Here is a 135,930-nt window from a genome sequence, read left to right as displayed (position 1 = left end):
CCCCCGTGCTTCACAGTTGGGATGGTTTTCTTCGGCTTGCAAGACTCCCCCTTTTTCCTCCAAACATAACGATGGTCATTATGTCAAGTTTTTTGTTTCATCAGACCAGAGGACATTGCTCCAAAAAGTACGATCAATGTCCTCGTGCAGTTGCAAACTGTAGTCAGGCTTTTTTTATGGCGGTTTTGGAGCAGTGGCTTCTCCCTTGCTGAGCGGCCTTTCAGGTTATGTCGATATAGGACTTGTTTTACTGTGGATATAGAGACTTTGTACCTGTTTCCTCCAGCATCTTCACAATGTCCTTGCTGTTCTGCGATTGATTTGCACTTTTCGCACAAAAGTAGGTTAATCTCTAGGAGAAAGAATGCCTCTCCTTCCTGAGCAGTATGGCGGCTGTGTGGTCCCATGGTGTTTATACTTGCGTACCATTGTTGGTACAGATTAACGTGATACCTTCAGGTGTTTAGAAATTGCTCTCAAGGATGAACCAGACTTGTGGAGGTCTACAATTGTTTTTCTGAGGTCATTGCTGATTTCTTTTGATTTTCCTATGATGTCAAGCAAAGAGGCACTGAATTTGAAGGTAGGCCTTGAAATACCTCCAATTGACTCAAATGATGTCAATTCGCCTATCGGAAGCTTCTAAAGCCTTTACATAATTTTCTGGAATTTCCCAAGCTGTTTAAAGGCACAGTCAACTTATAGTATACTTCTGACCCACTGGAATTGTGATACAGTGAATTATAAGTGAAATAATCTCCCTGTAAACAATTGTTGGAAAAATTACTTGTGTCACGCACAAAGTAGATGTCCTAACCGACTTGCCAAAACTATAGTTGGTAAGAAATGTGTGGAGTGGTTGAAAAATTATTTTGAATGACTCCAACCTAAGTGCATGTTAACTTCTGACTGTATATTACACTTTTTTTGGGGGGGGGGGGGGTCTCTACTATTTATCACATATTGCTTTTCAATATGCTGTCCTTATTATCTCATGAGCTCAAAGCGTTTACTGACAACTGGGATCTGTTTCCCCAGCAGTGTGTCTACCAGTGGCTGTCATCTCCCCAGGTAATGGCGAACACTGATGGGTTTTGGTTAGATGCATCTTAGAGAACTTAACATGACAATACAATTTAAATGAATCCCCATGGGGAAATCCATTTTAAACCTCAGATGATGAGCAATGGTGTGCAACTTTCTGTATCTATCCTTACGCTTACAGCCACCCCTCGCTCACATCCTATTACACAGGTGTCAAACTCATTCCATGGAGGGCCGAGTGTCTGCGGGTTTTCGCTCCACCCTTGTACTTGATTGATGAATTAACATCACTAATTAGTTAGGAACTCCCCACACCTGGTTGTCTAGGGCTTTATTGAAAGGAAAGACCAAAAACCTGCAGACACAAGGCCCTCCGTGGAATGAGTTTGACACCCCTGTCCTATTAGATAGAAGATATATGGTTGCAGACAGGCATGTACAGATGTAGGATCTTAATTTGATCAACCTGTTGCAGGATTTCTTCAATGCAGGAAATGTAAAACTTCTAGTGGAATTGAGGTTTGAAAAGGCTTCTGACATTTGTAATTCCCACTTTCAGATTTGCGTCATCATAATCCATATAATCCATGTCCTGTTATTGCATGATTATTTTCATGCTGTAGCAAACTGCCAAAAATGAAGATCCTACATCTGTATGCGTACTAACAAAACATTCTGTCAAACAATGTACTATATAGTCTCAATTTATTCAATTCAGAGATGTTTTCACCCATCAATAACTGTTTGACACACCCAGGCTCTGCTGAATCCCAGGGGAGGGTCAGAGACAGAAACTCTACTCACCCTTACAGTGAATTTCCATTCCTTCTTTGCTGAAGCAGGTTTCATGTCCCTGTCCTCTGTCTTGACATCCTTCTGCAGCTGACTAACTCTTTCCTCCAGTAATGCATTTGCTTATGGTCTCAATCCTGCCTGCTCCCAGACTCCGCCTGGTTCTGCCACATCAATCTCCAGCCTGAGCTCTCTGCACGAGCGTGGTAGCTTCAGTGAGTGGTACACACCAGATTACTTGATCTGTTTTCATGCCATTTTCATGCCAAACATTTTTTTAAGATGTCACAGAAATAATTCAACAGTCCACAGTGACAGCTAGGAGGGGTTGGGATGAGGGGAGGGAAAGGATCTTCCACAACCATTATTTTCACACATTGCCATGTTCAAATTGTATCATTTCTAACCGTAAAAAAATGACCAAACTGTACCACTGAACAACAACCTAAACGCAACAATTTCAACGGTTTTATTGAGATAGTTTCTTATGAGGGAATCAGTCAATTGAAATAAATTCATTAGGCCTTCATCTATGAATTTCACATGACTGGGAATACAGATATGCATCTGTTGGTTAGTTACCTTTAAAAATAAACATGCCTCTCTTCACTGTATTTTTGTGCATTCAAATTGCCAATCGGTAAAATGCAATTCTGATCATTGTCCCTTAGCTTACACCACCATGGGGAACTGTTCACAATGTTGACATCAGCAAACCGCTCACCCACATAACGCCATACACATGGTCCGCAGTTGTGAGACCGGTTGGCTGTCCTACAAAAAAAATAAATCTACGTTGGAGGTGGCTTATGGTAAAGAAATTCAAGTATCTGCCAACAGCTCTGGTGGACATTCCTGCTGTCAGCATGTCAAGTGCAAGCTCCCTCAACTTGAGACATCTGCGACACTGTGTTGTCTGACAAAACTGCACATTTTAGTGTCCTTGTCCCCAGCACAAGGTGCACCTGTGTAATAATGCTGTTCAATCAGGTTCTTGATATGCCACACCTGTCAGGTGGATGGGTGATCTTCCCAAAGGATAAAAACTCACTAACAAGGATGTAGACACAATTGTGCACAACATTTGAGAAATAAGATTTTTGTGCATATGGAAAATTACTGAGATATTTTATTTCAGCTCATGAAACATGGGACCAACACTTTACATGTTGCGTTTATATTTTTGTTCAGTGTGTATTCATTCTACTGCCGTTTCTCATGATTGGTAACAATATATATTTTTTAAGTCCACTTACAGACGGTAAAAGATTGGTACAAAATTGTCTTAGCATGCAATGGTTATCCATTCAAGGAACAATACTTTATTTTTCTGTAAATCACTTGGGGCTGAAATGTTAATTGTTTTTATCTCTCCTCATAGGGACACCCACCATTATTAACACTCCCATCCGGTAAATTAATATCAGTTGATTTCCACGGTTCATCATTGAAAGTTGTAATAGTTAAGACTGAGCAGACCTCTCTCCTCCATTCTCAGGTCTGAGAATCTGACTAACATTATCCAATTCCAGTTCTTAACTGGGTTATCACTACACTCTGCAAATCCTTTCAGAAATGGCAAGTAAACCACTTTGGAATTAAAATTACATTTCGTCAATGACAAAACTGAGATCCAATTGATAAATTGTGATCGATTTCAGTGTGTGACCTAACATAACATTAAGCCAAAAGACAACTAAGTATTTTGGCATAGTTCTTACCTCTTTCTGCACCATCTGTGATGAAAAGCTGACCCCCGTCTCAGAAAGTTCAGGGAATGAAAGGCCTACCTCGAACCAATTCACACAAACAAGAAAACATTCACACATTTGCAAATACGTTTTTTTTAACTTGTTTCTAGTGACGCAGTAGGGCAAATTAGAAATTTAACAAACATTAATTTATAAAAATGAGTGCCATCTATCCAGTGAAGTACAAATGTAAAAAACTGTTAACAACCGAAGGCTGCAATGTGACAAGTGTAATAGGACATTAACATTTCTCCTTCAGTATTCTTGTACTTCCACGTGTAATCTTCTCATAGCTAACAGAACAAACTTCTACACTAGAAAATGTTGATTAAATACTTTCTAGTATACCTGTTTGAATGACACATTTGCATGTTTATTAATCTCTGCGGCATAGGAAATGGCCTGCACAAAACACTAGTTATTGCTTTGGATTATAGTGGACTAAGCCAAGCTATTACTTCTATGCCTGAACTTTGAATTTGGTTGGATTACACAATTCCAGTGACTTCTGTGCCCCTAATCATTCTATTCACACAAATGCTCGATATAGGCAGAATACTCTACCCCCAGCAATCTGGGGTATGAACAAGGGGAAATAACCTGTACACAAAACAATAAAATAAGCCTACACTGCAGCCCTTCAGAACATAATTCATTTTGAGAGGTGAGCAGAGGCCAAAAAAAAGACAGGATTTTACAGGACCAAAGAGTGCAATTCAGTTGATCAAAATGTTTTAAACGTGTGTGGTCTGCATGGACATTGAACTTCACTTTAAAACATCTGTCAGTCAGTGCAAACTGCATAACAATTTGAATAGGAATTCAAACTTTTATAAAAAAGGAATACATTTAATGTACATTATGGCAGCTAAAATGTCAGGGTTAAAAAATTCAAGTGCAACGTGTCTATTTAGTAGGATAAAGTGTTAATGTCCAGTTTGTTAATCTAGTGAAAAGGAATTGTAGGTTGTAAATGAATGATTACTACTTTCAGTGATTAGTCAGTGTCTTTACCCTAAGGCTCATAAATTGTTCTATTTAGGTTTCCACAGTGCAGTTTCACTTCTAAAAAATTGAGAACTACACTACCTAAGGAGCTCCAACAAATACATACTTTACATCCAGTTAATTATATTTTGCTACAATACTGGACTACAAATGATATCATAACACACAAACATAAGGGGGTGGGGGAATTGAACCAGTGCACTAGGTACTGTCCTATAGTAGGCAGGCAGCACAAGCAGGACTTCAAGACCAAGCTTATGAGAAAAAACACTGAATGCAGCAATAATTCAGCACAGTCACCAGATCTGTGCTTACACTACAAAGACCGTAAGCATTTAAGAGTCACACCTGCTCACATTAAAGCAAAGTCAATTCAATATGAAACGTTTTTGTAACTAATGAGCGTCATCGTTCTGCGTAAGACATGATCAGTCTTGTCCTCTGTAAAAAGAGAGAGTGCTGATTTCCAACCCTTATCCGCCCACAAGTTCCTCATCTCAATCAGTGACATTGGTGTCTGGGTCAATTTCCTTGCTCTCCTGAGATGCAAACCAGTCTCGCACCTGCTGGTAGCTCATTCGTGACTTTTTGCAAAGGGCATCAAGGTCTTTCTCATGAAGAACCCCTGTCAAGCGATGGTAAACCCCCAGCGGCTTGATGTCCGGGAAATCTGCAGTGGATGTTGCTGTGGCGCCATTCGCTTGAGTCTTACGTTTGCGGCTACCCATAACCCGAGGGATCCCACTGGAATCGTTTCCACCGGTGACTCCACTGCCATTTTGCTGTGTGGCTAGTTCAGACAGAAATTGCTCACGGACCCCCTGCACCCAGCGTAGCTGCCCATTTTTAACAGCGTAGCGCGTATCCCCAAACCACTGGATGATGTCTGCACGGGGCAAGCCTGTGAGCTCTACCAGCTGGGTGTAGTCCTCACTCTTAGGCCACTGGCAGCGCAGGAAGTGCTCCTTTAGTATGTCCAGTTGTTCCTTGGTCTTTCGTAGTCGGCCAGCAGGTGTAAGAGGAGACCAGGATGGGGGAGGATTGGAGAGAGACAGGGCTGTGAGTGGGGCTTTGGCTGAGCGAGCAGACTTCTGCAGGGTGCTGGTGCTAGTGGAACTATGCTTAATAGTGGGGACAGTAGACGAAGGGGGAGGGGTGGTAGAATGAGAGGGGGAGGAAGAAGAGCAGATGGTAACGGCTGATGGTGGTTGTTTAATCTCTGGGTCTTTGTTGCCCCTAATCAACTGTAGGGTCTTTTCTTCCTTTTTCACCTCCTCTTCCTTAACAGTCTCAGTGTGAACAGAGGCTTCCTCTGCAACCTCATCCTCCTCCGTCTCCACTGCTCCCTCCCCAAAGGTCTCCAGGCTGTTTGACAGGAAGTTCTGGAAGAAATGTGAATCTTTCACACCATTGCTGCGAGCTCCCTTCCCTTGAGCCCCTCTCTGCACTTCAATATCATTTTCTTGATCCCGAGGCCTGTGAGCTACACGTGGAAAAGACTGAAGTTGCTGAGGCTCGTCCTTTGCTTCTCCTATGATGAGCTGAGGGTAGACCATGGATGTTCTAAGCAGTCCGCGCCCATTTCTAAGCTGGTACCGGCTGTCGCTGAACCATTTGCGGATGTCATTGCGGCTCAGGCCCGTTTCATTCTGCAGGCATCGGAGCTCTGTCTCTGCAGGCCAGTTTTCACGCAGGAAGCTGCTGCGAAGGACTGCAAGCTGAGCTTTGGTCTTTTTGTAGCGTCCGCGTTGTTGTTGCTGTGGAGAGCCAAGTGAGGTCTCAGAGAGGCTCAGGGAAGCCTCTGTTGCGGTAGTTGCTGGCATGTCTACAGGAGGACGGTAGTAGTATGAATCCTGAGGGGGTGGGAGAGAGGAACTGAAATGTCGGATGGTGGAGGCTGGTTTGCAGTGTTCTGGAGTCTCATGTCTGGCTCGTTTTCTTGGGTGGAGCAGGGAAGAGTTAAGACCATTATTTATTTGACCTTTGTCCTCTGCTTCCACAGACATCTCCCCACACCCCTTCCTCATCTTTATCTCCTCTTTCTCATTTGCATAGTTGTTAGTCCACTCAGGTCCGGCCAGCTTGCCACGCGTCTCCTCAATCTCCTCTGAGGCCCAGCTGATGCCGTATTTGATTCTCTGCACCATGAACCAGACCTTGACCTTGTCCAGAGGCAGGGCACAGTGCCGTGCCAAGGCATTCACCTCACGAGATGTTGGGTATGGGAACACATTGAATGCCTGGATCAGCTCTTGGATGGTGTCAAGCTCACGTGTCTGATTTGACTGTGTCCATACTAGCTTCAGGCCCTCAGAGACCAAAGGCAGGCACACCACAGAGTTGTGGTTGGTGCTGAAACTAACACCACCATCTCTGACCTTGCCTCCATCACTGTCTGTTGCATTGTGGTCAAAGGATAGCTGGCTATTTCCATTGGTTATCTGGTGGTGTGGAGTTTTGGAGGAACGCGGAGCGGCATCCTTTCCTTCACACGCTGTCTTTGTGACGTCACTCTGGAATGACTCCATATTCACCTCCAGGCCTATTCTTCTGTTACGGTCAACGTGTGTTGCCATCGGTGGTGTCACCGCACGTCACTCCAGTCTAGTAGAGATAAGACAAAGATGTAAAATACATTGTGCTCAAATTGATTATCGCACTAATAAATAATAAAAAAATATCAGAAATAGCACTGGAGTTTGCCAATGTCTAGTCCAGGGGTCTCCAACAGGTAGATCACTTGCCTGTCGGGCTGAAATTAGCATTTGAATCAGGAAAGTGTGCTCTCACGACCTCTACAAGCAAGATTGTTGCATTTATTTTATTTTTTTAATTAACGTACTTTACCGGTTGTCCGTGCAGTTGGTCCTTTTGGCGGTAGGAATGTGAGACAATATATCCACAGTAAAGTAGAATTACATCAACTTTTCAAAGCGCTCTGTCCTCTTTTCACAAGTTCTCTGTCCTCTGAGAATCAAGTTTGACACCCCACCAAAGGCAGTGAGTCACAACAGAAACACCTATGGAAAGAGAAAATAGATTGAACATTTTACATGTTCAATGTGTAAGCGATTCATACATGACAAAATATAAAAGTATATAAAAATTGTCATTCATAGAGTAAGATGTTTTATAATATAATCTCTTTTTGAAAACCAGCAATAAAAGAGCTATGGCAGAGGACAATTGACTTCATACAAAAGGCAAACTCGAGACTGGCTATTAGGGAGAATTTACGTACAACTCTGGCCTGATCGGACCAAAAAGTTAATTGTCAATTCACAAAGAAAACTCTATGGAATGCAACAAGTGCATATTTGGTATTTCATATATTCCTTTTGTTGTAGCATTATTGAGAGGGAACCTGGAAGTAAGCATTTCATTGTACTGTAGTGTGTACACTATGTGCACATTTCCCCCTGAAAAATATCTTTACAAAGTCTGGATTGAATCCAATGTTCCATACGGTCCTTTTCCCCCCCTGGTCCTGGAGGACTGCAGTATGGATGTCCTAGCCTTGCACTAACGGCGGGTCGCCTAGCGATTAAGAGCATTGGGCCAGTAACAGACAGGTCGCTGGTTTGAATCCCAGAGGCGACTAGGTGAAAAGTCTGTCAATGTGCCCTTGAGCAAGGCACTTCACCCTAATTGCTCCTGTAAGTCACTCTGGATAAGAGCATCTGCTAAATGACAAAAATGAACTAACATCTAATTCAACTTCGATCGCCAATACCGTACCTTCATTAGCTGAATCAGGTGTACACGATGAATGAATAAGGGCATAACTGGGACAAATTATGCACACCCTGCAGCCTTCCAGCTAGGAGTTTCCATGATGATTACGATAACATAATAAGCCGAAACTAATCCAAAATGAAATTGGCAAAGTATTTGAGAAATTAGATCAAGTTGATATGCGGTCTAATTCTGGGCCGGCATTATGGGCGGGCAACCGTACCTCCTTGCCTGTACAATTGGCGCGGGAGGAGATGGCTGCCATTTTACGATCCCCTAACCAATTGTGCGTGTTTTTTTCTCCTCACATTATTTGTAACTTATTTTGAACATAATGTTTCTGCCACCGTCTCATGACGAAAAAAGAGCTTCTAGATATCAGGACAGCAATTATTCACCCCATACTGGATAAGAATTTTTTTTCTTTAACGAGTCAGACGTCTGGAGTAAATCCTTTGCACCTGACAAGGCCCTCATCCCCATCATTCGCTAAGCTACAGGACTGTTTTGCTAGCACAGACTGGAATATGTTCAGTGATTCTTTCCGATGGCATTGAGGAGTACACCACAGTCACTGGCTTCATCAATAAGTGCATCGATGACATCATCCCCACAGTGACTGTACATACAAACCCCAACCAAAAGTAATGGATTATAGGCAACATCCGCACTGAGCTAAAGGGAAGAGCTGCCGCTTTCAAGGAGAGGGACTCTAACCTGAAAGCTTATAAGAAATCCTGCTCTGCCCTCCGACAAACCATCAAACAGGCAAAGCATCAATACAGTACTAAGATTGAATCATACTACACTGGTTCCGACACTCGTCGGATGTGGCAAGGCTTGCAAACTATTACAGACTACAAAGGGAAGCACAGCAATGAGCTGCCCAGTGACACGAGCCTACCAGATTAGCTAAATTTCTTCTATGCTCGCTTTGAGGCAAGTAACAAACACATCCACCATGCTGATCCTCAACACGGGGCCCCCTCAGGGGTGCATGCTCAGTCCCCTCCTGTACTCCCTGTTCACTCATGACTGCATGGCCAAGCACGACTCCAACACCATCATTAAGTTTGCCAATGACAACAGTGGTAGTAGGCCTGATCACTGACAACGATGAGACAGCCTATAGGGTGATGCCAGGACAACAACCTCTCCCTCAATGTGTTCAAAACAAAGGAGATGATTGTGGACTACAAGAAAAGGAGGACCGAGCATTCCACCATTCTCATCTGAGCTGCAGTGAAGCAGGTTGAGAGCTTCAAGTTCCTTGGTGTTCACATCACCAACAAACTATCATGGTCCAAACACACCAAGACAGTCGTGAACAGGGCACGACAAAGCCTATTCCCCCTCAGGAGACTGAAAAGACTTGGCATGGGTCCTCAGATCCTCAAAAAGCTCTACAGCTGCACCATCGAGAGCATCATGACTGGTTGTATCAATGCCTGGTATGGCAAATGCTAGGCCATCCGCAAGGCACTACAGAGGGTAGACGTACGGCCGAGTACATCACTGGGGCCAAGCTTCCTGCCATCCAGAACCTCTATACCAGAGGTCTATACCTCTGTGTCAGAGGAAAGCCCTAAAAATGGTCAAAGACTCCAGCCACCCTAGTCATAGACTGTTCTCTCTGCTACCGCATGGTAAGCGGTACCGGAGCGCCAAGTCTAGGTCCAAAAGACTTAACAGCTTCCACCCCCAAGCCATAAGACTCCTGAAGAGCTAATAAAATGGCTACCCAGGCTATTTGCATTGCCCCCCCCCCCCCCCCCTTTACACTGCTGCTACTCTGGTTATCATCTATGCATAGTCACTTTAACTCTACCTACATGTACATATTCCCTCAATTACCTTGACTAACTGGTGCCCCCTATATAGCCTTTATTGTTATTTTGCTGCTGCTCTTTAACAATTTGTTACTGTTCTTTTTTAATGTTTTATTTACTTTTTACTTAACACTTATTTTTTCTTAAAACTGCATTGTTGGTTAAAAAGGGCTTGAAAGTTAGCATTTCACTGTAAGGTCTACACCGGTTGTATTCGGCACATGTGACAAATCACGTGTCACTAAAGACCCTGGTTCGATTCTAGGCTGTATCACAACCGGCCGTGATTGGGAGTCCCATAGGGCAGCGTACAATTGGCCCAGTGTCATCCGGGTTAAGGTTTGGCCGGGGTACGCCATCATTGTAAATAAGAATTTGTTATTAACTGGACTTGCCTAGTTAAATAAAGGTTAAATAAAAATGTAAATCACAAGTGCATAGGCCTAGAACAGAAGGATTGTGTGGCAAAGATATGGGCATCGCTCCCCAGAATGCATGCACTCAGCTTTCCAGAATGTGCTCCATTGTTTCCTGCCAATTCTTGCACATTCATTGTTTCATTGTGTGAATTGTTTGCCCTTTGATTATATATTTTTAGCAATTTCCTTTTACATATTTAACCAGTAGGCCTAGTAAAATGTACCATTAATCCCAGTCATTTGGCTACATTAATTTCTGATAATGAATGTATTATAGTCATTTACCGTTCACATTCTCGTGAGTGGAAACGTTGTTTGCAGAGTTCCCAACCTGCTACACTTGTGAGAAACAACTTTTGGTTAATTTCATAACCATCATTTACGAGTTTTGTAAATGTTATCATCATTGTCTTTTGTTTGGAGTGCTTCATGTGCGCAATGAGCATGTGTGTGGATTCTCTGTCCTGATAACTTTGAGGGAGAGTGCGCGCTTGAGCACACCAAACTGCTGAGTTCATACAATATTGCACTTCACTAGAGATAGCTCAAGACAGACGTAAAATATATTAATGGGATTAACAGAACCTGAATGTATCAGGATATTTTGTACTGTTTCTATTTATTGGCTTTAGGCCTATGTATTTTACTTAGTTGACGATGGAAGTGATAGGTCTACTGCGGCATTGGTCTTTAGTCTATGCGGCATTGGTCTTTAGGCTCTCTCGGAGTTCCATGCGCTAATTTCTTTAGCCGCCAATGGATCACCGTGTAGGCAATCAATGTGTCCATATTGCAAAGGCTGGTGCTCTTTCATTAGTTAAATTTAAACTTTTTGATTTGTATCATTTTAATTCATTCAGATTTTTATGATTAACCATGTGACAATTATTGAAATGAAACTTGTCCATCTTTTTATTTGCATTTACAAATACTCAACTGACACGCAGATAAGTAGAAATGTAGGATAAATTGTAAGCTTGCCCAAATTTTGAAACTCAGGAGCTGCCTATTCTTTATTGTGACACCCATTTACTAGAACACCCATTGATAAAACGGTCCCGCCTATAGAATTCAAATGGCAGTCCAATTGGTTCCATCGGGCGCTGGCCCTGATCCAATTTACGAGACTGACGGTCAGGGGCTGGGCTATATAATCTCCGAACCCAGAACCAAATCACTCGAGTGATTAGCGAACTAAATGTATCATGCTGCGTTCTGTTGAAACTCATTAGTTTCCGGAAATTATAAATGTATATTCCCCAAAATGATGTGGGTCAATCAGTGAGCGAGCAAACTAATAGCCCTTGACAAAAAATGCTAGGTACAAATGTGGCCGACAGAGAAAGATATCCGGCGCTTTGCTAATAGTAGCATAAACAGCCCTCGTAATTTTAACATTGTTACAAATGTAACATTAAGACAGATTACAATGCTGAACAGCTCACAAGTTGGAACAGATATTTGGATCCTTTGTGGCGTACTAGCGCAAATGGTCAGACTACACAGGCGCACTCACTCGGACACGCTTCAGTAATAACAAAGAAACAAACTTACCGGAATCATGTATTACCCCATTTATTCTCTGGCGTTGGATAAAGTTTATTTTTATTTTTAATATCGCAGTCTTTTTTTTTAAAACCCTGTTAATGGCTGAAGTTGGACAGCAAACACAGGGAAACAATAGTCTGTCTGACCCTGTCGCTTTATCTATCCGTCGAACCTCAAACGGGTTCTCGTTTCGGATACAATGACGCGAAACAATTCTAGAACTTTGTTATGTCTCAAGTTAAGACCCAAACGGATACTTGATAATGATACACCTTTAGAAGTGAATCAGCAATTGGTTGAACCGGTTTCCTTACTGTACCCCTCTCGGTCAGTTGTTGCTTTAATTCTGAAAATCCGAGCGTCTCCCCTGTCCTGCCAAGACAAGGACCAGAAACTCACACAGGCCCACCATCTCCTGAGTGACGATAGAGAGGGTGTGGCATTCTATGCAAAGCAGGACTGGGATTGGATGAAAGCGCTTGTAAAGGACTGGTCAGCAAAATAACTATTCTAAAACACACTTATGGGCACTGCAATCGCCATGTTTGTAAGGTTATATAAATATATCGTTTTTCGAAAGTGTTTTCAGACTCCAGTGAGTGCAGACTACATAGACGTGTAAACAAAATGTACATGTACAACGTTCTAAAAGAATCTACTTTGTCACATAACAATTATTTGACTCAACGACCATTCGACCACACGCCCATCGTACTTTAAGAAAAGTAATATATGGCAATATATTTATATTACTTATATGTTTTATATGGCATTTGTGGTGGAAACATACACTATATATAGAAAATATGTGGACCCCTTCAAATGAGTGGATTCGGCAATTTCAGCCACACCCGTTGCTGACAGGTGAATAAAATCGAGCACACATCCAAGCAATCTCCATAGCACATTGGCCTGTACAGAGCCCTGATCTCAACCCCATCGAACACCTTTGGGATGAATTGGAACGCCGACTGGAACGCCGACTGCAAGCCGGGTCTAATCGCCCAACATCAGTGCCTGACCTCACTAATGCTCTTGTGGCTAAAGCAAGTCCCTGCAGAAATGTTCCAACATCTAGTGGAAAGCCTTCCCAGAAGAGTGGAGGCTGTTACAGCAGCAAAGGGGGGACAAACTCCATATTAATGCACACAATTTTGGAATGAGATGTTTGATGAGCAGGTGCCCATATACTTTTGGTCATGTAGTGTATTTGCCCATATATGAAATCAAATAATTTTTTATTTGTCACGTGCCAAATACAACAGGTAGACCTTACCATGACATGCTTACTTACAAGCCCTTAACCAACAATGCAATTCAAGAAATAGAGTTACGAAAATATTGACTAAATAAACTAAAGTAAAAAAATCGAAAGTAGCACTATAAATAACAATACAGAGGCTATATGCAAGGGTTATCGGTACCGAGTGAATGTGTGGGGGTACAGGTTAGTCAAGGTAATTTGTACATGTAGGTAGGGGTAAAGTGAGATAATAAACAGCGAGTTACAGCAGTGTAAAAACAAAGTGTGTGTGTGGGGGGGGGGGGTCAATGTAAATATCAAATCAAATTTATTTATATAGCCCTTCTTACATCAGCTGATATCTCAAAGTGCTGTACAGAAACCCAGCCTAAAACCCCAAACAGCAAGCAATGCAGGTGTAGAAGCACGGTGGCTAGGAAAAACTCCCTAGAAAGGCCAAAACCTAGGAAGAAACCTAGAGAGGAACCAGGCTATGAGGGGTGGCCAGTCCTCTTCTGGCTGTGCCGGGTGGAGATTATAACAGAACATGGCCAAGATGTTCAAATGTTCAGAAATGACCAGCATGGTCAAATAATAATAATCACGGTAGTTGTCGAGGGTGCAGCAAGTCAGCACCTCAGGAGTAAATGTCAGTTGGCTTTTCATAGCCTATCATTAAGAGTATCTCTACCGCTCCTGCTGTCTCTAGAGGGTTGAAAACAGCAGGACTGGGACAGGTAGCACGTCCGGTGAACAGGTCAGGGTTCCATAGCCGCAGGCAGAACAGTTGAAACTGGATCAGCAGCACGGCCAGGTGGACTGGGGACAGCAATGAGTCTTCATGCCAGGTAGTCCTGAGGCATGGTCCTAGGGCTCAGGTCCTCCGAGAGAGAGAAAGAAAGAGAGAAAGAGAATTAGAGAGAGCATACTTAAATTCACACAGGACACCGGATAAGACAGGAGAAGTACTCCAGATATAACAGACTGACCCTAGCCCCCCGACACATAAACTACTGCAGCATAAATACTGGAGGCTGAGACAGGAGGGGTCAGGAGACAATGTGGCCCCATCCGATGATACCCCCGGACAGGGCCAAACAGGAAGCATATAACCCCACCCACTTTGCCAAAGCACAGCCCCCACACCACTAGAGGGATATCTTCAACCAACAACTTACCATCCTGAGACAAGGCCGAGTATAGCCCACAAAGATCTCCGCCACGGCACAACCCAAGGGGGGGGGGGGGGGCAACCCAGACAGGAAGATCACGTCAGTGACTCAACCCACTCAAGTGACGCACCCCTTCTAGGGACGGCATGAAAGAGCACCAGTAAGCCAGTGACTCAGCCCCTGTAATAGGGTTAGAGGCAGAGAATCCCAGTGGAGAGAGGGGAACCTGCCAGGCAGAGACAGCAAGGGCGGTTCGTTGCTCCAGAGCCTTTCCGTTCACCTTCACACTCCTGGGCCAGACTACACTCAATCATATGACCCACTGAAGAGATGAGTCTTCAGTAAAGGCTTAAAAGTTGAGACCGAGTCTGCGTCTCTCACATGGGTAGGCAGACCATTCCATAAAAATGGAGCTCTATAGGAGAAAGCCCTGCCTCTAGCTGTTTGCTTAGAAATTCTAGGGACAATTAGGAGGCCTGCGTCTTGTGACCGTAGCGTACGTGTAGGTATGTACGGCAGGACCAAATCGGAAAGATAGGTAGGAGCAAGCCCATGTAATGCTTTGTAGGTTAGCAGTAAAACCTTGAAATCAGCTCTTGCCTTAACAGAAAGCCAGTGTAGGGAGGCTAGCACTGGAGTAATATGATCACATTTTTTGGTTCTAGTCAGGATTCTAGCAGCCGTATTTAGCACTAACTGAAGTTTATTTAGTGCTTTATCCGGGTAGCCGGAAAGTAGAGCATTGCAGTAGTCTAACCTAAAAGTAACAAAAGTATGGATACATTTTTCTGCATCATTTTTGGACAGAAAGTTTCTGATTTTTGCAATGTTACGTAGAGGGAAAAAAGCTGTCCTTGAAACAGTCTTGATATGTTAGTCAAAAGAGAGATCAGGGTCCAGAGTAATGCCGAGGTCCTTCACAGTTTTATTTGAGACGACTTTACAACCATCAAGATTAATTGTCAGATTCAACAGAAGGTCTCTTTGTTTCTTGGGACCTAGAACAAGCATCTCTGTTTTGTCCGAGTTTAAAAGTAGAAAGTTTGCAGCCATCCACTTCCTTATGTCTGAAACACCGGCTTCTAGCGAGGGCAATTTTGGGGCTTCACCATGTTTCTTTGAAATGTACAGCTGTGTGTCATCCGCATAGCAGTGAAAGTTAACATTATGTTTTCGAATGACATCCCCAAGAGGTCAAATATATAGTCTTTCCGACAGATAAGATCTAAACCAGGCCAGAACTTTTCCGTGTAGACCAATTTGGGTTTCAAATCTCTCCAAAAGACTGTGGTGATCGATGGTGTCAAAGGCAGCACTAAGGTCTAGGAGCACGAGGACAGATGCAGAGCCTCGGTCTGACGCCATTAAAAGGTCATTTACCACCTTCACAAGTGCAGTCTCAGTGCTATGATGGGGTCTAAAACCAGAATTTTGTATACATTGTTTGTCTTCAGGAAGGCAGTGAGTTGCTGTGCAACAGCTTTTTCAAAAGAAATTGAGAGGAATGGAAGATTTGATATAGGCCGATAGTTTTTATATTTTCTGGGTCAAGGTTTGGCTTTTTCAAGAGAGGCTTAATTACTGCTACTTTTAGTGAGTTTGGTACACATCCGGTGGATAGAGAGCCGTTTATTATGTTCAACATAGGAGGGCCAAGCACAGGAAGCAGCTCTTTCAGTAGTTTAGTTGGAATAGGGTCCAGTATGCAGCTTGAAGGTTTAGAGGCCATGATTATTTTCATCATTTTGTCAAGAGATATAGTACTAAAACACTTAATTGTCTCTCTTGATCCTAGGTCCTGGCAGAGTTGTGCAGACTCAGGACAGCTGAGCTTTAGAGGAATACGCAGATTTAAAGAGGAGTCCGTAATTTGCTTTCTAATGATCATGATCTTTTCCTCAAAGAGGTTCATGAATGTTTTACTGCTGAAGTGAAAGCCATCCTCACTTGGGGAATGCTGCTTTTTAGTTAGCTTTGCGACAGTATCAAAAGTACATTTTGGATTGTTCTTATGTTCCTCAATTAAGTTGGAAAAATAGGATGATCGAGCAGCAGTGAGGGCTTTTCGATACTGCACGGTACTGTCTTTCCAAGCTAGTCGGGAAGACTTCCAGTTTGGTGTGGCACCATTTCCGTTCCAATTTTCTGTAAGCTTGCTTCAGAGCTCATGTATTTTCTGTATACCAGGGAGCTAGTCTCTTATGACAAATGTTTATAGTTTTTAGGGGTGCAACTGTATCTAGGGTATTGCGCAAGGTTAAATTGAGTTCCTCAGTTAGGTGGTTAACTGATTTTTGTCCTCTGATGTCCTTGGGTAGGCAGAGGGAGTCTGGAAGGGCATCAGGGAATCTTTGTGTTGTCTGAGAATTTATAGCACAATTTTTGATGCTCCTTGGTTGGGGTCTGAACAGATTATTTGTTGCGATTGCAAACGTAATAAAATGGTGGTCCGATAGTCCAGGATTATGAGGAAAAACATTAAGATCTACAACGTTTATTCCAGTTTTCATTTGATTAATTGTTCAGCAGTCTTATGGCTTGGGGGTAGAAGCTGTTAAGGAGTCTTTTGGACCTAGACTTGGCGCTCCGGTACCGCTTGCCATGCGGTAGCAGAGAGAACAGTCAATGACTTGGGTGACTGGAGTCTTTGACAAATTCTTGGGCCTTCCTCTGACACTGACTTGTATATAGGTGCTGGATGCCAGGAAGCTTGGCCACAGTGATGTACTGGGCCGTATGCACTACCCTCTGTAGCGCCTTACGGTCAGATGCCAAGCAGTTGCCATACCAGGTGGTAATGCAACCAGTCAGGATGCTCTCGATGGTGCAGCTGTAGAACTTTTTAAGGATCTGGGGACGCATGCCAAATTTTTTCAGTCACCTGATGGGGAAAAGGTGTTGTCGTGCCCTCGTCTTGACTGTCTTGGTGTGTTTGGACCATTAAGTTTGTTGGTAATGTGAACACCAAGGAACTTGAAACTCTCGACCCGCTTCACTACAGCCCTGTCGATGTGACTGGAGGCGTGTTCGGTCCTCCTTTTACTGTAGTCCACGATCATCTCCTTTGTCTTGCTCACATTGAGGGAGGGTTTGTTGTCCTGGCACCAGACCGCCAGGTCTCTGACCTCCTCCCTATAGACTGTCTCATCGTTGTCGGTGATCATGCCTACCACTGTTGTATCATCAGAAAACTTAATGATGGTGTTGGAGTCGTGCTTGGCCACACAGTCGTGGATGAACAGGGAGTACAGGAGGGGACTAATCACACACTCCTGAGGGGCCCTTGTGTTGAGGATCAGCGTGGCAGATGTGTTGTTGCCTACCCTTACCACCTGGAGGCGGCCCGTCAGGAAGTCCAGGATCCAGTTACAGAGGGAGGTGTTTAGTCCCAGGGTCCTTAGCTTAGTGATGAGCTTTGTGGGCACTATGGTGTTGAATGCTGAGCTGTAGTCAATGAACAGCATTCTCACATAGGTTCCTTTTGTCCAGGTGGGAAAGGGCAGTGTGGAGTGCGATTGAGATTGCATCATCTGTGGATCTCTTGAGACGTTATGTGAATTGGAGTGGATCTAGGGTTTCCGGGATGGTGTTGATGTGAGCCATGACCAGCCTTTCAAAGCACTTCATGGCTACTGACGTGAGTGCTACAGGCAGAGGTCATTCAGGCAGGTTACCTTTGCTTTCTTGGGCACAGGGATTATGGTGGTCTGCTTGAAACATGTAGGTATTACAGACTCTGTCACGGAGAGGTTGAAAATGTCAGTGAAGACACTTGCTAGTTGGTCTGTGCATGCTCTGAGTACACATCCTTGTAATCCGTCTGGCCCGCAGCCTTGCGAATGTTGACCTGTTTAAAGGTCTTGATCACATTGGAACATCTGGTGCTCTCGTGCATGCTTGCCTCGAAGCGAGCATAAAATGCATTTAGCTCGTCTGGTAGACTCGCGTCACTGGGCAGCTCACAGCTGGGTTTCCTTTTGTAGTCCGTAATAGTTTGCAAGCCCTGCCACATACACACAATATGTGTTAACATATACACTATCAGTCAAAAGTTTTAGAACACCTACCTCATTCAAGCGTTTTTCTTAATTTATACTATTTTCTACATTGTAGAATAATAGGGAAGACATCAAAACTATGAAATAACACATATGGAATCATGTAGTAACCAAAATATATTTTATATTTGAGATTCTTCAAATAGCCACCCTTTGCCTTGATGACAGCTTTACACACTCTTGGCATTCTCTCAACCTTTGTCATTTTACATTTATTTATTTAACCTTTATTTAACTAGGCAAGTAAGTTAAGAACAAATTCTTATTTATAATGACGGCCTACACCGGCCAAACTCGGACGACGCTGGGCCAATTGTGCGCCGCCCTATGGGACTCCCAATCACGGCCGGTTGTGATACAGCCTGGATTATGGGATATTACAGTCCCGTTCGTAGGATAGTCTTAATCGTAGATCGTCCAGTTTGTTTTCCAGTGATTACACGCTGGCCAATATTACGGAGGGTAGTGGTGGTTTACCTACTCGTCTGCAAATTCTTACAAGGCACCCCACCCTCTTCCCCCTGTTCCTCCGTCTTTTCTTCACGCAGATGACGGGGAGTTGGGCCTTGTCCTGACAAAGCAGTATATCCTTTGCGTCGGACTCATTAAATAATTTTTTTTTATCCAGTTCGAGTGAGTATTTGCTGTTCTGATGTCCAGAAGCTCTTTTCGGTCATAACAGACGGTAGCATCAACATTATGTACAAAATAAGTTACAAACAATGCAAAAAAAACAAACAAAATAGCACAGTTGGTTAGGAGCCGTAGTTAGCTTAGAGTGTATCGTAAAAATACAGCTCTGTAATATATAACACTTGATTGGGGAGATGCCAGGGCCATATAAACAAAGTAAAAAAGAAACAACAATATTTCCTCCAGAGGAGCTATAAATCAATCAATTCAAACCAGAATATTAGCATTTTGTCTTGTTATTCTATGGGCTAGCCTAGCTTAGCCGCAAACCCATTCATCTCTATGTCAAGATCGCTGACAGTTTTCACTCGATCAATGTCAACATTTAAACCTTACAATTTCAACATAAAAGGGTTAGTATCACTCAGATAACCATTTCGACTAACATTTTTATAGATAAAGTGCTTGTGCATACTACACTCAACAAAAATATAAATGCAACATGTAAGTGTTGGTCCCAAGTTTCATGAGCTGAAATAAAAGATCCCAGAAATGTTCCATATGCACAAAAAGCTTATTTCTCTCAAATTCGGTGCACAAATTTGTTCACATCTGTGTTAGTGAGCATTTTCCCTTTGCCAACATAATCTATCCACCTGACTGGTGTGGCATATCAATAAGCTGATTATTAATCATGATCATTACACAGGTGCACCTTGTGCTGGTAAAAGGCCACTAAAATGTGCAGTTTTTCAGACAACACAAGGCCACAGATATCTCAGGTTTTGAGGGAGTATGCAATTGGCATGCTGACTGCAGGGATGTCCACCAGATCTGTTGCCAGAGAATTGAATGTTCATTTCTCTACCATAAGCTGCCTCCAACGTTGTTTTAGAGAATTTGGTAGTGCGTCCAACCGGCCTCACAACCACAGACCATGTGTAACCACCCCAGCCGAGGACCTCCACATCCGTCTTCACCTGCGGGACCGTCTGAGAAGGCTGATGAAAAACTGTGGACTTGCGCAACCAAATAATTTATTTCCGAAAACGTCTTAGCTCGTCGTGCTTACCAGGGTCTTAACCTGACTGCAGTTCGGCGTCGTAACCGACTTCAGTGGGCAAATGCTCACCTTCGATGGCCACTGGCACACTGGAGAAGTGTGCTCTTCACGGATTAATCCCAGTTTCAACTGTACCGGGCAATGGCAGACAGTGTGTATGGCATCGTGTGGACGAGCAGTGTGCTGATGTCAATGTGTTAAACAGAGGGCCCCATGGTGTGGTTATAGTATGGGCAGGCATAAGCTACTGACAACGAACACAATTGCATTTAATCGATGGCAATTTAAATGCACAGAGGTACCATGATGAGATCCTGTGGCCCATTGTTGTGCCATTTAACTGCATCCATCACCTCATGTTTCAGCATGATAATGTACAGCCCCATGTCACAAGGATCTGTACACAATTCATGGAAGCTGAAAATGTCCCAGTTCTTCCATGGTCTGCATATTCACCAGACATGTCACCCATTGAGCATGTTTGGGATGCTCTGGATCGACGTGTATGACAGCATGTTCCAGTTCCCGCAAATATCGAACAACTTTGCACACCCATTGAAGTGGAACAACATGCCACAGGCCACAATTAACAGCCTGATCAACTCTATGCGAAGGAGATGTGTCGCGCTGCATGAGGCAAATGGTGGTCACACCAGATACTGACTGGTTTTATGAACCACGCCTCTACCTTTTTTTTAAGGTATCTGTGACCAACAGATACATATGTGTATTCTGTCATGTGAAATCCATAGAATAGGGCCTAATTTATTTATTTCAGTTGACTGATTTCCTTATATGAACTGTATCTCAGTAAAATCTTTGAAATTGTTATCTGTGTACCTACCTTTTTAACAGAACAAAGAAATAGGAGACAGGAGGGAGGGGAGAAGCAAACCGCTGTGCTCATTCTCCTTCGCGTCCCCTGCTGGTGGCAACAGGTATAAACAATTCCCAATGGAAATCGTTGGAAGACCAAAATAATAGTGGATTATACTAGGGGTTCCCCAACTTGGGGCCTCCCTTCCAGAATTGGAGAACATCCCGTCCACCCCCATCCCATGCAAGTCTATTTCTGTGGGCACAAACACTGTTCATGACACAAACTGTTTACACCCCTCTTGTTGATGGAGAGAATTTTGCAGGTTTAAAGCTTATTTCCTACAATTCTACACATTTTGTCATGGGGTGCAAAGAAAATGTTGCCGTTTTAAAGCACATTTTCTTGCAATTCTATACATTTTGCCATGTCTAATGTGTATTCATGTGATATTTGAGTGACTAAAAAATGACAACAATATCTATGGTCTAAAAAATCTAAATAAAAGAACTGTAGCTGACATGAGCTAATTGATCTGGACATTTCTGAAAAGTTATACATCTCTCTCTAAGGTATGCAATGACTAACATGACAAGAGGAATTGATGATGCATTTGACCCAATTTCAAAATTGCACCTTGTACATTCTACTAATAAAACTTTCAAGAGTAAATTTCAAGCCGGACTGAGTTCCTGCCGAACCGCGCGCTCCCCCTTGTGGGCGTAACCCACTATTTGACACAACAATATCTAAACCATGTTTACATTACCTTATGGGCAGCCACAACTATACTGTATAAAAATAAACATTCATACTTAAGATAGGTTTCTGAGCTTTTTCAAAACTTGTACGTCACAAATTATAAACCTACAATTGTTATTTGTAGATCAGTCAGTCAGTCATTTACACATGATACATTGTGGTTTTGATTCTCTCGAACACCGCCATGGACTACTATAGCCACATCGCAAAATAACATCAGACTTTTCGGAAGCGAGACAGTAGATGATGGTTGGAAGAGCGCATTTAACTGGAAAAGACAGTTAAATGGCATCCTTTGCGAGGACAAGAGCAAGATGTATGTCAGAAGGAAAAGTGCAGTATTATCACAAGGAAAGGTATACTTGGAATACGGGGGAGGATTAGAGGGGAAAAGAGAGGACGATGAGGTCTAAGAGAGAGACGGAGGAAAAGGGTGTTTGAGTCAGTTAGAAATGGCGGGCGGGAAAAAAGGAGATGGTTTGTTTGTTTAAAGAAGAATGGTAGAAAGTGTAAGCAGTGTGAGCTGTACAACGGATAGAAGACAGGAGGAGAAATGGAAGTAAATGAGGGCGAAGTATCGGAGGTGGTAGGTGCGGTAAAGTAAGTAATCGGAGATCGATGTATACACCGAGGATCAGGAGGAAGAAGAATCTGTGACAGTAGGAGTGAAGTTTATGGAGAAAGTGGACTCTTGCCTTTTGGCTGATCCATGTGTGGTTTCACAGTGGGTGGAAAAAGAGTTTGGTCATGTGGAATCGGTGAGGGTAACTCGAAGTGGTCTAGTAATAATTGTTTGTGTTTCTGTTGGGCAGAGGGCGAATGCGCTTGAAGTAAAACGAATGGGGGTAAGTAAAGTGAAGTGTTTCGTAATCAAGAAAAAGGCACCAATGAAAGGAGATCAAACTGGGCTAGGAGGAGATAATAGACGTTGACCAGTTGAAGGCAAAGATTCCCGGTGTATGTGATGTTTGATGCGACGCAGACAGGGTGGGGAAACAGAAGAGTCGGTGACTGTTCTGAGTTTTGAAGTATATAAGTTATCCTGTAGGAGTGTATGTGCCGAATATGTTAAGATGTTACAGGTGTCAAGCTTGTGGGCATGTGGCAGCAGTGTGTAGGAGGGAGGGTCCAAGGTGTGAGAAATGTGCAGAAGGGCATGAGACAAAGGAATGTGTAGCATTGGGGAAAGTAGTGGAATGTGTTAATTGTAGGGGTACACATGGAGCTGGGGATCAGAAATGTCCCGTGCGAGAGAAGCAGGTTGAGGTTTCTAGAGTGAGAGTAGAGCAGAAGTTGTCATATGCTGAGGCAGTGGAGAAAGTAGAGGAAGATGGGAGAAGTGGTGAGAGTAGTAGCGATATACCAGTACAGAGGGATAGGGCAAAAAATTAAAGAAGTTTCAATAAGATTGGATTTTTAGCATTTACAGCAATGGTTATTAATTGTACTGCAGGAATAGATGGGAAGTCTCAGAAAATTGTGGTTGCGGTGGCAGCTGCAGAGAGGCATTTGGGTGTGCAGGAGAGTTACAGGATGTGGTGACGTCCCATCCTTTTAGGGTGATGGCATGAGGTAGAAATAAATGCATTTAATTAGTGGAGTAGGGGGGGGGTGTTAATTTTATTTTATATAATTTTGAAATTAGTGAATATAGTGTTAGATGGTAGGGTATTTATTTAGTACATTTTTCTATTTTAAGTAAAGTATACGGTCTAGTAGGTGGCAGTAATGCAACAAATTGGATGCCAACCGTCGTTAAACCTCAGAAGAAGAAGATGAAAGACCTCCAATCGTCAACATGACTGGCTGCGTTTTGCTACAATCATCATTTAGTTTTCTAAGGACCCATAAAATAGAGGCAGTGGGAGAACCTTTTCAAGTAAGCTAGTTAGTTAACTTTACATATCACCAACTTGCTAACTTCATATTAGCTATCTTGATGTACTTTATTTATCGTTGTAACACCAAATGCATTTGTAGCTATGTAGGTAACGTTAGCTAGCTAACAACCATGGAAGAGGGTGAAAGGATTAGCTAGCACTTCCAGGTGTCAGAGAAGGGAGAGTAGGCTACTCGGGATAGGGAAGTCCCAGTCCCTAGCGAGAAAAACTGAGGACAGAGTGATATAGCAACGTAATATTAAGGGCTGTCTAACTTGAGTATAATGGAAAGGAAAAAATGCAGCCTGTTTCCTTGTGATGTTTTCTGTCTTCAGATACAGAGAGCTGTCAAAGCCTGTCCGCAGCTGAAGAGGTCCCAGTGAATGTCCCAAGAGAGTAAGGGTATATCCTTGTATGCCATGGAGTATATACCGTTTTAAAAGTCACACAATGTATAAACCTATTACAACTGGAGCAGACCAAACCTGCTGGGTGTGCACGCTTCTGTTTTAGCCCAGCACTAAAACACCTGATTCAATATATCAAGCCTAATTCGTTAATAAGCCAGTGTCCTAGTCTGCTCACCCAATCGATCAGTGGCTCGAGGTTGGCCACCACTGGTATTGGCTTTTTTTGGTTCACCGGAAATTGTTTTGGTAATAATAGCCTACTTGTTACTAAAATGTCTAACCTTTACATGCGCGTTAGCTTACTTATACACATTGAAATTATATGAAATTGTTGATTCTTTGACGTTGTTTAAACTTGTTTTAATTGTTAACTATTATTCAAGATTAACTAGTGTTGATGTTGATTATTCACAGATCACATTCCTGCAATAAAGAGGGGAATCTCAAATTTGTCTGTTGTATTCTCAAATGAATATGACCTTTTTGTTCAGTCATAAGCTCTCCAATTAGTTTTATTTGATTCTTGCTATTTTTTTCAGGATATCAACCATGTGAACCCATTTTGCAGCTGATAATGGCATACAATGCCAGTGCAGCCATAGGCCTACAGCAGTGGTTTCCAACTCCAGTCCTTGAATACCCCCAACAGCACAATGTTTTGTTGTAGCCCCAGACAAACATACCTGATTCAACTCATTGAGGGCCTGATAATTAGTTGACAAGTGTGTTTGTCTGGGGCTACACTAAAGCTGTACTGTTGGGGATACTCAAGGACTGGAGTTGGGAACCACTGGCCTACAGTATAATGGCGTTTGCCTTTTGGGCATTTGCATTGCACCCCTTGACATTATGCATCTGAAGCATAGGATAGCTTAAATCACACACGGTTTACATATATCTTCTCAATTACAAATGATACCAGCAGACAATGTATATGAAGCTAGTCATTATACTAGATTTTGTACATGCCATGCATTACATATTTTGTTTCAAATACAACCCTTGTAATCTAGGTGGTGAAATGTCTGGAAGCACGAGATGGGATCCTTAGCTTAAAACATACACACAACTACTACTACCAAGTCCAATGCCAGATACTTTTCTCCAAGAAGGTCTGAGTGGCATTGTGATAATGAAGATTGTTTGACTAAGACTACCACAACAATTACATTGTCTATGCTAAATGTGTTTAAATTGTTAAATAAAATAATTAGGCTATAAGAAATACTTTCTATTCAATGGGACTAGGCAAAGCAAAGATTACTATTTTAATTTCACCCATACAACAATGTAGCCTATTTTTAAAGTACATTGTTTACAATATCATTAACAGTATTTTACATGTTCCAAATTACATTTTATATATTCATACAGTTTAAGGGGGAGATTTATGCATGACAAGGTGAAGGTGCTCTACTCAAATGGCATAACCGAATCATTCAGATTGACCAAAGCACATATAACAACCATCTTGTATAATTGAGGGAAGTCTCCTTTCATATTTGGAAAAGGACAAAGTAGAAATGGATGCTTCTGCAGCATTGCTCATCTTCACAGTGGGAATCCAGTCAGCATGGGTGTCTTAATAACAGAGGTCAGCTGAGGAACCTACAGTAGTACATAAACAAATGAAAGCACACCTGATGTTAGAATATCACTTCTTCAGGTCTATACCATTAGGGCTCTTAATTGGCAGGGCTCTGTTCTAGGCCCTCTCCTATTCTCGCTATACACCAAGTCACTTGGCTCTGTCATATCCTCACATGGTCTCTCCTATCATTGCTATGCAGACGACACACAATTAATCTTCTCCTTTCCCCCCTCTGATAACCAGGTGGTGAATCGCATCTCTGCATGTCTGGCAGACATATCAGTGTGGATGACGGATCACCACCTCAAGCTGAACCTCGGCAAGACGGAGCTGCTCTTCCTCCCGGGGAAGGACTGCCCGTTCCATGATCTCGCCATCACGGTTGACAACTCCATTGTGTCCTCCTCCCAGAGTGCTAAGAACCTTGGCGTGATCCTGGACAACACCCTGTTGTTCTCAACTAACATCAAGGCGGTGACCCGTTCCTGTAGGTTCATGCTCTACAACATTCGCAGAGTACGACCCTGCCTCACGCAGGAAGCGGCGCAGGTCCTAATCCAGGCACTTGTCATCTCCCGTCTGGATTACTGCAACTCGCTGTTGGCTGGGCTCCCTGCCTGTGCCATTAAACCCCTACAACTCATCCAGAACGCCGCAGCCCGTCTGGTGTTCAACTTTCCCAAGTTCTCTCACGTCACCCCGCTCCTCCGCTCTCTCCACTGGCTTCCAGTTGAAGCTCGCATCCGCTACAAGACCATGGTGCTTGCCTACGGAGCTGTGAGGGGAACGGCACCTCCGTACCTTCAGGCTCTGATCAGGCCCTACACCCAAACAAGGGCACTGCGTTCATCCACCTCTGGCCTGCTCGCCTCCCTACCTCTGAGGAAGTACAGTTCCCGCTCAGCCCAGTCAAAACTGTTCGCTGCTCTGGCACCCCAATGGTGGAACAAACTCCCTCACGACGCCAGGTCAGCGGAGTCAATCACCACCTTCCGGAGACACCTGAAACCCCACCTCTTTAAGGAATACCTAGGATAGGATAAAGTAATTCTTCTAACCCCCCCCCCCCCCCTTAAAAGAGTTAGATGCACTATTGTAAAGTGGTTGTTCCACTGGATATCATAAGGTGAATGCACCAATTTGTAAGTCGCTCTGGATAAGAGCGTCTGCTAAATGACTTAAATGTAAATGTAAATGTAATTGTTTGGTTGTATTTAATTCATTCTGGTGTTTTACTGCCATATAAAGATTGCATCTATTGTTGGGCTGGAACAAGCAATAGTCAACACAGCAGGTTGTTCTATCCTATTGAGGCCTTTTTCCTATGTTGTAATGTCCATACATTTTCACTCTTATGAATAAAGCTCTCAACAAATTTTCTTTGGGTTATTATATGAATATATGACAACCATTGGAGCTTTTTTGGAAAATAATGCCCTCCAGGCAATGTGGATGTCATATTGTACAATTTGTGGCTCCCCTTTTCATGGTCATGGCTAGAAGGGATCCAGTTTTTTTTTATAGCCGTCATATTTGATAACGTCATATTTGCGTTAACGTCATATTTGATATTTCGTAGCAGATTAGGATAATTAGTTTACAGTTAGATAAACCCCCCCCCCCCCCCCCCCCCCCAAAAATATACTTTTGACAAAAGATGGATCCCTTTTAGCCAGGATCCCTTTTTCATAGGCCTTGATTACATGGTTGCATTCAAGACAAGGTCGTTTCTATTGGTCTGTTGTCAGTATCTGTAGGGTAGGCTACCATCGTATTAAAAAACATTCTGCTAATTTCTCCAGTCATATAAAGTGTAGTATAATTGCATGAAAAGTTGATCAAAAGGCCACATTATTCCCATGCGAAGGAAACAGCTCTGATATTGCCTATGAACCTATGTCAATAACGTTACGTGCTTATTAATAGCCTAAATTATCACTATCCAATCTACTCATCACATGAATGGTAGATTTACATTAGTCTGCAAATGCGATGACATTCAAAGACTTGTTCCGAAGCCAGTCCTGTGTTATCTTGGCTGTGTACTTAAGGTCGTTGTCCTGTTGGAAGGTGAACCTTCACCCCAGTCTGAGGTCCTGTGCGCTCTGGAGCAGGTTTTCATCAAGGATCTCGCTGTACTTTGCTCTGTTCATCATTCCATCGATCCTAATTAGTTTCCCAGTCCCTTCCGCTGAAAAACATCACCACAGCATGATGCTGCCACCACCATGCTTCACCGTAGGGATGGTGCCAGGTTTTCTACTGACGTGAGGCTTGGCATTCAGGCCAAAGAGTTCAATCAAGGTTTCATCAGACCAGAAAATCTTGTTTCTCATCGTCTTGAGTCCATTAGGTGCCTTTTGGCAAACTTCAAGCAGGCTGTCATGTGCCTTTTAATGAGGAGTGGCTTCCGTCTGGCCACTCTACCATAAAGGCCTGATTGGTGGAGTTCTGCAAAGATAGTTGTCCTTCTGGAAGGTTCTCCCATCTCCACAGAGGGTCTCTGGAACTCTGTCAGAGTGACCATCGGGTTCTTGGTCACCTCCCTGACCAAGGCACTTTCCCCCCGATTGCTCAGTTTGGCCGGGCGGCCAGCTCTAAGAGTCTTGGTGGTTCCAAACTTCTTCCATTTAAGAATGATGGAGGCCACTGTGTTCTTGGGGACCTTCAATGCTGCAAACATTTTTTGGTACCCTTCCCCAGATCTGTGCCTTGACACAATTCTGTCTCTGAGCTCTACGGATAATTCCTTCGACCTCATGGCTTGGTTTTTGCTTTGACATGCATTGTCAACTGTGGGACCTTATGTAGACAGGGGTGTGCCTTTCCAAATCATGTCCAATCAATTGAATTTATCACAGGTGGACTCCAATCAAGTTGTAGAAACATCGCAAGGATGATCAATGGAAACAGGATGCACCTGAGGATGCACTTGAATTCCTATGTAAATAAGGTATATAAGGTCATATATGGCCATATATTACTTTTCCGTATAGGGTCACTGGTCTTACCGCCTTAGTGGATCACGCCAGCAATAGAGGTCGCCAGCTTGTAGTCCTAAAAACCGGATATGAGTTAGCGGTTTCTACTTCTGGTTCATTGGCCATTCCTATGGAGGAAATTCATGTGTAAAGAATGGGGTTTTGGGATCAATGCCTTAAATAAGGTCTGAGGTTAACACAGGCTTAGGAGTTCTTATACATTTTGTTCTATTTGTATTTGTATTTATTAAGGATCCCCAGATACTCTTCCTGGGGTTCAGCAACGTTAAGGCAGTTATATACAATTGAAAATATTACATGACATTACATTTCATAAAACTTTACCCAATGTATTTAGTGTGTTCCCTCAGGCCACTACTCCACTATCACATATTTACAATACAATATTCATGTGTAAGTGTGTGTAGAGTGTGTGTCTTATCGTGTGTATATGTGTCTGTGCGTGTGTTTCTCTTCACAGTCCCCGCTGTTCCATAAGGTGTATTTTAAATCTGATTCCACTGCTTGCATCAGTTACATGATGTTGAATAGAGTTGCAAGTAGCCATGGCTCTATATAGCACTGTGCGCCTCCCATAGTCTGTTCTTGACTTGGGGATTGTGAAGAGACCTTTGGTGGCATGCCTTGTGGGGTATGCATGGGTTTCCGAGCTGTGTGCTAGTAGTTTAAACAGACACCTCCGTGCATTCAGCATGTCAACACATTTTACAAAAACAAGTAGTGATGAAGTCAATTTCTCCTCCACTTTGAGCCATGAAATTTACATGCATACATGCATATTATTAATGTTAGCTCTCCATGTACATTTAAGGGCCAGCCATGCTGCCCTGTTCTGAGCCAATTGTAATTTTCTGAGGTCCCTCTTTGTGGCACCTGACCACATGACTGAACAGTAGTCTATGTGCGACAAAACTAGAGCCAGTAGTGTTGTTGAAAAGTCAGAGCAGCCCTTTATTATGGATAGACTTGTCCCCATCTTAGCTACTGTTGGATCAGATTGTTTTGTCCATGACAGTGTTACACCAAGCAGTTTAGTCACCTCAACTTGCTCAATTTCCACATTGTTTATTACAAGATTTAGTTGAGGTTTAGGGTTTAGTGAATGATTCATCCCAAATACAATGCTTTTAGTTTTTGAAATATTTATGACTAACTTATTCCTTACCACCCATTATGAAACTATCTGCAGCTCTTTGTTAAGTGTTGCAGTGATTTCACTCGCTGTAGTAGCTGACATGTATAGTGTTGAGTCATCCACATACATAGACAAACTGGCTTTACTCAAGGCCAGTGGCATGTCATTAGTAAACATTTTAAAAAGTAAGGGGCTTACACAGCTGCCCTGGGGAATTCCTGATTCTACCTGGATTGTGTTGGAGAGGCTTCCTTTAAAGAACACCCTCTGTATTCTGTTAGACAGGTAACCCTTTATCCACAATATAGCAGGGGGTGGAAAGCCATAACACATATGTTTTTCTGGCAGCAGACTGATCGATAATATCAAAAGCCACACTGAAGTCTAACAAAACAGCTGTTGTCAATTTGTTTACAGTAAAATAGCATTGTATCTGGTCAAACACAATTTTTTACAAAAGTTTTCGAAGGGTTCATAACAGTCTGATTGGTGATTTGAGCCAGTAAGGGGGCTTTACTATTCTTGGGTAACATAATTACTTTTGCTTCCCTCCAGGCCTGAGGGCACACACTTTCTGGTAGGCTAAGATTGAAGATATGGCAAATAGGAGTGGCAATATCGTCTGCTATTATCCTCAGTCATTTTCCATCCAAGTTGTCAGACCTCTGTGGCTTCTCATTGATGATAGACAACAATACTTTTTCTTTCACACTCACTTTACAGAATTCAAAATTACAATGCTTGTCTTTCATAATTTGATCAGTTATATTTATACTTGGATGTGTAGTGTCAGCGTTTGTTGCTGGCATGTAATGCCTAAGTTGGCTAATCTTGCCAATGAAAAAAATCATTAAAGTAATTGGAAATATCAGTGGGTTTTGTGATGAATTAGCCATCTGTTTCAATGAATGATGGAGCTGAGTTTGCCTTTTTTCCGAACATTTCATTTAAGGTGCTCCAAAGGTTTTTACTATCATTTATCTTTGTTTCATTGTATAGTTTCTTCTTTTTATTCAATTTCATCACAGGATTTCTCAATTTGCAGTACGTTTTCCAATCGGTTGTGCAGCCAGATGTTTTTGCCATTCCTTTTGCCTCATCCCTCTCAACCAATTTTTTAATTCCTCATCAATCCATGGAGATTTAACCATTTTTACAGTCATTTTCTTAATGGTTGCATGCTTATTAGTAACTGGAATAAGCAATTTCATAAATGTGTCAAGTGCAGCGTCTGGTTGCTCCAGATTACACAACACAGACCAACAAATATTATTTACATCAACAACATAGGAATCACTACAAAACTTATTGAATGTCCTCTTATACACTATATCAGGCCCAGTCTTTGGAACTTTGGTATTTGGATACTGCTTTAATGCAAATTTCTGCAGCATTAGTAAAGATGTGATCACTACATGTTGATGATTTCATTCCTGTGCTGTTTGTAACTGGCCTGGTAGGTTGGTCTGATAACCTGAACCACGTTGTAGGCACTAGTTACAGTTTGAAGCTTTTTCTTGAGTTGACAGCTTGATGAAAGCCAGGCAATATTTAAATCACCCAGAAAATATACCTCTCTGTTGACTGTTATATAGCAGCTTCCCACCAGAATGGGCTTTAGGTGAGGCAGATAAACCTGTAGCCATATTACTTCAACAGTATCATGAGATCCTCTCTAAGCTTTACAGGAATGTGGTTCTGAATATAAAACGGCAACACTTCCACCTTTGACATTTCTGGCTTGTTTATAACCATTTATTGCTACCACTGTATCATCAAAGGTATTATCTAAGTGAGTTTCAGAGATAGTCAGAATATGAATGTCATCTTTTACTAGCAAATGATTTATTTCATGAACATTGTTTCTTAAGCTACATATGTTAACGTGGGCTATTTTTTGCACTTCTGGGATGCTTGATTGTTTTCATTGCTTTACTGGGAAGCGTAGCAGAAGTAGATATGCTCATGTTATGTTAGTGCAGGGTGAGCTGGACTCCCTACTAGGACACTCTGGTTCATAGGCACATGATTACTGCATACAATAGCTGTAGGATCAGCAGAGGCATTCCATGAACCCAAATTATTTGGAATAATATATTAATATGATCCAGTGATGCAGTCGTAGAGGGTTTTGCGCGCCGACTTCACCGTTTCCGATGTTACTGCTAAATTATGTAAAAGTTGGGATTAAACCATATGAAAAATTTAAATAAAGCAAAAAAGCAAAATAGAAGAAACTCACCTTTTTTGAAACATTCACTGTCGCTGTCGGAGCATGTGCCAGTGTATGCGCTTTCCCCAATGTGCTGGTCCAGTTGGGAGAGCTCCGGCGTGCCAAGCCCCCCTCCCGTTGCCTTAATGCTGCGGTTATGTATGGCTATTCTTTTTTCCCCTTGCAGTTCAATAAGGCCAGACCATTTATTTTTCACATCAGCCACAGTTCTGTCTTGATGCCCCACCTCATTCACTGCAGTGGCGATACACTCCCAAGCTACCTGTTTGGCTTTGTTTGTCAACCCACTATTTAGTCCACCAAATAATACGTGTTGCCTGTCTTCAATCTCCTCTACCATCGCCGTGATCTCGTCTTCCAAAAAGTTTGCTTTTCTCTTTTGGTCCATGGCTATTCCTGACTAAACTCTCATTTGTACTAGCATTCTATAAGGGTAAATCGCTCATTGTACACAGCCTGGAGGTGTGTTGGGTCATTGTCCTGTTGGGAAAAAAACACCTATTAATTGAAATGCATTCCATGAAGTGGGTTTAGAGAATGCCAAGAGTGTACAAAGCTGTCATCGAAGCGAAGAGTCCCTACTTTGAAGAATCTCAAACATAACATATATTTTATTTGTTTAACACTTTTTTGGTTACTACATGATTCCATGTATTATTTCATAGTTTTGATGTCTTCACTATTATTCTACAATGTAAAGAAAAACCCTTGAATGAGTAGGTGTGTCCAGACTTTTGACTGGTACTGTATCTGTGACCAACAGATGCATATCTGTATTCCAAGTAACGTGAAATCCGTTGATTAAGTTCTAATGAACTTTTTTTCAATTGATTGATTTCCTCAAATGAACTATAACTCAGTAAAATATTAGAAATTGTTGCATGTTGCATTTATATTTTTGTTCAGTATAGCTGTAATTTACCATCATGCTAAAACTAATTGAGAACAATTGTGTCTTTTTGTAGGCACTAACATAGGCCATCTTAAAAATGCACAAAAAGTTACTTTAGCTGATTAAGATTATCTCATAGGAGATCTTGTACGTTTTGTTCTAAGCCTGTGTTTACCACAGACCTTAATTTCAGCGTTTATTCAAACACCCTCCAAAACCCCCATTAAGTATTTATGTAATCAAAACAAGCACATAAAGGCTTCATAATTCATAAAGGTCATGTTAAACCTCTTAATTAAGGATCGGAGCCTTTTTTTTCAATTTTCCCCTAAAATGACATACCCAAATCTAATTGCCTGTAGATCAGGATCTGAAGCAAGGATATTCATATTCTTGATATCATTTGAAACACTTTGAAGTTTGTGGAAATGTGAAATGAACGTTGGGGAATGTAACACATTAGATCTGGTAAAAGATAATACAAAGAAAAAAACATGTTTTTTTTTCTCCATCTTTGAAATGCAAGAAAAAAGCCATAATGTACTATTCCAGGTTAGGCGCAATTTAAATTTTGGCCACTAGATGGCAGCAGTGTATGGGCAAAGTTTTAGACTGATTCAATGAACCATTGCATTTCTGTTCAAAATGTTGTATCAAGACTGCCCAAAAGTGCCTAATTGGTTTATTAATATATTGTCAAGTTCATAACTGTGCACTCTCCTCAAACAATAGCATGGTGTTATTTCACTGTAATAGCTACTGTAAATTGGACAGTGCAGTGACAAGAATCAGCCCATATCAGATATGTCTATGTCCTGGGAAATTTCCTGTTACTTACGACCTCAAGTTAATCACATTAGCCTACGTTAGCTCAACGTCCCGTGGGGGGGACACCGATCCCGTAGAGGATTTATTAACCAAAAATGCAGTTTTAAGAAAATAGAGTTAAGAAAATATTTACTAAATAAACTAAAGTAAAAAATGTAAAAAGTAACACAATAGAATAACAATAACGAGGCTATATACAGGGGGTACCAGTACCGAGTCAATGTCCAGGGGTACAGGTTAGTCGAGGTAATTTGTACATGTAGGAAGGGGTAAAGTGACTGTGCATAGATAATAAACAGTGAGTTTGATGGTTCGTCTGAGGGCACAGCAGGATTTCTTATAAGCGTCTGGATTAGTGTCCCACTCCTTGAAAGCAGCAGCTCTATTCTTTAGCTCGGTGCGGATGTAGCCTGTAATCCATGGCTTCTGGTTGGAATATGTACGTACGGTTACTGTGGGGACGACGTTGCCGATGCACTTATTGATGAAGCCGGTGACTGAGGTGGTAACTCCTCAATGCCATTGGATGAATCCCGAAACATTTTCCAGTCTGTGCTAGCAAAACAGTCCTGCAGCATAGCATCTGCGTCATCTGACTACTTCCGTATTGAGCGAGTCACTGGCTTTAGTCTTTGCTTGTAAGCAGGAATCAGGAGGATAGAATTATGGTCAGATTTGCCAAATGGAGGGCGAGTGAGAGCTTTGTATGCGTCTCTGTGTGTGGAGTAAAGGTGGTCTAGAGTTATTTTTCCTCTGGTTGCACATGTGACCTGCTGGTAGAAATGAGGTAAAACGTATTTAAGTTCCATTAGCACAGACAAGTATGAGACAGATCCCATAAAGTCACTGGTCTCTCTCCACACGAGGTGCTGACTGGCCGTCCCATGTGGATGACAAATACACCTTTTCCCCAGAACAGATTGTCCCTGCAAGGAATGGAGGAAGACATGGTTGAGTATTGTGTCACCCTTAACAGTGTTCTTAAGAGTATTTTCCCCCGGGTGAAGGCGTCTTTGCCAAATCTAGCAGTTGGAGCTGAACACTGTTTGAATCCAGGTGATTTCGTGGTGGTGAAAGACATTAGGAGAAAGAGTTGGAAGGAACCCCGTTGGAGAGGCCCGTACCAAGTTCATCTGACTACCCCCACTGCGGTGAAGGTTGCTGAGAGAGATACCTGGATCCATGAGTCGCACTGCAGACGAGTTCCTGATACAGAAGAAGATGGGGCCTCGCTAGTTCCAGTGGTGCAGTGTGGCCCTTCTCTGCATTAGCACAGGTGTGCTAATAAGAACAGTAAGTTGTCCTCTTGTGGGAAACCTGACAGAAGTAGATGAGATGAGTCTAAAGCCAAAGGGAACAACACAGGCCCGGATTAGTGGCCAAGAAGTAGATGGTCATCGGAGAAGGAGAGCCCTGCTTGTAACTGACAGTTAGACTTACAGGTTATGTCTTTGTTTTGTGTTTGAATTGTTTACGTGTCCGCTGTGCGGGGGAAATAAGACAAGCGGAACTACGTAGCTAATAACTGTTGTAACGGGGATCCTTATTGTAGCAACACACTTTTGGAGGGAAGGCAATCCCGCGCTGTGTTAGCTAAGTTTTCATGTCATCGGGTGTAGTTCATAAAGGTTGAAGCGTGTATGTTAGGATGGTAACGTTATAATAATTAAGGATGAAGCGTGAATTCATGCCAGGAATAATAAGTGTGAAGTTTGATATCCTCCCTTCTGTAATAAGCAGCCAATGAGGTATTTTTCCTTTATTTATGTGTTTAATCTGATACTGTTATGGCGCCGGCTAAACTGTTTATGTATGTAAGCACTTCAGAGTTATACCAAGCTAATAAGTCACTCGTTAGATAAGGTTGTAAGAGTGTGCTTAACTGTATTTTTCATTTACTTTATAGTTCTCACGGAAGGTGATAATTCTGACTAAATCTACAGAATAAAGCCGGCAGTTAAAATCAAGGAACGGTTGTGCTCGTGGTTACTGGAGGGAGCTACACTGCTGGGCCCCCATAACCATGACAACAATCTGTTCCTCTCTAGAGCAGAAATGGTTGCTAATCTTACGTCTGGACAAAAAGTGTGTTGGATGTGTGGGTTGGGGCCAGTTAAGGTAGGAGCAGGTTTACCACTTGTGGGAGTTCCCATAGGGGTAAATCTGATATGCAAATGGACTTACCATTCTTAGTAGAGATGCCACACAACCCTGACCCAATGACGTTTTCTGCATTACACAACCACAGTTAACCATTAACAATGCCGACACTGGTGAACCTGGTAATGTTACTTCTGGTATTTCAGTCTATCTTGTTATTATCCCTTTGTGAGGAGCTCCGAATGGAACCTATTGATGGAACCTATTGGCTGTGTGGTAAGATGGCTTACTATAGCTTTCCCTCGAACTGGGGAGGTGCTGTTGGGTTTGTGGTGACAGCTATGAGAACCGTTCCAAATAATTAGAGGGATCTGAAGGCTCTGTTAAGAGACTACAAACCTCCTGGAATGAGGAGAGATACGAGGTCTCTAACTGACATCATTCACACACCTGCCTCCGGGTTATTTGGTGTGTTCTTCCCTGGGTATGGAGTTGCATGTCCCCTAGACCAAATTCGTGACATCTCTAGACACAGAGAAAATTGGCAATGAACTAAAATAATTGCGTAAGTTAGCTCTGCAAAACAGAGAGGCTCTTGACTCTCTTCTGGCAGGTTAAGGGGGCACTTGTGCAATGATTGACAATGAAGGTTGAACTTTTGTCCCAGATTAAAAAAACATGAGCTGGCGCACACCCAGAAAAAAATAGTTTGTGTGGAGGTGCTGACTATCAGCGAATAAACTATAAACTATCAAAAGAAAGAAAGTCGCATACTTCATGTATAAACTCCCAGCAATTTAATGGGTATTATCCAATGTTTCGGGCATCACTGTGCCTTCCTCAGGGTGACCACTCTTCTAATGTGACTGATCTTGCCGAATACATTGCCACTGTTGCTAAGAAAAATCCCCCAAAACCAGAGTGGACGCTTGCAACTTGGTTGGAATCCCTGTTTGGAAGTTGGGGATCCCAAATTGCCCAATGTGCTACATCGTGCGTTTTTTGCTTAGTTTGCCTAATTGTGTTATTAACATGCTGTAAGGCTATCTGTGCCTCTCTGGCTAATAAGATCTCAGCAGCTATCAGCTTTCATTCCCCCCTGTAGAGAAGGATGATGAGTAATGATTGAAGGTTGTTTTCATTTGAACAAGTTTAGAAGGTAATGTCATCTAAACCAATAATCTGTTTCCATTATGTGGAACACTGAGCTAATGAGCCAGCACCAACTTTTTGAAGGTCTTAGCAGATTTGTAACACAACAGGTCTTATGATTTGACTAAGTAGATGTCCAAGGGACAGTTAATGCAGAGCATATGTCAATGCAACCGATTGTGGTAAGAGCTTTGGAGATGTATTCACCTCTTAATCTACAGATCTCTTGTGTATGTGTGTACATTTTTGATATACTCACTCCCGTTGATTATAACCTTTGATTGTAGATTTTAGCTTTATTATGAGGATTATGAATGAAATTAGATTCACTCCTGTTAATAGAAGTATAACCTTTATTATGATGATAGTATTACCATGAATGAACTTGGATAATAAAGAAGCATATGTGTAACTGTATGAAGTGAAGGTCTTAAGTTAAGACATTCTACTGCAAAGGTTTTAGAAATTGGATTGTCAACCCAGAAAGAAGGGTTTGAAAGGATTAAGTGGCTGTTTTATGTGTTGATTTCGCTTACTTATAATGATGTATTTTGATAGAACTTCCCTTTGAACGAAGCTATAATCTAATGCTTACCATAAAATGTAAAGATTATTATCACAGAGTGATGAGGATGGAATGTGAGGGAAATTTTGTTGTCTGAAGAGATAGCCTTGAATTGTACATACAATCATTGGTTCCTGTAGGTGCTGAGTAGAGATATAAGGGGGAGACGGTCATGACCCTCTCCTTGGGAACATCTGGCAGAACGGCCAGAATATGTTTAAGTTAAGATAGGAGACGGAGCCAGTCACATGTAGGAACCAATCCAATGAATCATGTTTATGTAGGTTTTTATGTAGCTGTATTTAAGGCACTATATAAGGAAGGCCCATTTAGAGCTCACTTCAGACTGGTACTTTATGCATCTATGTTGGACTGTTACCTCTCCAGCTTGCTGACAATAAAGAGTGGTTCATTTAATATTGACTTTGAGTGTCCCTGTGTTGAATTTCCACAACAAACGCAAGCAGCAAAGTCATTACAAGCATGAGCAGCAGGAGGCTTTTGGGCATTCTGCCAGTGTTGCAGGGGAAGTGTATCTGCATGGCCACGACTAGTTGGGGGTTGGAAAAATCAGTTTGTTGCACCACCACCAGTGGGGAGTAGAAATCTGCAGTGACTACAGGCACAAGAAACATGAAAATAAATGTTGTGCATGCAGTTGTATGCAAGGGACTTTTTGAGGAACCAGGGGTTGAATCCGGTTCAGGGAACAGAACCGAAAACAGAAAAGAACAAAGGAACAGAACTGTTATTTTAAAAGCATGGGAACCGGTTAATAATATTATTTTACATTCCAGGCATTTATTTCTAGTCCCACAACAAAGCACCTATGCAAAGTCCTCATTCTGTCACTCAGAAACTTTTTTCAATATTTGCCTACAAGCTGAAAATATTTGCCTGTGCGTGTTTAGGTTACCTGCCCCTGCCCCTCCGAAGCATAGGCTACTGTACTGATATTAGAAGCGTTATTCACAAGATCGGGAGAGAGATTTAGAATATATTTACTTTTTTCAATGCTATTTAAGGATCCTATAGGCCTAGTTATCACGACGTTGGATTTATTAACTCCAAAAAGGTGTGTTTTTAATTCTGGTGCCACTCTGCACACACAAACTTTTTAGCTAGCAAGCTCAAGCTTGTTAGCTAAAAGTACATTCAAAGTTCCTCAATTGAACCCACTCCTCCTAGGTATAATTCTGTGGACCTAATTCATAACAAGATGCCCAGCGCTTCAAGTCTCCTCCTCAACCCTCTTGCTCTCTCCCCACTTGCAAAATTTCAGGTACATCTTGCGCCATAGGCTATACTAATCTGTCCATCACGCATGTAAACAACTAGCTTGCTTGCTCTATCCGCACTGATTGGTGATGTAATTTAATAAGATAAATGTTAAAAAATATATATATTTCACTGGTAAACAACAGGTGTAGCTTAAAATGGAAACACTTACTTACGGGCCCTTTCCAAAAATGCAGAGATGAAGAAATAGAAAAGTAAAACATGCCATAATAAAAGTAATAATAAATAAACAAAGAGCAATGATAACTTGTCTATGTACACGGGGTATCAGTACCGAGTCGGTAAATTACACTCACGCCAATAAAGCAGTATTGAAAAGAATCACGGGTAAACTGGGATAGAGAACATGCATGGGTTTGTCGGTATTGGATCCTCTGCTCAGATGCGGTGTGAGAACGTTGCCTGGTGATGTCAACAGCTCCACTGTTGTCAGCCAGGTACTGTAGCTCTCTGGTAGAAGCAAGGAATCAGCAGCGGCGGCAGCATTGCTTCGAGACTGAAAATGGCGCGGACAGATAGGGCTGCCATGATTCTTGCTCTTAGGAAACTTTGCAGTATTTTGTTTTTTTATGTGTTATTTCTTACATTATTAGCCCAGGAAATTGTTGGTGTTATTAGATACAGCCGGGAAGAACTTTTGGATATCAGAACGGCAGTAACTCACCAGCATTACCAACATTACGACCAGGAATACAACTTTCCCGAATCGGATCATTTGTTCGTACCCCAGAGATTTCATTCCAGAGAGATATCAGGGATTGTAGCATACTCTGTTTCACTGTCAGCGATTTGGTGAATGGATAAGGCGGAGTCAGGCGCAGGACACAGGTATGAGTAATAAACAGAATTTACAAAAAATTTAAGCAATGTTCCAACAAGGAAAAATACAGATATCCAGAGCACAAAATAACGAACCCACATAACAACGACAATCACGCACAAAACAGAAAGGGAAGCCAGAGGGTTAAATAAGGAACATTGATTATGGAATGGAAACCAGGGCGTAGGGCGCAGGACGCAGGACGCAGGGCGTCTCGTCCTGCGTCTCAAGGCGTTGGGCGAGAGGCCTTCAGTACCTCGTGGAGTGGGAGGGGTACGGTCCGGAGGACGAGACGCAGGGCGATCCGGATGGAAACGATGAAATTCCTGCAGTAATGACTGATCCAGGATGTCCTCCACCGGCACCCAGTATCTCTCCTCCGGACCGTACCCCTCCCACTCCACGAGGTACTGAAGGCCTCTCGCCCAACGCCTTGAGTCCATGATGGCTCGCACAGTATATGCGAGCCCCCTCAATGTCTAGAGGGGGCGGAGGAACCTCCCGCACCTCAGACTGCTGGAGCGGACCAGCCAACACCGGCCTGAGGAGAGACACATGGAACGAGGGGTTAATACGGTAATCAGGGGGGAGTTGTAACCTATAACAAACCTTGTTCAGTCTCCTCAGGACTTTAAATGTCCCCACAAACCGCGGACCCAGCTTCCGGCAGGGCAGGCGAAGGGGTAGGTTTCGGGTCGAGAGCCAGACCTCACTGCGGTGGCGGTCGGCACTCGCCTTCTGCCGCCTGATGGCCCGTTGTAGACGCACATGGGCAGCGTCCCATGTCTCTTCCGAGTGCCGAAACCATTCATCCACCGCAGGAGCCTCGATCTGGCTCTGATGCCATGGTGCCAGGACCGGCTGATAACCTAGCAAATGCTGAAAAGGTGATAGGTTAGTGGCGGAGGGAGTTTTGGGCCATCTCCGCCCAGGGGATGAAAACCGCCCACTCCCCCGGCTGGTCCTGGCAATAGGACCGCAGAAACCTACCCACATCCTGGTTGACTCTCTCCACCTGCCCGTTACTCTCGGGGTGAAAACCTGAGGTGAGGCTGACCGAGACCCCCAGGCGTTCCATAAACGCCCTCCAGACTTTAGACGTGAATTGGGGATCCCGATCAGAAACTATATCCTCAGGCACACCGTAGTGCCGGAATACGTGAGTGAACAGGGCCTCCGCAGTCTGTAGAGCCGTAGGGAGACCGGGCAAAGGAAGGAGACGGCAGGACTTAGAAAACCGATCCACAACGACCAGGATCGTGGTGTTGCCCCGTGACAGGAAGATCCGTCATGAAATCCACCGATAGATGTTACCACGGCCGTTGTGGAACTGGAAGGGGTTGTAATTTCCCTCTGGGCAGGTGTCTAGGTGCCTTGCAGTGTGCGCACACCGAGCAGGAGGAAACATAAACGCTCACGTCCTTAGCTAACATGGGCCACCAGTACTTCCCAGCAAGACAGCGCACTGTCCGACCGATGCCAGGATGACCAGAGGAGGGTGACGTGTGGGCCCAACAGATCAAATGATCGCGGACATCAAATTGAACGTACAGACGCCCAACTGAACACTGTGTGGGAGTGGGCTATGCACGTGAGGCCCGCTCGATGTCTTCGTCCACCTCCCATACCACTGGTGCCACCAGGCAAGAAGCTGGAATTATGGGAGTGGGATCCGCGGACCGCTCCTCTGTGTCATACATCCGGGACAGTGCGTCTGCCTTAACAATCTGGGAACCTGGTCTGTAGGATAGGGTGAAAACAAAGCGGGTGAAAAACATGGCCCACCTCGCCTGGCGAGGGTTCAGTATCCTCGCTGCCTGAATGTACTCCAGATTGCGGTGGTCAGTCCAAATGAGGATAGGGTGTCTAGCCCCCTCAAGCCAATGTCTCCACACCTTCAGAGCCCCGAAAACAGCCAACAGCTCCCAGTCCCACACATCATAGTTTCGCTACGCCGGGCTGAGCTTCTTCGAAAAGAAAGCACATGGGCGGAGCTTTAGTGGCGTACCCGAGCGCTGAGACAGCACAGCCCCTATCCCAGCCTCGGACGCGTCCACCTCAACTATGAACGCTAAGGAGGGATCAGGATGAGCCAGCACGGGAGTGGAGGTAAACAGAGCCTTCAGACGACTAAAAGCCCTGTCCGCCCCAGCTGACCACTGCAGTCGCACCGGTCCCCCCTTCAGAAAGGAGGTAATGGGAGCCGCTAACTGACCAAAACCCCAGACAAACCTCCGGTAGTAGTTGGCAAACCCTAAGAACCGCTGCACCTCCTTTACTGTGGTTGGAGTCGGCCAATTACGCATGGCTGAAATGCGGTAATTTTCCATCTCCACTCCTGACTCGGAAAAGCGGTACCCTAGGAAGGAGACGGACTGTTGGAAGAACAGACATTTCTCAGCCTTGACGTACAGGTCATGCTCCAACAGTCGACCAAGCACCCTGCGTACAAGGGACACATGCTCGGCGCGTGTAGCAGAGTATATTAGAATGTCATCTATATACACCACTACACCCTGCCCGTGCAGGTCCCTGAAAATCTTATCTACAAAGGATTGGAAGACTGATGGAGCATTCATTCACCCGTACGTCATGACGAGGTACTCATAGTGCCCAGAAGTGGTGATAAATGTCGTCTTCCACTCATCCTCCGCCCGGATACGCACCAGGTTGTAAGCGCTCCTGAGGTCCAATTTTGTGAAGAAGCGCGCCCCGTGCAATGACTCTGTCATACTGGCTATGAGAGGTAGCGGGTAACTGTATTTTACCGTGATCTGATTTAAACCTCGATAGTCAATACACGGGCGTAAACCTCCATCCTTCTTCTTCACAAAAAATAAACTTGAGGAGACAGGTGAGGTGGAAGACCGAATGAATCCCTGTCCCAGAGATTCGGTGACATATGTTTCCATAGCCGCCGTCTCCTCCTGTGACAGAGGATACACGTGACTCCTGGGAAGTGCAGCGTCTACCAGGAAGCGTCTACCCCCCGTCGATGGGGTGGTAATTGAGTCGCCTTCTTTTTACAGAAGGCGAGTGCCAAATCTGCATATTCGGGGGGAATGTGCATGGTGGAGACCTGGTTTGGACTCTCCACCGTAGTGGCACCTAAGGAAACACCTAGACACCTCCCTGAGCACTGACAGGACCATCCGTTGAGAGCCCTCTGTTGCCACGAAATAGTGGGGTCATGAGAGGCCAACCAGGGAAGGCCCAACACAACAGGAAACGCAGGAGAGTCGATCAGGAAGAGACTAATTCTCTCCTCATGACCCTCCTGCGTTATCATACAGAGTGGAGCTGTGACCGCCCTAATTAGCCCCGACCCCAAAGGACGACTATCTAAGGCATGTACAGGGAAGGGAACATCAACAGGAACAATAGGGATCCCTAATCTAAGTGCAAAGGAACGGTCAATAAAGTTCCCAGCTGCGCCTGAATCTACTAGCACCTTATGCTGAGAACGCGGGGAAAACTCAGGAAATTCTATATATAACCACATGTGTGCAACAGGGAGCTCTGGGTGAGTGGTGCAGGGAATGGTCCCCCCTCCGGTCCCTCTCATAGCAGCACCTCCCAGCTCCATCGGTGTTGGATCAGAGGTGCTGGGGGATGGAACTGACGGACCCCGATCCGGAAGTCCGCGGGAGGCCAACAGGTTATCCAGCCAGATGGATAGGTCCACCAGCTGGTCAAGATTAAGGGTGGTGTCCCTGCATGCTAGCTCCCTACGAACGTCCTTGCGTAAACTACACCTGTGGTCGATCAGGGCCCGCTCATTCCATCCCGCGCCGGCGGCCAGAGATCTGAAGTCCAGCGCAAACTCTTGAGCGCTCCTCATCCCGTCTTAGATGGTACAAGCGTTCCCCCGCCGCTCTCCCTTCAGGTGGATGATCGAAAACCGCCCGGAAACGGCGGGTGAAATCCTCGAAATTGTCCAACGTCAGGCCTTCCCTTCCCCAGATGGCGTTGGCCCATTCCAGTGCTTTACCAGTTAGACAAGAGATGAGGGCGCTCACTCTCTCGCGTCCCGAAGGGGCCGGCTGAACAGCTGCCAGGTAGAGCTCCAGCTGGAGTAGGAACCCCTGGCATCCGGCAGCCGTTCCGTCATACGCTCCCGGGAGCGAGAGCCGAATCCCACTGGATCCTGATAAAGGCGGGGTGGACAACAGTGTAGGTTGTTGTGGGAGCTGGGTTGACGATGATGGGTTAACCAGAAAATCCCCTCTCTCCCATCCATGTTTTGCAGCACGCGATCCATGGCTGTACCGAGACTCTGTAACATAGTCGTGTGCTGCTGAACGCGCTCCTCCACTGGGAGAGGAGGGCTGGCTGCACCTGCTGACTCCATTCTATGGTGCGTGATTCTGTCAGCGATTTGGTGAATGGATAAGGTGGAGTCAGGCGCAGGACACAGGTATGTGTAATAAACAGAGAATTTACTCAAAATTTAAGCAATGTTCCAACAAGGAAAAATACAGATATCCAGAGCACAAAATAACGAACCCACATGACAACGACAATCACGCACAAAGCAGAAAGGGAAGCCAGAGGGTTAAATAAGGAACATTGATTTTGGAATGGAAACCAGGATGTGTATAATGAAGACAAAACAAAACGAAAATTAAACATAGATCGGTGGTGACTAGAAAGCCGGGGACGTCGACCGCCAAATGCCGCCCGAACAAGGAGAGGGACCAACTTCGGTGGAAGTCGTGACATTCACGGAAACATGGCTCTCTTGGGATATACAGTCTGAATCCGTTAAGACAGTTGGGTTCTCAGTTCGTCGCGCAGACAGGAATAAATATCTCTCTGGGAAGAAAAAGGGTGGGGGTGTATGTTTCAGGATTTACTACTCATGGTGTGATTGTGATAAGATACAGGAACTCAAGTCCTATTGTTCACCGAACCTACAATACCTCACAATCGTATGCTGACCGTATTACCTCCCAAGATAATTATTTTCGGCTATAGTGACAGCCGTGTAAATTCCCCCTCAAGCCGATACCACAACGGCCCTCAAAGAACTTCACTGGACTTTATGCAAACTGGAAATCACATATCCTGAGGCCTCATTTATTGTAGCTGGGGATTTTAACAAAGCAAATTAGAGAAAAACGCTACCGAAGTTCTATCAACACATCAACTGTAGCGCTGCTAAAACACTCAACCATTGCTTCTCCAACTTCCAGGGTGCCTACATGGCCACCCCCTGCCCTCCCTTCGGCAAATCTGATCACAACTCCATTTTGCTCCTCCCGTCCTATAGGCAAAAACTCAAACAGGAAGTACCCGTGCAAAGGACTAATCAACGCTGGTCTGACCAATCGGAATAAACGCTTCAAGATTGTTTTGATCACGCGGACTGGGATATGTTCCAGGTAGCCTCAGAAAATATAATTGACGAATACTCTGATACGGTGAAAAACCCTTGAATGAGTAGGTGTTCTAAAACTTTTGACCGATAGTGTACATACACAGTTGAAGTCGGAAGTTTACATACACTTAGGTTGGAGTCATTAAAACTTGTTTTTCAACCACTCCACAAATTTCTTGTTAGCAAGAAATGGTTAGGACATCTACTTGTAATTTTTCCAACAATTGTTTACAGACAGATTATTTCACTTATAATTCACTGTATCACAATTCCAGTGGGTCAGAAGTTTACATACACTAAGTTGACTGTGCCTTTAAACAGCTTGGAAAATTCCAGAAAATGATGTCATGGCTTTAGAAGCTTCTGATAGGCTAATTGACATCATTTGAGTCAATTGGAGGTGTACCTGTGGATATATTGCAAGGCCTACCTTCAAACTCAGTGGTCCTTTGCTTGACATCATGGGGAAATCAAAAGAAATCAGCCAAGACCTCCACAAGTCTGGTTCATCCTTGGGAGCAATTTCCAAAACGCCTGAAGGTACCACGTTCATCTGTACAAACAATAGTTCGCAAGTATAAACACCATGGGACCACACAGCCGCCATACCGCTCAGGAAGGAGACAAGTTCTGTCTCCTAGAGATGAACGTACTTTGGTGTGAAAAGTGCAAATCAATCCCAGAACAACAGCAAAGGACCTTGTGAAGATGCTGGAGGAAATGGGTACAAAAGTATCTATATCCACAGTAAAACGAGTCCTATATCGACATAACCTGAAAGGCCGCTCAGCAAGGAAGAAGCCACTGCTCCAAAACCGCCATACAAAAGCCAGACTACAGTTTTCAACTGCACATGGGGACAAAGATCGTACTTTTTGGAGAAATGTCCTCTGGTCTGATGAAACAAAAATAGAACTGTTCGGCCATAATGACCATCGTTATGTTTAGAGGAAAAAGGGGGAGTCTTGCAAGTCGAAGAACACCATCCCAACCGTGAAGCACGGGGGTGGCAGCATCATGTTCTGGGGGTGCTTTGCTGCAGGAGGGACTGGTGCACTTCACAAAATAGATGGCATCACGAGGGAGGAAAATTATGTGGATATATTGAAGCAACATCTCAAGACATCAGTCAAGAAGTTAAAGCTTGGTCGTAAATGGGTCTTCCAAATTGACAATGACCCCAAGCATACTTCCAAAGTTGTGACAAAATTGCTTAAGGACAACAAAGTCAAGGTATTGGAGTGGCCATCACAAAGCTCTGACCTCAATCCCATAGAAAATTTGTGGGCAGAACTGAAAAAGCGTGTGTGAGCAAGGAGGTCTACAAACCTGACTAAGTTAGACCAGCTCTGTCAGGAGGAATGGGCCAAAATTCACCCAACTTATTGTGGGAAGCTTGTGGAAGGCTACCCAAAATGTTTGACCCAAGTTAAACAATTTCAAGGCAATGATACCAAATACTAATTGAGCGTATGTAAACTTCTGACTCACTGGGAATGTGATGAAAGAAATAAAAGCTGAAATAAATTATTCTCTCTACCATTATTCTGACATTTCACATTCTTAAAATAAAGTGGTGATCCTAGCTGACCTAAGACAGGGAATTTTTACTAGGATTAAATGTCAGGAATTGTGAAAAACTGAGTTTAAATGTATTTGGCTAAGGTGTATGTAAACTTCCGACTTCAACTGTACATAACCCTGGATTGCTGATGCTATGTATTGGCCATTGAGAGGCTTTGAAGCCACCGGTTGTCCATATTGGCACTCCCTAGTAGGAGCAGTCCTCCGTAAAAATGAGTGGAATTCTACAGTACTTCAATTAAATGTTTCAAGGACAGAATTACATGTATTTAATAATTTTTGTTATAGTGCTGGGGACAGTAACATTAGTACTCTCAACAACAAAAATACTAAAGGAAAATGTTTATATATTTTTATGTTTAGCTCACATAATATAATTTAAAAGTACGCATTAAGGTACCTGTAATAGAATAAATGTGTCAAAAACAAAATGTAGACATTAATAAATGCATTTCTATAGCATCCCCCTCAAAAAAGACAATTGAGGAGTACCAAGAAGGCTTCAATACAGTGCCCCATGTCAGTCATCCAAATACACATCATTGGTGACAACCCAAGCAGCATCCTAGATATTATGGCAGAACTGTGAACTCACGCAAGAACCGAGAGGAAACGTCCACTAAATTATAGACAGGACCCTGACAAGTTTTTTAATGTTAAACTGCCTGAGTAAACAATCATATTTATCCACCATATTTGACGTGTACAAGTTTCTGATGGGCCCAGTTACAATGTAACCTATCACGTTCAAGTAAAATCAACGATTTTAATTGGCTGATGCGCATTTTGAGATGGAGAAGGGGGGGAAAGGGGGGAGTACTTTTACCCCTTTTTCGTAATATCTAATTGGTAGTTAGTCTTGTTCCATCGCTACAACTCCCCTACGGACTTGGGAGAGGCGAAAGTCGAGAGCCTTGCGTCCTCAAACACAACCCTGCCAAGCCACACTCGTTCTTGACACACCATTCCCTTAACCCGGAAGACAGCCGCACCAATGTTTCGGAGGAAACACCGTCCAGCTGGCAACCGAAGTCAGCTTGCAAAGACAGAAAAGAAATCCCGGCCAAACCCTCCTCTAACCCGGATGACGCTGAGCCAATTGTGCGCCGCCTCATGGGTCTCCCGGTAACAGCCGGATGTGACACAGCCTGACATCGAATCTGGGTCTGTAGTGGACGCCTCAAGCAGTGCCGTAGACCGCTGCACCACTTGTGAGGCCGGAGAAACTGTATGGCCCCAGTTTGCTAGATGAGTGAAAAGTAAAGAGCCCGCTTCACAGACATAACAAATAGTATCAAGTTGGTATAGGAATGTAAAGAATTTTATTTACTTATCAGTATTACAAAAAACGTTTACATTTGCATAGTGTTTTTAAATGCAGCTAAACATAACAGCTGGAATTTCTCTTCATACGATGAAATATTCAGTATAGCGTTATAGTCATTATACCTTCATTTAAAATTTAAAAAATCAGCATACCTTCATTTTGATCGCCTCAAAAATAGCATTTTGTCAAAGAAAGTTATCAGTCCTTTTGTTTTGACTGTTAAGGTGAGGACATATCATAATAATGTCTGGAACAGAGAGAATGGAATGGCATCAATCACATGGAAACCATGTGTTTATGGAAACCATGTTTGATGTATTGGATACCATTCCACTCATTGGTTTTGACATGTACTGTATGGGGCATTTCCCAATGTATGTATGACAGTCAGAGGCAATAGGCAAGTTTAATCACATACAAGCTTATAAACTCTTGTAATATTCATATAATACTGTAAATTCAGTACACTAGTGCAGATCCTTCTTATGCAAATGAACACAGAATTATAAACGATTTAGTATTCAATGTATAGGAATACCATTTAAATGTAGATTACTGACACTGCAGTAATCTATGTGTCACAGAGGAGTTTGGGGTGGCTCAGAAACGTCCGTTGGTGAGGGTAAGAACAAACCGAGGAACCCGGAAGAATGAGGGTACGATCAAGGAGAGCCAGGAAAGATATGGGACCTGGGTCAGGAGGAATTTAAGGGAGGTGTAGTCAGTCACACTGCGGCCTGAAAGAAAGAGGGAGAAGTACGTAAAATATTAAGACAGTGTGTCTTCTAGGCCTATGTACAGTTCTGCATGCAAATAGATATCTTTTGGGGGGGGGGGGGGGGGGGGTAATAAATGTGTACACTACAATAGCTAGGTTTCCATCCAATTGGCAACAGATTCATGTGAATATTGTACAATATATGCACATTTTCCCACTAGAGGTGTTGCCATCAAACTGACTTGGTGCAGATAAAAGGCTGTGCATGGTGACAGAGTGCACATAAGTTCCAATGCACTGAATAAAAGACAAGTTAAATGGGTTTCCAATACATTTTCAACTCTACCGTTGGTTGTCACAAAAACTGCTGCAATAAATAACAAAATTGCCCAATCTGGTTTTAGCACATGCTCTCTAGACAAGAGTTTGCTGATTAAGTAGACAGGGTGGCATATGATGGCATATGGCTTAAAAGCAAAATCATTTTATATGATAATTGGCAGCCAAGCACCAATCATCATGTCACCAGCATTCAAATAATAGCCTACCCTCGATATTTAGCCTATTGGAAATGTCCATGATACCCGTTCACTTAACAAAAATTTGTGATGGGAGTGATATTTTACCGTCAACATCTTGTATTCCGTATCGCCTAGACAGGTCACAGGTCATCAACACTTTTCCTGACAGCGACATCAGGTTTTTATCTTCAAATCATAAAAAGAATGCAAAACACAAATTAAACTGGAATGACAAATATGCAAAACAGTAAAAGGTGAAAGCCCAGATCTAAAACAATGTAATCTTCAAAGGATAGTCAGTCTGTTTTGTTGTTAGAGGGGGCGTGCAGTCAAAAAATGTGATTTTCCTGTGTTTATATATACAGTTGAAGTCGGAAGTTTACATATACCTTAGCCAAATACATTTAAACTCAGTTTTCACAATTCCTGACATTTAATCCTAGTAAAAATTCCCTGTCTTAGGTCAGTTAGGATCACCACTTTATTTTAAGAATGTGAAATGTCAATAATAGTAGCGAGTGATTTATTTCAGCTTTCTTTCATCACATTCCCAGTGTGTCAGAAGTTTACATACACTCAATTAGTATTTGGTAGCATTGCCTTTAAATTGTTTAACTTGGGTCAAACGTTTTGGATAGCCTTCCACAAGCTTCCCACAATAAGTTGGGTGAATTTTGGCCCATTCCTCCTGACAGAGCTGGTGTAACGGAGTCAGGTTTGTAGGCCTCCTTCCTCGCACACGCTTTTTCAGTTCTGCCCACAAATGTTCTATGGGATTGAGGTCAGGGCTTTGTGATGGCCACTCCAATACCTTGACTGTTGTCCTTAAGCCATTTCGCCACAACTTTGGAAGTATGCTTTGGGTCATTGTCAATTTGAAAGACCCATTTGTGACCAAGCTTTAACTTCCTGACTGATGTCTTGAGATGTTGCTTCAATATATCCACAATTTTCCTTTCTCATGATGCCATCGATTTTGTGAAGTGCACCAGTCCCTCCTGCAGCAAAGCACCCCCACAACATGATGCTGTCACCCCTGTGCTTCACGGTTGGGATGGTGTTCTTCGACTTGCAAGACTCCCCCTTTTCCTCAAAACATAACGATGGTCATTATGTCCAAACAGTTCTAATTTGTTTCATCAGACCAGAGGACATTTCTCCAAAAAGTACGATCTTTGTCCCTATGTGCAGTTGCAAACCGTAGTCTGGCTTTTTGGCGGTTTCGGAGCAGTGGCTTCTTCCTTGCTGAGCGGCCTTTCAGATTATGTCGATATAGGACTCGTTTTACTGTGGATATAGATACTTTTGTACCCGTTTCCTCCAGCATCTTCACAAGGTCCTTTGCTGTTGTTCTGGGATTGATTTTCACTTTTCACACCAAAGTACGTTCATCTCTAGGAGACAGAACTTGCCTCCTTCCTGAGCGGTATGACGGCTGCATGTTACCACAGTGTTTATACTTACGTATTATTGTTTGTACAGATGAACGTGGTACCTTCAGGCGTTTGGAAATTGCTCTCAAGGATGAACCAGACTTGTAGAGGTCTACAATAATTTTTCTGAGGTCTTGGCTGATTTATTTTGATTTTCCAATGATGTCAAGCAATGAGGCAGAGTTGGAAGGTATGCCTTGCAATACATCCACAGGTACACCTCCAATTGACTCAAATGTCAATTAGCCTATCAGAAGCTTCTAAAGCCATAACATAATTTTCTGGAATTTTGCAAGCTGTTTAAAGGCACAGTCAACTTAGTGTATGTAAACTTCTGACCCACTGGAATTGTGATATCGTAAATTATAAGTGAAATAATCTGTCTGTAAACAATTGTTGGAAAAATTACTTGTGTCATGCACAAAGTAGATGTCCTAACCGACTTGCAAAACTATAGTTTGTTAACAAGAAATTTGTGGAGTGGTTGAAAAATGAGTTTTAATTTAACCTAAGTGTATGTAAACTTCCAACTTCAACTGTATGTTTGTATATATGTATGTATGTATGTATGTATGTATATTTCCACACTATGAGTTTGCAATAATACTATAAAATTGTGAAAATTATGGTCTCGTGTAGCTCAGTTGGTTGTGGGTTCAATTCCCATGGGGGACCAGTATGAAAAAAGAAGTATGAAAATGTATGCACTCACTACTGTAAGTCGCTCTGGATAAGCACGACTGCTAAAATGTTTACACTTTTAGTGTAAGAGCTGTTTGAAAAGACCGCCTGAAATTTCAGCTTGTTTGGCTGAGTGGGATTTTTGGACGTCACGGTATAAGTTAATAGACCAATAACAAAGAGTTTGCCATTGTCTCTGCCAATAAAATCAATTTCAGGTAACACAACCCTCCCATTAGGCTCATCCAATTAGACCCCTCAGGCTACTCCCAGACAGTCATAGCTAAATTCTTGCTTGAGAAATTGTATTTTGCTTAGAAGCTACTTTTGTTTATTTTTTCCCCATTTGAATAAAAATGTGGCTTTATTATCAACTGTAGAAATATAATGGTGCATAGCCATGTACATGCTGTAGCATAATGTACCTTTCGCCAGCTCAACAATGCACTTCCCACTCAGCTCTGTTGTTTCTCCATTGGCAAAGAAGGATCTGAACTGAGAGAAACAGGGAGTTATGTCATTTCACAAACTCAATACAGTAAGAGAGAATAAGAACTAGTAAAGCCTATGAAAATGTATAATTTAGCAAATAATCTGGTGCACAAGCCACACAGACTTATTTTCAGGTTACTGAACTTGGAGAAAACTGCATCAGCCTCTCAAACCACCCATACTGAATGGCAATACTCTAATCAAGGAATAAAATTAACACCCGCCATCAGCCAAATGCAGGTAGATTTAAGTATTGGCAGGTACGAATATCTATTTCACAAGCCATGTTGGCGGTTGGTCAATTTGCCAGGCTCTACAGTGCGAGCATGACATTTGCAAATAAAAATAGTCAAAAGTCAAGTATGAGCACATGTGCATATTGCGATTTATAGTAGAAAAATGCTGCAGTACCTGTTTTCAAAGTATTTCTGCTGTTTTCTTTCATAGCTGCTAGTCACACAAAGAAATACGAATCCTATATCCCCCCCTCACGCAGCAACACCGCCTGGATGGAGAGCTGTGCACTCTGAGTGAAGTGCTGATAGATTCATTTTTGTAGGCGCTACGCACAGGCATAAAAGTTGTCTAATTTACTCGAAAGTCTACAAAGTGAGACTTTGTCCTCGTGTTTCTTGGTGTACAGTTTTCCTTCCATCCCTCTCCTCGCCCTTACCTGGGCTCGAACCAGGGACCCTCTGCACACATCAACAACTGCCTCCCACAAAGCATCGTTACCCATCGCTCCAGAAAAGCAGAGCACAGGAAACAACTACTTCAAGGTCTCAGAGCAAGTGACGTCACCGATTGAAACGCTATTAGCGCGCACCCCGCTAACCATTTCACACCAGTTACACTGGCTATTGCTAGTTTTGTTCAAAAGCTCAGGTTGTTTGAGTCTGCTGCTTTAACTGATAGGATCTGACTAGGGTGTCTCCGCTATCTCCCACACACACAGTGGCCCCATTACCACGGTAACCTCCCGCCCTTAAAGGGTAGATTTTAAAAATCTAACTGCGACAGTGGCTGGTGGACCAAAAAGTACATTTTAGGCCCTGACTAAGGGTTTATCATCTACCTTAGGATCAACGCCCGGTGGAGCATCCTTCTCAATGATGAGTTGAGACACCAACTCTGTCTGAACTGCTCCTGGCCACAGGCTGACAGAGGCCACTCCCCTGCTTCTCAGCTCAACTGCTGTGTCTGCAGCTAGCCTGTCACACTGGAGAGGATATGGATTAGAGTATCAGAGCTGAGATAAAAAATAAAGCATAAAATGCACTTATTGAAAGTTGAACAAACTCTAATACACAAACTTGAACTTAAAAGAGGGAGTGATATGTTCCAGATCTGTGTTACTTTGGATGACTACAGTTATTTCATACTAAAAATAGGAAATGTCATTGAGGTGAGCAGATAATTAACAATTAGGAGCATAGAGATGGCAGAACTCACCGCAGCCTTACCGACACCATATGACACATTGAAGAGATACCTCAACCCTCCCATAGAAGAGATGACCACAATCAAGCCCCTGCCTTGTGCCACCATCATTCGTGAAGCATACACTGAGCAGAAATAGTGTCCCCTGACAGAGAAAAATGCAAAGTGTCAAAGCGTACAGATAACCAAAGCACTGTTATCTACTCATCTGCTACCGTGAGTATAAGGTGGAGTTGACTGTCAGAAGCTGAAAGCGGTCTACCCATCAGAACAAAGAGACTGAACACTGCAATAGGGTGCAGTTCAAAGTAAGACCTTACTAAACTAATGAGAGAGTACCTAAGGCCAGTGTTGTTCATGGAATCCCATATGGTTGGATCGGTTTCCCAGAACTTCTTCCCCATGTTAGTGAAAATAGCCTGAAATAACATTACAAATCATCGTCATTGGTCATAAAGACTTTTTACACTTTTTTGATAAGGTGATTGAAATTCCCTCTCCATACGCTAATATCACTTCAAACAACCAGTGTTGTTTTTACAAACCCTGTCAATAACTTATTGTCATTTAGTCTATTGACAGTTTTCCCTGCAACGATGTCACTGACCTGTACACCAGCATAGGCGTTGTTCACTAGGATGTCCAGTCTGCCATTCTGCTCACGTTGGATTTGATCAAATAGATATTTGAGGTCTTCATCACTTGAAGAATCACATACAACTGGCACACAGTTCCCACCCCTCTCCTTCACCTGCCATTGAGATTGGAGAAGGAAAGTGGTTAATTAGTCTTCGTCCAAACAACATAGTGGTCAATATGTCTTCTAATTGTCTCTGACTCTACCTACACCCCCCCCCCCCCCCCCCCCCCCCCCCCCCCCCAACAGTATTCAGTGGAAATATCTTTCAGCCTTGTTTTTCACCTTTCTCACAGGACCTCCATTAAACTTTCATGTGTACTTGGGACATTTAGTACACATGAAAGTATTTAAGTTCACCTGAGCAGCAGTTTCCTTCAGGGTCTTCTCCTGGCGGCCAGTGATGTAGACGGTAGCTCCCGCCTCTGACAGCTGCAGGGCAATGCCTCTTCCAATGCCACGAGAGGCACCTGTCACCAAACACACCCAGCCTGAGAGGGCCATTACCTGATGAGGGGAAAAAGGGAAGGAAATGAAAATGGATGGTGAATTTAAGTCTTGATGTTTGAAACTTTTGCAAACAGCATACATGAATCTTGACTGAGCCTACACTGGAGGAAAATACAGTTAAATAATAGGGGGATAGCGCCACCTTTTGACAGCGTATCGTGGGTAACGACGTCATTCTGGACCTCAGTATGATAACTTATTTGGTTACACTTAATGTTACATTATGACAAGAGCATCATTTGGTAAACCGGCGATTGAGCGAGAAAGAGCAAAACACGCTTAACATATTGCCTTAACTAAGGTTTGGTCGGTTACCAAACAAGAAAAATAACACAAGAAACATACAGACCCTCTTTACTGCCCTTTATGTAAAAAAAAAACGTAGCAGCATTTTTCAATCACGTCCTAAAATAATCCTGTACTATTGTTGTTTTACCTCTTATCAGTTTCAAAACGTTGGCGTAAACAGTTGCTTGAGATTCCTCTTGTATCGCCAGTCGATAATATGGTGGAGTGTTTGAGTATGGACATGGCCAAGTATACGCACTGACTTGGAAATCAGCCCATGTAACCACCCCTCAACTACCGTAATGTTCATAATATGAGCACCTACTTTCAATTGTACTGTACAATAAAAGTGCGTCCACCCCAACCTTACGAGAAGATAAATGGTAGACCTAAGTTACACAAAAACATAAATATAATCGTAAATGGTAAAGATGGTCCTTTTTGTTTGAGAAATGTGATCTTTGTGGGGAACTCAAATTACCTGTGAAACTACGTCAATATTTCTATCTTAGGCTAACTTTGTGTTATATGTCCACACCACACACCCAGGGGTAGTGGGGAAGTGTCATTAACATAAATATTGGAATCCTGTTCTGAGAACAAATTATACCTGTCCTCATGGTCTGCCTGTTGGAATGTAAAATGCATTTTTTATGTTGGTTGTCTCATCTGTACTTTGCACAACAGTGGTAGGCCTGATCAGCCCCGCTTCACATCGACAGGGCTGTAGTGGAGCGGGTCGAGAGTTTCAAGTTCCTTGATGTCCACATCACCAACAAACTATCATGGTCCAAGCACACTAAGACAGTCGTTAAGAGGGCACGACAACACCTTTTCCCCCTCAGGAGACTGAAAAGATTTGGCATGGGTCACCCGATCCTCAAAAGTTCTACAGCTGCACCATCGAAAGCATCCTGACCGGTTGCATCACCGCCTGGTATGGCAACTGCTCGGCATCTGACTGTAAGGCGCTACAGATGATAGTGCGTACGGTCCAGTACATCACTGGGCCTTCCCATCATCCAGAACCTAGACGGACTAGGCGGTGTCAGAGGAAGGCCCAAAAAATTGTCAAAGACCCCAGGCACCAAAGTCATTGACTGTTCTCTCTGCTACCGCACGGTAAGTGGTACCGGAGCGCCAAGTCTAGGTCCAAAAGGCTCCTTAACAGCTTCTAGCCCCAGGCCATAAGACTGCTGAACAATTAATCAAATGTCCACCCGGACTATTTACATTGGTTTTAACTGCTGCTACTCACTGTTTATTATCAATGCGTGGTCACTTTACCCCTACCTACATGTACAAATTACCTCAACTAACCTGTACCCCCACACATTGGCTCTGTACCGGTACCCCCTCTATATAGAGAATAAGAACACCTCCTCCCAGCTGCCCACTGCACTGAGGACAGGAAACACTGTCACCACCGATAAATCCACTATAATTGAGAATTTCAATAAGCATTTTTCTACGGCTGGCCATGCTTTCCACCTGGCTACCCCTACCCCGGTCAACAGCACTGCGCCCCCCACAGCAACTCGCCCAAGCCTTCCCCGTTACTCCTTCTCCCAAATCCAGTCAGCTGATGTTCTGAAAGAGCTGCAAAATCTGGACCCCTACAAATCAGCCGGGCTAGACAATCTGGACCCTTTCTTTCTAAAATGATCTGCTGAAATTATTGCAACTCCTATTACTAGCCTGTTCAACCGCTCTTTTGTGTCGACTGAGATTCCCAAAGACTGGAAAGCAGCTGCGGTTATCCCTCTCTTCAAAGGGGGGGGGACACTCTTGACCCAAACTGCTACAGACCTATATCTATCCTACCCTGCCTTTCTAAGGTCTTCGAAAGCCAAGTCAACAAACAGATTACCAACCATTTCGAATCCCACCATACCTTCTCCGCTATGCAATCTGGTTTCAGATTGCTGGTCATGGGTGCACCTCAGCCACGCTCAAGGTCCTAAACAATATCCTAACCGCCATTGATAAGAAACATTACTGTGCAGCCGTATTCATTGACCTTGCCAAGGTTTTCGACTCTGTCAATCACCACATCCTCATCGGCAGACTCGATAGCCTTGGTTTCTCAAATGATTACCTCGCCTGGTTCACCAACTACTTCTTTGATAGAGTTCAGTGTGTCAAATCGGAGGGCCTGTTGTCCGGGCCTCTGGCAGTCTCAATGAGGGTGCCACAGGGTTCAATTCTTGGACCGACTCTTCTCTGTATACATCAATGATGTCGCTCTTGCTGCTGGTGAGTCTCTGATCCACCTCTACACAGACGACACCATTCTGTGTACTTCTGGCCCTTCTTTGGACACTGTGTTAACAACCCTCCAGACAAGCTTCAATGCCATACAACTCTCCTTCCGTGGCCTCCAATTGCTCTTAAATACATGTAAAACTAAATGCATGCTCTTCAACCGATCGCTGCCTGCACCTGCCCGCCCGTCCAACATCACTACTCTGGATGGTTCTGACCTAGAATATGTGGACAACTACAAATACCTAGGTGTCTGGTTAGACTGTAAACTCTCCTTCCAGACTCACATCAAACATCTCCAATCCAAAGTTAAATCTAGATTTGGCTTCCTATTTCGAAACAAAGCATGCTGCCAAACTTACCCTTGTAAAACTGACCATCCTACCGATCCTCGACTTTGGCGATGTCATTTACAAAATAGCCTCCAATACCCTACTCAATAAATTGGATGCAGTCTATCAGTGTCATCCGTTTTGTCACCAAAGCCCCATATACTACCCACCACTGCGACCTGTACGCTCTCGTTGGCTGGCCCTCGCTTCATACTCGCCGCCAAACTCACTGGCTCCAGGTCATCTACAAGACCCTGCTAGGTAAAGTCCCCCCTTATCTCAGCTCGATGGTCACCATAGCAGCACCCACCTGTAGCACGCGCTCCAGCAGGTGTATCTCTCGGGTCACCCCCAAAACCAATTCTTACTTTGGCCACCTCTCCTTCCAGTTCTCTGCTGCCAATGACTGGAACGAACTACAAAAATCTCTGAAACTGGAAACACTTATCTCCCTCACTAGCTTTAAGCACCAGCTCACAGATTACTGCACCTGTACATAGCCCATCTATAATTTAGCCCAAAAAACTACCTCTCCCCCTACTGTATTTATTTTGCTCCTTTGCACCCCATTATTTCTATTTCTACTTTGCACATTCTTCCACTACAAATCTACCATTAGTGTTTTACTTGCTATATTGTATTTACTTCGCCACCATGGCCTTTTTTTTGCCTTTACCTCCCTTATCTCACATTGTATACAGACTTATTTTTCTACCGTATTATTGACTGTATGTTTGTTTTACTCCATGTGTAACTGTGTTGTTGTATGTGTCAAACTGCTTTGCTTTATCTTGGCCAGGACGCAATTGTAAATGAGAACTAGTTCTCAACTTGCATACCTGGTTAAATAAAGGTGAAATAAAATAAATAAATACAAATATAGCCTCGTTATTGTTATTTAATTTTTTACTTTTTAAGTTTTACTTTAGTTTATTTAGTAAATATTTTCTTTACTCTTTCTTGAACTGCATTGTTGGCTAAGGGCTTGTAAGTAAGCATTTTACGGTAAGGTCTGCACCTGTTGTATTCGGACCACGTGACAAATAAAATGCTATTTGATCTCTCGCCCCTCTCATTGCATACCTAGTGGGAAAAACCTGGTTGAAAAGACATCAGTATGACGTCCAATTCTGGTCACTAACTGGTTGGGAAATTATATTTTTCTGACAACCATATGACCAGTCGGCAAAACCTTGTTGAAAATACTTATTTTTATGACATCTTATTCTAGTCGCAAACTGGTTGATTATTTTTTTTTTGTTGCCTTTTTACTGACCAGAATATGACTTTTTCTGACCGCCATACAACCAGTTGGTAATAATTGTGACCTCAATCTGACCAGCTGGTCATAATTCTGACCACTATATTATGTGTTGTATTATGTAGCCTACTGGTCATAGTTAAGACCTCATCATAACCTGGTAATGACCACCTGACTACAGCTCATTAACCACACTCTTAGAAAAAAGGATTCCAAAAGGGTTCTTCAGCTGTCGTATAGAAGAACCTTTTTGGTTCGACAAAGAACCCTTTTGGTTTCCATGTAGAACCCTCTGAGGAAAGGGTCCTACATAGAACCCGAAACGGTCCTACATACAACCCGAAAGGGTTCTACCTGAAACCAAACAAGGTTCTACCTGGAACTAAACAAGGTTCAACCTGGAACCAAACAGGGTTCTACCTGGAACCAAACAGGGTTCTACCTGGAACCAAACAGGGTTCTCAAAGGGTTCTCCTATGAGGACAGCCGAATAACCCTTTTAGGTCCTAGATAGCCCCTTTTATTCTAAGAGTGTACTGTAAAAGTTTTGCAGAGGATAAAGTTGGATATTGAAAACATTTTTCATTACATTTCTATTTGTTTCCATAGTTACCGACTAAAGTTAATCTGCATCATATTCTTACATTTAAAATAGATCAAGCAATGGCCAAAACAAATCTACATCACAATTTTTCACACATCTGCACACAGTAATTGTTTCATAATTCACCCACAGACATTACATGCATAGAAATACTGAGAGTATATAAAGACCTATTGTTGTTTTTGATTAATGATTAATAAAAGTGGTGTGATGACATAGATCCTCATCAAGGACCTCTGAGCAAAGAAGGCGATCTGGAGCATTGTGGCCCTCTCTGTAACGGTTCTCCTCCTCTTCGTCTGAAGAGGAGAGGCATGGGTCGGACCAATACGCAGCCAGGTAGGATGACATAATAAATGTATTAAACACGACGAACACAGACACGAACTATACTTGAAAATATTTACAAAACAACAAAACGACGTAGACTGACCTAAAACATGAAAACTTACAAATACACTAAGAACGCACGAAACAGGTACAGACTACAAACCAACGCTACAGTCCCGTGTGGTACTAACATACATACAGACACGGAAGACAATCACCCACAAACAAACAGTGAGAAACAACCTCCCTATGTATGTCTCTCAATCAGAGGAAAACGAAAACACCTGTCTCTGATTGAGAGCCATACAAGGTCAATTAACCCTTTAACCCAACATAGAAACACAACACATAGAAATGCCCACCCAGCTCACACCCTGACCAATAAACAAATACAAAACAAGAGAAAACAGGTCAGGAACGTGACATAACCCCCCCCCCCCCCTTAAGGTGCGAACGCCGGGCGCACCAGCACAAAGTCTAGGGGAGGGTCTGGGTGGCCATTTGACCACGGTGGTGGCTCAGGCTCCGGACGCTGTCCCCACACCACCATAGTCACTCCCCGCTTCTGTATCCCCCTCCCAATGACCACCCTCCAACTAAACCCACCTAAATGAAGGGGCAGCACCGGGATAAGGGGCAGCTCCGGGCTGAGGGACTCTGGCAGGTCCGGGCTGAGGGACTCTGGCAGGTCCGGGCTGAGGGACTCTGGCAGGTCCGGGCTGAGGGACTCTGGCAGGTCCGGGCTGAGGGACTCTGGCAGGTCCGGGCTGAGGGACTCTGGCAGGTCCGGGCTGAGGGACTCTGGCAGGTCCGGGCTGAGGGACTCTGGCAGGTCCGGGCTGAGGGACTCTGGCAGGTCCGGGCTGAGGGACTCTGGCAGGTCCGGGCTGAGGGACTCTGGCAGGTCCGGGCTGAGGGACTCTGGCAGGTCCGGGCTGAGGGACTCTGGCAGGTCCGGGCTGAGGGACTCTGGCAGGTCCTGGCTGAGGGACTCTGGCAGGTCCTGGCTGAGGGACTCTGGCAGTTCCTGGCTGAGGGACTCTGGCAGGTCCTGGCTGAGGGACTCTGGCAGGTCCTGGCTGAGGGACTCTGGCAGGTCCTGGCTGAGGGACTCTGGCAGGTCCTGGCTGAGGGACTCTGGCAGGTCCTGGCTGGACGGCTCTGGCAGGTCCTGGCTGGACGGCTCTGGCAGGTCCTGGCTGGACGGCTCTGGCAGGTCCTGGCTGGACGGCTCTGGCTGAGGGACTCCGGCAGGTCCTGGCTGAGGGGCTCCGGCAGGTCCTGGCTGAGGGGCTCTGGCAGGTCCTGGCTGAGGGGCTCTGGCAGGTCCTGGCTGGACGGCTCTGGCAGGTCCTGGCTGGACGGCTCTGGCAGGTCCTGGCTGGACGGCTCTGGCTGGACGGGCAGCTCTGACGGCTCGGGACAGACGGGCAGCTCTGACGGCGCTTGGCTGATGGGCAGCTCTGACGGCGCTTGGCAGACGGGCAGCTCTGACGGCGCTTGGCAGACGGGCAGCTCTGACGGCGCTTGGCAGACGGGCACACCTGTAGGGAGGAGACGGAGAGACAGCCTGGTGCGTGGGGCTGCCACAGGACCCACCAGGCTGGAGAGACCTACAGGAGGCTTGATGTTCAGAGGAGGCACCTGAAGGACCGGGCTGTGGGGGAGCACTGGAGCTCTGGTGCGCAGCCTTTGCACCACTCTCCCAGGCTGGAGTACTACTCCAGCCCGTACCCTCCAGAGTGCAGGCACAGGTTGAACCGGGCTGTGGATGAGCACTGGAGATTTAGTGCCTACTACGCGCACCTCTCTCTTAGGCTCCACTCCCACATTTGCCCGGTACGGAGACACAGCACGCAGAGCCGGCGCGGGATACCCTGGACCGAAACTGCGTACCGGAGACCAGACTGCCCTATAGCGCACAGGGCTATGGGCACGCACTGGCGACACCCCCCCCCAAAAAAAAAAATCTGGGGCTGCCTCTCGTACCTGTCACGCTGCCTTGCTGCCTCCTCATATCGCCGCCGCTCAGCTTTCGCTTCCTCCAGCTCAGCCTTGGGGCGGCGATACTCCCCAGCCTGCGCCCAGGGTCCGTCTCCGTTCAAGATCTCCTCCCATGTCCATGAATCCTGGGATTCCTGCGGTTGCTGTCGCTGCCCTTTTCCCTGCTGCTTGATCCTAGTTTGGTGGGTGATTCTGTAACGGTTCTCCTCCTCTTCGTCTGAAGAGGAGAGGCATGGGTCGGACCAATACGCAGCCAGGTAGGATGACACATTTATTAAACACGACGAACACAGACACGAACTATACTTGAAAATATTTACAAAACAACAGAACGACGTAGACTGACCTAAAACATGAAAACTTACAAATACACTAAGAATGCACGAAACAGGTACAGACTACAAACCAACGCTACAGTCCCGTGTGGTACTAACATACATACAGACACGGAAGACAATCACCCACAAACAAACAGTGAGAAACAACCTCCCTATGTATATCTCTCAATCAGAGGAAAACGAAAACACCTGTCTCTGATTGAGAGCCATACAAGGTCAATTAACCCTTTAACCCAACATAGAAACACAACACATAGAAATGCCCACCCAGCTCACGCCCTGACCAATAAACACATACAAAACAAGAGAAAACAGGTCAGGAACGTGACACTCTCGAAGAGTCATGTGATGATTCCGATCTGAAGTGAAGAGAATCAGCGCATTACAACTTTATCAATTTGATATTTAATAAGCAAACTATAAAAGGACATTCTGGAAGAAACTTTGTGGACTCAGCTGGCTTAAAGTGTTTCCATGGTACTAGTTGAAGAATTTTGTGGCAGTTATATAGCTTAGTCTTTAACAAATAGCAACTTGCTCATATACATACTTTGCGTCCTTCTCCAACACGGCTCACAGGGGCACATTTCTGGACTTTCCAGAGTGCCCGCAAAACATCAACCTCCTGAGTGTTCTGGATTTTCATTACACTTACTGTAGGTATAAAAAATCAAAATGAATAATTAACAATTGGCATAATGTGGGCATGCAGGAGACAACATAACTGTAACGCTCAGTAAAATATCTTTAACAGTCAGAATCTACTAAAAGTGGTAGCAAAGGCATGTCTGCTCCTTCATGTTGAAGTGGGACATTAATTCATTGGTCATCAATCTGAACCATTTTAAGAAACAGGGAATCGAAATTAGACAGTAGTTGGATAATGAAAATGTTTAACTCCTCTCTAAATGGTAAAGTTTTGCTTAATCTTCCCTAATACATGTTGTAGTATTCAAACAACTTTTTATAAAACACACCGCTCCATAATCCTGAAGACATTGTCCCGGACAGAGTTTGTCCCAGGGAATGTCCCTAGCCCGATCCAACAGGTCCTAGACATGCTCAATGGGATTGAGATGAGGGCTCGTCACTGGCCATGGCAGAACACTGACATTCCTGTCTTGCAGGAAATCATACACAGAACGAGCAGTATGGCTGGTGGCATTGTCATGCTGGAGGGTCCTGTCAGGATGAGCCTGCAGGAAGGGTACCACATGAGGGAGGAGAATATCTTCCCTGTAACACACAGCATTGAGATTGCCTGCAATAACAAGCTCAGTCCGATGATGCTGTGACACACCGCCCCAGACCATGACGAACCCTCCACCTCCAAATCGATCCCACTCCAGAGTACAGGCCTCGGTGTAACGCCCATTCCTTCGACGATAAACGTGAATCCGACCATCTCCGGCGATGGTGGGTTTGTGCCCAAAGGCGACATTGTTGCCGGTGATGTCTGGTGAGGACCTGCCTTACAACAGGCCTACAAGCCCTCAGTCCAGCCTCTCTTTATTGCGGACAGTCTGAGCACTGATGGAGGAACTGTGCATTCCTGGTGTAACTCGGGCAGTTGTTGTTGCCATCCTATACCTGTCCCACAGGTGTGATGTTCAGATGTACCGATCCTGTGCAGGTGTTGTTACACGTGGTTTGCCACTGCGAGGACGATCAGCTGTCCGTCCTGTCTCCCTGTAGCGCTGTCTTAGGCGTCTCACAGTACGGACATCGCAATTTATTGCCCTGGCCACATCTCATGCCTCCTTGCAGCATGCCTAAGGCACGTTCACGCAGATGAGCAGGGACCTGGGCATCTTTCTTTTGGTGTTTTTCAGAGTCAATAGAAAGGCCTCTTTAGTGTTCTAAGTTTTCATAACTGACCTTAATTGCCTACCGTCTCGTAAGCTGTTAGTGTCGTAACGACCGTTCCACAGGTGCATGTTCATTAATTGTTTACAGTTCATTGAACAAGCATGGAAAACAGTGTTAAACCCTTAACAATAAAGATCTGTGAAGTTTAAAGACAGGGTCCTGAAAAAGGGACGTTTCTTTTTTAATGAGTTTACTTATACTACACTCTTAGAAAATAAAAAAAAGAGTTATTCGGCTGTCCCCAGAGAACCCTTTTTGATTCCAGGTAGAACCATCTGTGGAAAAGGTTCTACATGGAACCCAAAAGGGTTCTTCAAAGGGTTATCCTATGGGGACAGCCGATGAACCCTTTTAGGTTCTAGATGGCACCTTTTTTTCTAAGAGTGTAAGATCAAACAATCATGGGCAGCTGAATAGCATGTCTCTTGGGATATCCAAGGGGGCCCCAGTGTTAAGGATCAGCGGGGCAGACGTGTTGTTGCCTACTCTTGCCACCTGGGGGGCGGCCTGTCAGGAATTCCACGATCCAGTTGCAGAGGGAGGTGTTTAGTCCCAGAGTCCTTAGCTTAGTGATGAGATTCGTGGGCACTATGGTGTTGAACTTCACCCCCACCTACATGTACAAATTAACTCGACTAACCTGTACCCCCGCACACTGACTCGGTACTGGTGACCCTTGTATATAGCCTCGTTATTGTTATTCTTATTGTGTTTCTTTTTATTCTTACTTTTTATTTTAGTCTACTTGGTAAATGTTTTCTTAACTCTTCTTGAACTGCACTGTTGGTTAAGGGCTTGTAAGTAAGCATTTCACGGTAAAGTCTACACTTGTTGTATTCCGCACATGTGACAAATAAAGTTTGATTTTATTTTGATTTGACTACATTCCTAAAATAAATTGTTACTTTTTACGGTAAAACATTTTGCCTGACCACCAAAAGTACTCGTTACATTTTGTATGCTTACAGGACAGGAAAATGGCCTAATTCACACACTTATCAAGAGCACATCCCTGGTCATCCCTACTGCCTCTGGTGTGGCAAACACATGAGTCGTTTGTAAATTATGTCTGAGTGTTGGAGCATAACCCTGGCAATCTAAAAAAAAAAGAAAAAAAAGAAAAAAAAGATGCTGTCTGATTTGCTTTATCCTTTCTGGGGCAGGGGTTAGCGGAACACCGACAACATTCCGTTGAAAAGGCAGCGCACGAAATTCAAAAATATTTTTTTGAAATATGTAACTTAAACACATTAACAAGTCCAATACAGCAAACGAAAGTTAAACATCTTGTTAATCTACCCATGGTGTCCAATTTCAAAAATGATTTACAGCGAAAGCACAACATATGATTATGTTAGGTCAGAGCCAAGTCACAAAAACACACAGCCATTTTTTCAGCCAAAGATAGGAGTCACAAAAAACAGAAATATAGGTAAAATGAATCACTAACCTTTGATGATCTTCATCAGATGACACTCATAGGACATCATGTTATAAAAGACATGTATGTTTTGTTCGATAATGTGCATATTTATATCCAAAAATCTTAGTTTACATTGGCGCATTACGTGCAATAATGTTTTGATTCCAAAACATCCGGTGATTTTGCAGAAATACTCATAATAAACATTTATAAAGATGCAAGTGTTATTCACAGAATTAAAGATAGACTTATCCTCTATGCAACCGCTGTGTCAGATTTCAAAAAAACTTTACGGAAAAATAATAATCTGAGAACGGCGCTCAGAACCCAAAACAGCCAAAGAAATAGCCGCCATTTTGGCGTCAACAGAAGCTACAAAAAACACTATAAATATTAACTTACCTTTGATGATCTTCATCAGAAGGCACTCCCAGGAATCCCAGTTCGACAATAAATGACTGATTTGTTCCATAAAGTTCCATAAAGCCCATCATTTAGCCACTTGTTGTTAGCATGTTCAGCCCAGTAATCCATCTTCATGAGGCACGAGCACTTCCTCCAGACAAAAACTCAAAAAGTTCCGTTACAGGTCGTAGAAACAAGTCAAATGATGTATGCAATCCATATTTAGGATGTTTTTAACATTAATCATCAATAAGGTTCCAACCAGAGAATTTTATTGTCTAAAGAAAAGCATTGGAACGAGAGCATACTCTCTCGTGACCGCGCATCATGAGACCGAGGCTCTCTGCCAGACCACTCACTAAAATATCTCCTATGAGCCCCTCCTTTATAGTAGAATCCTAAAACCAGTATCTAAAGACGGTGACATCTAGTGGAAGCCCTAGGAAGTGCATGCACATCCATAACTAACAGGGATTTCAATAGGCACCGTTTTGAAAATCGATTTCTCACTTCCTGTTTGGACTTCTTCTCAGGTTTTTGTCTACCATATGAGTTCTGTTATACTCACAGACATCATTCAAACAGTTTTAGAAACTTCAGAGTGTTTTCTATCCAATACTAATAATAATATGCATATATTAGCATCTGGGACAGAGTAGGAGGCAGTTCAGTTTGGGCACGCTATTCATCCAAAAGTGAAAATGCTGCCCCCTATCCCTAAAAAGATTTATATAAGGAATTTGAAATTAGTTCTACTTTTCCTTTTGATAGTTAAGTATATTTTAGAAATTACATTTATTTTTGATACTTATGTATATTTAAAACCAAATACTTATAGACTTTTACTCAAGTAGTATTTTAGCACAGCACAATTGGCCCAGCGCCGTCCAGGTTAGGGGAGGGTTTGGCTGGGGCAGGCCGTCATTGTAAATAAGAATTTGTTCTTAACTGACTTGCCTAGTTTAAAAAAATAAATGGGTGACTTTCAGTTTTACTTGAGTTATTTTCTATGAAGGTATCTTTACTTTTACTCAAGTATGACAATTGGGTACCTTTTCCCCCACTGGCATCGTTATTGTTTTTATTGTGTTACTATTTCCTTTTATATTTAGCAAATATTTGTCTTACTTTTTAACTCTAGATTGTTCGAAATGGACTCGTAAGTAAGCATTCACTGTAAAGTCTACACCTGTTGTATCCGGCGCATGTGACCAATAAAATGTGATTTGTATGTAAGCAGACAATTGTCTACTTGTATTCCAAATTTTAGCAATATCTTGTAATATTGGGTTACATGAGATTGGCCCACCCCCACCTACAGCCAGGCATTATTGTGCACTGTTTGATTTTAGGGAGTGTGTCACAATACGTATCAATTTAACCACTTTTGCAGTAAAACATTTTTACATAACCATCCATTTCATTTATGGGACCTTAGAGATGTGGAAAAACATGGTTGTGTAAGAAATTGAAATAGAGACTGGAAACTAGCAATAACTACACTTCAACATAAGCCATATATTATACAAAAACACACATACTCCTCATTTCTCTTGGACATATGCTGGACTTAAGACACCAACTATAGACACACATAATTCCCCTCCCCCATAATAACCACAGACACACCCAACCCAAGGTTGGACCTCAGGACAAAGAACTCTCAGGAACCAATGGAACGTGGACACCAGGCCTGATCAGGACTACCCAAGACCCAGATCGACCAATCGGAAGGCCGGACTCGCAGATCTACCTACTTTGCTTGTTGTCTATATAGTACTGTACAATTCTGGAAACTGGCCTCTTTTCCGGACGATTCACTAGGAGTCAGACTGAAAGAGCCTTGCTGCAAGATTTTACTAAGATATCTTTACATGTAATTAAACGGCCTTATTATACAATTATCCACCTCGTCCTATTGTCTCCTCTTGTTCTCCTGTCAACAGTAAACGTTTTACTAACAGTTGTCATATAGCCTAATAAGGAACAGGGCTGGCAAAAGGGCTCTGGCCAGGACACCCCCAGGACAGCACCCCCAGTCGAGCAAGACGTGACCGCTAAAGATTTGTCAAAGAACAACGACAGTTGTTACAACTGATGCTGCACCAAGACATTTTGCACTCTGACATGATTCAACAGAGATGATTTTGACACGTGAAAGAGTGCCTCCTGTTGGTACAAATGAAATTATAATCTAGGAAATGACATTTTCCAAATAATGTTTAGGTATCTTATTAATGCAAATTCATAGTGAATATCGTGTATGGATAACACTCCACCATCGAATGTATGAATAAAATCAAACAATATGTAATAATAAAATTATATTTACACTTTGACTACTCAGACGTTGGTTGAAGGAAGGCGTTGCTGAAGCGAATTAGTGAGGAAAGGGAAAATGGCGGACCTCGAAGACGTTACACTGGACGGGAGGCCGCTACAATCTCTACGGGTGGCGGATTTGAAAGCTGCTTTGGAGGAGCGGGGGCTTCCCAAAAGCGGACAGAAAAATGCTCTCATTAAGAGGCTCAAAGGGGTGAGTTTTGTTAAGAATTTGAGGTCGTTTGTAACCTGCAGTGGCTAAACCTCGGTGTTGCTAGAGACTGGCCGATGCTTGCCTTGCAGGCCGGAGTGCTTGCCTAGTTTAAAAAAATAAAATAAAAATAATTACTGTGTGCTGTTTACTTTCTGATAATGTTTTGTCGTCGTTGGAAGCTTTGTGCTATGTTCTACCATTTGAAATGGCTTTTTTGTTGAATAAGTTGTTAACCAAAGTTTAAATGGACGTTTGTTGTTTATGTGAGACACGGCTGGTAGCTAACGTTAGCTGCTAGCTACTGGTAGTTTTGTCGTCTGCGGCTGCACGGTCCGCGCTTTGTTGGTGTGCACGAGTTGGGGGGAGGTTATACAACGTGGACGCGCCTGTAAAGTAGCTTACTATCTACTGCAAGCTTTGGGAGGCGTAGTAAACAAAATAATGAATGAATGAAGGAATTCATGGATTAATTAAAGTAATCTAAACGTTCTGGTGCCCGGATCTTCGAGGAATTATTCCTTCTTTGTATAATTAGAAGATGTAATGTTAGCAATCCAAGTGAATTGCAAGCAGTTTGAGATGCAACAGCTAGCTAGCAACCATTGTCGTTTTCAAGTCTAGTTTAATCAATCTAGCTAACTAGCTACCTCTCAGTTGAAAATAAATAACGTTACAATTATTTGTATTTAGTCGATATCGGACAGTATATGCTTCTGCTGCTACGAATATTTGATATTGAATTTGTTAAAGGAATAACTTCGGTGTGGTTGTCAGCCCTCTTAGTGTGAATGTTTTCTAATGAGCCCATTATGTAACTAGTTTAACATGATTATCAGATGCAACATACAACAATTAATAATTTAGTGTGTGAAAGTTTGTTTACTGTTTTGTGTCATGTATTATGTTTGTGACAGGCTCTCATGCTGGAGAACCTCCAGAGAACCTCACACCATCACATAGGACTGCAGCCAAACTCCCAGGTAAGAGTTACTGTATGAAGACGTTGCATGAACCATAATAATTCAATCAGCTCCTTGTGTAGATATTTGTCAGTTTCACTAATTACTACTTCAATATGATGGTTATGTGCAAGGATTTTAATTCTTATGGTCTGTCTGATTATTTCAGATTGGTGAAGAGATGAGCCAGAATAGCTTCATTAAGCAGTATCTGGCCAAACAGCAGGAACTCTTGAGGCAGCGTCTTGAGAAAGAGGCCCGGGAAGCAGTCGAAGATGATGGTAAGTTGGCAGTTTACTCCCTCACGTTTACCTATTGGCTTGGGGTTTAAGCCTGGCTAGTTTACATGTCAGTTCTATGCCTGTACTGAGCACGGTTCCTTTATAAATCAAATCAGGTCAGCTACTCATCTCCTGCTCAGGGTACTTTGTCTCATTACATTTCACTACTATGTTTTTCCAGATACAGACCAAGAGGACCACTCACAGGGCAATAACAGCTCTGCCTGTGCTGCCCCAGACCAGGTTAGTTGCAGACTAATTGCTGTATTCTTTCTGTTTTTAACAGGGGCGTAATAATTTTTCCCTTTACATTCCATTTTGTAACAAAAACAAGAGTTTCTAATGGGCAAATTCAGCTAGGTCCCTCCCCGTTTTCATTCCTTTTGCAAACAGAATCTGTGTAATGAATACACCCCTGTTGTGCAACTTGCATGTTTGAGAGAAGCTTGCATGTCTGAGAATCTTGCATGATTAACACAATCTTGCATGCAGTTTAATGTATGCCTGAACAATTGCACGTATGGGAGGGACTCTGGCATAGTCCTGCAACAAACTCAATCTCATCTCCCTTTCCATCCTCATCAGGATGATGTACCCGTGTTGGTTGACCAGCACAAGCCACTTGGCCCCTCCGAGGGAGAGGGACTAGCAGGCCCCGCAAGCGAGGGAGAGGGACACAGGGCCAAAGACGGCCATGTGTCTGGTCCACCTGCCTCTACCTTGCCTACCTCTGCCCCTGCTGCCGTTGCCTCTCTGTCTGTGTGTGTAGCTGATGGTGAGCAGCGCCCGGAGAGAGTCCCAACCTCTAGCCAAGTCCCAGCAGATAGCGATGATGACAGCGACGGAGGTGACGAGGATGGCGAGGATGAGGACTGGGATAGCGGTGCCAGGAGGAGGAATCTAGGAGAGCCACCAAGAGGCCAGCTAGCAAGAGAGAGGTCTGAAGGATCCCGCCAACCCCCACAGCACATCCCCCCCCTGTTGTCTCCGCAGCTTCGACAGCCTACCCCTCCTCCCTCCCCTCCCCCAGAGTTATCATTCCCACTGCCTGATACCCCTAAACAAAGCCCCCCTAGTCCAGGTGAGCTCCCGGCTAGGCAGCGTACTTCCAGTACCTCCAGCTCTGGCTCCTCTAGCAGTGGCAGTCGTAGTAGCAGTCCAGAACCACAAAGCAACGCAGAGCGCAAGCCTGGCCCACTGACCCTGCTGGCACGCAAGATGGCATCAGAAGGCGCTTTCTCTGGAGTTGGGTGGCATGAACGTGGGGAGGCAGAAAGGCAGGACAACAATGCTGCAACTGCAACAATATTTCCTGGTAGAGGTCCTCAAGAGGGCACAGTGTCTGCCATCACCCACACAGCCAATGCTGCAGCCAGTTTGCCCTTCCCCAGTCTGATTCCAGTTACCAACCAGGGTGTCCTTGGAGGCCATCTATCCCACAGTCAAGTTCCTGTGAGTGTGCTTAGGCCCACTATAATGGAAGAGAGAGATTCTGCATGGCAACAAGAAAACAAGGAAAGGGAGCTGCAGGCAGAGAGCGAAAGAGATAAGGCCCTTGAGCAAGAGAGACTTAGAGCCGTGGAGCTGGAAAGACAGGGAATATTTGAGCAACAGCGTGCCATGGAGCAAGAGAGGGAAAGAGCTTTGGAACGAGAGAGGGAGAAAGCCTTGGAGGCAGAAAGGAAGGAGAGGGAAAGAGCTTTGGAGCGAGAGAGGGTGCAAGATCTTGAACAAGAGCGGGAGGAAAGAGAGAAAGCTTTGGCAGAAGAGAGAGAGAAGTCTGTGGCAAGAGAGAGGGCCCTTGAGCTTGAGAAAGAGAAGGCTGTGGAGTTAGAAAGGCAGAGAGCCATGGAACGAGAGCAAGCTTTGCAGCAAGAGAGAGAGGAGAGGGAAAGAGCTAAAGTTTTTGAACGGGAGGAGAGGGAAAGGGCTCTTGAGCGGGAGCAAGTTCTTGAACAAAAAAGGGTGGAGACAGCGAGAGTGTTGGAGCAAGAAAGGGTGGAGAGGGAGAAAGCCTTGGAGCGAGAGAGACAGGAAAGAGAGAGAGCCTTGGAGCGAGAACAGTTGGAGAGGGAGAAAGCATTGGAGATGGAGCGTATAGAGCGGGAAAAGGCTTTGGAGCAAGAGCGAGTTGAGAAGGAGAAAGCTTTAGAGCTAGTGAGGCAGAAAGCTTTGAAGCGGGAACAGGAGGAGAGGCAGAAAGCGCTGGAGCTAGAGAGGCAGAAAGCGCTGGAGCTAGAGAGGCAGAAAGCGCTGGAGCTAGAGAGGCAGAAAGCGCTGGAGCTAGAGAGGCAGAAAGCGCTGGAGCTAGAGAGGCAGAAAGCGCTGGAGCTAGAGAGGCAGAAAGCGCTGGCGCTGGAGCTAGAGAGGCAGAAAGCGCTGGAGCTAGAGAGGCAGAAAGCGCTGGAGCTAGAGAGGCAGAAAGCGCTGGAGCTAGAGAGGCAGAAAGCGCTGGAGCTAGAGAGGCAGAAAGCGCTGGAGCTAGAGAGGCAGAAAGCGCTGGAGCTAGAGAGGCAGAAAGCGCTGGAGCTAGAGAGGCAGAAAGCGCTGGAGCTAGAGAGGCAGAAAGCGCTGGAGCTAGAGAGGCAGAAAGCGCTGGAGCTAGAGAGGCAGAAAGCCCTGGAGCTAGAGAGGCAGAAAGCGCTGGAGCTAGAGAGGCAGAAAGCGCTGGAGCTAGAGAGGCAGAAAGCGCTGGAGCTAGAGAGGCAGAAAGCGCTGGAGCTAGAGAGGCAGAAAGCGCTGGAGCTAGAGAGGCAGAAAGCGCTGGAGCTAGAGAGGCAGAAAGCGCTGGAGCTAGAGAGGCAGAAAGCGCTGGAGCTAGAGAGGCAGAAAGCGCTGGAGCTAGAGAGGCAGAAAGCGCTGGAGCTAGAGAGGCAGAAAGCGCTGGAGCTAGAGAGGCAGAAAGCGCTGGAGCTAGAGAGGCAGAAAGCGCTGGAGCTAGAGAGGCAGAAAGCGCTGGAGCTAGAGAGGCAGAAAGCGCTGGAGCTAGAGAGGCAGAAAGCGCTGGAGCTAGAGAGGCAGAAAGCGCTGGAGCTAGAGAGGCAGAAAGCGCTGGAGCTAGAGAGGCAGAAAGCGCTGGAGCTAGAGAGGCAGGCAGCGCTGGAGCTAGAGAGGCAGGCAGCGCTGGAGCTAGAGAGGCAGGCAGCGCTGGAGCTAGAGAGGCAGGCAGCGCTGGAGCTAGAGAGGCAGGCAGCGCTGGAGCTAGAGAGGCAGGCAGCGCTGGAGCTAGAGAGGCAGGCAGCGCTGGAGCTAGAGAGGCAGGCAGCGCTGGAGCTAGAGAGGCAGGCAGCGCTGGAGCTAGAGAGGCAGGCAGCGCTGGAGCAAGAGCGAGTTGAGAAGGAGAAAGCTTTGGAGCTAGAGAGGCAGAAAGCTTTGGAGCTAGAGAGGCAGAAAGCTTTGGAGCTAGAGAGGCAGAAAGCTTTAGAGCGGGAACTGGAGGAGAGGGAGAAAGATAGGGAGGAGAAGGCAAGGGCTTTGCACCAAGAAATAATTGAAAGGGAGAAAGCCCTTGAGAAAGAAAGAGCTATGGAGAAAGAAAGAGTGGAGAGGGAAAAAGCTTTGGAACGTGAGAGAGAGGAGAAGGAGAGGGCTTTAGAACAGAAGGCCCTGCAGAGAGAAAAAGAAGAGAGGGAGAGTGTTTTCGAACAAGATAAGGAAAGGGCTATGGTGGCTGAGGGGGAGAGTCATCTTGCTCCATGGAAACGTGGTCGTGAGATTGGTCTTACCCCCCTGCCCACTCCTCCCCTCTCCACAGGAGCAGGTAGAATGGCGGCAACAGAGGAGGGTGGGGAGCCCCACGTGCCATCTCTACCCCAAACAGCATCGAGAGACAACCAGCCAGCTGAATCTGGTACGCCCCTGTCACCAACTATAGCAACGCCTCTGTCACCCCAGTCCTCCTTCAAGAAGTTCCGTTTCTTGAGAGACCCCCCAGTTCTGTCCCCATCTTGCTCTGCATCCCTGGTCATCAAGAGGCCCCGTACATTCTCTGACAGCCCCCATCCTCAGGCCTCAGCTCTCCAGTCCCCAAGAAAATCTGGGGAACAAGAGCAGGAAAGTACTCTGCAGGGGCCCAAGCTTTCTGCTGGACAGGCAGCATCACAGATGCCTGCAAGACAGGGGTTCCTTGTTTCTGGACCAACTGCAGCAGACACGTCAGACACGACCAGGCCAGAGACCCCAGTGATTGCCACACCAGGAAAGAGTCCTGAAGAAGAAAAGGTTAAGGCGCTTGTGTCAGAGGAGCATGTCCTAGCAGATAAGGAGACAAACAAACAGGAAGTGGGAGAGATAGCCAGAGGCACTAAAGGGGTGGATGCAGGAAACGTCCCCTCGGGTCCAGCAGGATCTGTGGTACCTCCCTCATCCCCACCGGAAGAGGGCAATGTAGACCGGGGAAGGGAGAGAAGTCAAAAGAAACAAGAGAAGCGGGGAAGACGAGCGTCCTCATCTAGTGACTCCTCAGATTCTGACTCTGGGTCATCCTCCTCACGTTCGTCTGGTTCATCTTCGTCCTCCCAGGGCAAAACCCGCACCACTCCCAGTGGTAGAAAGGTGAGTGGTCTGTAGGTGTTCTTTCACTGAGTCAGTGGAATAACAATGATCAAACCCAAACAGCAATATGGGAAAGTAATGTTCATTAACCATGTAGTACTTTGATTTTCTTTTTAGGTTTCTCTTTTGGTTGTTTTTGTTTTTTATTCTGTCAGGGCCTAGGTTTGACAGGACCACCCAAGCAGTGACAATCAATGGTACATTGGAGATCAGAAGACATTATTTCATTCATGTTTTAAGGGAACCTTGTCCAAATGATCAAATCAAAATGTTCAAGATGTTTACCAGAACGGTTTCTGATTTATGAATAACATGTTTTTCTGTAGTTGTGAAAGATGGAGGAAAGGGGATATTTCAGTGTGAATATACAGTACCAGTCAAAGGTTTGGGTACACCTACTCAAGAGTTTTCCCTTATTTTTCCTATTTTCTACATTGTGAAATAATACTGAAGACATCAAAACTATGAAATAACACATATGCAATCATGTAGTTTTGCACACTTTTTTTGGACAAATTTCCACCTGTCTAATGTCCATTGCTTGTGTTATTTGGCCCAAGCAAGTCTCTTCTTCTTATTTGTGTCCTTTAGTAGTGGTTGCTTTGCAGAAATTCGATCATGAAGGCCTGATTCACACAGTCTCCTCTGAACAGTTGATGTGCTTTTTACTTGAAGCATTTATTTTGGCTGCAATTTCCGAGGTGCAGTTAATTGTTGATTTCTGAGGCTGTTAACTCTAATGAACTTATCCTCTGCAGCAGAGGTAACTCTGGGTCTTCCTTTCCTGTGGCCGTCCTTATGAGAGCCAGTTTCATCATAGTGCCCGGTGGTTTTTGCGACTGCACTTGAAGAAACTTTCAAAGTTCTTGAAATGTTCCGCATTGACTGATCTTAAAGTAATGATGGACTGTCGTTTCTCTTTGCATATTTTAACTGTTCTTGCCATAATATGGACTTGGTCTTATACCAAATATGGCTATCTTCTGTATACCCCCCTACCTGGTCACAGCACAACTGATTGGCTCCAACACATTAAAGAAGAAAGAAATTCCACAAATTAACTTTTAACAAGGCACACCTGTTAATTGAAATGCATTCCAGGTGACTACCTCATGAAGCTGGTTGAGAGAATGCCAAGATTGTGCAAAGCTGTCATCAAGACAAAGGCTGGCTACTTTGAAAAATCTCAAATATTTAAGTTTAAGTTTTTTTGGGGGGGGGGTTACTACATGATGTCTTCAGTATTATTCTACAATGTAGAAAATAGTTAATATCAAGAAAAACCCTTGAATGCGTAGGTGGGTCCAAACTTTTGACTGGTACTGTATGTTGTCATAATGTACATGGTATACCCCTAGGTGGGCTCTTGCTGGAATCTCTTTAGGTCTACTTATATATCACACAATTGTGGTGATAAAATTAAGTGATTATTAAGTCTGTTGTCATGTAATGTCTTTTTTACTTAATAGCCTAGTAGACAAGCAGAGACAACTTAAGGAGACAATGATGCCAAAACACAAACTCACATAATGTTTATTGTAACCATATGTTGGTTAAATAAGGGATGTATGCTTTGAACTGTGACTCGACCTGCTCAAATGTATGATATTTTGCCTAATACACAGTTCATTGACCTGTTCTCTATCCTTTAGCCTGAGAAACCTCAGACAAGAACCATATCCCAGGATAAGGAGACAGTTAGTCAATTTGAGGAGTCAAAGGAGTTATCAAAAGCCCCCCAGCGCAAAAATCGAGTATCTGGGGAGAAGGACATGACCATCGATGGAGCCAGACACGGCAAGGTCAGCTGAGATTTAAACTGTGGTCTCTTTATTCTTTACATCTCTTTATTCTTTCCCCTTGTTTTTACAAAATTGTTCTTCCCCTCTCTAACACTACCCTTTTATGACCATCAGAAACCGTTCGTTGGAATACCTGCTGGACAAGTCAATGAGCAGAAGAAGGACAGCGAGGGAGAGGAGGAAATGACAGACACTACAAGGTCTGTTTACAAAATTGCTGCAAAAGACACACACACACACATATACTGAACAAAAATATAAACGCAACTATTTCAACGATTTTACTGAGTTACAGTTCTTATAGACATCAGTCAATTGAAGTAAATTCCATAATCTATGGATTTCACACGACTGGGCAGAGGTGCAGCCATTGGTGAGGTGCCAACCCACCCACTGGTGAAGCAGGCCCAGCCAATTAGAATGGGTTTTTCCCCACAAAAGGGCTTTATTTCAGACTGAAAAACTCCTCAGTTTCATCAGCTGTCCGGGTGGCTGGTTTCAGACGATTCCGCAGGTGAAGAAGTCGGATGTGGACGTCCTGGGCTGGCATGGTTACACGTGGTCTGCGGTTGTGAGGCCGGTTGGACGTACTGCCAATTTCTCTTATGGTAGAGAAATGAACATTACATTCTCTGCCAAAAGCTCTGGTGGACATTCCTGCAGTCAGCATGCCAGTTGCACGCTCCCTCAAAACTTGAGACATCTGTGGCGTTGTGTGACAAAGCTACACATTTTAGTGGCCTTTTATTGTCCCCAGCACCAGGTGCACCTGTGTAATGATCATGCTGTTTAATCAGCTTCCTGATATGCTACACCTGTTAGGTGTATGGATTATCTTGGCAAAGGAGAAATGCTCACTAACGGGGAGGTAAACAAATTTGTGCACAACATTTTAGAGAAATAATATTTTTGTGCTTTTGGAAAATGTCTGGGAACTTTTATTTCAGCTCATGAAGCATGGGACCAACACTTTACATGTTGCGTTTATATATCAACATCCCTTTTTCAGGACCCTGTCTTTCAAAGCTAATTTGTAAAAAATCCAATTAACTTCACAGATCTTCATTGTAAAGGGTTTAAACATTGTTTCCCATGCTTGTTCATCGAACCTTAAACAATTAATGAACATGCACCTGTGGAACGGTCGTTAAGACACTAACAGCTTACAGACAGTAGGCAATTAAGGTCACAGTTATGAAAACTTAGAACACTAAAGAGGCCTTTCTACTGACTCTGAAAAACACCAAAAGAAAGATGCCCAGGGTCCCTGCTCATCTGCGTGAATGTGCCTTAGGCGTGCTGCAAGGAGGTATGAGGACTGCGGATGTGGCCAGGACAATAAATTACAATGTCCGTACTGTGAGACGCCTAAGACAGCGCTCCGGGAGACAGGACGAACAGCTGATATTCCTCGCAGTGGCAGACCACGTGTAACAACACCTGCACAGGATCGGTACATCCAAACATCACACCTGCTGGACAGGTACAGGATGGCAACAACAACTGCCCGAGTTACACCAGGAACGCACAGTCCCTCCATCAGTGCTCAGACTGTCCGCAATAGGCTGAGAGAGGCTGGACTGAGGGCTTGTAGGCCTGTTGTAAGGCAGGTCCTCACCAGACATCCCCGGCAACAATGTTGCCAATGGACACAAACCCACCGTCGCTGGACCAGACAGGACTGGCAAAAAGTGCTCTTCATTGACGAGTCGTAGTTTGTCTCACCAAGGGTGATGGTCGGATTCACGTTTATCGTCGAAGGAAGGAGCATTACACCGAGGCCTGGATTGATTTGGAGGTGGAGGGTCCGTCATGGTCTGAGGCGGTGTGTCACAGCGTCATCGGACTGAGCTTGTTATCATTGCTGGCAATCTCAACGCTGTGCATTACAGGGAAGACATCCTCCTCCCTCATGTGGTACCCTTCCTGCAGGCTCATCCTGACATGACCCTCCAGCATGACAATGCCACCACGCACAAAACGAGCAGTATGGCTGATTTCCTGCAAGACAGGAATGTCAGTGTTCTGCCATGGCCGGCGAAGAGCCCAGATCTCAATCCCTTTGAGCACGTCTGGGACCTGTTGGATCGGAGGGTGAGGGCTAGAATTCTGTGTTTTGAATCCAAAATAGGTCACCTACGTGATTTGTGTAAATTCGATGAGGAAAGTTTGGGGGGGGCTTTGGATCACTGCTGGCTGTAAGCGAATGAGTGATGCGCGTTTAGAGCAATACTTGCTGTATCCAAGGCTCAGCCAATCATTCACATAAAAGCAGAAGGCAGCACGCAACTGAAGAGACAACCAATTTGTTAGTTACAGCACCAGCGCGCACTCTGGAAAGACAGAGGAGAGTGGAAAGGCAGTTTGCAAGTTGTAGCCGCGCGTCCCCTGAACGATAACGAAGAGGTAGGTGAGAAGCCTGACCACAGAGACGGGGGTTATAAGGTGATGAAGCGTACTTCATGAGCTGTAACCGAAAAACAACTGGCATTTGGAAAGCTTGAGGTGAGGGAGAAAGTGTGGTGGAACAAGTATTGTTGGCATTGTTAAGTATCTTGCTAGCTGGATCGAATTCTCCATTAGCTAGCCAGAGAAATGTTGAGCAACATTAGCCAATTTAACTGATAAAATAATTGAGTTCATGGTGTGAAAATTCACTGGCTAATAAAGTCAGACAGCTAACGTTACAATATCAGATGAGCTAACGTTAGTAACCTAACCAATTCGCTATAGTATTAACTGCAATACGACTCCATGCTGTTCCTCAAGTTATGACTCTGGCAATCTGTGAAATGTTTACAAGCTAACGAACTAACTACTATCTCTGAACTAATGTTTTCCCTCTACAGTATGTGGTTAATTTTCAGAATGAGAGAATTAGGCAAAAATGAGGCGTTGCTTGTTAAACAAGTGGATTCAGGGATCAAATGTAGCTGGAGCTGGGCCTGGCTTAAGCTGGATGCTACTATAGAGGTGAAAGGAACACCACACACTTCCCCTCTTTCTCTCTTTTTCAATACAGTGGATTAAAAGGGGTATTCCAGGTGTACTGAAAGAGATCAAATATGCCAACAAAGGGTATCACATTGTAGAACAGATGTTCACAGGCAGAAAGTGTAATAATGTGCAGTGTAGCCCAAAGATATTGCTTTTGTTGTGTTGAACTTGACAGTAATAGGTGTGAGTGAGGGTGGATTATTACTTTTTTTTTTAACTCAGTGAATATTATTTTTACACACATGTAACCTTGTGCATTTGATTGGTGTCTACTATAGTGGCCACTATAATAGAGCAAAAATAGAATGCCTGTTTGTTTCATTCTACTTCAAGATGTTTTTTTCCCAAGTGCGATATTTAGTTGTGTGTGGTCACAAGCGTTCTATTATAAAGGCTGTCATGGCTAACTGCAATGTTAGTGTATTGTTTTTTCCCCCAAGACTTGGGTGTCATTTGCTGTAAAGTCTAGGCAACAAATACCATTAGATTGCTTTCTCTCTTTTTTTTGCTGTGAGTTAGGTTCAAATTAACCACTTTTTATTTTACACACAGACGCTGATAATGTAGATCATATTTTTGTCCCCATAGCAGGGATTTCTTTTACATGTTTCAGTGCAAAAAAAGTGACCTTTTTGGGCCCTCACCAGTTTGCATCCCTGCATTCAGAGACTTGGCCCGAAGCCACTCCTACTTTGTCTTGGCTGTGTGCTTAGGATCATTGTCCTGTTGGGAGGTGAACCTTTGCCCCAGTCTGAGTGCTCTGGGTGAGGTTTTCATCAAGGATCTCTCTGTACTTTTCTCTGTTTATCTTTGCCTCGATTTTGTCTAGTCTCCCAGTCCCACAGCATGATGATGCTGCCACCACCATGCTTTACTGTAGGGATTGTGCCAGGTTTCCTCCAGACGCGACTCTTGGCATTCAGACCAAAGAGTTCAATCTTGACCAGAGAATCTTGTTTCTCATGGTCTGAGAGTCTTTAGGTGCCTTTTGGCAAACTCCAAGCGGGCTGTCATGTGCCTTTTTACTGAGGAGTGGCTTCCATCTGTCCACTCTACAATAAAGGCCTGATTGGTGGAGTGCTGCAGAGATGGTTGTCCTTCTGGAAGGTTCTCCCATCTCCACAGAGGAACTCTAGAGCGCTTTAAAAATGATGGAGGCCACTGTGTTCTTGGGGACGTTCAATGCTGCAGAAATGTTTTGGTACCCATCAGCAGATCTGTGTCTTGACACAATCCTGTCTCGGAGCTCTACGGGGACAGTTCCTTCGACCTCATGGCTTGGTTTTTGCTCTGACATGCACTGTCAACTTTGGGACCTTATATAGACAGGTGTGTGCCTTTCCAAATCATGTCCAATCCATTTACTTTACAACAGGTGGACTCCAATCAAGTTGTAGAAACATCTCAAGGATTATCAATATGTTAGGTTTTGCCATGTTAGTTAGAACCTGACAGACAAATATAAAAGCTCAAACCAAGTTTATTCACCCAAAGGGTCGGACAGCTGAACAGAGGAAGACATGTTTCCCCCAGCGTGGGTGTGTGTGTACACACACACACACACACACACACACACACACACACACACACACAACCTTTCACAAGTTTAGGGTCACTTGGAAATGTCCTTGTTTTTGAGGGAAAAGCACGCAAAGAATGTCCTTTAAAATAGCATCAAATTGATCAGAAATAGTGTATAGACATTGTTAATGTTGTAAATGACTATTGTAGCTGATAACGGCAGGTTTTTCTTTTTAAATGTATGGAATATCTAGAGGCCCATTATCAGCAACCATCACTCCTGTGTTCCAATGGCACATTGTGTTAGCTAATCCAAGTTTATCATTTTAAAAGGCTAATTGATCATTAGAAAACCCTTTTGCTGTTATGTTAGCACAGCTGAAAACTGTTGTTCTGATTTAAAGAAGCAATTAAACTGGCCTTTAGACTAGTTGAGTATCAGCATTTGTGGGTTCGATTCTACAGGCTCAAAATGTCCAGACTTATGACTTTTTTCTGAAACTCGTCAGTCTATTCTTATGTAAGTCTGAATACCAACTTCTGAGAAGTGCGTAGGAAAGGTTTAATTTCCTAAATCGGAATTGGGCCCTTCTAGTGTATTATAGTGGTGCATGGGTCAGCTGTTTGTTCGCCCGCAATTGCTAGTAATCCATCCGCAACCACCTGATTATTTGTGATAAAGAGAAATTCTGAGGCCTGTACCCGACCTTTAACACGCTAACATAGAAAATGCGCTGTCCGCTACAGTCAGAGACAGCGTGTACATTTATTTTTTTACACGGGGTGCAGGATTTGTTTTGTCTGATTTAGATGTTTCTGATTATTTCTGACATTTTGGTAGGCTTTATTTATCAACTTGTCTATAATTAGATGCAGAGTATTTAGATTTAGAGTAAAAAAATAAACCCGTGCTCACCAGAATGTCATAAATCGATTGAAGCATTCTATCTACTTGATATTGGTAACGTTTTCTGTCATCTCTGCTTCTTTCACAGAGCAAAGACATTTAGGGAGCTTTTATGAGCTTTTATGATGCTGATAATGAGATGCCGTCTGTAGAGGTGCTAACCCTGCATTACCATTCTCTGAAGATGCTGTTCCCGATTATTTTTTTAAAATAATAATAATTGTTGCATACATTTGGTGTATCATTTTACTGAAAGAAATTGTTAATGCTGCATAAGTTAATATTAATGCTATGTGACCGGTTATAGACCTACAGTCAGTGTCCAGATTTCAGTTTCCATTTAACCCGTATGAACATTAGGCTACAGTTCCCTTTATGTGCCATAGGCCTATTTGAAGTTCCTGTCTTTTAACTGTCGAATTTGTATAGGTTCTCACAATCATCACACATAACATAGCCGGCACTGCTATAATTCTCTTTTTACCACTTCACAACGTTTTTCCCAAACATTACTTTTCTGGCCCTCCCTTTATCTTTATCTTCAACTCTCCATTTCGCAGCTTTACTGTTATTGAATTAAACTCCTGACGTTGTCATTTTTGCCCTTGTGGATCAACGTAAAAGTTTTCTGCTCTTTCCCAAAAGCATTTGACGATTGGCGTGTAGGCTATTTGGCTTGTGTAGAGTCATAGCCCAAAAGCTTAGTCGTACACACTAATGCCAGTGCGTAAGCCATAAGTTATGGATTTCTTTAAGGCAGGGGTGTCAAACTCATTCCACGGAGGGCCTAGTGTCTGCAGGTTTTTGGTTTTTCCTTTCAATAAAGCCCTAGACAACCAGGTGTGGGGAGTTCCTAACTAATTAGTGATGTTAATTCATCAATCAAGTATAAGGGAGGAGCGAAAACCCGCAGACACTCGCCCCCCGTGGAATGAGTTTGACACCTGTGCTTTAAGGTATTGAATTCTCTTTATTCAACCTGCCCGCCATCCACCCGCCCTTCATCCACACAGTATTTTATTACCCTAAACCCGCCCGCCCCACGGGGGACTGCAAGTTATGAGTCAACCCGCACATCACTAGTGTATTAAAATAGTCAAATGTTTGGAATTTGGTCCCATGTTCCTTGACTAGGTCAAGTTTGTTTTGATTGTGTTTCAGATTATATTGTTCCCAATAGGAACTGAATAGTGAGTGATGTATTGTCATTTTAGTCACTTTTATTGTACGTAACAATATAACATATTTCTGAATACTTCTGTATTAATGTGTATGCTACCATGATTATAGATAATCATGAATGAATCGTGAATAATGATGAGTAGGAAGGTGTACAGAGGCACAAATTATACCCCCCCAAAATGCTATACTCCCCTGTTATTGGTAATGATGAGAGATTATCATGTTTTGTTGTAGTCTGTAACCTTCCCAATCATCATCATCATCATCATCATTCATTGGTTTTCTTAATCATGGAATTATCAGGAGGAATTTAGAAGTATTCAGAAACGTCTCATCTACTCAAATCATTCACCATTCAGTTCCTATTGGAAAAACATAACCAAAACAAACTGCAAATGCATCCAATGAGTTTGATGTCACAAGCTTGATGTAGTCATTGTGTGCTAGGAATATGGAACCAAATACTAAATCTTTGACTTTTTTAATATACTATAAATTAATTGCTTAATATTTCTTTAATTGGGTTACTAGATTTATTTTTTGCGGTAAAACAGATGTAGGAAAATCCCTCAAATAAAAGTTGCCATTCTGTACTGTCGCCTCATATAAAACATTTGATCTCAAATCCAAAATGCTGGCGTATGTAGACAAATTATTATTTTATGCTTCACTGTCCAAATTCATGTGGAAGGGGAGTGCATTGTGAATCCCAAACCAGCCCCCAAACCAGCCCCTAGCCCCTACCAACTCGCTCAGAGGCCCTCAGTTGTTATGTGTTGCTGATGAAACTGAGGGTGACTTTAAGAGTGGCAAGGGGATCAAATAAACCCATCAACTTCGGGACACACTTGTGACTTGAATGATGTAAATCATGTTAAACATTTAAATAATAAAACGAGCACGAAATTAAATTGAGAATTTCCCCTGTCGTTTTACAAGGTAATAACTTCAGTAACACTTAAACATTTAATTTGTGAGGTATTTCATGTTACATGTGTCAAGCATTGAAATCAGAAACAAACAAATACAGGTGGCTAATTTAGCACGCCTCCAATCTTTTCGGTGACATTGCGCAAAGTCAAAAATTAGGCTGTGCGTTATGCAGGGTTTGAAACTGTGAACACTTGCATTTGCGACCCTTTGACTTGACACTGCGACACCTATTTTTAGTTAGTCGCTAGGGTGCCAGTGGAAAAAAAATGTAGCTGGTCACGTTCGTTTTGGTTAACAATTGGCTTTTTTAATCACGATTTATTCAAACAACAATGGGTATGCAAACCAAGTATTCAAAAAGTTTGTTTCGAAGTCTTGGTTTAATCTTTGCAATTCAGCAAACATGGACTGTTTGAATTAGCATTTCTCAAGGCTTTTCCAAAAAACCTTCCCAATTAAATGTTGACTGCAAAGAAAGCCAACCTGGCAGAATGATATCATACTGATTTGTATCAATTGCGGGGCGTTTGTTTTGCAAACTCTGCTATCACATGTAGCCTACATTGTACGGTACAAAAACACAGATAGCCAATCACAACGCTGTTAGCCAACACTCTTGCTAGGCGCAATTGAATTATAGGGCAACCACACCCTCCAATAATTTTGGGGGGTTGTTCCCAGACATCCAAAGTAGTCTCCTGGTATGGTTTAAGCATTTTTGTGGACTTAGAACATTTTTATATTTGTAGATTTTCTATAAAAATCGGGAACAGGGAAAAACTAAAGAAAACAGTATTTACTCAAATATAAAACTATGTATAGCCTTACAACTGTAGATTGAATGTTCAAATTTGCTAACAATAACGGCCTTTAAGATTGTGCAAGACTTTTATTTTTGCCCTCCAAACAATCAATTTAAACATTTTAATTGTTTTATTGTTGCTTAAGCCGCAAATTATAAAACGGCAAGAAAATAACAATAAACCGTTACACCATGGCCTGCTTGACCCCCTTGTAAATGGGTTGTCCTCAAGAATGCCAGGTTAATACAATTCCTGTCAGGCATTTAATGCGACTGCCTGGAAGCCAATTTGCCTGGAAGCCTCATCCAGAGGAGATGAGGGTCCTTTTTTCCTCAGTATCATTTTTCATTATATTCAATATGGCTGTGCTGCGTGTATGTTTTGGTTGTAACCGATAACAATGCACTGCTTTGGCCAACAGCAATGTATCGCAAAGCTTGTATCATTTAATCTGACCGAGATATTTGTCTACCAGGTTCGGTAAAAATGCTGTCCGAGGGGATTAAAAGCCGGTGAGCGTGAGGTAGGAAGAGATAAGACTGGTCGTCGTGGCGCTGGGATTTTTATATCAACAGACCGTTTGCGTTGTTGCATTGTAGCGACGTTTCACGTCCATGTCTTTTTTAGAACGCATTGCAATTTTCTAGCGATAAATGTTGCGCTCTTACATTTTAATGACGTAGCAGAGTTGTCCCGGTGAAGTATTAGTGTGTGTGTATAATGTGGACGGGAGGTGTATGGGGGACATTCGGTCACCGCTCTCATTGTACTGTGCCGCTCCTTGACAGAATGAATCAACCAAGTGAAAGGGGATTGCACTTGAGTAGTATATTCCCGAAATACCCTGCTTTTCTTTTCCATTCATACAACAAAAAAGTGACCCCAGAATCTGCATGAATTGGAAATAGATAATGCACGAATGGCAATCGCAAGCATACAGGTGTTGGCTATTTTGAAAGCCTACCTCTCATTTCATATCAAATTCTTTTTTTAACATGCTAATAATCATGATTACATTCTAATAGAATAAGTTCTGGGATTTGATTTAGCACAAAACATAGGTCTAATATTTTATCTTTGAGTTTTGTTGTCATGGAAATTAATGCTCAAAAAGCAAATGTGCAGATAAGGGATTCATGCCTTATTTTTGTCATATGTATAAGTTGCTGCTAATGTTACACCTCTATTCTCTTCTCTGCTACACCAATCTGTATGGATCACCCTGTTAGGCAGGCCCTTATGTATGAACAGGACACTATCATATTGCTTGTATATCCTATTCCAATAGGGCCCGATTCAGACATTTTACACATTTTGATAATAAATGCCCACAACTGTAGAAATCCACTTTTTCGAGCTGCAAGACAATGGCCAGAGCTTACCCATGATGTTGCACAAAGGTTTTATGTCAATAAATCATAGTTTTAGTTAAAGTATGATATATTTGGGCTTGAATTGACATCCGAACTGCCTACTTTGTGCAAATGTGTGTGACTGGTGTCTTTTCCTATGATATGACATGAAACAATGTCAGCCTACGTTTAGTTTCAGAGCTGGGTTTTATTTTAATGTTACCACCCACCAGCATGGCATTCTTTAGCAGAAACTGTTGCGAAGTTATTTTTGCGACTGCGATGAGCCAAACAGCCTTGTAGCCACTTGGCTGCCCGAGCAATGGAGCAAATTAAACATTACACCAATCAAAGCAGTGGAGCTTTAGCGGTCAAAACCATTCGTCTTGGGATGCCGGGGAGAACTTTTTTTCTTCTTAATGCGGTCATATTACGCAATAATATTTATAAAATGGTCAGATATACACTACATGGCTAAATGTATGTGGACACCCCATAAAATTAGTGGATTTGGTTATTTCAGCCACACACGTTGCTGACAGGTGTATAATATCGAGCACACAGCTATGCAATCTCCATAGACTAACATTGGCTGTAGAATGGCCCGTACTGAAGAACTCAGTGACTGAATATTTTTCCAAAGGCACTGTATAGGGGATGTTGTTCCCAGTATGACTATTAAAACATACCCATACCAAAAACTGTGGATAGATGGCAGTATTCGCGCGAACCACCGCTTTTATCCATAGCAAGGTGACTGGGAATATGGTTGAATACAAACAGTGCATTTATGCCCTCCGTCAGGGAATCAAACAGGCAAAACGTCACTACAGAGACAAAGTTGAGTTGCAATTCAACGGCTTATGCACGAGACGTGTGTGGCAGGGACTCCAGACAATCACAACTTACAAAGCAAAACCAGCTACGTCGCCGATGTTTTGCTCCCAGACAAGCTTAACACCTTCACCCGCTTTGAGGATAACACAGTGCCACTGTTGTGGGCAGCTCCCCCGAGGACTGTGGGCTATCGTTCTCCTTGGCTGACGTGAGTAAGACATTTAAGCGAGTTGACCCTCGCAAGGCTTCTGGCCCAGACGGCCTCCCTAGCCGCGTCCTCGTAGTATGCGCAGACCAATGGGCTGGAGTGTTTACGGACATATTCAATCTCTCCCTATACCTTACTTCAAGATGTCCACCATTGTTCCTGTACCCAAGAAAGCAAAGGTAACTGATCTATAAATGACTATCGCGCCATAGCACTCTCTTCTGTCATCATGATGTGCTTTGAGAGGCTAATTTAAGGATAATTTCACCTCCAACTTACCTGACACCCTAGACCCACTTCAATTTGCATATAGATCCACAGATGATGCAATCACCATCGCACTGCACACTGTCCTATCCCATCTGGATGAGGCATGCCTGTGGAAGAATGCTGTTCATTGACAATAGCTCAGCCTTCAACACCATAGTACCCTCCAAGCTCATCTTTAAGCTTGGGGCCCTGGGTCTTAACCCTGCCCTGTGCTGCTGGATCCAGGACTTCCTGACAGGCTGCTGGTCCTAGGACACTCACGCCTCCAACTCAGTCATGAAGTTTGCAGACGACACAATAGTAATCCTGATTACCAACAATGACGAGACAGCCTACAGGGAGGAGGTGAGGGCCCTGGCGGAGTGGTGCCAGGAAAATAACCTCTTCCTCGACATAAAAAAAAATGGAGATTGTGGACGTCAGGAGACAGCTAAGGGAGCACGTCCACATCGATGGGGCCGCAGTGGAGAAGGTGAAAAGCTTCAAGTTTCTTGGCGTACACATCGCTGACAATCTGAAATGGTCCACCCACACATTGTGGTGAGGAGGCTGAAGAAATTCAGCTTGGCCCATAAGACCCTCACAAACTTTACACTATTGAGAGCATCAGATATTCAGATACACCATTGAGAGCATCCTGTTGGACTGCGTAACAGCCTGCTACAGCAACTGCACCGCCTGCAACCGCAGGGCTCTCCAGAGGGTGGTGAGGTCTGCCCAACGCATTACCGGGTGCACACTGCTTGACCTCCAGGACACTTACAACACCCGATGTCACAGGAAGGCCAAAAATATCAAGTACATCAACCACCCGTGCCGTGGCCTGTTCACGTAGCTATCATCCAGAAGGCGAGGTCAGTACAGGTGCATCAATGCTGGGACCGAGAGACTAAAAAACAGCTTCTTTCTGAAGACCATCAGACTGTTAAATAGGCATCACTAGCCAGCCTCCACCCAGTACCCTGCCCTGAATGTAGTCACTATCACTAGCTGGCTACCACCTGGTTACTTGACCCTGTGACTTAGAGGCTGCTGCCCGATGTAGATAGACATGGAATCACTGGTCACTTTATTAATGGAACCTAATAATGGAACACTGGTCACTTTAATAATGTTTTCATACTGTTTTACTCATTTCATTGTATATGCTGTGTTCTAGTCAATGCCATTATATGCAACTATTGCTGTGTATACAGTACCAGTCAAAAGGGTTTTCTTTATTTGTACTATTTTCTACATTGTAGAATAATAGTGATGACATCAAACCTATGAAATAACATGTATATGAAATCATCAAAAAAGTGTTAAACAAAGCAAAGTATATTTGAGATTCTTCAAAATAGCCACCATTTGCCTTGATGACAGCTTTGTACACTTGGCATTCCCTCAACCAGCTTCATGAGGAATGCTTTTCCAACAGTCTTGAATGAGTTCCCACACATGCTGAGCACTTGTTGGCTGCTTTTCCTTCACTCTGAGATCCAACTCATCCAAAACCATCTCAATTGGGTTGAGGTCGGGTGATTGTGGAGGCCAGGTCATCTGATGCAGCACTCCATCACTCTCCTTCATGGTCAAATAGCCCTTACACAGCCTGGAGGTGTGTTGGGTCATCATCCATTCACCTTCTCTGCTTCTCACAAAGACACGGTGGTTGGAACCAAAAATCTCACATTTGGATTTTCACCGGTCTAATGTCCATTGCTCATGCTTCTTGGCCCAAGCAAGTCTCTATTTCTTATTGGTGTCCTTTAGTAGTGGTTTCTTTGCAGCAATTTGACCATGAAGGGCTGATTCAGTCTCCTCTGAATAGTTGTTGAGATGTCTTGCTTGAACTCTGAAGCATTTGTTTGGGCTGCAATCTGAGGCACCGTTAACTCTAATGATCTTATCCTCTGCAGTAGAGGTTACTCTGGGTCTTCCTTTCCTGTGGTGGTCCTCACGAGAGTCAGTTTCATCATAGCGCTTGATGGTTTTTGCGACTGCACTTGAAGAAACTTTGAAAGTTCTTGACATTTTCTGTATTGATGTCTCAAAGTAATGATGGACGGTCGTTTCTCTCTGCTTAATTGAGCTGTTCTTGCCATAATATGGACTTGGTCTTTTACCAAATAGGGCTATCTTCTGTATACCACCCCTACTGTCACAGCACAACTGATTTGCTCAAAAGCATAAAGAAGGAAAGAAATTCCACAAATGAAATTTTAACAAGGCACACCTTTAATTGAAATGCATTCCAGGTGACTATCATGATGCTGGTTGAGAGAATGTCAAGAGTGTGTAAAGCTGTCAAGGCAAAGGGTGGCTGTTTGAAGAATCTCAATTATATGATGATTTGGTAAACACTTTTTTTGGTTACTACATGATTCTGTGTGTGTTATTTCATTGTATTGATGTCTTCACTGTTATTCTATAATGTAGAAAATAGTACAAATAAAGAAACCCTTGAATGAGCAGGTGTGTCCAAACTTTTGACTGGTACTGTAAGTCGAGGTCAGGATACGTCTTATCTGTAGACACCTCTATTTCTTTGATCTCCACCCCAAACTTGTATCTTGTTGTTACCTGCTTTTCCTTATGCTTAAGTTCAAGGTCAACATGCTAGAGAGAAGTCCATGAACAGGGAATAAAGTTACATTTACGGCCGCATGTAACTAGGGTCTGAAATCCCTCTTTGTTGCATGTTTTTGGACCCCATTGTTCTGAATACCTTTTTGCAACTAACTGGAACCACACTTTACCCCCTCTTTATCCTCCTGTCTCTTCATCCTTCTATCTCTCCATCACTCCTCTTCTTTATTTCTTTCATTGTCTCCATAGGGAGGTGAAGGAGGCTGCCATGGCTGAGCCTGAGCGGGCTCCTGAGAGCAGTGAGGAGGTAAGGCCACGGAGGAACACTGGGACATCCTCGCTATACCATGGCTCTCTAAAGAGGGCTGTGCTCCGGGCTTGGACTGTCACTGGCCAACCTGTGAGGAGACCTCCCTCCAGTTGTCAGCCATCAAACCTAACCACTTTAGTTAGGAATTAGAAATTGGGTGTTTGTTTTTGGTCATAGTTTTTAGGTTGTAATATTGGGCACATCTGTGCTCCATCTTCTCCCGTTAAATGATGTGTCTTGTTTCAATTTTGCTTTATACCCCATATCATTATAGACAATTAAGTGCTTTTAGGTCCTGAAAATGTGATAGTGATAAGAAATAAGAAGCACATTTCAAACATTTCTAAGTAAAAAGTAACAATCTGTTATTTGTAATATTTACTTACTGGTTTGGTTAACCTGACCCTTTTTTAAAAGAGGTTTGATGAGCTAGTAAAAAAACAATTGTAGCTGTGTTTTTGACCCTTTGCTGATGTTGTCTCAGACAGAAGCAGCAGGGGAGATGCTCTTACTGTGGCTGATGTTTAAAACCCCATTGATTGCTTTGTTATAAAGGTGCTCATGCCTCTTCCATTGCCCCTAATGGTACCTGCATACTACTTCTGCCACTACTACTGCTGCACCTGTTCCAATGTCCCCAAGAGCCCTGGGTATCCCACACATAGGCCCCTGATTCTGCACTGCAGTGGGACAACTGTGGCAACAAAGGCCATGTTGCCACGGAGATGGCACTTGATTGGACTAATGGGCTGAGGGTTTAGGATGACTGATCTCGTCTCTAACGCCAGCGACTGGCTCAACTGGCTCATACACCACCTGAATGGCCACATACAACCTCACTTCACAATGGGTCTGAGGGGAGATGAGGCCGACACTCAATAAGACTGTTTCAAATCCTTCGATGACATGCCTGTGGATGGCTTCCAACGGGGTTGCTGCAGTACATTTGTCTTCTCACCACCTACAGATGAATGTGCTGCTCAATGGACTTGCGTAGACCGTTTTAACTGATCAATCTTTTTTTCTGGACTAAATGGTTTCTCTGAGAAAGGACATTTTGGGTGTTCTCCACCTATTCAGAATAAGATCCAAATAAACCTGATGAGTCATGAGGACATCTTGGGTCTTTTCTTCGTGGCTGTTTTTCAAAGTCATGATCTCGGACATTTGATAACTTTCTCAATGGTCTTCAGCATTTCTTTGGACTCACTACCAAACATCTGATTGTTGGCTGGAAAAGGTACTTGCCAATTGGGTCCCTTTTTGTGCTACTACTTAGCACCCAACAGACTGTCTGCTGAACTATGCCCCTTGCTAGTTTTTGGAGTTACTCTTGTTCAACATTGACTATCCCATCTCCATTAAACCTCAGCCGGGCAGTATCATAACAAAAGCATGACAAAGATCTGAAAGACTGATGCTTAAGCGCTAAGGACTTGACCCCAAAATGTTTCCAAAAGCCACTCAAGTCCCACCCCCACTGATCTACAGAGCCCATCCTGCCAACCAGCTGTCAGATTTCCACCCAAACTTCACAACCACCTTTGATTGGACCCTTGTTGCCTAGATACAGTACATGCAGTCGAGATTGGGCCATATCCAACCCAGTAAGGATCAGGTGTCAGTGGTACCAGGGAATAAGTAGTAATTTTCTCAATGTTATTTTCTACAAAGAAATACACAATATTTAGAAAATGTATAGTTTCAGTCGACTCCCTCCTTTTAGCCTAAAATGGGGGAATTGACTCTGACATAGATGTCAAATGATTTAATTTACATATTTATGCCTACTGACATTTTTGAATGAAAGTTGTTGTAAACTACCCAATATTATAGTCTTGCTTTATGGCCCAGTAATCCTGGCAGCCACGTAGTTTACCAGCTACACCATTAAGATGTGCTGTTATGAAAGTGAAATGAAATGTGAGCTATTTAATTCTAAGGAATTTAAACTGCAGTATTACCATCAGGCTACTATCTGTCTTTCTGTATGTGTGATAGAGACTGTGGCTCCATCCCTGAACATCTTTCTACACCAAACAAACTGACATTTGGGCCCCCAGTCATTAATATTACAACATATCTTAAAGCCATGCACACTGTTTTGAGACCAAGCGAAGATGTTATCCACTGTCTGCTCACTGCAGTGTGCTATTGAGAGCCATATATTGAGATTCAATATTACTGGTGCTATTCATTGTTTGACTAATATGTTGAGATGGAAAGTGACCTAGACTGGAGTAGCAGTCTCTCTCACCTAGTTTCTCTTCCCTTGTTCACCCACACTTTCTCTCTTGTCCTGTCTTCCCTTCAGTCTGTTTATGCACCTCTCCATCTCTGCCTCTCACCTTTCCCCTGTACTTTGGGGTGTGTTTATTTATTTTTGTTTCAGAGTCTGACGCCAAAGGCATTCACAGCCCGTAGGATCTCCCTTAGCAGTGAGTATACTTTGTTTTCTTCGGCTCAGTCGGTAGATGTCGTTTTTAGTTGAGTTGGCCTGTGCGTGTGGGTGAGAGACAATTATAGATGAGGTGCTTGCGTTCGCGTTTGGCCAGTAGTGCAATCATCCTTTGTATTCCAGGCAGCAAGGCCTCTCCAGGTGTCGTCAGTGCAGAGGGCGAGGCAGAGTCTGGGGCTGGGCCCGGGAGGAAGAGGAGGTGGGGTTCCAGCACTGCAGTCACAGCCAGGAAACTATCCATCAGCATCACCACAGACTCTCTGAAGGTACAGTATCATCGTCACTACACTGCAATATATACTGTTGTACATATTACAAACCATCTATCCAAACACAGCATGATAATGAATACTGACAAACTTTTTACTATCTGTTGAGTCTTGAAGCTTCTCACCTCCCATCTGTAATATATTGATTGCGCTGTCCAGTCTCTGATCCCAGACATCAGGCTGAGTCCAGGACAGGAGGCGGTGGTGGATCTGCACCCAGAGGAAACTCACCTCTCTGGGGGAGAGGAGGACAGGGAGCAGGGCGAGCAAGACTTCAAGATCAGACGCACTGTCACACAGGTCAGGGTTCTACTTCGCCTGTTCTGTGGACTGTATATTTCTTGATTCAAGAAGTAATAATGTATTACTGGAAATTGTTTTTGCGGCAATCATTTATATAGGTGCTTCAAAGTAAGATTTACTAAAACGTTAACATTCATAATTGACCCAAACGTATTACATTGTGAATGTCTTATGAATGGCACATCTGTGTGCCGCCTCCTCTACCCCACCCACTTCCAATGTGCTGTATGTAGGTGGTCCTGTCCGAGACCCAGGAGAATGGACCGATGGAGTCCAAGAGGAGTGAAAACATGGAAGACAGAGAGGATGGAGTGGAGGTTAAAAGCGACAGAGAGGAGAAGATGGACGACTCATTCCAGAGAGACTCCATAGAGACACGATCCCCCTCTCCCCCCATCCATGACATGGAGATGAACACAGGTGATAGATGGATCCAAATTTAAAGATCAACTTAATTATCTTATCAGATTTCTCAAAACCTCTAACCCTGGGCTAGATTCTAGCCTTTTGATATGTTGTGAGTTATCAGGTTGATGTATCTCTCTGGTCTCATCTGTTCAGTGACCCCAAGTGACACCCTGATCCGTCGCTCCATCAGCCAGCAGAAGTCTGGCGTGTCCATCACCATAGACGACCCTGTCCGCACAGCCAAGCAGCCCTCTCCTCCACGAGGCAAAGTGTCCAACATCGTCCACCTGTCCAACCTGGTTCGGCCGTTCACCCTGGGTCAGCTGAAGGAGCTGCTCAGCAGGACTGGCACCGTGCAGGAGGACGGCTTCTGGATCGACAAGATCAAATCTCACTGCTACGTCACCGTACGTCTCTGTCTGCGTCTCAACTGACATCCTATTCCCCATATAGTCCACTACTTTTAACCAGCCATAGGAGGCTCTGGTCAAAGCTGGTGCACTTGACTATAGGGTGTCATCTTAGATGCAGCTCAGAACTCCTCCTACATCTTCCTATTTTCTGTGTCTTATCGAAGGCAAGCCTCAATGTTCCTAATGGATGTCCGTTCTTGCTCTCCCTTTTCTTTCAGTACTCCAGTGCAGAGGAGGCAGTGGCCACTCGTGCAGCACTACATGGGGTGAAATGGCCTCAGAGCAACCCCAAGTTCCTCAGTGTGGACTTCAGTCAGCAAGAGGAGGTGAGACTAACTTGTCCCTTGTAGTTCTGCCCTACGTGATGATGCATATCATTTCCCAGTGCTTATGATGTTCCTTATGGTAACCTTCCCCCTCGTGTGTGTGTGTTTGTAGCTTGACTTCCACAGAGGCTTGCCACCCCCTGGGGGGGCTGGAGAGGAGGAGCGGGGGGCTTCGTCGGTGCCTGGCCGAGGTCGGGGGGCGGCCCTGCCCCCTCTCCTGCCAGAGCGTGACCAGTGGGCGGAGCGAGAGCGTGAAATGGAGCGCAGGGAGAGGACCCGGGCGGAGAGGGAGTGGGACAGGGACAAGGTCCGGGACTTTGGTCCCGGAAAACCTGGAGAGGAGGCGGGCCCCAGACGATCGCGCTCCAGAGAGAGGAAGCGCAAGGAGAGGAAGACGGACAAGAAAGGTGAAGAGTGGTGATGGTGGTTTTGAGCTGTGCCCTGTCGGGTCAACTGTACGTTTACGCTTTCTGTTTGTGCTGTCTCCAGAGAAAGCTGCAGAGGAAGCCCCCGCCAAACTGCTGGATGACCTGTTCAATAAAACCAAAGCAGCCCCTTGTATATACTGGCTCCCCCTCACAGAAGAGCAGGTCAGATATATACACAAAACTCAACGATCTGAAAAAGATTTCTTATTGATGATATGGGGTCCACATATCCTTCCTTACATTTTGTTGAAAGTGTTGATTTTAAATTGTTCACAATCCACTCTTAACATCCTCCCATGTTCTGTCTCTTTGTGGTCAGTTTACACAGAGGGAAGTAGCTCGACAAGAGAGGAGGAAGGAGCGAGAGAAGAGGAGGAAGGAGCAGCAAGAGGAGGAGGAGAAGAAAAGGGAGGAAGAGCGCAAAGATAAAATAAAAGCAGGGAGTAGCGTATCGGGCGAAAGAGGCGAGGGAGACAGAGAGCGAGACAGGGAGAGGGGCAAAGACAGGGACCGAGACAGAGAGGGTGACAAACGCAGAGAAAGTAGCCACCGCAGACCAGGGGGCAACAGTGCAGGGGTGGGCAGACGCTCTCGCAGCCGCAGTGATCCTCCACCTCGTGACAGACGACGCTAGAGGGAATTGTTGTGGCTGGAACTGTCTTAAAATAACCCCCCATTCCCAATCACTACATGTACTTTGTTAGAACTAAGACCCTACAGAGGACCAACACACACACACTGACACACATACAGACATATATATATATACACACACACACACATATATATATATATACACACACACACACACACACACACACACACACACACACACACACACACACACACACACACACACACACACACACACACACACACAGGGACCATGGTTTGAGCAGTGTTTCCCCCAGACTGCAGTCTGTCTTGCTTCAGTCTGAAAGTTTAGATTTTATATGTGTTCATTTTGCCTAAATATATTCTTATTAGTTTTTAAAATATTCTTGGCAGATTGGCAACCAACCCTTTTCCCCTTATTTCCCTCCCATGCATATCTGAAGAGTACGTGCTCTATGTAGAGTTCTATGCATACACCCACAGCGGTTTGTCTCCTTACCCTGTGTTGTGTATTCCACAACTGGTTTCTGTGGGGTGCTTTGTCATGGCTGCGTCCTGTCCCAGTCAGTCTGCCGTCCTCCACTTTGATGGAGGACTGACGGTGTTGCGCAAAGTTCTGTCTTTGTATAGTTTGAAAGATGAGACTATATTCTCTGCAAGAGGTTATAATCTTCTATACGCTTCTTTCTGTCCATCCTTTGCCCCCCCCCCCCCCCCCCCCCCGGTCAACGCAGGCTGGTAAAGGGGTGCGTATTAAAACTCCACACAAGTGGATTTAATATTGTTTTTAATCATTATTAAAGATTACTTTATTGTTTTTTTTTGTTTTTGGTTTACCCCTGTAAGTGGTGAATGTACAAATAAATAAAAAAAATAAATTTGAAAAACCTTTTGCACTTGTTTTCTGCAAGAGTACTTCTATCAGTAGGAGAACTTTTAGATTATTGTTGTAACAAAACAAAAACTGAGTTAAATGGAATGGATTTTTTTTTTAGCTGTTACAATCACTACATGTTCCAGTTAGATAACTTGGTCATTATTACTATGCAGCAGAAAGAAAATATCCAGTAATATTGGAGATCCACAAGGTGTCAGTGATGCACAGAAGGGCTAAATCATTTTACAAATTGAATCAAATCAAATTGTATTGGTCACATGGTTAGCAGATGTTAATGCGAGTGTAGTGAAATGCTTGTGCTTCTACACTGCTCAAAAAAATAAAGGGAACACTTAAACAACACAATGTAACTCCAAGTCAATCACACTTCTGTGAAATCAAACTGTCCACTTAGGAAGCAACACTGATTGACAATAAATGTCACATGCTGTTGTGCAAATGGAATAGACAAAAGGTGGAAATTATAGGCAATTAGCAAGACACCCCCAAAAAATGAGTGATTCTGCAGGTGGTGACCACAGACCACTTCTCAGTTCCTATGCTTCCTGGCTGATGTTTTGGTCACTTCTGAATGCTGGTGGTGCTCTCACTCTAGTGGTAGCATGAGACGGAGTTTACAACCCACACAAGTGGCTCAGGTAGTGCAGTTCATCCAGGATGGCACATCAATGCGAGCTGTGGCAAAAAGGTTTGCTGTGTCTGTCAGCGTAGTGTCCAGAGCATGGAGGCGCTACCAGGAGACAGGCCAGTACATCAGGAGACGTGGAGGAGGCCGTAGGAGGGCAACAACCCAGCAGCAGGACCGCTACCTCCGCCTTTGTGCAAGGAGGTGCACTGCCAGAGCCCTGCAAAATGACCTCCAGCAGGCCACAAATGTGCATAGCATCAATGCCTTCCTCTTGCAGGAACTGCTGACACACTCCAGCCACATGAGGTTTAGCATTGTCTTGCATTAGGAGGAACTCAGGGCCAACTGCACCAGCATATGGTCTCACAAGGGGTCTGAGGATCTCATCTCGGTACCTAATGGCAGTCAGGCTACCTCTGGCGAGCCCATGGAGGGCTGTGCGGCCCCCCAAAGAAATGTCACCCCACACCATGACTGACCCACCGTCATGCTGGAGGATGTTTCAGGCAGCAGAACGTTCTCCACGGCGTCTCCAGACTGTCACGTCTGTCACATGTGCTCAGTGTGAACCTGCTTTCATCTGTGAAGAGCCAGGGCGCCAGTGGCGAATTTGCCAATCTTGGTGTTCTCTGGCAAATGCCAAACGTCCTGCACGGTGTTGGGCTGTAAGCACAACCCCCACCTGTGGACGTCGGACCCTCATACCACCCTCATGGAGTCTGTTTCTGACCGTTTGAGCAGACACATGCACATTTGTGGCCTGCTGGAGGTCATTTTGCAGGGCTCTGGCAGTGCTCCTCCTGCTCAAAGGCGGAGGTAGCGGTCCTGCTGCTGGGTTGTTGCCCTCCTACGGCCTCCTCCACGTCTCCTGATGTACTGGCCTGTCTCCTGGTAGCGCCTCCATGCTCTGGACACTACGCTGACAGACATAGCAAACCTTCTTGCCACAGCTCGCATTGATGTGCCATCCTGGATGAGCTGCACTACCTGAGTCACTTGTGTGGGTTGTAGACTCCGTCTTATGCTACCACTAGAGTGAAAGCGACGCCAGCATTCAAAAGTGACCAAAACATCAGCCAGGAAGCATAGGAACTGAGAAGTGGTCTGTGGTCACCACCTGCAGAACCACTCCTTTATTGGGGGTGTCTTGCTAATTGCCTATAATTTCCACCTTTTGTCTATTCAATTTGCACAACAGCATGTGAAATTTATTGTCAATCAGTGTTGCTTCCTAAGTGGACAGTTTGATTTCACAGAAGTGTGATTGACTTGGAGTTACATTGTGTTGTTTAAGTGTTCCCTTTATTTTTTGAGCAGTGTATAATATACTATCACAATTCCAGTGGGTCAGAAGTTTACATACACTAAGTTGACTCTGCCTTTACACAGCTGGGAAAATTCCAGAAAATCTAAAGAAATCAGCCAAGACCTCTGAAAAACAATTGTGGACCTCCACAAGTCTGGTTCATCCTTGGGAGCAATTTCCGAACGTCTGAAGGTACCACGTTCATCTGTACAAACAATAGTATGCAAGTATAAACACCATGGGACCACACAGCCGTTATACCGCTCAGGAAGGAGACGCGTTCTGTCTCCTAGATATGAACGTACTTTGGTGCGAAAAGTGTAAATCAATCCCAGAACAACAGCAAAGGAACTTGAGAAGATGCTGGAGGAAATGGGAACAAAAGTATCTATATCCACAGTAAAACGAGTCCTATATCGACATAACCTGAAAGGCTGCTCAGCAAAGAAGAAGCCACTGCTCCAAAACCGCCATAAGAAAGCCAGACTATGGTTTGCAACTGCACATGGGGACAAAGATCGTACTTTTTGGAGAAATGTCCTCTGGTCTGATTAAACAAAAATAGAACTGTTTGGCCATAATGACCATCGTTATGTTTGGAGGAAAAAGGCTTGCAAGCCGAAGAACACCATCCCAACCGTGAAGCACGGGGGTGGCAGCATCATGTTGTGGGGGTGCTTTGCTGCAGGAGGGACTGGTGCACTTCACAAAATAGATGGCATCATGAGGGAGGAAAATTATGTGGATATATTGAAGCAAAATCTCAAGACATCAGTCAGGAAGTTGAAGCTTGGTCAGAAATGGGTCTTCCAAATGGACAATGACCCCAAGCATACTTCCAAAGTTGTGGCGAAATGGCTCAAGGACAACAAAGTCAAGGTATTGGAGTGGCCATCACAAAAGCCTGACCTCAATCCCATAGAAAATTTGTGGGCAGAATTGAAAAAGCATGTGTGAACAAGGAGGCCTACAAACCTGACTCAGTTACACCAGCTCTGTCAGGAGGAATGGGCCAAAATTCACCCAACGTATTGTGGGAAGGCTACCTGAAACGTTTGTTCCAAGTTAAACAATTTAAAGGCAGTGCTACCAAATACTATTTGAGTGTATGTAAACTTCTGACCCACTGGGATTGTGACGAAAGAAATACATCATTCTCTCTACTGTTATTTCACATTCTTAAAATAAAGTGGTGATCGTTACTGACCTAAGACAGGGAATTTCTATAGGATCAAATGTCAGGAATTGTCAAAAACTGAGTTTAAATGTATTTGGTTAAGGTCTACAGTCATGGCCAAAAGTTTTGAGGATGACACAAATATTAATTTCCACAAAGTCTGCTGCTTCAGTGTCTTTAGATATTTTTGTCAGATGCTACTGTTGAATAATTAAGTATAATTACAAGCATTTCATAAGTGTCAGGCTTTTATTGACAATTACATGAAGTTGATGCAAAGAGTCAATATTAGCAGTGTTGACCCTTCTTTTTCAAGACCTCTGCAATCTGCCCTGGCATGCTGTCAATTAACTTCTGGGCCACATCCTGACTGATGGCAGCCAATTCTTGCATAATCAATGCTTGGGAGTGTGTCAGAATTTGTGGGTTTTTGTTAGTCCACCCGCCTCTTGAAGATTGACGACAAGTTCTCAATGGGATTAAGGTCTGGGGAGTTTCCTGGCCATGGACCAAAATATCGATGTTTTGTTCCCCGAGCAACTTAGTTATCACTTTTGCCTTATGGCAAGGTGCACCATCATGCTGGAAAAGGCATTGTTCGTCACCAAACTGTTCCTGGATGGTTGGGAGAAGTTGCTCTCGGAGGATGTGTTTGTACCATTCTTTATTCATGGCTGTGTTCTTAGGCAAAATTGTGAGTTAGCCCACTCCCTTGACTGAGAATCAACCCCACACATGAATGGTCTCAGGATGCTTTAATGTTGGCATGACACAGGACTGATGGTAGCGCTCACCTTGTCTTCTCCGGACAAGATTTTTTCTGGATGCCCCAAACAATCGGAAAGGGGATTCATCAGAGAAAATGACTTTACCCCAGTCCTCAGCAGTCCAATCCCTGTACCTTTTGCAGAATATCAGTCTGTCCCTGATGTTTTCCTGGAGAGAAGTGGGTTCTTCTTGACACAAGGCCATCCTCCAAAAGTCTTCGCCTCACTGTGCGTGCAGATGCACTCACACCTGCCTGCTGCCATTCCTGGGCAAGCTCTGTACTGGTGGTGCCCCGATCCCGCAGCTGAATCAACTTTAAGAGACGGTCCTGGCGCTTGCTGGACTTTCTTGGACGCCCTGAAGCCGTCCTTACAACAATTGAACCGCTCTCCTTGAAGTTCTTGATCCGATAAATGGTTGATTTAGGTGCAATCTTACTGGCAGCAATATCCTTGCCTGTGAAGCCCTTTTTGTGCAAAGCAATGATGACGGCATGTGTTTCCTTGCAGGTAATCATGGTTGACAGAGGAAGAACAATGATTCCAAGCATCACCCTCCTTTTGAAGCTTCCAGTCTGTTATTTGAACTCAATCAGCATGACAGAGTGATCTCCAGCTTTGTCCTCGTCAACACTCACACCTGTGTTAACGAGAGAATCACTGACATGATGTCAGCTGGTCCTTTTGTGGCAGGGCTGAAATGCAGTGCAAATGTCTTTTGGGGATTCAGTTCAATTGCATGGCAAATAGGGACTTTGCAATTAATTGCAATTCAACTGATCACTCTTCATAACATTCTGGAGTATATGCAAATTGCCATCATACAAACTGAGGCAGCAGACTTTGTGAAAATTAATATTTGTGTCATTCTCAAAACTTTTGACCACGACTGTATTATCCTACAGGTCAATCTCGTCAGTAAGAGGACACAAAGAAAGTGAAAGAGAGAGGTTGAGGTTGAGAGGAAGTTCTGAGCGAGCAGCCACATCAGAGGAGCCAGGGGCTCCTGTCAGTTTTATGTTCCTGTGGAAACAACATCTCCACTTCACTGATCCTCAACACTGGGGCCCCACAATGGTGCATGCTCAGCCGCCTCCTGTACTCCCTGACTGTGTGGCCATGCACGCCTCCAACTCAATCATCAAGTTTGCTGACGACACAACAGTAGTGGGCTTGATTAATAACAACGACGAGACAGCCTACAGGGAGGAGGTGAGGGCACTCGGAGTGTGGTGTCAGGAAAACAACCTCTCGCTCAACGTCAACAAAACAAGGGAGATAATCGTGGGTTTCAGGGAACAGCAGAGGGAGCACCCTCCTATCCACATCGACAGGACCGCAGTGGAGAAGGTGGAAAGTTTTAAGATCCTCGGCGTACACATCACAGCCAAACTGAAATGGTCCACCCACACAGACAGTGTGGTGCAGAAGGCGCAACAGCGCCTCTTCAACCTCAGGAGGCTAAATAAATTTGGCTTGTCACCTAAAACCCTCACAAACATTTCCAGATGCACAATTGAGAGCATCCAGTCGTGCTGTATCACCGCCTGATATGGCAACTACACCGACCTCAACCGCAAGGCTCTCCAGAGGGTGGTGCGGTCCGCACAACGCATCACCGGGGGCAGACTACCTGCCCTCCAGGACACCTACAGCACCCGATGTCGCAGGAAGGCCATAAAGATCAAAGGACAACAACGACCCGAGCCACTGCCAGTTCACCCCGCTACCATCCAGAAGGCGAGGTCAGTACAGGTGCATCAAAGCAGGGGCCGAGAGACTGAAAAACAGCTTCTATCTCAAGGCCATCAGACTGTTAAACAGACATCACTAACAGAGGCTGCCTACATACAGACTCAATCATTGGCCACTTTAAAAAACTGATCACTAGTCACTTTAATGTTTACATATCTTACATTACTCATCTCATATGTATATAATGTATTTTATACCATCTATTGCATCTTGCCTATGCCGCTCGGCCATCGCTCATCCATATGTATCCGTTTGTATGACGGCAATTTACATATACTCCAGAATGTTGGGGCGGTATGCAACCTGAAGTACGTCTAGGGTGGCAAGTAAGTTGGAGGTGATTTGATCCTTGACTATTCTCTCAAGCACTTCATGATGACAGAAGTGAGTGCTACGTGGCAAGAGTCATTTAGTTCAGTTATCTTTGCCTTCTTTGGTACAGGAACAATGGTGGCCATCTTGAAGCATGTGGGGACAGCAGCTGGGATTGGGAGCGATTGAATATGTTCGTATAGGGCTCTGGAGTGAATTAGATGAAGATAGGCTGATGAAGGTGAGTAATGAATAGGGAATAGTAATGGAAAGGTTTTCTGGCGTAAATGTGACTTTAACTTTTTTACTGAACGCAAAAAGCTCTAGATGAGAAATGTCATTGTGAGTCAATTGAGAGTCTGCTATGGAAACTTATGTCAATCTCTCCCTTACTCACACCCAATTCCCTCTATCTCTATCCCACCCTTCCTCTTTGTCTTTAGTGCATCGTGAAGTGCCAATCCTCGCGACTTCTTTCAGGCCTTGACGTTCTTCCTACTGAGCTCAGCAGAGCTCCTCTATAATTACAGCTCTCTGGTCGCTGAGCGGAAAATTTTTGTGCCCTGATGCAACTCTGTGCCGGGCGGCTCAAGTGAACTGGGCCGACCCTCCTTTCTCCGGCACCCCGGCCCAGCCGGCACACTCTATGGAGAAACTCACTCTAGAAATGAGAGAATTGTATTTGACACATCTTTAAAAGAAGTAGTTACCTAAAGGAACAGTGTTTACCTCGATTAACAACCCTGCCTTGTGTGTTCATTTATGTGTGAAGACTGAAGGGTGTACATAATTACCAATATTAGCAGATGAGTGTATTTGGAAGTAGCAGTAGAGAAAGAGTTGACATTGTGTGTGTCTGAGTAATGCATTGTGGGTGTTGACAATTTGTAGTTGTTTTGACTAGAACGAATACAGATTTTGTCCGATTTGACTTCGTAACAGGTTTGGAGAATTAAGATAGCTGGTTAGGATAATTAGGTTAAGGTTAGCTAAAATGCAAAATAAGAATCAACTTATGACTTTAATTTGACAAAAGCTGTTTTCCTTCTATCCATGACATGTGCCTGGAGCCTGTTGTATGAGACAGTAGTTACAGTGAGCCCGGGAGAGTTTGGCAAAGTAAACCTCTTTGTGGAGAGAGGGAATGAAGAGGACAAGGAAATAGTTCCGCTGGCCAAGTAGGCTAAGTGCTACAGGATAGAGCGCCGGCCGGCCTCGAGGACGAAATGGATACTTGGCTATTTTCGCCCTGTGGGTTGCCAGTAGGCTCACTCGGTTTAGTTCCCTGAGCACAGCAACTTTCTGGTGTGGGAAGAAGGAGCTCAAATGCATGGCTCTCTGGTTGTAGCTAGGTCTAGCAGAACCTCTGCCCACCTCTGTCTGGGGTATACTCCGGTTAGTACAGGCCCCTCCAGTCCTCCCTGGAGACTGAGCTGAGCCAGGTCAGTCCATGCTGATGACTGGGCAGTAAAAACACAGTTTAGGCCCTGTAAGCAGCCTACCCGGCTCAATGAAACCACATGGCCCTTTGTGTTCAGACCAGCTCTCACAGGAACATAAAACTGACAGGAGCCCCTGGCTCCTCTGATGTGGCTGCTCAGAACTTCCTCTCAACCTCAACCTCTCTCTTTCACTTTCTTCGTGTCCTCTTACTGACGAGATTGACCTGTAGGACAATACAGACGTGGCCAAAAGTTTTGAGAATGACACAAATATTAATTTTCACAAAGTCTGCTGCCTCAGTTTGTATGATAGCAATTTGCATATACTCCCGAATGTTATGAAGAGTGATCAGATGAATGGCAATTAATTGCAAAGTCCCTCTTTGCCATGCAAATGAACTGAATCCCCCAAAAAACATTTGCACTGCATTTCAGCCCTGCCACAAAAGGACCAGCTGACATCATGTCAGTGATTCTCTCGTTAACACAGGTGTGAGTGTTGACGAGGACAAGGCTGGAGATCACTCTGTCATGCTGATTGAGTTTGAATAACAGACTGGAAGCTTCAAAAGGAGGGTGGTGCTTGGAATCATTGTTCTTCCTCTGTCATCCATGGTTACCTGCAAGGAAACACGTGCCGTCATCATTGCTTTGCACAAAAAGGGCTTCACAGGCAAGGATATTGCTGCCAGTAAGATTGCACCTAAATCAACCATTTATCTTATCATCAAGAACTTCAAGGAGAGGGGTTGAATTGTGAAGAAGGCTTCAGGGCGCCCAAGAAAGTCCAGTAAGCGCCAGGACCATCTCCTAAAGTTGATTCAGCTGCCGGATCGGGGCACCACCAGTACAGAGCTTGCCCAGGAATGGCAGCAGGCAGGTGTGAATGCATCTGCACGCACAGTGAGGCAAAGACTTTTGGAGGATGGTCTTGTCTCAAGAAGGGCAGCAAAGAACCCACTTCTCTCCAGGAAAACATCAGGGACAGACTGATATTCTGCAAAAGGTACAAGGATTGGAATGCTAAAGACTGGGGTGAAGTCATTTTCTCTGATGAATCCCCTTTCCAATTGTTTGGGGCATCTGGAAAAAAGCTTGTCCGGAGAAGACATGGTGAGCGCTACCATCAGTCCTGTGTCATGCCAACATTAAAGCATCCTGAGACCATTCATGTGTGGGGTTGCTTCTCAGCCAAGGGAGTGGGCTCACTCACAATTTTGCCTAAGAACACAGCCATGAATAAAGAATGGTACCAACACATCCTCCGAGAGCAACTTCTCCCAACCATCCAGGAACAGTTTGGTGACGACAACCATCCAGGAACAGTTTGGTGACGAACAATGCCTTTTCCAGCATGATGGAGCACCTTGCCATAAGGCAAAAGTGATAACTAAGTTGCTCGGGGAACAAAACATCGATATTTTGGGTCCATGGCCAGGAAACTCCCAGACCTTAATCCCATTGAGAACTTGTGGTCAATCCTCAAGAGGTGGGTGGAAAAACAAAAACCCACAAATTCTGACAAACTGCAAGCATTGATTATGCAAGAATTGGCTGCCATCAGTCAGGATGTGGCCCAGAAGTTAATTGACAGCATGCCAGGGCGGATTGCAGAGGTCTTGAAAAAGAAGGGTCAACACTGCTAATATTGACTCTTTGCATCAACTTCATGTAATTGTCAATAAAAGCCTTTGACACTTATGAAATGCTTGTAATTATACTTAATTATTCCATAGTAACATCTGACAAAAATATCTAAAGACACTGAGGCAGCAGACTTTGTGAAAATTAATATTTGTTTAATTCTCAAAACTTTTGGCCACGACTGTACTGAGATAAGGAGCAGACAACTTGAAAGACAGTGATATCTGGGTAATCGGTTGTCTTTGCCATATATGCACAAGAGATCTAATGCACAAAAACTACATTTTCACTGTGTGAATGCACTCACTCTATACCTATTACCCTCTCGGCCTCCTGTTCTTTGTCTCTCCCCCACAACTTAGTGATAAGAACCAGATGTAGGCTATTGCATTAAAGTGGAGGTGGAGGAGACAGAATCACTGACTGAGCACAAGGTTGTAAGGCAGTTCGTTAACTAACGAGAGCGAGTGAGAGAGGTGGAAGGGTGGTAGAAACAGCATGAGGTGAAAAGGGGTCTCTCTGCCCTCTCATATGGTCTAGACTAACAGTGTGTGTATATTTAGCTGCCAGGTTCAAAGTGCCAGTCGTCCAGACCAGGCCCAGATTGAAGCAGGGGGGTTTCCTAACGGATGTGACTTGGTCAGAACGAAGGTGGCTGGGGTTTGGGGGAGGAGGGAAGGAGAGAGAGTCTGATTCAGCAGCTCCTGATGGGAAGTCTCTTCCTGCCTAGTTTGGGGGAGAAAGCACAATGAGGTTATAAGAGTAGAACCTGTAGAATAACCTGTATTATTTTTACACTATACTTTTGGCTATGAAAGATCTCAACACACACTAGTCAAAGTGCAGACAGACTTACATAGCATAGCACATTAATGCAGCTGTTTCACCCATACCAAGATAGCTGTGTGCAGATTCAGCACTGGTGGGAGAGAGACATACTGTACCACAAAGGAAGACAGAGAAACTATTAGAAATAAAACAGTTGGTAAGGAGATATGAAGTTCTTGAGTTGGAGGAAAAAAAGGAAGATTAGCACATCTGTAAGAACGCACACACATACATACATCAAATGTAGGCCACACACACATACATACATACATAAAATGTAGGCCTCAGCGAGCGAAAGAGTACATTTTCCCAGTTATATTTCCAGTGAAACTAATAGAATACTTAATAGAAGAATTGCAAGAGAAATGAAGCGAGACAAAAGGAGTGAATATTAGACATCTCATCTGTCTTTCCCCTCCTCTTTCCACCCTTTTTCTTTTCCATTGAATCCAGCTACACACCACCATACAACACTGTATGCGCACCGATAAAATGCCATACAAACAAGTGTAGGTGTCTTTGTTTCTGTGTGTACAAGCGTATTTGTGTCAGTGTGTCTGTGTGTGAATGAATTTGTGTGGTGTTGGAGTGTGATAAAGTTTTTTTTGGTGTATCAGAGCTTGTGCAGGATATGACTTGGCTATTTGAAATTGAAGCCATATGTAGCCTATATACTTACTCACTACCAAGGGATTTTGCCCTGTGTAAGTACTGGAATACATTGAATAAGTAAAATGGTTGGGGGTACTGGAGGAGAGGTTTGGAATACACTGTACAACAGTAAATTCTATGAGTTATATCTTAGCATAGTTTACAGTAATGCACGGCTACTCAAGTACTATTTGAGAAGGTTTGGTCACACACATTTCCTAGGTGGCAAAGGTCAGAATGGATATTGTCATTTATCGGCGTAGTAACAAAGCCCCACCTCACAACCCAAACTGCCCACTGGGAACACACTGGTTGAATCAATGTTTAAATGAAATTACGTTGAACTGACATCTGTGCCCAGTGGGTGTTCAAACTGTTCACACCCCTTTTGTTGGCGGAGAGAAAATGTTGCCGTTTTAAAGCTAATTTCCTGCAATTCTACACATTTTGCCATGTCTTATTTGTGTTCATATCATACCATGGATCGAAGCCCGACTGAGTTCCTAAAAAATAAACATTTATTATTTTTTGTAAAAAATTTGTAGGGACCGACGGTCCATATTGACCCGGGTTTGGATCCAGACCGTGGTCCGCCTGTTGAGTATTGCTGCGATAATGGTTCATGAGTAGGGCCTTGAGTTTTCCTGACCAATTGACTTGACCAAAACAACTTCAGTTCCTAGCTGTAGTCTACAACTCGGGCCTGAGTTTTTCCTGGTCAAGTCTTGTGTTCAGCAAAAACTCTGTGTCCTATTCATGTTTTGTCTGGCCAGACTGTGATGTCACACTGTGGGCAGACAGAGTGTGACTTCCTCATCACCAAGGTCCATTAATTAGCAGGTCAGTTGCACGGCAACTAAAACAGCCACAGGAAGTCTCTCCTGGAGAGATAGAGAGACTGGGAAAATAGAGGGGAAGCTAAATTAAAGGGACAGCAGAAGGGGTGCATATGATATGGGTTGGTGTTGGACTGCAAGAAATGTAGGCTCCATAGAGAAGGAAGAGTATGTTTTCATCTGTTCATCATCAAATTGGAAAGATGTGAAGAGAGAGATGAGAGATGGATGAGGAACGAGGGGCTGGGAGTGGAGGAGGCATTGAGCGGAGTGATCTTTGTTAAGACTTGTGAATAAAGTGAGTCATTTAGCAGAGAGGAAAGAAACTGTCTCCAGTTACACAGAGGAAGAGAGAGAGAGGTAGAAGAAGAGAGAGAGAGAGGGGGAGTTGTGGGGAGGAATATGCTGAGGTTGTTTTTCATTCTGCAGAATTAGCTGGGAGAAGAGAATGTGCACGCATACACACACACACAAACAGACACACACACACACAAATGCATGCACACACACGTCTGACAAGTTAGCAAAGCATGAAGGACAAAACACATACTGTGTTTTATATCCTCCATGCCTTGCTACCTTGTCAGACGTGTGTGCATGCATTTGTGTGTGTGTGTTTATGTGTGTGTATGCATGCACATTCTCTTTTCTCAGCTCATTCTGCAGTTAGTATAGCAAGACACAGTCATAAACTGAACACACACAATGGAAATCCCCCCTCCAATCCCCCATCCTGTTGTCCTGCTGAGTGTCTGGCAGTTCAGATGCAGTCGGAATTCCAGATGTCGTAACTTAACCCTCCCTCCCCCTCCCAACCGAGTGAGCCTCGTGACTCTCTCCCCAGGCCAAAACTCAACTTCACAACATACTGGAGCAGATGGAAATGCTGGTCAACCTAAATCGTTTTAACACAATAGGAAAATACAGTACCTCATCAATGTAATTGCGCCATTCTTTAATCATAAGAATATCTTATGTCAACTAGTCATTTCCTCTGTCTTTCTGCCCTCTCCCATGCACCTCGGCTGTTTGTCAAAGGCCCATTAGCTGAGAGGAAACGCCTTAGCCTGTTGCTTTGAGATTTGATTACCTGCTTTATTGGCTCATATAACACACGTATAGTGCACGCGCACGCGCACGCACACACACACACACACACACACACACACACACACACACACACACACAATAGCCAACATGTTTTTCTGCTGTGAATGCCAAACCGTTTACACAATCCTCTTCATTCCTGCTTTCACTTAATCCTTGGACGTCGCCTTTATTTTCCGACCCAGTCTCAGGCCTGCCAGTTTCCAAGCACCAATGGAGCTTTTGGGGAGCAAGAACCCTGGAGGTAAAGGAAGAGTGAGTATGGGACCAGTTGCGGTATGATAATAAGGCGGATAAGGAAGTGCTATGTGGACAGTTTGTTAAGAGGTAATTGGTGAATGCAATACCAAGGTGATAATGAGCTTCAGTTAAGATTTTGCTTGTGTATGTTTTTACAAAGTCATTTGTTAAAGTGCCTCTGAGTGTGTGTGTGAGTGTGCGTGCCTGTGACTGACCACTTAGCGCTGAACACCAAAATAAATAACAGATATAGCTAGAACTTTTCAAAACATTTTATTTGAAAGAAAAGTATAAAAGTGAAAAAGACAGGCACAATCTTATTCAAATAGTTCCGATAGTTATCATTATTATCATAAAAATTAATATAATTATTATTGTTTTAACTACTAGTAAACCCTCTCATCCCTGAAATAAAAACAGCACCATGAATTGAGAACTGTAAACAAGTGCATTGACAAAAAGGAGTCATTTCCATATCTTCAATTTATTGCATTGAGACGGAAAAACAAGCAAGTTTCAAAAATAATATCCCCATCCCATTCACTTTCCCCTAAAATGAATATAAAATTAAGGCCACTTTCAAAATGCAGTTCCCTGTCCAGCAGGACATTTAATGACAATGTACACAGACACATTCTATACATGGAGAACAACAATAACAACAGTAATAGACATAATAATAATGACAACATCCTCGATAATAATAATCATAATAATAATAATCATTAAAACACTGCAAGACATAAAGGAATATTAATGACACGGACAAATTGCTCAGCTTTCAAATTAGTGTTATATATGCTTCCAATGGACACTGTTAGTTTATCATTTCCCTTTTTTATGTTCAATACTGGCTCTCTGAAATCGACATATCAAATTGTGGTAAAGATGGACTGGGGGCACACATTATCTGCAGCACTTTTTGTGTTTCATTAAATGTTTAGTGAATAGACTTATCTGATATATACCCCCTCTCTTTAGACAGTTCATAGTTCATGTGATATAACTGAGATATAGCAGACAACGCTTAATGTGTAGAAGGCTTTGACAGAATCTAGCGTCATGTACTATCATGGAGCAGAACATTACATGACATGAAATGATGCTGATTGCATTCTTTAACGCAATAGACACTAAAATGGGCAGATGGAGGCACTGAACGTAATTATGTTCAAAGCTGAAATTCGCAAGGACACAAACACTGACGACATCCACTAAAAAAAGGACATTTAAAAAGGCTAAACAAACAGCGATGAGCTGGAGTCAACAACCACAGAGAGAACGAGAGAGAAAGGAGGGAAGAGCAGAGGGGGCAGAAATGGAAGAAAAGAGTGGGAGTGGAAGAGCAAAAGGAATCTCTTCCATGTGTAAGTTGGTAGTGGTAGGAATATTTTAGCTATAGCTAACAAGTATATCTTGCTCTGGCTAACCCTCATTCACGGTCCACAGACTTTAATTCTCTCTCTTTTTATCTCCACTAGCATTACTCTCTATTTGCTCTCTTCTCTCCCCTACAGTCCCTCTCAACTCATCAACCTCCTCTCTCTCCTCCCTTTCTCTCCTCTCCCTCTCCTCCCCTTCTACACCTTGTCCAGTAGGGAGCGTTGGCAGTACAGGAGACGGCGTGGGGTGCCATACCTGCGGAAGAACAGCAGTGCCCCCAGAGTGAGAATCACACACACCAACAGCATGAGGGGAACCACCACTGCCGCCGCACCTGCCCCTCCGCCAGATCCTCCTTCCTCCTCCACCTCGATGATGATTACTTCTGTCTCATCTCTATCCTCCTCTCTGTCTTCCCGGTCATGTCCTCCACCCCCCCTTCCTCCGTCGGTCTTGGGGTCCTCCTCTGGACAGCCCATCCAGTCTTTAAGAGCAGACTTGGGGAATCCAGGCTCAACACGAAGTTTCTGGTTGTTGAACTTCCAATACTTATTTGCTTTGTAGAAGTAGGTGTGTCCTGAGAGCCAAAAACAGTGGCGAGATAAAGATGTCAAATAAGAAATACAAACTTGGGATAACTTTATCCATTGAAAAAAAACACACAAAAAAACACCATTGGTTTTCTTTAGATTAGGACATAAAAAAAGACACACTGCACGCTTGCATGCACCCATGCACAGACACAAAAACACACGGGATGGTTACCTTGGTCTCTGCTCATGAAGCCAGCTTTAATATTGTCTGGGACGCCCTGCCACACATTGATTGGTTTGGGGTATTCAGGGTCCACAGAGCGTGAGTCCTCATTGTAACGATAGTACCTAACATGGGGAGAGACAGACATGTTTCAGTTTAACATGAGTGCATCTGCATATCTCCAAACCTCTGGTCTGTGTTGACACACACCTACAGGTCTATTGTTCATCCAAAGATGGGGCTGCTCAGCTGGTATGGTCTGAGTTATGAGATGTAAGCTAGGTGGGCCAATGAAAGACAAAGCCTCCCGGACACAGAATTATGTTATGTTTCTTTTAGCTAAGCCTCTTAATTAACTGAGTTCAGCAGGATAACCATGTGCAATGGATAGTATAATTGTAGCATTTCTGTGTTTCTCAACTCAATGTCAGAGACCTCTTACAAGGAAAGGTGGCAGTACTTATTTGGGGAATTAGCAAGCATCTTTTGGCCAAATAGCAATTCATGACAGAAATATGATGTTCCCTTTCAGTCAGTCAACTTCAGTACAACATACTATGGGGAATCGCATACTCGCGACTTCGGTTGAAGGATCCACAATCACACCTGACAATGAAATGCATGCCTCGCTGGAAGCCCCGCCTTGGTCAGGTGATAAGCGTGAGGCTCGGATTCATTCCTTCAATTATTTCGCTCTTCCCCTCAGTGTGAACAGGAACGATTCACGCAACTAAAACAAAAAATGGGAAAACGAGACTATCTGACGTTGCACCAACTAAACTGTCCCATAGCGGTAGAGCGTGCTCACCCCGTGGACGTTGGGTGGAGAAGTTCGTACTTGTTCTCACAAGTTTCCTAATCAAAAACAAATAGTTCTTCTTCAATTTGCGTAATGAGTAAGATGGATAAGAAAGCAACCAAGACGACGATGGCTAAGCCGGGGTTCGGGGTTGAGATCATGCCCCCAGGCATACGGTTATAGTATTTCTCTAAAAGATACTAGGATTACCGATGGCGACTTTCCTTTCCCAAATGCTGGTACCTCGGCTGGGACCAAGGTGCAGGAAGCAGAGAGAGACTTGGGGCTGTGGTCAGAACGGGTGGAACTAGCATCCCACAGGGAGATAGTGACATGGCTGCTTACATATATGGCCCATGTTCAGATGCTGCCTTGGTGTCTCTGGACGGCTCCAGGGATTTCGCGGGTGACAAAGAGGACTTAGTTCTGGGACAGCCAACCCCTCACGCTACGGGGGTAGCGGTGGGAAACTTAGTATCCAGCGCATCGTTCATAGAACTGTGCCGCAGGGCGCCTATACGTTTGGAGGTGAAGTGGGCGTGTTCACCCCCGCAGCAGAAGTCATGAAGGTTCGGTGGGAAGCACCACCTACCCCTTTTTCTGGATTTCATCGAAGAATTGACAACAACCTAGTCCAACCCGCATTCAGCTAAGCTGATGCTGCATGGGTGTGCCCCCTTCATGGATCTGGAAGGGCTGAAGGGGACAGGGCTGGTGCACACGCCTCAGGTGGATGGCAAGCTAGCTGGCTAACCTATCCCCATTGACTAGCTAGGTCGTGGCTATTGCAAATCCTACACTCCCTAACAAGCACTGTAGCTTTTCGGCTGCTCAGCTGGAGAAGGTGTATAGGAGAGAGGGGGTGGCTGCCCGTTCACTGTTGTCTTTTACTATGCTGCAGGTCTACCAGCCCGAGATGCTGAAGGAGCGAGGCATGGCTTTGGCCCCAGGTGAGTCCCACGCAGAGCTCCTGGATGATATCCGTGTTACGGTCTACTTCATTCTGCACGTGTCCCGGAGCACCGTTCTAGCGCCCGGGAAGAGAATGGGAGCTACTGTGGTGGCACAGTGTCATCTTTGGCTGACGTTCTCGCAGGTGCCGGAGAGGGACAGACAGATGTACCTCAATGAGCTGATTTCTCCTACAGGGTTGTTCGGTTCGGCCCTAGAGGATATGCAGGCCCGGTTCGAGGCCAAAAATAAGCAGGAAGAGTGCCAGTCTGCCTGACACAAGCGCCGCCCCACTTCCAGAGGCGAGGTAAGAGATGGTCCTGCTGGAAGGTGATAGCCCCCATGCACCTAGCTTGGGGATGGCACGAGATCGGGTCCTCACTTACCAGCCCCCCCAAAAACCTGTGGTCACAAGAGTACCACTAAGTGGCACTGCCAATTTGGGTACGTCACGGATGGACGAAGCCCTCGAACCCAGAGTCGACCGAGCTTCAGGCAAATGTTTGCAGCTAAACACATTTTTTCAACCCCATTGTTTTTGGGTTTGATGTGTGTTGTGTTTTCCACATGTGAGTTCAATAAAACATGTCCCTCCTCCACATTCAGACACAAGGTTGTCAAGAGTGGTGGAGATAAAAGAAAATATTTAAAAAATAACCTATTTCTCCAAGTCCATGAGGCCTCAGATGACGCTTTATGGGAGACTCGCTGCCTCCTCCGACTAATGGCGCTCATGCGCAGTGTCGCCCTGGGTAATGTGAACAATGATGTCGGGGTACAGGCTATAACTCATTGTACGCCCCCCACATGATTGTAGATTCTTCAACCAAATTTGCGAGAGTGCAAATGCTACATCTCGTTTCCCTTCTTCAGGGAACAGTAGTTAATGTCATAATGTTACGTTTTCAACTTGGTTTAGTGTATACATTCCCACTCCACTCAGTCATGTCATGTTGATGTATTCAAACACACAGAGACATTCAGATGTAAAGAGACTTACTTGTTTCCTCTGAAGAAGTATGTCTTGCCGGTGGGGGTGTAGAAGAGGGCGGCATCTATTTTGTCTTTGGGTAGACCACTGCCCATCTCCTTTAGAGACTTGGGATAACCATCCTCCAGAATAGACTCCTTGAAAACCCAGTGCCTGTCTCCTACACAGAGAGAGAAAGAATCTGAATGAGTGGTTTTCCTCAGTCAGAATTACAATGTCTTCTATATATCCATATATCTTCTTCATGGACACTCTTACTGACAGTTGTGGCTGCTTCACGTGATGTATTGTTGTCTCTACCTTCTTGCCTTTGCTGTTGTCTGTGCACAATAATGTTTGTACCATGTTTTATGCTTCTACCATGTTGTGCTGCTGCCGTGTTGTGTTGCGACCATGTTGTTGTCATGTGGTGTTGCTATCATGCTGTGTTGTCATGTGTTGCTGCCATGCTATTTTGATGCCCATCGTGATGTGGGTTTTGTCCTATATATGTTTTTTAAAATCCCACCCCCTGTCCCAGCAGGAGTGCTTTTGCCTTTTGGTAGGCTGTCATTGTAAATAAGAATTTGTTCTTAACTGACATGCCTAGTTAAATAAATGTTAAATAAAATAAAGGTCTATAGAATAGTATTATGCAGGGGTGGTAATAGTACTCTAGAGTAAGGACAGATTTACCCTTGAAAAATACAAAGTTCCCATCATCCCTTTCATAAGCAGCATTGATGTTTGATGGCAGGCCTCTCCAGAAATGGCCTATTGGCATTGGGTATCCGTCCAGAACTGCGTTGTTACGGACTCTCCAGAACCACTTATCCTAGAGGAGAGAGAGACATGGATAATACCTGTACAAACTAAATATACAGTACCAGTCAAAAGTTTGGAAAGGGTTTTTCTTAATTTTTTACAATGTTCTACATTGTAGAATAATAGTGAAGACATCCAAACTATGAAATAACACATGGAATCATGTAGGGTCATGTGTATCATGTGTAGGGTGCCGTCTTTCGGATGGGACGTTAAACGGGTGTCCTGACTCTTTGAGGTCATTAAAGATCCCATGGCACTTATCGTAAGAGTAGGGGTGTTAACCCCGGTGTCCTGGCTAAATTCCCAATCTGGCCCTCAAACCATCACGGTCACCTAATAATCCCCAGTTTACAATTGGCTCATTCACCCCCCTCCTCTCCCCTGTAACTCTTCCCCAGGTCGTTGCTGCAAATGAGAATGTGTTCTCAGTCAACTTACCTGGTAAAATAACGGTAAAATAAAATAAATAAATAAATGTAGTAACCAAAAAAAGTGTTGAACAAATCAAAATATATTTTATATTCTTCAAAGATGCCACCATTTGCCTTGATGACAGCTTTGCACACTCTTGGCATTCTCTCAACCAGCTTCACCTGGAATGCTTTTCCAACAGTCTTGAAGGAGTTCCCACATATGCTGAGCACTTGTTGACTGCTTTTCTTTCACTCTGGGTTCCCACTCATCCCAAACCATCTCAATTGGGTTGAGGTCGGGTGATTGTGGAGGCCATGTCATCTCATGCAGCCCTCCATCACTCTCCTTATTGGTCAAATAGCCCGTACACAGCCTGGAGGTGTGTTGGGTCATTGTCCTGTCGAAAAACAAATGATAGTCCCACTAAACGCAAACTAGATGGGATGGCGTATCGCTGCAGAATGCTGTGGTAGCCATGCTGGTTAAGTGTGCCTTGAATTCTAAATAAATCACTGACAGTGTCACCAGCAAAGCACCCCCACACCATCACACCTCCTCCTCCAAGCTTCATGGTGGGAACCACACATGCAGAGATCATCCGTTCACTTACTCTGCGTCTCACAAAGATACAGTGGTTGGAACCAAAAATCTCAAATTTGGACTCATCAGACCAAAGGACAGATTTCCATTGGTCTAATGTCCATTGCTCGTGTTTCTTGGCCCAAGCAAGTCTCTTCTTCTAATTGGAGTCCTTTAGTAGTGGTTTCTTTGCAGCAATTCGACCACGAAGGCCTGATTCACGCAGTCCCATCTAATCAGTTGATGTTGAGATGTGTCTGTTACTTGAACTCTGTGAAGCATTTATTTGGGCAGCAAATTCTGAGGCTGGTAACTCTAATGAACTTATCCTCTGCGGCAGAGGTAACTCTGGGTCTTCCTTTCTTGTGGCTGTCCTCATAAGAGCCAGTTTCATCACAGCTCTTGATGGTTTTTGCAACTGCACTTGAAGAAACTTTGAAAGTTCTTGAAATGTTCCGCATTGACTGACCTTCATGTCTTAAAGTAATGATGGAATGTCGTTTCTCTTTGACTATTTGAGCTGCTCTTGTCATAATATGTGCTTGGTCTTTTACCAAATAGGGCTATCTTCTGTATACCACCCCTACCTTGTCACAACACAACTGATTGGGTCAAACACATTAAGAAGGAAAGAAATTCCACAAAATAAATTTTAACAAGGCACACCTGTTAATTTAAATGCATTCCAGGTGACTACCTCATGACGCTGGTTGAGAGAATGTCAAGAGTGTGCAAAGCTGTCAAGGCAAAGGGTGGATATTTGAAGAATCTCAAATATAAAATATATGATGATTTGTTACACACTTTTTGGGTTACTACATGATGTTATTTCATAGTTTTGATGTCTTCACTATTATCATACAATGTATAAAATATTAAAAATAAAGAAAAATCCTGGAATGAGTAGGTGTGTCCAAACTTTTGACTGGTACTGTATATTTAGGCAATAAGGCCAGGGGGGGTGTGGTATATGAACAATATACCACGGCTAAGGGTTGTTCTTATGTACGACGCAACACGGAGTGCCTGGACACAGCCCTTAGCCGTGGTATATTGGCAATGTACCACAAACCTCCGAGGTGCCTTATTGTAATTATGAACTGCTTACCAATGTAATTAGAACAGTAAAAATAAATGTTTTGTCATACCCTTGGCATACAGTCGGATATACCCCGGCTGTCAGCCAATCATCATTCAGCGCTCGAACAACCCAGTTTATAAATATACATGCAATGACAAAGCTCATTTCAGCTATACATATCTGTAATGAAGTACCTTGAAGACAAACATTTCTCCTCGGAGGATGGCGATGGTGTCAAAGTGTCCCTCACAGATGTCAGGGCCAAAGCGAGGGTTGTATGGGGTGTGAGTGGGTTTGGGTGGGTGGTGAGGGGAGCGTGGGGTAGGTGGGGGAGGGCGGGGGCCACCACCAGATCTACCCCCTGCACGGTAGAGGGAGAGAGAAATGCATGTAATCCTCTACTACTATCAATACCTAGGCCCTTCATTTTTTGTGTGATCTGACTCAAATGAACTTTGCGCCCTAGTTATAGCCTAGATACAGTATAACAACTACCAGTAATTATAATTCATTTCCCTTTAGCCTGTGCTCACCATAAATTTGCTGTATTCCCCTGAGGTCATCTTCAGGCAGCTGGAAGTTCTCTGTCTCCATCCACTGGTAAAATGGAGCCATGATGGCGGAGGGGTCGTTGGAGTGCTCCAGTCCCAGGGCATGACCCAACTCATGTACCGACACCAGGAACACGTCATTACCTAAGACCAACAGAACTATGTCATCACCATCACATTAAATTGTCCCATTAAATTTAAGCTTGTTACAACAATGGTATGTGTGCATGTATAGCAAAAGCACTATTCAAATTGAACTGGCTGGAAACTTCTAAAGTATTGACAAGATATCCCTGTGGTAAATAGCAGGCCTCTATCTCACCATCAAAACGAAAAGAAGAAAAAACTGTATATTATGCATTTTCCCCACACAAACACGCCCTGGGGATAAGTTCAAAACACACACACGTCGGGGCCTGCTCATGATGTGTTTTTGTGGCCTGCCGCTCACAACTGCCCGGGGAGCATGGCAACTCCCAACAGATTGAACCTGACATCCCGCCAGTGAATTTCCCATCACAACATTCCTCTCCCTCTTCCAAACACTCGAGGTCACTTACCTGACAGATCACTGTTGCCGACCGTCCAAGGCTCTGCAGAGTCAAAGTGTGTGTCTCCCCCTATGCCGTTACCGGGGAAGTAGGCGTGTGCCAAGAAACCCCCCTCGCCGTCGAAGGGACTGGAGTCGCCATGGAAACCCTCACCAAAGAAGAGCATGATGTCTGCAAAGTCCTCTACCTTGTCCCGTATGTGACTGTAGGGGATCTCCCGGAAGCGTAGAGGGGTCACACTTTCCCACACCTGGAAGGCTTTCCTGATAGCCTCATGGGTCTCATACTCCCCCACCTTAGGGGTGTAGTTCTGTATACTAAGAGGGAGAGAGGGAGCCCCGTTAGAGAGAGAAGAGCACAGTTAGTGACAGAAAAATATAGAAATGGAGGGAGTAAGGAGAAGACGGGGAAAACAGTGATTATCTTTACGGCATAATAAATCACTGGGAAATTTCAGAAAATCTGGCTAGGATTAGTATGACTTTACATGACTTCACCATATGGGTTGTGGCTGTTCTTTTCATTCTTATCCTACAGTTGGAGGGATAACTTACCAGAAGGTGAGATCAGTCTTATCCCATTTCAGGCCCTGGATAGCGTAGCGCTTCTTTCTCAGGTTACTCTTCAGCTCAGTCCCGAACTTGTCTGGAACTCCACAGCGTGGCCGCTTCATTGCCCTGACAAACACAAGTCAGGGACTAGTCACACAAACCGGCCTTTGTTTACAATAACAGTTGTTTAGCGTGAGAGGCACTCACTCTACAGTTTTGGGGTCAATGGAGCCGGTGATGGTCAGGCCGTAGAACCTCTGCATGGCTGCGATGGCCGTGGTGATGGAGTGAGGGGAACGGGCAGCGTGTGTCCGCAGGTCACCTGGGGGTAGGTAGCCATACTGCTGCAGCCACACCTAAAACATGGAACAGGAAGAGGCTGTAATGTTAAAATGTCCTGAATGGTTGAAGAATGAATACACCACAGATAAGTCAGAAATACTGTATCCAGTAAAGTACATGGATTCTGCTTCTATCTTTGCATCTGTAGGATATGAATGTTGGCAAATAAGGCAGAGTAGACTTGATATACATTCCACAATGACTTAAAGAACAAATTACAGTTGAAGTCGGAGGTTTACATACACCTTAGCTAACTACATTTAAACTCAGTTTTTCACAATTCCTGACACTTAATCCTAGTAAAAATTCCCTCTCTTAGATCAGTTTGGATCACCACTTTATTTTAAGAATGTGAAATGTCAGAATAATAGTAGAGAGAAGGATTTATTGCAGCTTTTATTTCTTTCATCACAATACCAAGGTCATAAGTTTACATACACTCAATTAGTACTTGGTAGCAATGCCTTTAAATTGTTTAACTTGGGTCAAACGTTTTGGGCAGCCTTCCACAAGCTTCCCACAATAAGTTGGGTGAATTATGGCCCATTCCTCCTGACAGAGCTGGTGTAACTGAGTCAGGTTTGTAGGCCTCCTTGCTTGCACACGCTTTTTCAGTTCTGCCCACAAATTTTCTATAGGATTGAGGTCAGGGCTTTGTGATGGCCACTCCAATACCTTGACTTTGTTGTCCTTAAGCCATTTTGCCACAACTTTGGAAGTATGCTTGGGGTCATTGTTCATTTGGAAGACCCATTTGCGACCAAGCTTTAACTTCCTGACTTCCTGATGTCTTGAGATGTTGCTTCAATATATCCACATACTTTTCCTCCCTCATGATGCCATCGATTTTGTGAAGGGCACCAGTCCCTCCTACAGCAAAGCACCCCCACAACATGATGCTGCCACCCCTGTGCTTCACGGTTGGGATGGTGATCTTCAGCTTGCAAGCCTCCCCCTTTTTCCTCCAAACATAACGATGGTCATTATGGCCAAACATTTCTATTTTTTTTTCATCAGACTAGAGGACATTTCTCTAAAAAGTACGATCTTTGTCCCCATGTGCAGTTGAAAACCGTAGTCTGGCTTTTTTATGGCGGTTTTGGAGCAGTGGCTTCTTCCTTGCTGAGCGGCCTTTCAGGTTATGTCGATATAGGACTCGTTTTACTGTGGATATAGATGCTTTTGTACCTGTTTCCTCCAGCATCTTCACAAGGTTTTTTGCTGTTGTTCTGGGATTGATTTGCACTTTTCGCACCAAAGTACGTTCATCTCTAGGAGACAGAATGCGTCTCCTTCCTGAGTGGTATGATGGCTGCGTGGTCCCATGGTGTTTATACTTGCGTACTATTGTTTGTACAGATGAAGGTGGTACCTTCAGGCGTTTTTGAAATTGCTCCCAAGGATGAACCAGACTTGTGGAGGTCTACCATTTTTTTCTGAGTGCTTGGCTGATTTCTTTTGATTTCCCCATGATGTCAAGCAAAGAGGCACTGAGTTTGAAGTTAGACCTTGAAATACATCCACAGGTACACCTCCAATAGACTCCAATAATGTCAGTCCTTGACAATCTTTTTGGCCTACCTGTGACATCGGGTGGTGTAGGTGTCCTGGAGGGCAGGTAGTTTGCCCCCGGTGATGTGTTGTGCAGACCTCACTACCCTCTGGAGAACTTTCCACATTCTCCACTACTGTCCCGTTGATGTGGATAGGGGGGGTGCTCCCTCTGCTGTTTACTGAAGTCCACGATCATCTCCTTTGTTTTGTTGTGTCATGCACAAAGTAGATGTCCTAACCGACTTGCCAAAACTTCAGTTTGTTAACAAGAAATTTGTGGAGTGGTTGTTAAACGAGTTTTAATGACTCAAACCTAAGTGTATGTAAACTTCCCGACTTCAACTGTATCTTCCAATTTATGTTTTCATATGTTTTGGCCTGCGTGAGAAGCACAAGGTCCACAGACAGGCAATGGCAATTCCAATGAGTAACTATAAAAGTATTCAAACATAAACAGTACTCTTCAGTGGCTGTGTCCAGACGGATGAAACTAAGGCCAATTTGACCGAAACTGACACACTGAAACCAAACCAGGACAAAATGGCACCATACAAAGACAGCTCAGATTTCACTCAAGCCCTTGTAGGGAAAAGCCCAAATCTTGGTAGACAAAACTTAACAGTGAAACTAAAAACCTTCTGTAGGTAAAAGATTAACCTACATCACTATAGATCTAGACTGGCCTCGCTTTCCAGGCTTCTCCTTGTGAGATTACAGTGTCTGGGGCTACACTAGAGAAGGGGCCGGATGATTACAGTATATATTTGACATTGCATTTCCCTGGAAGCTCATCAAACTCTGGTGCCTCCCTCTCTTTATCTGTGGCAGAACCATTGACTGGGTTCCAAACCTCTCCCATACATTTTCAGCTCTGCCCTTTCTATCCCCCACCCCCAAAACAGGAGTTGGAAACAACATTGTGGCTAATGTGAGGTAGGTAAACCTGAGACCCAGCTATCTGATATCCTCTACTGAACACACCCTGACTTGAACATTGTCAATAAGCTAGCAATAAGTTAGCACACACCCAGGAAGTGTTTTTCACAACTTTAAAATATGGATTGTTTGGCTGCATGTTTGACCTTCAACTATTCAGCTCTTTTGTTGCATTAACATTGTCAGTGTATTGTGAAACAGCACAGTCAGTCATTTTACTGAGAATTTCTCTGTGATCCCATACAAACCAAAATCAAACCCCCTCCCCCACATTCCCGTCTCCCTGTCGTCTTCTCTCCACACTCCTCCTCCCACTCTCCCTCTCTTTTATCTTACGGAAAACCCAGAGGCCTGAGGGTAAATAATTGTGAACAACCACACCCAGTGCACAGTCAGTACATCGTTAGTGTACAGTAACTGCCTGGTAGGTTATTGTACATGTTCCAGGAGCACAATGAATATATGAACAAAAACAACACTTTTAATTAACTAGTAATTATGTAATTTCAGCATTTTCTTTGTATCAAACTGTACTCCAGTTATATGTCAGCAGTTGCATTATACTTTGTGTGTGGGTGGGGGGAACTCACTGTATTACAGTATTGTAAATCCGTATGAAGGAGTGAGGTGGAGAGAGGTAGATGAGCATCATGAAAGAGACGGGGATGGCGAAGTGTGTAATTAATGGGTTACGATGGTTTAAATATAATGGAGGTGGGAGGACATGTCTAGAGGAAGAGTTTGTTTCAGGACAAGTTTCAATTCTATGCATGGTATAAGGCCACAGCAGCTCTTTCTCAGGCCACTATACCTTTTGTTCGTCTTTTATCTGGGTCTTTCATAGTGTATGTTGTTAGACTGTATTTAAAATGGATGTACGTGCAAAAGAGACATTCAGTAACACTGAACACTTCTTTCAACCATAAGCCTAGTGAGTCCCACTCCTCCCATATATGGTCCCATTGGTGGGTCCATAAAAAACGTCTTTAAGTGTTATTCACTGTACGTGTACGCAACTTCTGACTGTAACAGTTTTGATCACCGAAGCCTAAAAGAGTGGGCAGTTATAGTGGTCCCTTTATTTACTTTAGTTGAGTGAGTCAGACCTAGTATTTAGACTTTTACGTGAACAAAGTAACAAACTAATAGGCCTACACATTTTAGAGGTAAGGATGTTCCCTGGCCTTAAAAATGAGAGTTCAAAGGATATGTGTGTGTGTGTTTGTGTGTGTGTGTGTGTGTGTGTGTGTGTGTGCGTGTGCGTGTGCACTCACGCCCCTGCATAGAAATAGAGAAAGATGACTGAATTACATTTCAAAGAAGAAGAAAAAACGAAGTCAGTTGTTCCGTTTGCTCTGGGCCAATGGAAATAAAACTCTGGTCGACAGTGAAGGCGCCTTACAGGGAATATGTCTCAGTGCTCCAGATCACTGATCAACTTAGTGTGCCCCAATGACTACACACAAACATAACAACTGATCATGAGAAAGAAGGCTCATAGCTCATAGCTATATACACAATATACAGGCACAATGCTCTGGCCCATACAAGACACTTGGTTTAGGAGCTACAGAACACACTACTACAAATCAGAACACACACACAAACAAACACACACACACACACAAACACACATCATCAGAGTCATTAATCATAAATGTGTGTTTCTGGGTGGTGTTGCAACATTATGTGGATGTTATTGATAAACCTCCCTGACCTCTGACTTTTCTCTACCTAAGTGTGTATGGAATTGCCAGCGGCTGTCTAAGCAAACAGTCCTCTAGCTCGCCAACGTCAACAAGATTGAGCAACAGATGAAGTAAAATCTGAAAAACATCACACTGTTGCCAAAGTCCTTTCAGCATTAGCCAATCTATTTGCATATCTGTACTTCGTCATAACAGAGAATGCTCTGCTCAAATTCAAAAACAAGAAAATGGAGGAGATGGTCAAAGTTTAATATCCTTCAATATCGTATCATTAATAACAATTGGGGCCAGAGTTTTTTTAATGAATAGATGACTTGACCTATCATAAGATTATAACTAAGATCCTGAGTATTTCCTGTTCAGGTCATATGGTCAGGAAACTTTCCTGGTCACTGGGATGTAGGCTGGTGGCCATGTTTGTACCCAGCAGTCCTGCTTGCGGAAGTGTACTATTCATTTGTGACCTATGATTAACATCCTGTCCCACTGGGTATGGCATAATTGCACCATTCATAAACCTAAACTGTTGTGTTCCCAAATTGCATTATCACAATTACTTATTTTCTCTTCCTTCTTGTGGGGTATGACCTCCTTCCCTCTAATTCTCTCTCTCCTTCCTGTTGTATTCCGTCATTTCCCACTCATTCACATTTCCATCAGACTGGTTCCCTCTTCGTACTGGCTGACCCTCCGCCTTCCTCCCCTTTCCTGTGTCATTCGCTTTGTCTATTGTCATTGTCAGTATAAAAATGTATGCACTCACTACTGTAAGTCACTCTGGATAAGAGTGTCTGCTAAATGACGTAAATGTAAACGTAAATGTCAGGCTGCAGGCGTATTGCCGCAGTGAGACCAATACAAGGTGTTTTCAAGCAAAGAGGAAATCCTCTGCCCACTTTCTCGCTTTCCCTGAGGCCACAATATATGACACACCTACCTTCCATGCTCTGACTGGTACTGTGGTCTTCAAACAGCTGCATTGAGCCCAGTCTAATTGTCTATTACACAGACCTGCAGATCTTGATTTACTGTTCATTTAGGGTTTATCTCTCTCTCAATACTAGTGAGCGTTCTGGTGCAAAGATTATGGCCAAACGTCGCTCAAATTACCGGTAATATTATATTTTGGTTTGTTGGAGAGTTACCCCAAATGTAGAACAGAAACAGTGAAAAGATGTCAATTGGAACTGAGTTATAGCATTCCAAAGGTCTGATGGCACTGGCGCACAAATAACATATGGCCCATATCCGTGGACATTTTAGGTCATACCGGTAGGCTATATACCAGACTAGCTTAATTGCCAATTTCTCAGCCTCTGTGTATCACAGAAACACTTAAAATGAATAGCACACACATGTTTATAATAAAGTGGCTATGGGCGATATTTATAAAAAATATCTGTCCAAACATTAAAAAAACTTATATTTTGAAACATCAATTTTGACTATAAATGTGCGGCCAGCTCTAGTATGAGTCTTGGTGGTTACAAACTTCTAACATTTAAGAATGATGGAGGCCACTGTGTTCTTGGGGACCTACACATTCAGAAATGTTTTGGTACCGTTAACCATTTCTGTATGGACCTCACTTTTTGCACGGGGGCATTGTCATACTGAAAAAGGAAAGGGCATTCCCCAAACTTTTGCCACAAAGTTGGAAGCACAGAATCATCTAGAATGTCATTGTATGCTGTAGGAGTAAGATTTCCCTTCACTGGAAATAAGTGGCTTGGCCCTGTTGGAATCGGCTAATAGCCTGAACCATGAAAACAGCCCCAGACCAATATTCCTCCTCCACCAAACTTTACAGTTGGCACTATGCATTCGGGCAGGTAGTGTTTTCCTGGCATCCACCAAACCCATATTCATCCGTTGTACTGTCAGACGGTGAAGCGTGATTCATCACTCCAGAGAACCCGTTTCCACTGCTCCAGAGTCCAATGGCGACAAGCTTTACACCACTCCAGCTGACGCTTGGCATTGCGCATGGTGATTTCACGAAGCTCCCGACGAACAGTTCTTGTGCTGACGTTGCTTCCAGAAGCAGTTTGGAAAGGTGGCATCCTATGACGGTGCCACATTGAAAGTCACTAAGCTCTTCAGTAAGGCCATTCAGTTTTGTGACAAGGTAGGCGTGGTATACAGAAGATAGCCCTATTTGGTAAAAGACCAAGTCCATATTGTGTCAAGAACAGCTCAAATAAGCAAAGAGAAACAACAGTCCATCGTTACTTTAAGACATGAAGGTCAGTCAATGCGGAACATTTCAAGAACTTTTAAAGTTTCTTCAAGTGCAGTTGCAAAAACCATCAAGCGCTATGATGAAACTGGCTCTCATGAGGACCGCCAAAGGAAAGGAAGACCCAGAGTTACCTCTGCTGCAGAGGATAAGTTCATTAGAGTTACCAGCCTCAGAAATTGCAGCCCAAATAAATGCTTCACAAGTTCAAGTAACAGACACATCTCAATATTAACTGTTCAGGCCTTCATGGTCGAATTGCTGCAAAGAAACCACTACTAAAGGACACCAATAATAAGAAGAGACTTGCTTGGGCCAAGAAACATGAGCAATGGACATTAGACAGGTGGAAATCTGTCCTTTGGTCTGAAGAGTTCAAATTTGCGATTTTTGTTTCCAACCGCCGTGTCTTTGTGAGACGCAGAGTAGGTGAACGGATGATCTCCGCATGTGTGGTTCCCACCATGAAGCATGGAGGAGGAGATGGGATAGTGTGGGGGTGCTTTGCTGGTGACACTGTCTGTGATTTATTTAGAATTCAAGGCACACTTATCCAGCATGGCTACCATAGCATTCTGCAGTGACACGCCATCCCATCTGGTATGTGCTTAGTGGGACTATCATTTGTTTTTCAACAGGACAATGACTCACATCACACCTCCAGGCTGTGTAAGGGCTCTTTGACCAAGAAGGAGAGTGATGGAGTGCTGCATCAGATGACATGGCCTCCACAATCATCCGACCTCAACCCAATTGAGATGGTTTGGGATGAGTTGGACCGCAGAGTGAAGGAAAATCAGCCAACATGTGCTCAGCATATGTGGGAACTCCTTCAAGACTGTTGGAAAAGCATTCATCATGAAGCTGTTTGAGAGAAGGCCAAGAGTGTGCAAAGCTGTCATCAAGGCAAATGGTGGCTACTTTGAAGAGTCTAAAATTACTACTACATGATTTCATGTGTTATTATATAGTTTTGTTGTCTTCACTATTATTCTTCAATGTAGAAAATAGTAAAACAAAGAAAAATCCTCAAATGAGTAGGTGTGTCCAAACTTTTGACTGGTACTGTATAGTGTATATGCTTATTTTGCGGAATGTAAACCATTTGACTGTTACAAAAATAAGTGTTAATGGTCGACAGACATTGTCTCCGCAATCATTACCAATTTGGCACTTTAAAGCTAAAAATATTGTATGTTATTTGAACTTTTACGGTTAACAGTAGGGCCTATTGCTTTATATCATGTAAGAGCATCGCAATGCATAGTTTCAGAGGATACTGCCCCTCTAACTATTCAAACATGGATTGCTGTGTTCAAATGGGCAGCAGGTGGCTTATCGATTAGAGCGTTGTGCTAGTAATCTGAAAGGTTGCAAGTTCAATTCCGGGAGGTGAAAAATATGTCCATGTGCCCTTGAGCAAGGCACATAACCCCAATCGCTCCAGGGTAACCGTTAACTCTGATGAATCTGGCAATAAGCCAACAATCCATGTTATTTCTCTTCGAGTGACCTCCCAAGAGTTGTGTGCGGCGCCTTGCACGCTCAGGTCCCATGCCAGCATGAGCAACAGCAGTCAGCCATTCCCTCTATCCAGTGCCATTTCTCGACCACGACACCCGCAAAGTAAAGAAACGCCTGGGTAGTAAAGGCCCGGATTAAAAAATATATATCATTGTTTAAAGAGCCATTTTCATTGATGAAAGCTGCGCATTCTTTACTTGCTTCTAAAGTAAAAAACTGATTTATCTGTCTAAATGGCAAACTTGTTGACTGACATGATTGTTCCGCGGAGTGGAACAGGGAAACCCAAGACCAGACACAGATGAGAAGACAGGAATGCTATTTATTGAAACACAGACTTTTTTAATGTTTCACTATATGTATTTTTCTGAAATTCACTGAGGAGGATGGTCCTCCCCTTTCTCCTCTGAGGAGCCTGCACTGGTCTCTTAGTACATTTAACAAGCTAACTAGCCAGCTAACTAGCGATTAGCATTAGCGGCTAACAACATTTATTTTAGTCACAACTTGCTAAGAAAAGACAAACTAGCAGAGAGTAATATAGGTCTAATAGAGTAATTGTAGAACACTTGTGGGAATCAGAATTGTTTTCACCAACATCTTGTTGCATCTACCTGACCATGCAGACTGCAGTGAACAGCAAGAAAGTGTTTGTAACTCAGAGCAACTGCTCTCACCTTGAGTGACAGGGAGCAGGGATTGGTGTGGGAAGCGACATGCAGAAGGAGGGAGAAAGACGACACAACTAGGAAACGGAGAAAACTATAAAAACTGACATTACACCCTCCTGAGTTGCGTATCACATTTAACAAACCAGAAATGTCAATACGGTTAACGTAAAGTAAAAACCCAAAGTGGTCCATGTATCAATACCGATATATAGTAAAATATATCACCCAGCCCAAGGCGAGAGAAAAAATACAATTTAACAGCTAATTTCACGCAATTCTACAAATTATGCCAGGTGGAGAGGGGTGGAGAGAAAGGTTTGCGGTTTTTAATATGATATATGAGTGACAATGACTAACAAAATCAATGGGGCCCACCCCTGTCGGTAATTCGACCATGATTACTACAAGTTTAGATAGCTGGCCGCTAGACTAATTTACCATTCTGAAACATTTCAGCTGACATGGGCTAATTGAGTGACTGTCAGTGACTAATATAACAAGAGAAAAACAGCTGATGCACAATCACATTTCAAAATTACACCTTGTGTATTCTACTATTGTCACGACTTCCGCCGAAGTTGTTCCCTCTCCTTGTTCGGGTGGTGTTCGGCGGTCGACGTCACCAACATTCTAGCCATTGCTGATCCTTTTTTCGTTTTCCATTGGTTTTGTCTTGTCTTCCATCACACCTGGTTCCAATCCTATCAATTACATGTTGTGTATTTAACCCTCTGTTTCCCCTCATGTTCTTGTCGCTGATTGTTTATTGTAAGTGTATGTGTACATCTGCACTGGTGTGCGTCGGGTTATGTTACCCATTGATTTTTATTGTTATGTTTTCCTGTGTTTTTTTGTGTGAATAAACTGCACCGTTGGAAACACAGTTATTTCTCTCCTGCGTATGACTTCTCTGCCGCCAGTTAAACACCTTTACAGAATCTCCGACCTAACTATGGAGTCAGCAGGAAACGGTACCCCGGTCATAGGAGTGGAGGAGCGCGTCCAGGAGCTTGCAGCAATACTACACCATCTTGGCACCACCATGGACCACGTTGTCCAGACCATGGACCGCTGGAAGAGACAGGGAGTTCTTCCAGCGCCTCCACCAACACAACCGGCGTCTCCCCTGAGCGCCCCTTTCCCGCCTGAACCCAGTGGGATTCGTCTCTCCTTGTCCCAGGAGTACGACGGGAGGGATGCGAACTGCCAGGGGTTCCTGTTATAATTAGACCTCTACCTGGCCACCGTCCACCCGGCTCCATCGTGTCGTGAGAGGGTGTCTGCCCTCGTCTCGTGCCTCACCGGGAAAACCCTGGAGTGGGCCAACGCTGTGTGGAGAGAGGGAGATGGGGCGTTGGACCAGTTTGAGGAGTTCACCCGCCGTTTCCGGGCAGTCTTTGACCACCCGCCCGAGGGTAGAGGGGTGGGTGAACGCCTCTACCATCCGAGGCAGGAGACGAGGCACGTCCAGGAGTTCGCCCTGGAGTTTAGGACCCTGCCTGCCGGCGCGGGATGGAACAACAGGGCCTTGATTGACAATTACTGCTGCAGTCTGCGCGAGGACGTCCATCGGGAGCTGGCCTGCAGAGACACCACCCTCACATTCGACCAGCTGGTGGACCTGTCCATCCGTCTGGACAACCTGCTGGCTACTCGCAGACGTTTAGATCGGGGTCTGGTGGTTCCATCCTCCCAAACCCCCTCTCCGATAACCATGGAGCTGGGAGGGACGGTGCGCAGGGAGACCGGAGGGGGTTCCCGCTCGTGCACCATCTGTAGCCGCAGAGGTCACACTGCCGGTTGGTGCCGGGTTGGTTCCTCTGGGAATCGAGGCAGGGCGCTCTGGCGTCACCCCAGGTGAGCCGGCACCATTCTCAACCAGAGCCCTCTGTTGCACATATGTTTGTGTCTGTCCCTTTTCCTGAGTATTCCCTTCATTTCCAGCATAAGGCGCTCGTAGATTCAGGCGCGGCTGGGAATTTCATTGATAGAGCGTTAGCTCATAGTTTAGGGACCCCCATTGTTCCCGTGGATGTGCCCTCCCCCGTTCACGCCTTATATAGTCGACCATTAGGGTCAGGGTTAATTAGGGAGGTCACTGCTCCTTTGGGCATGGTGACGCAGGGGGGTCACACGGAGAGAAAAGGTATTTTCCTTATTGACTCTCCTGCGTTTCCCGTGGTGCTGTGCCTACCCCGATTAGCTTGTCTTAACCCTACTGTTTCTTGGCCACAGAGGGCTCTCACGGGGTGGTCTCGAGAGTGCTCAGGTAGGTGTTTAGGGGTTTCCATTGGTGCTACTACGGTGGAGAGTTCAGACCAGGTCTCCACCGTGCGCATTCCCCCTGAATATGCCGATTTGGCATATTCAGACCAGGACTCAATTACCACCTCATCGACGGGGCGATTGTGTGATAGATCTCCTGGTAGACGCTGCACTTTCCAGGAGTCACGTGTATCCCCTCTCACAGGTGGAGACGGAGGCTATGGAAACATATGTCTCTGAATCCCTGCGTCAGGGGTACATTCAGTCCTCCACTTCACCAGCCTCCTCGAGTTTATTTTTTGTGAAGAAAAAGGAGGGAGGTCTGCGCCCGTGTATTGACTATCGGGGTCTGAATCAGATCACTGTTAGGTATAGTTACCCGCTACCGCTCATAGGCACAGCAATAGAGTCAATGCACGGGGCGCGCTTCTTCACTAAACTAGATCTCAGGAGCGCTTACAACCTGGTGCGTATCTGAGAGGGAGACGAGTGGAAGACGGCTTTTAGTACCACCTCGGGTCACTATGAGTACCTTGTCATGCCGTACGGGTTGATGAATGCGCCATCAGTCTTCCAAGCCTTTGTAGATGAGATTTTCAGGGACCTACACGGGCAGGGTGTGGTGGTGTATATTGATGACATTTTGATATACTCCGCTACACGCGCCGAGTATGTGTCCCTGGTGCGCAAAGTGCTTGGTTGCCTGTTGGAGCATGACCTGTATGTCAAAGCTGAGAAAGGGTATCGCATTTCCACCTCAGGGGTGGAGATGGAGAGTGACCGCATTGCAGCCTTGCGTAATTGGCCGACTCCCACCACGGTAAAGGAGGTGCAGCGGTTCTTAGGGTTTGCCAACTACTACCGGAGGTTTATCCGGGGTTTTGGTCAGGTAGCGGCTCCCATTACCTCACTGCTGAAGGGGTGCCCGGTGCGCTTGCAGTGGACAGCTGAGGCGGACAGGGCTTTTAGTCACCTGAGGGCTCTGTTTACCTCGGCTCCCGTGCTGGCCCATCCGGATCCCTCTTTGGCGTTCATAGTGGAGGTGGACGCGTCCAAGGCTGGGATAGGAGCTGTGCTCTCACAGCGCTCGGGTACGCCACCGAAGCTCCGCCCCTTGTGCCTTCTTCTCGAAGAAGCTCAGCCCGGCGGAGCGGAACTATGACGTGGGGGACCAGGAGCTGTTGGCTGTCGTAAATGCCTTGAAGGCGTGGAAACACTGGCTTGAGGGGGCTAGACACCCTTTTCTCATCTGGTCTGACCACCGTAATCTGGAGTACATCCGGGCAGCGAGGAGACTGAACCCTCGCCAGGCAAGGTGGGCCATGTTTTTCACCCGTTTTGTGTTTACTCTGTCCTACAGACCAGGCTCCCAGAATGTGAAGGCAGACGCATTGTCCCGGCTGTATGACACAGAGGAGTGGCCCATGGATCCCACTGCCATACGCCCCGCCTCCTGCCTGGTGGCGCCGGTAGTGTGGGAGCTGGACACGGACATTGAGCAAGCGTTACGTGCAGAGCCCGCTCCCGTCAAGTGTACCGCTGGGCGTCTGTACGTCCCGTCTGCTGTTCGTGACCGGTTGATCGATTGGGCCCACCCGTCACCCTCCTCTGGTCATCCTGGGATCGGTCGGACAGTGTGCTGTTTGAGCGGGAGGTACTGGTGGCCTACCTTGGCTAAGGACGTGAAGGTTTATGTTTCCTCCTGCTCGGTGTGCGCCCAGTGTAAGGCTCCTAGGCACCTGCCCAGAGGTAAGTTACACCCCTTACCCGTTCCACAGCGGCCTTGGTCGCACCTGTCGGTGGATTTTCTAACTGATCTTCCACTTTCACAGGGTAACACTGCGATCCTGGTCGTTGTGGATCGTTTCTCTAAGTCCTGTCGTCTTCTTCCTCTGCCCGGTCTCCCTACGGCCCTACAGACTGCGAAAGCCCTGTTTACACATGTCTTCCAGCACTACGGGGTGCCTGAGGATATAGTGTCTGATCGGGGTCCCCAGTTCACGTCTAGGGTCTGGAAGGCGTTCATGGAGCATCTGGGGATACAGCCTTACTTTAGGTTTTCATCCCGAGAGTAATGGGCAGGTGGAGAGAGTGAACCAGGATGTGGGTAGGTTTCTGTGGTCCTATTGCCAGGATCAGCCGGGGGAGTGGGCGGCGTACGTGCCATGGGCCGAGATGGCACAGAACTCACTCCTACACTAACCTCTCTCCCTTCCAGTGCGTACTGGGGTACCAGCCGGTTCTGGCACCTTGGCATCAGGGTCAGACCGAGGTTCCTGTGGTGGACGACTGGTTCAGGCTCGTGGAGGAGACATGGGAAGCCGTCCGTGTCTCCCTTCAGCAGGCCGTGACGCGCCAAAAGAAGAACGCAGATCGCCATCGCAGTGAGACCCCGGTGTTCGCACCGGGGGACCGGGTCTGGCTCTTGACCCGAAACGTGCCCCTCCGCCTGCCCTGCCGGAAGCTGGGCCCGCAGTTTGTGGGGCCATTTAAAGTCCTGAGGAGAGTGAACAAGGTTTTCTATAAGTTACAGCTTCCCCCCGATTACCGTATTAACCCCTCGTTCCATGTGTCTCTCCTCAGGCCGGTGGTGTCTGGCCCGCTCCAGGAGTCTGAGGTGCGGGAGGTTCCTCCACACCCCTCTGGACATCCGGGGGCCCCGGCGTACTCCGTTCGCTCCATACTGGATTCGAGGCGTCGGGCGAGGGCCTTCAGTATCTCGTGAAGTGGGTGGGGTACGGTCCGGAGGAGAGGTGCTGGGTTCCGGTCGAGGACGTGTTGGACCCTTCTATGCTGCAGGAGTTCCACCGTCTTCGTGCGGATCACCCTGCGCCTCGACCTCCGGGTCGTCCCAGAGGCCGGTGTCGACGTGCTGCTGGAGCCGCATGTCAAGGGGGGGTACTGTCACGACTTCCGCCGAAGTCGGTCCCTCTCCTTGTTCGGGCGGCTATCGGCGGTCGACGTTACCGACCTTCTAGCCATCGCCGATCCACTTTTCATTTTCCATTGGTTTTGTCTTTTCTTCCATCACACCTGGTTCCAATTCCATGAATTACATGTTGTGTATTTAACCCTCTGTTCCTCCCCATGTCCTTGTCCGCAATTGTTTGTTGTCAGTGCTTGTGCACGTTATGTTCTGGTGTGCGTTGGGTTTTGTACCCATTTATTGTATTGTTCTGTATCCGGTGGGTTTTTATTATTAAACTGAGCTGTTGGAAACACAGTTTCGCTCTCCTGCGTCTGACTTCTCTACTGCCAGTACGCTCCCCTGACACTGAGTTCCAAAATATTTTCGATTTGCTTTATTTGGAAATTGTTCCGCGTGCCTACAATAGTCTGTTTCCCATCCCTAATGTAGATAAATTATTCTTTCCATTTGCACAGCTGGAATTGCAATTCAGGCCCCTACAGTATGCTCAGATTACAGTTCATGCGCCAGCAGTCAGATTAAAAACATCACAAGGACATTTGACATCTACAGTGATCTAGTCAGAGCTTCATGTGACATGATTTAGCTAACTGTTTTCATAAATGATCTAGCTAGCCGACTGTCTTTTCCTAAATGATATATGTCTGTCAGTAGGAGTATGGGGTGCGTGGGGGTTTAACATGATGGTGACTTCCTGTAATCGAAACAAAGGAACTTCATATCTCTCTGACTAGGGATACTGACTGCTGGTGAGTCCTCCTCCACTGCTGACCATCAGACTATCATCTCTTCAGACACAGCCCTTCTCTCTGTAAAACTCCCTTCCCCCAGTTCAACCCTAACTCAGGACAGATGTCAACAATTATATTTCCGCATGTCTTTGAAGTTGGGTCCTACCCGCAACTCCAAATCCCCTATCCTTTCAGAAAGTGCCTCTGTACCTGACCACAATACAGAGACCATGGTATTTCTCCCCATTTGCCTTCTTCTTCTCTTTTTCTTTGATTTTGCCTCCTCAGCATTTCTAAATGTTGTCATGTGAGCCATCATCATTGTGGTCTGCGTCCTTTAGCTGAGGTCAGATCCATCCCACATCCCCCCCGTTCTACTGACAGTCTGACATCCCAGACCTGGGAAATTATTTCTTTGCTTTTGGGGTACAACTTTTTAACCCTAAAAGCGCCAACAAGGGTACATTTCTCACCCCATAAGGTCGATGTATGTACCCTGAAAAGATATAGGCATGAAGCCACCCCAGATTTGGACCCTGGGGAACATGGCAGCCACTATAACTCAAAAATAACTCTTAAATGTAAATACATATTTAGCTTCCAGTCAATGTCTCGATACCAAGTGGAGAGTGTGATGCTTCAGATACACTTGGAACTGAGTTGGTAGACTATAGCGTTCCAAAAGTCTGATCGCATATCGCCCATATAGGTTTGACATCTTAGGTCATACCGTTAGGCTATAAAAGTTAAATAATACAAATAGAAAAATATCAGATTAGCTCAATTTCCAATTTTTTCAGCTCTGGGTATGACAGAAACACAACACTTTAAATGAATAATACACAAATGTTTATAACAATTGGCTATGGGTGAAATTGATCAAAATATCTGTTCAACACGTCTATTTTGAATCATCAATTTTGACTATAAATGTGTGAACAGTTTAAAATATATGCTTATTTTGCAGATTTTAAATCAGATGTTAAACCAAATGAGAAGTCTTACTGCTTGACAGACAGTGTCTCTCTCTGCAATCATTACCAATTTGGGATAAGAATAAGTTATTTGCGCTTTTAAGGTTAACAGTAGGGCCCATTGCTATGTAACAGGTTAAAACATCACGATGCATATATTCTTTTTTTACATAGTTTAAGATAGGATATTGCCAAGTGGTTAGCCTATCGTTGTGCCAGTAATCTGAAATGCTGCGGGTTCGATTCCGGGAGCCGACAGGGTGAAAAATATGTCGCTGTGCCCTTGAGCAAGGCACATAACCCCAATCGCTCCAGGGTAACCGTTAACTCTGATGAATCTGGCAACAAACTATCAATCCGTTATTTACTTTCGAGTGACCTCCCAAGAGCAGGCTATTACTCACTCACCTCTGGTTTTTGATACTGTGGCGCCGCTCCTTGCACACTCAGGTCCAATGCCAACACGAGCAACAGCAATTGGGCAAATGCCTCTACCCGGAATGCCATTCCTCGACCACGACACAGGCAAAAAACTACCAAATAGGCCCTGTTTTCCCTGTATAACTTTTCTTTGATTCTTGAAGTAGCTACACCGGTAGGAAGAGCGCTTCCAAATGCAGAATTATGGATCAAAAATACAATTGTTTAAACAGCAATTTGCGCTGATGAAAGCCGGACATTCTTTACTTGTTTTAAAATCAAAACCAGATGTATTTGTAAACATAAACTGAGGAGTAACTTGATTAAAGAGCTGCGAGAGGTTGCTTCAATAATTTGGCATCCAACGTTTCAAAAGCTCACATTCCACAATAATTATAAACGACGACCTTGTTCCTCTTTGTCGCAGTCTCAGCGTTTTAGGCCTATACATTTATTTTCAGCTTATGCCCTAAATGTTCCTTGTGTCGGGATGGTCGGGATGTTTTGATTCTTCTTTCTTCACCCCCTCTCTCTCTGCCACACAGCAACTGCTGGTTTGACAGTCCCGCGAGGCCTTTGCTAGAAAATAGTAATACCTCCCCCTTCAACATTGGCCCTTCCCTTCTGCTTTTGCATGAAGGGGTATGGTCAACTTTTTAGCTCATGACCTTGGCAGAGATGTATGGCTGTCTTCTGCTAGGGAAAATGGTGCCCAGTCAGCCTCTGTAAGCCTACCTCTGAGTAATTGCTTTATAAAGGAGTTATTACGAGTTAGTAAGCTTATCACCAACACTGTCTACAGTCACACATCAGGTCATTCCATAAAAGTATCAATACATGAGATAAATGTTTATGTATTTCAAGTATTATGCAAATAGGTATAGCGATGAATAAGACTCTCACATTTTTTCTGAAATGTTCATCGGTAGCCTAGTCTGGGGACATGCTCAAATGTTCTGTGATAGAAGACCGTTTCTCCCAGATAAATGACACAGTTATCATCAGGCAGGCATATGCAATGGTAGGTAGTATGGGCCGTTGATATTTGTTAATGAAAGAGGGTAAAGGGGTCACCTCAGCCTCATTGGGGTCGAAACAACCAGATGCATCCGCGTTTCAGGAGAAATGGAAAGAGAGCCTGCAACAAGATTTCCACTTTTGGATGTTAAAAAGATTCTCCAGTAATGTTATATACTTATTAGCTAGTAGTTCTGAATGTAGCACTCACAAGTCAAAAGCGGTCCCCGAAAATTGAAAACTACGTCACATATGTTCAGATATGTGCACCATGTCATTGCTCTTTCTCTCTCTCTCTCTTTCTCTGCTCTGTGTGCATTTTGCTAGCTGTTACTCAAATGGCGAGGGGCTGTACCTCCTTGGCTGGAACTAGAATTGTGTGGGAGGAAAATGTAGGGAAAATGGTGCTGCACAGATTCAAGTAAACAGTTGCTTTCAAACTAGGGATTTCGTGGCTAATTGATTTCAAACAGAATTGCTCATAGATTATGCATGTATGAACTACATAGGAGGTTTAAAAAATACTTACTAGTTGCCAAAGTTCCAGAGCACGCCTGTAGCCGTTTACACTTGTACCCGTATACGGCTTGATAATCGTAGATTTGGGCACTAACAAGCACCTAAATTGGAAGTGGCTGTACAGTAATATGCTACACATGATGTCAGAGCTCTGGCTCTGCGCTTCAAAGTGCTGTATGGGTTTTGACTGACAGACGTTCTGCACTTGAGCACTGCTCACGACAATACA

The 135,930-nt window shown here is 44.3% G+C and overlaps 5 protein-coding genes across 9 annotated transcripts; 2 read left to right on the top strand and 3 right to left on the bottom strand.

Moving 5' to 3' along the window:
* Positions 1-3,660: 3,660 nt before the first annotated feature.
* On the bottom strand, positions 3,661-12,560 carry LOC129824262 (homeobox and leucine zipper protein Homez-like). Of its 3 annotated transcripts, none has more exons than XM_055883771.1 (3): positions 12,133-12,560; positions 7,438-7,615; positions 3,661-7,199 (listed from the first exon to the last, which is right to left on the bottom strand). In XM_055883771.1, exon 3 carries the CDS (start codon positions 7,169-7,171, stop codon positions 5,093-5,095), a length of 2,079 nt encoding a protein of 692 aa, XP_055739746.1. In that variant the 5' UTR covers positions 7,172-7,199; positions 7,438-7,615; positions 12,133-12,560; the 3' UTR covers positions 3,661-5,092. The 3 variants fall into 3 exon arrangements, with proteins under 3 accessions (XP_055739746.1, XP_055739747.1, XP_055739748.1); XM_055883772.1 differs by having other exon boundaries at positions 7,443-7,615; XM_055883773.1 differs by having other exon boundaries at positions 12,446-12,552.
* A 9,464-nt stretch (positions 12,561-22,024) lies between these two features.
* Positions 22,025-27,134, top strand: LOC129824260 (uncharacterized). Of its 2 annotated transcripts, none has more exons than XM_055883770.1 (3): positions 22,025-22,719; positions 24,090-24,150; positions 25,999-27,134. In XM_055883770.1, the coding sequence occupies exon 3, from the start codon at positions 26,044-26,046 to the stop codon at positions 26,791-26,793; it is 750 nt and encodes a 249-aa protein (XP_055739745.1). In that variant the 5' UTR covers positions 22,025-22,719; positions 24,090-24,150; positions 25,999-26,043; the 3' UTR covers positions 26,794-27,134. The 2 variants fall into 2 exon arrangements, with proteins under 2 accessions (XP_055739745.1, XP_055739744.1); XM_055883769.1 differs by having other exon boundaries at positions 22,027-23,753.
* A 20,910-nt stretch (positions 27,135-48,044) lies between these two features.
* On the bottom strand, positions 48,045-67,976 carry dhrs1 (dehydrogenase/reductase (SDR family) member 1). 2 transcript variants are annotated; one of them, XM_055883768.1, is made up of 9 exons: positions 67,956-67,976; positions 54,355-54,501; positions 53,965-54,108; positions 53,697-53,776; positions 53,370-53,502; positions 52,993-53,136; positions 51,851-51,920; positions 49,417-49,497; positions 48,045-48,809 (listed from the first exon to the last, which is right to left on the bottom strand). In XM_055883768.1, the coding sequence occupies exons 2-9, from the start codon at positions 54,496-54,498 to the stop codon at positions 48,673-48,675; spliced, it is 933 nt and encodes a 310-aa protein (XP_055739743.1). In that variant the 5' UTR covers positions 54,499-54,501; positions 67,956-67,976; the 3' UTR covers positions 48,045-48,672. The 2 variants fall into 2 exon arrangements, with proteins under 2 accessions (XP_055739743.1, XP_055739742.1); XM_055883767.1 differs by lacking the exon at positions 67,956-67,976 and adding an exon at positions 54,941-55,057.
* Positions 67,959-95,583, top strand: LOC129824258 (apoptotic chromatin condensation inducer in the nucleus-like). The gene is made up of 17 exons (XM_055883766.1): positions 67,959-68,159; positions 69,074-69,139; positions 69,288-69,399; positions 69,581-69,642; positions 69,985-73,953; positions 75,606-75,755; positions 75,870-75,955; positions 89,586-89,643; positions 92,039-92,084; positions 92,228-92,370; positions 92,533-92,673; positions 92,910-93,096; positions 93,238-93,491; positions 93,716-93,823; positions 93,936-94,230; positions 94,313-94,413; positions 94,571-95,583. The coding sequence occupies exons 1-17, from the start codon at positions 68,022-68,024 to the stop codon at positions 94,883-94,885; spliced, it is 6,231 nt and encodes a 2,076-aa protein (XP_055739741.1). The 5' UTR covers positions 67,959-68,021; the 3' UTR covers positions 94,886-95,583.
* Positions 95,584-108,922: 13,339 nt separating this feature from the next.
* On the bottom strand, positions 108,923-134,742 carry mmp14b (matrix metallopeptidase 14b (membrane-inserted)). The gene is made up of 10 exons (XM_055883765.1): positions 134,154-134,742; positions 118,079-118,227; positions 117,875-117,997; positions 117,330-117,637; positions 116,752-116,913; positions 116,413-116,579; positions 114,013-114,151; positions 113,347-113,497; positions 110,606-110,721; positions 108,923-110,417 (listed from the first exon to the last, which is right to left on the bottom strand). The coding sequence occupies exons 1-10, from the start codon at positions 134,250-134,252 to the stop codon at positions 110,038-110,040; spliced, it is 1,794 nt and encodes a 597-aa protein (XP_055739740.1). The 5' UTR covers positions 134,253-134,742; the 3' UTR covers positions 108,923-110,037.
* Between the last annotated feature and the right edge of the window lie 1,188 nt (positions 134,743-135,930).

The sequence above is a fragment of the Salvelinus fontinalis genome, chromosome 26 (genome assembly GCF_029448725.1).
Source record: "Salvelinus fontinalis isolate EN_2023a chromosome 26, ASM2944872v1, whole genome shotgun sequence".
NCBI lineage: Eukaryota > Metazoa > Chordata > Actinopteri > Salmoniformes > Salmonidae > Salvelinus > Salvelinus fontinalis.
This window is presented reverse-complemented; position numbering and strand designations above follow the sequence as displayed.

Bases quoted from the DNA above. Each gene is read 5' to 3' on its own strand.
- LOC129824262 (XM_055883771.1), bottom strand. From the start codon at position 7,171: ATGGCAACACACGTTGACCGTAACAGAAGAATAGGCCTGGAGGTGAAT.
- LOC129824260 (XM_055883770.1), top strand. From the start codon at position 26,044: ATGACGGATCACCACCTCAAGCTGAACCTCGGCAAGACGGAGCTGCTC.
- LOC129824258 (XM_055883766.1), top strand. From the start codon at position 68,022: ATGGCGGACCTCGAAGACGTTACACTGGACGGGAGGCCGCTACAATCT. The intron at 73,954-75,605 runs GTGAGTGGTCTG...TCTATCCTTTAG, and splicing joins CCACTCCCAGTGGTAGAAAG to CCTGAGAAACCTCAGACAAG. The intron at 94,414-94,570 runs GTCAGATATATA...CTTTGTGGTCAG, and splicing joins TCCCCCTCACAGAAGAGCAG to TTTACACAGAGGGAAGTAGC.
- dhrs1 (XM_055883768.1), bottom strand. From the start codon at position 54,498: ATGGCCCTCTCAGGCTGGGTGTGTTTGGTGACAGGTGCCTCTCGTGGC. The intron at 53,503-53,696 runs GTACTCTCTCAT...TTTCTCTGTCAG, and splicing joins ATGAACAACACTGGCCTTAG to GGGACACTATTTCTGCTCAG. The intron at 51,921-52,992 runs GTAGATGATAAA...TGTTTCTCTCAG, and splicing joins CACCGGGCGTTGATCCTAAG to TTCAGATCCTTCTTTGCCAA.
- mmp14b (XM_055883765.1), bottom strand. From the start codon at position 134,252: ATGGCATTCCGGGTAGAGGCATTTGCCCAATTGCTGTTGCTCGTGTTG. The intron at 118,228-134,153 runs GTGAGTGAGTAA...TCCATGTTTTAG, and splicing joins CACAGTATCAAAAACCAGAG to GTGTGGCTGCAGCAGTATGG. The intron at 117,638-117,874 runs GTAAGTTATCCC...TCTCCCTCTTAG, and splicing joins AAGACTGATCTCACCTTCTG to TATACAGAACTACACCCCTA.